At 39.8% G+C, this 144,179-nt stretch overlaps 1 protein-coding gene across 1 annotated transcript; it reads left to right on the forward strand.

The window, feature by feature from the left end:
- The first annotated feature begins 48,174 nt into the window (after positions 1 to 48,174).
- Positions 48,175 to 104,071, forward strand: npy2rl (neuropeptide Y receptor Y2, like). The gene is given in 7 exon segments (XM_051395208.1): positions 48,175 to 48,747; positions 79,190 to 79,379; positions 79,381 to 79,443; positions 80,817 to 80,949; positions 92,548 to 92,713; positions 95,437 to 95,590; positions 98,159 to 104,071. Coding segments are annotated over 6 exon segments (1,230 nt in total). The 5' UTR covers positions 48,175 to 48,747; positions 79,190 to 79,253; the 3' UTR covers positions 98,747 to 104,071.
- Positions 104,072 to 144,179: the final 40,108 nt, after the last annotated feature.

Consider the following 144,179-nt stretch of genomic DNA (forward strand, 5'->3'; position numbering starts at 1 on the left):
GTCCTGTCATTCTCACCTCTCCTTTTATGTGCCTTCCTTTTTTTTAATTTCTCCATCTTATCTCTCATTCTACATTCTTCCATGCACTATGCCTCCCTCTCTCTGTGTGTCTCTCTTTTCTGACCCTGCGATTTGACAGCTTCTTGTGTAACAGAAGTTGACAGGGAGGGCACGGAGGGGAGGCTTGAGAAAGAGAAACAGCAGTCGTATATGTGAGAAAGACAGAACGAGAGATATAAAGAAAGGAAGAAACAAACAGTGCGCTAGAGAGTGAGCGAGAGAGAAACCAGGGAAGAGAGACACTGACATTTTTCATGGTAGGATATGGGGCCTATAGGGGCCGTTAATCCACAGCAGAGAGCCGAGACAGATTCATGGAGGCTGTAAGGAGCTGGCACAGCTCTCACTGAGCCTGGAGTGTGTGTGTGAATGAGAGGGCTGATGAAACAGAAGCAAACATGACAGTTGTATTCTGTCTCTCCTCTGAAAGAAGACACCTACTGAAGCAAACAGACACATCAAATGCCAACACACAATACACACACACACTACTATATGTGATGTGTTGTTGGTGTGCAGTCGCTATACGAGGAGGAGGGTGAAGATATGGAGCAGAAACAAGTGAAAAATCCTCCAGTATCGGGGGACAAATTTATGTCTATTTTTATTTTCCTTTGGCAAGAAAACAGTCGATAGCTGGAAGTCAGCAGGGATCACAGTGTTGTTATAAATATGAACCACAGCTGCTCTAATATTCTTCCATTGTACAGTTTGTCCTACATTAGCAATACAGTGTTGAGTAATGCTGGTAATTGACAGCGTTTCATGGTGATGTTCGCCTTTGTAACCCTTCATGTGAAGCGCATTGTGATGCAATTTCTGGCAACGTAAAGATCAGATAAGCAGTGGGGATAGTACTGTAAGTCAATATCATGGTAGCTTTAATAACATGAGATTTGTATGGGAGACAAAGAAAGACTTCATGTGAGATTAAAGGTTAATAAACAACTATCCAGCAGAATGACTGAAACTGCTGTTTTTATCATCTACATTGTTGAATTAAGGATTTATTTCAACCAAACCAGAGCTGGTGATTGTTGGAAAAACTAACAAAGATGGTTTTAGTAAATATTATTTGTTTTCTGCCCACAATGTTACAATGATATGTGAAGTTAAATTACAAATTTTTGGTCTAAGATGCTGGTGCTCTAGTGCGACATCCAGTGGCAGTAAATTTTGTATATATAGCAGTTTAACAGAAACATTTGAGATTAAGGGTCCTTACTTTTCTCCTATTGGTTGATTGATATTGCAGAGGACAACTATACATGCCTTCCTGCTCCCACACACCACTGGGCATGTTCAAGGAGATGACTACTGAACTAAGGAGCTCAGCTAATGGGCGGTAAATTCAAATAAGGGCAACACAAAACTAGTTGGTATTTTGAAGAAAATGTGTCTTAATTATCTCAGAACCACGTTTGCTTCTGGAAGAAAAAAACTCACAATTCTTAAAATATAAAAATATAATTTAAATTAAACACTCCTCAGCCAGTAGATTAATTTAAATCTGCGTCATAAATATTATTTTTAAAGCAGGAACGTCTGTAAATCTGTATGTAAATTGTCTATTAATGAAAATGCATGCAGTATCTGGCATCCAAGCTGCTTTAAACTGTATGAAAACCTTCTTCTTCAGTTCATTGAATTCCTGCAGCCGCCTGAAGGCAGCAGGACTCATGTGTTGATAAATCTTCAGAGTGTAGAGTCGTTACACACGGCCGCGTTTGTCTTCATTGAATCATCTGAAAACAACATCAGGCTGGTAATGACCACACACACTTCGATCTATAACTCCATATTGTGCTGTTTGTGCAGGAGACGCAGGATTACTGGAGCCCATTAATCCTGTGCATCATGACCTCCTTTCCAATTAAAAAATAGAAAAGAATCTGTTGTTCATATGTTACTCTTGAAATGCCTTTAAAATCAATGCTGCTGTCCCACATTTTAACACATGTGTTTTTACAAAGTGAAATACAGTAAAATTATGACTAAACTGCTTCACCAAACTATTTATTATTTGTTTCTATCATGAGTTCACTTATTAACTGTAAAAAGAAACCATCTGCTTCTGTGCTGCTGCTCGAGGTGTAAAGATTTACCGATACGAGTTGGAAATCGGTTTTAACGTTAGAGTTGCGATTACATCGGTACGCGGACCCCTGGATCGATCTAAATGTACCATGAATTAGTTGATGGCCAATTCCGACTTATAAATCTGTGGACTGAAGCGTTGCTGCTAACAGCGTCTCCACTCTCATAAAAGGGCACCATCAAATCTAAAGTCTAAACGTTGGAAGACATTTGGATTCTATAAGTTGGACAAAAGTCCATCTATAAGATCTGTCCGACAGCAATGAAGTCCAGAGGTAGCACAGCAGATCTTAACACTTGCCTGATGACACTGCACGGTGTCCCCTATGCAGGTGCCAAGGACTGCACCGAATTGTTTCCATATCAAAATGGATCGTCCCTGACTCATATCGTAGCCCTTGTATTTTGATACATATCGAATCGATGCACGCCCTGCTGCTGCACGTGAACTAAAACGTATGCAAGGTATGTTTGAAAACACCAAAGGATTAAAATAGGGCACTAGGAGGAAAATTCAGGGATTAAGAAATAGATATTGTGAGATTTAACAATCAATTCTTTGGGAGAGATTAAGGAAAATTATGTGTGAGATTAGGACAACATTTTTATGTGGCATTAAAACAAACAAATTTAAATGAGTATTTAAAAAAACTGTAAAAAAACTCAAAAAACTCAAAAAACCCTAAAATTAAGAAAAGGATTTTTGTATGATCAATAAAATATTAATTAAGAAGGTGTTTCATTCAAGAATATTGTGAGATTAAGAAAATAAGAGATTTAGAGATGAGTTGAAGAACATAATTTACTAATATTTCTCATAGACAAAGCCAATATCCTAAAGAAAATGTACATATTTAACACATAAATATGTATTAATAAAGTCCTGTAACGTTAAATAAAGTTATATGTTATAATATGTTATATTGGTGTATTTAAATAAAGAACTGCTTCCACAGTTGGCACTGATAGAGAGACAGCAGGTTCATGCTCTGTTAAGTATCGAGGCTGCAGCTCTGATGAATCACCACCATCATCTTCACTTACAAAGATGGAGGATTTATTTTCTCGTCACATTCAGGTACAATTCAGCGGGGAGGAAGAGGGAGAGACAAAGAACTTTGTGCTCCAGTTAAGTCCCAGAAGTCTTTTGGGAGGATGCTGACCATCTTCTAGTGCCCCTTCTTTTGTACTTTCCTGTTGTTCTATCCCCCCCTCCATCTTCAGAGGGGTCCCTCCCTTACTATCTAACAATTACAGGCCAAAATCAAATCTTTAATATTTAGGTAAAATCACAAAAATGTCTGTTTATCAACAACTTTATTTTTAAAGCACCTTTCAAACAAACATGCAGCCCATAGTGCTTTGTTGAAATTGAAACAATGTATTAAAAAAAGGCTAAAAAGGACTACAATAAAATGTAGATTAAAATGAAAAAACTAAGGCTATAACGTTACACAAAAGTAAAAGCCAGATTAAAGAGACAGATATTTGCTTTTAATAACACAGAGCTTGCCGTTGTAATATCCAGTAAGTTCCACAGCTTAAGGGCATAAAAGCAGAAAGCTCTCTCTCCGGTACTTTTATGGGACACATCAGGAACATTTAAAAGAAAAGCAGTGGAGGACCTCAGTAATCTGTCTGGAAAATTAAATGAAAGAAAGTCTCTGATGTATGGAGGTCATTTAAAGCTTTATAAACAAATAAAATAACTTGAAAATCAATTACACATCTGAGTATACAAAAATGATGTGGAGTTCCCCAAGGCTCAATTCTTGGGCCTCTTCTGTTCCTGCTTCCACTGGTAAACAACAGAATATTTTATCCTAAGTTACCATTTAAATGTGTTTTTATTCTTCATTCCTTTTATGATGTAAAGCATCTTTCAACAACAAAGCAATTCACATTAACCTTCCTAAATTCTTCTTCTCCCTTTTAGGCACTCCTCTCTTCCTTTAATCACTCATCTTTTCCTTTATTCTAAACCAACATCCTGTTTTCATTCTTTCACTTTCCTTTTCGAAACATCCTTTTCATGTCTTTTCCCATCTTCTTTTTCTCTTTCCATCGCTGTCTTGCGTCTCTGTTCCTCCCATCCCTCTTTCTTAATGATTCACATTCATGTATCATCTTTTGTTACCTTCAGACTTGAATTTCATTTTCAATAAGGAACTCAATTAATTTGATCACCTGTGTTGCTGCTCTCCATTATTTGTTTTGCTTCCATTTCAGAATGGTTCATTACTTTTCATTATCAAGTAATTTTCCTTTTTTCATGTTCTTGCAAAGTACTACGAGGAACTTCTTTGTCTGTTTGAAAATGTGCATTCAGTTGTCGTCCTTCAAACATTCATCCATTATCTGCTCGTGCTGTGCAGGGTTGCTGGGGAAACGAAAATGTTGCCTCGGGTTATAATGATGTTCTATGGAGTCCCACAGGGATCACAGGGATTGAGTGCGTCACTATGTCCAGAAGATTTGCCAGCGCTTTGAGCAGTGAGGATTAACATTGGGGCTGCACACTTTATAATGAGCGCAATGAGGAGCAACAGGGGGTGAAATCCTCCTCCTCAGAACATCAGTCAAGTTGGGGAAAGATAACATACCTGTACTACTACATAAATCAATCAATCACAGTCAAGGACCAAGTCAAGTCAGGTGAATCAAATTGTGGCGAAGATGGGGGCAACCTGGAAACACAGCTTGGCAGATGTTGCTCTACATTACTTATCACACCAAGAAGGCTGTTCATCTTGTGCTGAAGCACACTTTTGAGGCTTATCAAATCTTATCCCTCCTGGCTTTTTCACACTATTGCTGCTACTCATTGTTGCATTACCTGTGCATGTCAGCTTTTTCAGCGCAATTAATGCTGATCTGTGCCGTGGAAATCAGCGGAACAGGGCCCAGCAGGGTAAAACTGGCCATACGCTTGTAAATGTCCAGTGAATACTGATGCTGAAAGTTTCCACCTCAAGCTGAAGGGAGATTATTCTAACGATCTATCTACTATTTGTACCACTCAACAGATACCTTCATCCTGCTCATGGTGCTCCTGCTCTCCAGAGACATTCAACTATATAGGGGCACTCTGACTCCGGGAGGATCATGAGACTCCAGCGTTGAGCTTCATCTGAGTCCGACGGGGATTCTCCTATGGAGGGGACTGACACAGGGCTTTCCATACCTGGCTTCAGCCTCAAAGGAGTGAGGCAACCATGCAAAGGTCCTGTGGGAACCGAGGTTGGAACTGTGAGGACTTTTTGGTGGACACTTTACATCATTAAGGACACCATACTTATGACTTGAGTATAGATGTTCCATTGTAGAATTAATTGTAAGGAAAAGATTTACTGTAAGAGTTTAGACAAAATCAAAGAAAAAAGGGTTTACTGTGGTTTAAATCTGTGAACACTGATGAAGAATAGAGATTCTGCTTGAAGGAAAGCTTTGAGTCCACCGGAAACGCTGATGTGTTGATCTATAAAGACTTAAGGAACAAAGTCACAAGAGAACTTTGTAGGGAATGAGGCAAAAAGAAATAGAAAATTATTCTGGGAAAATATTAGCTTAAAGGGAGCCACCCAGCTTTTTTAAAAGATCTTCAGCTCAGAGCAAAGGGAAAATAATTAAATAATTTGAAGACAATATTTCTGTAGCTCCTCTTTTGAACAGCTTTCTTCTTGAAGCTTTTTGGTAAAATTTTAACAAAAAGGGAAGTGGATATTCTTTCATTTCCGAATGGAAAAAACGTTCCTCGTGCCTTTGTTTCCAGTCAGTTGGACTCTTGTAGTTTGTTATTCAGTGGACTGCTCCAGAAATCAATCGAACGCCTCAAGCTTGTACAAAACGCTGCTGCCAGAGTTCTCAAACTAGAAAATATGAGCATATTTCTCCAGTTTTTGGCCTCCTTGCACTGGTTTTGGTCTTAAGAATACAGTGACTTGTTTTTAAGAACAGTTAGGCTTTCTCCCTACTCCGGCCTCCAGCCTGCTGACGCTTCCAGGTGTGGGTTGGTGAGGGGGGTTGGATGTTATGTTTGTCCAAAATTAAAAAATAATGACAAGCAGCCTTGGTCCTCTTCTAAATATATATTAAAGACAACATTTTGGGGGGTGAATGTCAATGTTTTGTTTTTACTGTTTAGTTTTTGAGCCCACTAAAATGCAATAATGTATCTGTCAAAAATGTCTCAATAGTGCACCCTGTAACGTTTTAAGACAGCAGCCCCGGCGTCTCATTTCACTGATTTATATGAAAATTGGAAGGCTGATGTATCACATCCAGACGTACAAAAATGCCTCTTGGAGCCATACCCCAACAAGAAGTCGTCCATTTTGAATTTAATGTGCAGATTTGGCGCCAATTTAGCCATTTCCATGCATTATAATTTAACAAACTCTCTTCTAGAGAATTTATCTGATTGTCTTGAAATTTGGTCAGTGAACTCTAAAGATGTTCATGATGAACAGTTATCAAACTCTTGAGTCTTTGCTGAACGATGTGCCTATGGCATGGCGTCGAAAATTGGTGTTTCACCATGAAAGCAGGGAGTTATTGTAACTGTGTTAGTGTACTTGGTCCAATTGGCCCCAAATTTTGCATGTTTGATAAGAGTCAAAGTATGCTGGCACGACTTTAATTACATATTGGCTTTTAATTTGGTTATTTTTATTCACTGTTTTTATTTTCATATTTTTCATTTGTAATGTCATTATTTAATATGCATTTGATGTGCTCCCATGAGCGCTCTGTTATCTGCTCTTATGTCGGTACAGATATTGAATCTTGTAGCGCTATAAATAAAAATTATTATTTTGTTGTTTCATTCGTATGTTTGTTCAAACACTTTTGTTTGAAGTTAAAACTATGAATTAATAGGAATCAAACACACTCATATTGGTTGTTTCTGAAGGCAAAGCGTCATTCACTACATGACATGTAGATCATTAGCGTTATTCAGGAGTTCAATATTGATTCTGTATTGCTCTATTTTCCATTGTGTGTTCTGTTATGCTTTTTATTTTGTCTTTTTGGTTCTCCTGTGCGCTTCTTTTTCACATCCTCCTTCACTCCTTTCCGTATTCCTCTGTCATAAATAATTTAACTTTACAGGCAAGAGTGAGGAAATCCATTATGTTCCTTGAAGCAAGGCGGCACTCAATTTGGAGTCATAGCCTAGACACACACAAATACAACCCCAGGCCTGCACACATCATCATACAGTACATTTAGATAAGAGAGTCTCTAGTGTACACGCACACAACAACAGAAAAGGCACAAACATTAACACACACACGTCCAGCTTAGAGATAAATAAATGAGGCATAGTTGGATTGGGTTGAAAGGTCACATCTCGATGTGGTCAGGAAATATAGCTACAGGCACCGAAAGAGGACAACAGCTGCGAGATAAGATGCAACGGTAGTGACTCATGTGAGGAAACAGAAGAAACACTAACAGGACACAACAGGCAAAATGTAAAAAAATTATAATTTTTTACATCCTCGCAGCAAATTCAACATGATAACATACAAAGCAGATGTCAGATTTTACAATAACGGACGCTGACTTTGGCTCCATTCAAGCAACTGTACAGACAGAACAAGCAAGAAACCACACAGAGCAGGAAACAGCCTCAGACGAAACAGCTGGTGACAGACCGACAAGGACAGGCCCGTCACTCTGCCCCGACGCCCATTTTGTCAAAAACTCATTCGACATCTGTGAAATTCAGGTCACATCTTTCACATTTGATGCTGTGGCACCAATACTTGTCTCAGCTCACAAACCTCCATCCAGGTTTACATCCCTGTGGGCGAATCTCAACACTCACACCAGACGAGGCTGGTGAGGTCGATAGGGTTGAACTGCAGAATGCAAACATGGTCTGAGCAGTGGTGTACATTTGAAGAAGGGGTGTACCGAGTGTGTTTATCTAAAGCAGACGTTTTCAAAGTAGAAAACTCCCGAGGGGGGCTCCAAACTGTTTCAGGGGAGGCTCAATGGAAGTGAAAAAATATTGCATTAGTTATCAGAAGGAGATCCCAGAATAGACTAAACGTGTGTGATGTGGCTAAAGATAGTTTAGAGATTACAGTTTTGGGGGAATTTCAGTTTTTCCTTTGAATTGTACGTTACACTTGAACTGGGAAGTCAGAATTTCCCAGTTCCCAGTTGGAAATTTCAACTAGGAAAGTCAGGAGAACCTCACCAACCCACAAATTTAAAATATAAGACGGCTACTCCATGCATCAACAAAATGAAAGCTGTAGAAATATTCTGTTTATTAGCACACACATTACTGTCCAATGTCTGTCTGTGGACATAGACAGACAGACAGCTAAATACAGCGTAATGCATTGGTATCAACTGGCTAACAATGACTTATGGCTAACCTGGACTAGAGCTTTTCTGACTTGTACTGGTCAACTTGGGTGAGGTGTCTTTCCCAGCTCTGACTTTGGACTTCAGAGGTAAATAGAATGCACCATAATAAAATGCCTTTTTAATGTTTTTGGTGTAGTCTGAAGTCAAACAGCAACATTAGGCTTAATTGTTGAGTGTCTATGGGATCAAATATCATAGTCATGATCCCATAGACATCCAGGGGTCTGGTGGCATCAAAGCATCAAATTAATTGATGATAACTGCCCCTGTAGGTGAACCTACAGTCAGGTCCTGGGGGAGGGTGGAGGTGGGGCTTTTGCAGCAAATGATAACATAACCTTCGGGGCGAATGGTGAGGAAGCAGGCAAGGCAGCAGAAGAGCGAGCGGAGCACCGACGGCTTAAGTACACCACCGTAATCAAGAGGATGCGTCAGAGAATCTCAAGCAGTTTTGTGTCCCTCGCTGATCCCGACATTAAACTCACTCAGAGCCCGTGACTTCCCCAGCAGGAGATCCGCTCACGGCCGACTCAGCTCAATTCATGTTTCGCCGTCAACCGTCTGACATTTCCAGTCGCTAAGCAGATTATGGAGACATATCCGTGTATTCAGAGCCTTATTTAACTGGGCCGAGTCGACTCTGAGAGCTTTCCTGTTAACAGCAGAGGAGCAGGATGGGGGTTGTTGAGGGGTGAAGACGCGCAAAGCATTATTATGTAACCATTCGTCAATTCAATGGTTGGTCAGTTGAGAGAAAGTGAAAGAAAAATACGAATTATACTGTAGTTCCAGCTTTGTAAAATGAGAAAAAAATTTACAGTTTCCTGATGGAGAGATTGATAAGTAGTTTCATGTTAAATCCCAACAAGATCAGAAGCTTTCCTCTGGTTTTTGTTTTCCTACAGATGTAGATTTGTTCAGAACATTTTAAGGTCTCCTCATCCATGTCACCTTAAAAGTTGAGGTTCAAGTCAATCTCGTATGTCAGACGTATCATGGATTCCTGGCGGCCAGCCGAGGTGACTTAACCCCATCACTCAGAGTTCTCCAGCAGCTGCAGTGAAGACAGACAACAAGAAGATCAAACTGTAAATGTCAAGCTTTGTAGTCAGTCCCGCAGAAAGTCAGGAGCCGTTCTGGGAAAATCAGTTACCCAGAATAACTCCTGAAACGAAGCAGACAAGGCCAATGGAGTTCAAGGGGAAAGACTTTAAGCAACTCCGGGATCACTGAACATCACTGACTCATCATATCGATTGACATTCATTCAGTTATTATTTTTTAATACTTTTTGTGTGACTTTACCAACTGCACATTCACCTCAACCAGATCTGAGTTTTTAAAGGTTTTATATTCATGAAATGTACTTAATGCTGGAGTCCACTGGAGGATCATTGCAGTCTGTAATCTGTGTGTCTTCAGGGTGGACTCACTGAGCACGCTCAGTCAGCACTGCTCTACTTTACTCTCACAGAGTACAATTCCTCTCTCCTCCGAGAGAGAAAAGAGAGTGTGTGAACGTCCGCATTAGTGTGTGTTTAAGAGATTATGTCATTGTGTGTGCATGTGCGCACACTCTTGTATTTCTATCTCTGTGAGGACTAGCTTGAGTTTTTGAGCATGAGGACATTTTGGGGACATTTTTTGGGAAGTGAGGGGATATTTCTTCTCCAAATTGGCAACATTTTTTCATCTTTTTTTAAACTGGAAATTTTTACAGAGTGAGGAACATTTTTAAGCTTTTCTACCCTTCAAGGTGGAAAGTGAAGACAATTGAAGAAACTGTGGACATTTTTGGAAAAAGAGGACATTATCAGGTCAACACCAGTGGATCTAGAGGTTTATTGTCACACAACACGTTAATTTAGACACACATAAAATGCAATGATTTTGTTCTCTTTTCTGCTTTAAAGACAATAAATGAAAGCATTTCCTTTAACTTTAGATGCCATGATAATGATTTGGTACGATCAGAGTGGTGTTGGGCCGCCCCCAGATTCTCCTGCTCGACTACTAGTCGTTATATAGAGCCAATAAATAACTTCCAACTTCACATTAACAACGGATCGATACAATGAGTTATGGATTACGTCAAAAGTTACTGACTAATTAACTGGCAACAAACTGGCTCCTCTTCCTCCGTTTCATTCCTCTCCTGTCGCTGCTTCAACCACAGAGTCAGAGTCCTGGTCGGAGCTGCTGGGAATTAGTCGGCCTCATGTTTCTCATTCGGGCCCCGCTCCCCGGCAGCGTTCCCCATTGGGTCACCTACTCCTACGCTAATAGTATTTAAACTCCCCCTGTCCTTCCAGCTCTCAGTCCGGGTTCAGGCAGCTAATAGGACCGCTAACTAGCTAATAGCAGCTAGTACAGTTAGCACTTGCAACAAAACACAAGTAAGAGACTTCCTGTGTTACAAGAGAAAAGGTCCGTATTGCAACAATCATCTGATACTTTGGTCCTGGTTTTGTTTTGTTTGATGTTTTTTTTTTCTGACTAATGAAAGTGAGACTCTTTTCGGCGACTATAAGGAGACAGGATACACGTACGAGGTATATCGTTCTTCATTTTTAAATATAACAATACCAAGTTTTAGTAAATGTAAATATAAGCTCATTTTTCCTGTATTTATTATGGATTTTAGTTACCTGTTTTTGTTACTCTGTTACATGCAATCCGTTACTCCCCAAGCCTGGTAAGTATTGTGAACATAAATATTTTTGCATTTATTTGTGCTTTATATGCATTTTAAAAATGGGACATTTCTGTGTCAACACACTCGGATTACTTCTTTCTCCGAGTTTAAACTGGCTTTCTGCAAACCAATCAGACGCTAGAGAGATTGCACGTCTCTGCCAAACACCATTAAAAGGCTGTTTAGACTGACTGTACATATCTGTGTGAGTGTGTCTGTGCTTGTGGCTGTATGTTTGCTTTCTCTTATCTCTCCATTTCAGCGGCTAACAACATAAAGGTCTGATAACGATTGAGGAGTGATAGGGTAAAGGAGAGGAGGAAAAAACAGAGTGACACATCTGGATACAAGCTGAAGAGGTGTAGGGACATCCAAATGATTTTTGTAAATTTCGTTTAGCACATCACGATGTTGCAAATGGGAAAAGAATGGAAACAGAAAGCTTCGATAAAAAACCCCTTGAGCCAATTTTCACGCTTGTTAGATCTGGAGCCGATTAGTAATTGTAATAGAAACTCTTGAAAAAAAGACAACACTGAGTGGCTTTAAGGATTGCACTAATATCAGAGTGGCCTGAATCTCTCTGTTATTAGGTCTGTATACTGGGCGGCTCATGGCATGTATACAGTAAGGTCACTGCTGCACAGCCATTAGCAACTGCATTACACAGTTCAGAACATGAAAAAAGGCCATTAGATGAAGAAAAACATGAACATGAGCTGTTTTGAAAGCCCGTTTTTAAATGTCAGATGAAGAATGTGGAAGTAAACGATGACAGGTTGTTGATCTGGTGAAGGGAGCAACGCTGGCAGAAAAAGAAGAAAAGGAGTGAATAACAGCCATAAGCTCTGTCCATATACATTTTATATATTAGTAGTGATGTTTTATCATTTTCATATATGAAAGTTAAATTACAAGGCTGAGCAAAGACCCACTTACTAAAACTGACAAACCATGGCGACACAATTCCCAGTGAGAAGAGACAATGTGTGCATAAATGAACATTTCTGACCATTTTAACTGCTCCGATTTTCTAAAACAGCCATTTTAGAACAAACAGAACAAAATAAATGCATTGAGGTTAACAGGTTTCATTTTCTAAGGTTTTTCACAATGTGCACTTTGTGAAACAAAATATGAGCATTTAGGAAAAAAACATCTAGTTTTTTACCTCATCAGTAAAACAATGTACACATTCTCAATACTTTTAGCTCTGTTTTTGCTCTCCACCAGCTCCTGAGGGAAATATCTGGCTCTTTAGCTGCTAAATGCTCCACTATGTTCACCAGCTAGTCTCCAGCTGAGTCCGTCTGCTGTTTGATGCTGAGTAGGTAGCGTACGGTCGGTTTATCAGAGCTTGTTTGATGAGAAAAAAAAAAAAAAAACTGCCAGCTGCTGTTTGAAACACAGAGACTGAAGTATATTGGTAATTTGCTTTAAACTAAACTTCACATTAATTTCAAAAAATCCCCAGTATAATTTGATTTTCTTCCTATCAATTAATTAATTACATGTTTCACACATTGTGTCGGACACACAGAACGTAGCCATGTCTGCTAGCAGCTAATTAATTAGCCAGCCACTTTGTTTTGAATTCCTGCGTTAGCCAACAGCTAATCTGCTTCTAGTGAGGAAAAAAAACCAAAACGCACTGGGGAGGAAGTCAGGCTCTCACGTGGAGTTTCTTCCTCGCTGCTTATTAGAAGAAAAAAACAGTCTTTGACATCAAAGCGACGGCAGCACAGAGCAGTTTACCTGCAGCACATTAAGCTCCCAATAATTAGCTACCAGGCTAACACAAGTGTCAGAGAGGAGGAGAACGAGTCTGGGAATAAGAGAGAGGGATGAAGGCAGAAACATGAATTAATGAAGAGAGGGAGCGTGAAGGATAGATTGTGTAAAAGAAAATGACAGTCGTGAAAATAGAGTGAAGAATGAAAGACTATGAGAGAGAAATAGATTCCCATCATGTTGTTCCCTGCTTCCGTTTCCAGCTCTGACCTGAGGGAATATTGTTCCAAATATAGAACATTTCATGCAGCACCACAAATATTAATGTTAAAAAACACAACATTTACACAATCGGCTGTAATGGTAGACAACTGTAGTAAAAATAACTAATTGGATGAGAACTCAAATCGTGAGGCTTCTAGAGTTTCTCCATCACATAAATATGTGAAGCCCAAACTCAAACTAAGTACATCCTTTATTTGAGTAGAAGTAACTCAAGTATTTATTGTGAAGGCAACTTGGGTAAATTAAGTTAATTGTTGTCCAAACATATTTAAAATGTTATTTATTTGAATAGAGTACCTTTAATGCATCTTTTTTAGACAAATGTTACCACTTACTGCTGTGTAATCAACAACAATTTATCAGTTATCAAAATGGTGGCCAATCAATTTTGGGGTTTTATTTTAAAATGATACAAAGGAACAAACTGGAACTATATCACCAATAGTTAAAATACAGCACACATTAAGTTCAGTCCACACAACTTAATCATCGATCGCGCCATAGACAGTAAGCGCAGCGGTCACAACAACAGCCGAAAGACGAACTGGTATTTTATTCTATACCAAAAGAAAAGGAAAGAAGAAAGAAGTGGTTAGCTGTCATTGGAAGAGATCGTTGGACACCCACGTCTCACACCTACGTAAACGCAACCAACACTTCGTGTCAGGTTAGCCTTCGCCTCAACTTAGTAGCAGCTAGGGCTAACAACAAGAGCTATAACATGACGTTTGGAGAACCAAGAGAACTCTTACAAAACTTGATTGACTATATCATTCAGTCAAGTTCATGAGTTTCACGTGTTTTGTAAACATCACGCCTTTCAGCCCCTCTGTAATGCGTGTGTGTTGTATTAGCGGCTAGCAGATGCTAACGTTAGCCCATTAGAATTGCATTCTCGCTCTGAGCTAATGTCAGTGTCTTATTCCCTTTGATAGCCTACTTAAACCTATATTTCACATAAACACAATCCTGAAGTGGATGATATCAGTTATTTTGTCTACCTTGGCCCCTTTGTTTGCTATGTGTACGTATGAAGATTTATCAGCCATCATTTAAAATGAGCTATTGGGCTAAACCCAGTGTTTTAACCTCCCTTCCATCTTCTTTACTGGTTTAGAGAGAGAGATTTACTCAGGTTGGACAATGTCTCACACATGTAATCTTTTTTTTACTATGCTTTGCTTTTTGAATGACTTCTTTGAGCCCAGATTTTGTGGCCATCTTTTAGGAGCAGAGAGGCAGAAGCAACAGATGCCTGCAAAAGGTTTGAGCAGACTCAGATTTTGAAGCGGAGATGCGCCAGACCTGAGAGTTTTGCTGACCCTAACCACTCGATGGGACTGACGTGGAGGAGCATGAGGTCACTACTTCCACGGACCATCACACTGACCACATCTATTCTAAAGACACAGACCCTGGCATGCCTAGACCATGCGTGAATCCACCTGCCAGGCTATGATGTCGCACTGGAAAGTGAGTGTGCACGACTCGAGCCGTTCGTGAGTTAAAGGCAAGGGCAGAGGAGGTCCTTGAATGACGAGACATTCAGGGATAATGACACCATGGTGCTGGAACTCACAGGTCTTCCATCCTCCAAATTATTGTTTTATTTAATTTTCTAGCAGAGTTTCTTAAGTTGGACAATCAATCACCCCATTCCAATGTTTGATCCCAACATTAATGAGACGGAGGCTTAAGGAGCTTACTTTTTGGATTTCTAGGTCAACTGTCGTCAGAGTGTTCAATAGCACATTAGATGTAATGTTTTTCAGATCATCACATTAATCTGGACCCAAAAGAACAAATTCAAAATAGTCTCACATGTGTTTAGAAATAACTTTAAGAACTACCATCATTGATTGTTTCCCTATAGAAAAGCAAGTACCTGGGCGTGCCAGACACCCAGTGCATCATCAACACTGCAAAATACCTGATTTCAATAACACCACAAGGTGTTATATCTTATGTGTCAAAAGGATGGGGTGGTCGCACAAGTGACAAGCACATCACAGAAAATTGTGGCTTTCTTGATAAATTGTCACCAGGAGATGTCATTCTAGCTGATAGAGGCTTCAGTGTGAAAGAGACAGTGGGTCTGTATTGTGCTCAATTGAAAATACCAGCGTTGACCAAAGGCAAGCAACAGATGCATCCACTGGAGCTAGAGGCAACTAGGGGACTTGCAGCTGTCAGGATCCTTGTGGAGCGAGTCATTGGCCTGGTGAGGAATAAGTACACTATTCTTCAGACCACCATCCCTCTGTCCCTCTGCCAAGCCGGCATGCAAGGACAGCCCTCCATTGACAAAATGGTAACAGTTTGCTGTGCTCTTTGTAACATTTGCCCATCTGTCGTCCCTGCAGAGTAGGGAGGTTGTACAAATTGCTTTCCTTGTAAATTTTAATGTACATAGTATCTCTTTAGTATTTGTGTGGACTCTGAACTACAATGACCAACTACTATACAATGCAATTATTAATCATTATTATTTGTTTATTGTCCATTTATGGATGTATGGATCAAATGCATTTGTCACAAGACTACAAACACATTCACACACAATACAACATACAATGTATACAATGACAAAAAAAAAGATTGTAATATCAATTCAATACATCAATGAATTCATTTATTAAAGATAAGTTTAACTTCATTTCTTGTTTGTTTGCTTTTTGCATTCTACACACTTCCAACTCTTTGGCACCCTGCTTTCTCGGATGTGCAAGAGAGGATGTCTGCGTCATCAACAGGGTTTCCACAGTAACATCCCTCAGGTGTCTTCTCAAAGTTAGCACATGAGGAGAGGCGTGGCACAGTAAACCATTTACCCAACAGCTCAGGCAGTACCCCTGTTCTAATGAATTCTTCCACCCTAGTGTAAGCCTCATCAAAAAAGTATTGATCAAATTGGACTTGTTGCATAAAAAGTTCTTGTTGTGTCCACACAACAAAATCTCCATACATTACCTCAGCTACACGCATTTGGGCCTGCAGTTGGTACATGTAACTATGATCTTGCTTGAGGGTCATACCTTCCGCGGTCACAGTAAGGCAGAAATGTGGGTCCCTGAGAGCATGGCCATTAGCATTAAAAGGACATTTTATTTCAAGCATACCAGTCCCATGGCAATCACAGGTCACCACACCATCTGGCGATGCCCCTAGCCATGGTAGGTCCGGGTTGATGATGAGCCCTGATGCTGTAATGCTGAAGTTCACATGGAGATCTCGCATGGCCTTCAGGTATAACTCCCTGGCAGTGTCTTCATTTTGCAGACCCCATCTGATGAAAACATGTAAGCCTGTCAGCAATGATATTTCGAACTTTATGTAAACCAACTAGCCTTCATTGTCCCAAATATACTATGACACTGTTACATAAAATATAATCTCTGGAGTGTATTCATGATGGAATTGCAAGAAAAAGGCATGGTTAACATGTCTTACTTTCTAAACTGTATACCTGGTTGCTGCTGTTGAAAAGTGAGAACCCTGGACTTTCTCTGCTCTCTTGTCTTCTCCTCAACTAACAAACACTACAAGAATCATCAAAAGGGTTGTAATGGTAATTATTACAAAAGCATGATGTGGTACAAGTGGAGCTTGACAATTCCCACCCTTCAAGGTGGGGAATGACAAGAAAAGTTTGAGAACGACTCTTAAAGAAGTCTTTTTCATATCTTACCTGCTCCGGAGTGAGATGCAGCTCCTCAAAAATCCTAGCAGCCTCCTCCAGCAGTGCGGGCAAATCCAATTCAAGCCTGGTGCTTGAGTGCAGTGTAGGAAGGATGTGGTGGCATGTCCAACTGTACAGTCTTGGGCATGTATCTGATGGAATGGCCTTCAACAACTGACAAAATGGCACTTCTCTTAGGGATGACCTCCTGGTTTAAGCTCATCAGTGGATGGTTTCATGTGATGGTGCTCGTTTTGTTTTTTTAGCTTTCTCCTTATTTTGAAAGATCATCATCATATTTCACAAGTTTTTGCCTTGGCTCTTCCCATGCTCATGCTTTGTCTGTGCATTCCTGTCCCTCTCTGCGCTCAACAGCAGCTAGGAGTGAGAGAACATTAGTGCTGCAGCGTGGAAGCACACCTCTCCCAGCCCAGCCATCCAAGTGCAGTGTGCCATGACGACAGTCCCTGCCTCCTGCACCACTACCCATGGCCATGTTGGCTTAGTGTTAAGAGCCTGTGAATGATGGACCTGTTAAGTGAAGAACAAACTGTTAAATAGTGAAAATCTTTTCTTTTCATCAATAACTGAATGAAGAATAAAAACACTATATACGTCGCCAAGGTCTTGCTCATGGTGGTACTGTTGGGTCTCTGTAAATAATGTTATAAAGAGTTCGGTCTTGACCTGCTCTATTTGAAAAGTGTCCTGAGATAACTTCTGTTATAAATTGGCGCTATACAAATAAAATTGAATTGAATTGGTTATAGATTCTTACACAATGAAGACCTTAAGCGGTGAGAAATAAAAAGAAATGTAGTTTTTGTAAATGTTTCGTCAGACATTGTTAAATAGGGGATCAATATAACTGAAGATGTGATCTTAAAGGGTTAAAATGACACCTGGACTTTACTATACGTACAGTAAACACGCTGTTTAATGTAAATACACACAGGTTTATATCTTATAGGCTGTTCTGTCTCTATTTGAACACAGAGACCTCACAGTTTACTGTATTTTAATGCACACGACGCCCTTAATACACACAGTCACAGACAGAGTGTTTTTAGTAGATAATCTGTTTGGTGCAGATAAGTAAATTTAGGTCAGTTAACGTTCTAGAGGCGTGTTGGATTTACGCTTCCCGTCGAGGAGGAGCAGCCTCTTTAAACTGCATTTATCTGCTCTAAAGGGGGTCCACACCTCGCTCTCGCCCGTGGGCTCCACGCAACGTTTCAAAGACTCTCCGCATTGTATAAGCTCCACGTTCTGCTTATTACAGACCGTTCCACAAAGCTATAGGTTTATTCTTGTTATGAATCTGAGCTTTTTCCCCCCTCCAGGACTCGACGATCAGTGAATCTAACAGGATAAGAACTTTTATTCCCCTTGCAGAAAAACTTAACACAGTTATAAAACAGTTTCTTAACACCGTGGATAACAACTAAAACGGTGGAGGGTTGGTGGAGTATTTTTGGTGCTGGCACTGCTCGATGAGCCCAGAAAGCTCAGCATGAAGAGTTTTAACTACACCAACACCACCACCGCTCTCTCCACCCACACTCATACAAGGCTCCCCGGGATGTCGAAAGGCTAACTGCAGAAAAAAAAACAACCCTAAATGGATGCACTGCAAAATTAAATAGCATAAATTTTAACTCCTGGAATGCATTCAACATTATGAATTGATAGTAAAAAGGCAGAATATCATGGTTTTTCCCCTTTAATTAAATGTATTTTATTTATTACAGTACATTCTGTAGCGGGTGTTAGTTTTTATTCTACGAAGAGGATGTAAAAATTTAATTTTTAATAAAAGTTTAAATAAAAATCAGAATTCAGGCTTTTTTCCCCCTACTTTCATACTCAAATAAAATCTTCACATGTGGACGTGATCCTGTTCTGTAGTATTTATATCTCTGACTGAAGATAATTCCCCACAGGCTCCATTGTCTTCAACTGCATTGAACAGCCGACTGAGTATTGAACATACAGAGTCTCTTCACATTTGGAGTACATGCAAGACCAGCGGTATCCAGGCCAACATTAATAAGCTATGAGCTGAGACCCTTGACCTCCCTGCTGTCAGAGGTCATGCTGCTCTTTTAATATGTAACATGGTGTAACGATGTATTCAGGGACTCAAGCATGGTAACGGTTGTGTTAAAGACGAGGGTGGAAAAACAGCTGAGGAGAAAGTGTTAATAGCAGCGATCTCATCTGTTAGTTACTTGGTTAAAAAAAAAAGGCGTCCTTGTGGGAAAGTGTTTTGAGGCAATTAAGCAGCAAAGTGGTTTCAGTTGATCTTTTGCAGGTTTTTTTAAAGACAACCAGTAAATGCTCCTCATTTAATCAACATGTCTTTTTGTAAAGCAAATATAAACAATTCTGATAGCTGGATAAAAGCGATTGCTGCAGGAAATGTCGGGAATCTGGGAATGTGTAAAAGGTATAGGGGGAAACTTTCACAGGCGAAGGTGGAGGAGGATGATTCTCACCTTGTTTCCCCCCCCGTTTGGTTTAGCCAGCTCATTATACCATGGTTGCTGTGGACTGTTTGGATGGTGATGGTTGAACAATTTCAAGCAGCCTTTGCTAGAAGGCCTTGATGGTTTAGTCACCCTTCCACAATCCGCCTGGCACCTTGGGGATTAACAGGGAGAACAGCCACTGACTCTGTCCCACCTACAGACAAGGTACATTATCCCAGTTCTGCTGCACATACACAGTCAACCATTTACATGCCACTGACAATGACAATAAATCATTTTCAACCAAAACGTGAGTTATTTATTTTCGTTTCTTAAGAGAAAATAATGGATTTACTTTGCTGTAGCTTCTGAAAACCCGCACAAAAGATCCCTAAAGATCTGTTACGGTTCTTTGTCTTTGCTTCATTGTGCTCAAACTGAGTTACGATACTCTGCCTTTAAGGATAAAACTGTAACTCCAGCGCTGTAAACAATAGCTTCATTTGGATGTGCAACAAAACAAAAGCAGCCTTTGTTAACTCAGTTTGTTAACGCAGTGTGAGTTTAGGTACTGTTCACTTAAGGCTATTAACTGATGGACATCCACACCATGCAATGTTCCTGCTGAGGTAAGGGATATGTTTAACATAACTCACAAACTGTTGTTTTAGGTGCTGCACAGACATCTAACAGAATTGACAGTGGTGAAAGTTAAATATCACAAAAGATTGACAGCACTTGGACGTAGATATGGCGATAGCTGTTGGTCAACTAACATTACCCAAACAAACATAGCTACTAATGTCTCTTCTAAAGTTATGATCCCCTAAATGGTCAGGTTTTACTTAATGTCATCGTGAACATTTTAGGCCACAACAACCCCAACAAAAGCCCAGTTTTTCTAAAAATGTGCAATGCACATTGCAATGTTTTTAGGGATTTTTTGCACATTTTTTGATTTTTTGAACTTCCTGGAGTCCCTCCTGTTTTATACAACACTCTACCTCTCTGACATCATAAATATATTTTTCTGCATTTTCTATCTTGTTAATCATCTTCCTAACTAATAATATGATAAGACAAATCAAATTCTTTACACTCTCAAATATTGTTATTGGCCTAAAAATCCACTCTCAATCCAGATCCATTTCGTAGATAAATGAGTAAACGAAACGACAATACACAAACACAAATGAACCTGCAGTACAAACACGAGTAACAACATTGTAAAAACATCCTCTCACTGATACTGAAGTCTTACTTTGTTCTCTCCAAACCTCAGGGCCAGATTGGAAGTTGTTTTCTCTCAGCGCCACAAAGGCTGTTATATAAGAGAACCAAGTGTGCCAACATGAACAAGTAGGACACACAACGATGCTTTCAAATGGAAATTAAAGCCCCCACACGACTAAATACATACACACACACACACACACACACACACACACACACACACACACACGAAACATAAAAAAAAAAAAAAAAAAAAGCTGGTGGCATCCTACCAGCTTGTTTATAATAATTGAGAAAACTTGCCCACAACAGACCAACACGCACCAACACACTCTGACACTGACTGATGCAAAACGTGACAGGAAACGAAGTGAAATAAATGTGCTGCATTATATAAAATATATGCTCCAGCGCAGTAGTACAGACAGCTCTAGTGTTTGTGTCTCTTCTTGTCTGCAATATAAGCAGGAAATACATACACATGTGACTTAAAAAACACACACTCTAGTTTCTCAGTGATAGACGGTGGAGCAGTGATCTCTTGTTCAGCCCATACATCAGCTTCTTTTTATTTCAGCCCCACCATGGAGACACTCTCCTTTTCTTCTCCGACGTCTTTCTTGACATATTGTGTCAAACTGCTTTTGTTTGCTCGTCTCTTTTGTCTTCGTTCCTCTTGTTTTGCCCAGTCGAGAGGGAGGGTCCAGCAGAACAAAAACAGCCTTTGCAAAAAGCTCCCCCGTAAACTCATTAATTCATCATAACGTCTGCACGTTTCACTCTGATGACCTGCCGCTGCACAAAGGGAAAGAAAAAGCAGAGAGAAGGAGAAAAGGTCTGGCTTTGTTACAACATCAATAGTAAAATTACTAAACTGTTTTTCCTACTTTTTTGAAACCGTGAGCAGAATCAATTTTCCATTTCAGTCCACATTGATCAGTTCAGCAGCCACAAAGGCCCCTCTGAAGGTAAAGGTATAACTTTATTTACTTGACTCATCAACATAGGTAACTTGATGCCCCATCTGGTTGCTCTAATGGCTTCTTTTCTTTTTGTTTGTTTCCGTTAGTTTTTCAGAGAAGCACCATTCATTCACCCAGCTGACTAAAGCAAGCGTAAACATATCCACTACAGGCCGCAGTCGCATTGCTTTTACAGCTGGTTCATCATCGTCTGCTTTGACTAATTGACCAGCCAGGTTTAGATGGACCTCCAAATAGTAGATTACACAAAGTGAATTCTCAGCAAGAACAAATTAAAACTTTACATGAACCTTACAATGAATCTTACTACAAACTAGTAATAATAATTGCGGTGGTGAAATGGAATTGCTGTCTCCATTTTGATAGTGAAAATGCTGTGAAAAGGCCTTAAGAAGAAGAAGATGATGATTCTTAAATAGATAAAACAGCCACTTGATTGGACTTGATTGTTAACAGCAGCTTAAAATCTTGTTTTTGCTTTTGTTCAATGTCTCGCCTTGCTCTACAAATGTAGAAGTGTACTCTGGGGTGTGTCAGTACACTTTGACGTCACTGTGGTGCAACGGAAAACATTTTTGGTGAATCAGACTTGAAACACTGCACTGTTTTGCCCTTTACAGTGGTGCTAGAATGTACTGTAGCAACTACGGTTGGCATAGTTTAGCTGGTAATTTATGTAAATAATGATGAGTGTGATTTACTGCAACTGCCGAACCCAGCGTTATTACATAGTTTAACTGGTGCTGTGAGCTTACCTAACACTGTGGGACAGAAAAGAAGGTAGTTATATTGCTAACCCTATTCTAGCCCATGTTTATTCTTTTGAAGTTTCAGGATACATTTGACCCAACCCTATCGGATCTATGTTGTAAACCCAAATCTAGAGAACCTAATTAAACACTTTGTTGTTAATTTTTACCTGTCAAATGTTTTCGGGCAACTTTCGGTAAGTGGAACTTTTGTCCAACAGAACTGCTCCAGCTTAGAAATGTTGGAGGTCTTACTTGCAAAAACTGTTCAATTCAGGTCTTTCCACAGCTTATCTACTGGATTAAGGTTTAAGAGTCTGTCTTTTGGAATGGCTGAGTCAGTTTACAGACACACTCCAGTTTGTTGGGAAAATGCATGTGTGTTTGTTGGTGAGCCATCCAGGTCCCGAGGCAGTAAAGCAACTATGATGCGGCCAACATTTTTCACGGTTGAAATGAAGTTCTTTTGTTTGAATGCAGTTTTCAAAATGTAACACCTCTCGTTAAAGCTTTTGGACTCGTCCGTGCAACTGAACATTCGTCCAGTCATGTTCTGGCTCATTCACTTGGTCTTTATCAAACTTTACACAGGCAGCAATGTTCTACTTGGCTGCTTCCTCCTTGATATCCTGCCATAGACAACCTGTCCTTTTCAGTGTTTGCCTGATAGCGGACTCATATAGAAGTGATATTAGCCAATGGAGGCCTGTGGGAGTTCAGGTTGGCAGGGAGTTCCTTAGTCCCTCGTTACATAAATCCACGTATGCGCATTATCTGACCTTCCGTAAATCTTTGTGCACTGACATTGTGTTTTAAATATAGTTGAGTTGCCCTTCACCACAAGACAAAATCAGACAAAAGTGACATAAGGAGAACATCAGGGACTGTTTGGTTTATAAACAGTTATGAACAAGTTGGTATATTAAAGTATGTTTTAAATCAGTGGGAACAAGTGTGCAGGTGGGTGACAATTACAAGTGATATGGCAGGAGGGAAAAAAGATGAGGAAGAAAATGTTGATTATAGATAACAGGAAGTCAGTGTAGGGAGGAGAGAATGTAGTGACATTGTCCTTTTTTGACCTTTGTAAGACCCTTTCTACTTAATTGAACTTATAATGTCATTTAAGCTTTTGGACTGGTGTTCACTGAACATTCGTCATGATTGAACTCATTCACTTGGCCTTAGCCAAGTAATATTAACCAATGGAGGCTTGTGGGAGTTCAGGTTGGCAGGGAGTTCTTCATAGTCCCTTGTTACATATATGGGTGCGTCTCATGTCGCTTAATTGTATCCAGGCTCCTTCACTTGCGTCTTAGTCTCTGTTTTGAGAACCGTGACCTCCTTAAAGTGAACCATCCATGTGTGCGCATTATTTGTCCTCCGGCCAAAGCCTGGCCTGCAGCACCTTAGAAATGGCTCAACAATTCTTTGCCGCCACCTGAAATATTTTTGAGTTTTTTGTTCGACTGTTTCCTTGAACTGACCAACTGAACTTAACTACACACTGTAGTTTTTTCAAAGTGCTTTACAGTGCATAGACAGGCCTTTAAAAGACCCTTACTACAATGATCTGGACAAGGCTGGAGGATATTTTCTCCAGGTCGGAGGTGGCAGAGATCTGAGGTTGAAGACCCTAAATTATGTTCTTTACTCTCTGCAGGGCAGCTCATCCTATTGATTGAAACACCTGACTCTCATTACCACATCAAATGAACTCCTATATACTCTTTCCAACAAGGACATTTAATGTTGGACTAATTCTTAAAAATGAAAGTATAATAGTTTTGTTGAATTTGTTTTGATGCCCAGAAATCAGACCACATAGTGTTTTTCTGTTTTTCTACTTTTTTAATTGGACGTTTTCCTTCAATCATCCTTCAGTACGAACTAAGGGAAATGTCTGCAATAAAGTTTATCGAGTTAGATCAAACAAAATATGATTCCACTCCTGTAACTTCAACAAACTGAAAAAACTAAACAAAAAAAACAACAACCCAGGGTTGTTTGTGATCTTTTAGTTGGCAATGCAAAATAGACAGCAGGACAGACTTTTAAATCGAGTGTTTGAAACTGTTCCTCTGAAAGAATACATTTAGTTTTCTTCAAAGAAATGAACAAGATATAGGTTTTCTTACACCCCTTAAAATCAAGAATCCCTCCGCACTTGCAGTGCTCAAACATTTTGCTTCATTACAAAATCACACAATATTTTTACAGCTCGTACAAAAACACAAAAAGGCTCCGTTCCAGAAACACAACTCATCATCCAGCCAAATATACAGGAATGGACGTCTTGTTAAAACCTGCCTGTTCCAACTTCACATGAAAATCTCCTAGATTACTGAAATGATACCAAGAGTTTCATATTTTTCCTCCTCATCTTTAATCCCTTCTGTTTTTTCCAGTGGAAACCATCTTAAATCTAAAACCCAACATGCGTCTGACAAGAAACGGCGTCATTCATCACTGCGTCCTAACTAAGCTGCTTTTCTTCAACTCAACTGAACATAAAGCCATACATGCATTCAACCATACATTTGCATTTAATCTACATTTTCACGCACTTACTCAGAGCGCAAAAAGAACAAGATTAATCTCTTTTATCAAGAGCATACCGTCCATTCAGCGCGATGACAACCTCCATCACATTTGACACATTTTGCATCATCAGCTAAAAATCTGCAAGCGAGCCGTCATATATAACAGAACAACGCCAGGTATTCGTCTTGAACAGCACCTCATCAGCAATATATCACTTATTTCATCATGGCACCCTCAGACTGATGAACACAAAGCCCCGAGCAGTACATGCTTACTAAATCTTCTGATGGCGAGGCCCTAAGCTGCAGAATCATTCATCCGTACAATCATTCATCTACAGACGCTCTTAGTAAGCAGCTGACTCGCTGAAGCATGAGCTGACAAACATGCAGTATTTACTTAGGAAGCAGATCAGGTGAAAGCCTGCACAATCTTCTGGCATATGGTTGTATTTGTGCAGGAGGGAAAGGAAAATCTGCACTATACATATGCATGTCATTAATCTGTGTCTGTATACTGTGAACACCACAGGTTCGCTCAACAACTGCTGCACGAAGTTTCCAGCTGCTCATTTGTCTTTTGATGCATTTTGTGCACCATTTCAACATGCAACAGATGGACATTTAAAGCTACAGACTAGACACCACAGAGATAAAGACCATTTCCACCAACATATGTAGACTTTAAGCCACACCGGTGATGCTAGGCATTGTTGATCTGTCTGTTGGTCCACTGCTTCCCATTGCCATCTTGAACCCTGTATGTAGAGGAGAACCTACACCTTGAAGCCGCAGACGAGTTGTGAGTGAGAACGTGTTGCATTTATATTAGTCATGCCATTAGGAAACCCCTCAAATTTGGCGAGAACACAAATTCTGTTGGGACGTTCCTGTCAGAAAAATCCCTGAAAATCATGTTGTTTAGCTAATTTATATTAAAATGTGCATGTTAAAGGTGAAGAAACTGGAGAAACATTTTAACAGAGTGAGGTAAACTTTAGGTCTGTCCTGAAACCTGGATTATTAAAGGACCACTGTGTGGGATTTAGAGGCATCAAGAGGTGGAGTAATAAAGCTCAGCCTTTGAAGCGTATAGGAGAAACTACAATGGACAGTCTAGAGCCAGTGTTTGGTTTGTCCGTTCTGGGCTACTGTACAAACATGGCGCACTCTGTTGAGGGCGATAAAAACTTCTCATTTTAAGGTAACAAAAACACAACAATTCTTATTTTCAGGTGATTATACACTAATGAAATATTTGAATTTTTAATATTATATAAAATTTCTGCCAATAGATCCTTCTGAATGTTACACACTGGATCTTAAAACCATTCACACTACTGTTTTCTGCCAAATCAAAACTACACCATCAGCAGTAATGACAATAACTGTCTATCTGACCTTCACATGTACGTCCATGACAAGGAGATTCATTGAGATTCATTGAGATTCACTACAAAGAGTAAAAAAAGCACCACTCTCGTTGTTGATCCATTTACACAATCTGCTTCCCAAAGTGGGCAGATAGAGATAGTGAGGCATCGTCAGCCAGATCACAGCTGACAGGTAAAAAGGAAAAACCTGCAAACCTCACATCAACAGAAACAGTCAGCCTCTCAGCGATTAGGGAAAAAATGCCTTTAGTGTTGGAGTTGATGCCCACGCATCAAAATTACCCTCCGCTGGTCTGAAGTGATGGAAGAGCCTCTGGGTTAATGCAGGTTACCCAGCATAAAAAGCAGCCTGTCGGAGAGGATGAAAACTGATAGAGGGAGAGAAAGAAAAGGAAATAAATGAGGAAATAGTAAGTAGGTACACCAACACAAATCTAAATCTCTATAAAATAAATGTATTATTATTACTGTTAATAAATCATGAATTGGCAGGCAACTTAAACCGCAGCCTGTTGTTGGTTATTGGGAGCAGTGTGGAACAGTGGAGGGTACATTGCCATTTCTTAAGCTTGCTTCTTATCTCACTTTAATTCTACTTGATTATCCACCTTATTTTTGGTGTTTTATTGTTTACTCACACAGTAATGCACTTGCTTTTTACCTCATCTTTCATCTTTTTATCATTCATACACAGACACATACACAGCTCACGTTGCCTATTGAAAACCTATTTATTATTCTACCTGCGCTGCTTGTTAAACATTCACATACAAATGTCAAAAGACCGAATAACCTTCCCGTGGAATAAAATCAATGTATCAAACTAATTACAGCGAATATCGGCCGTTTATGATCAGTGACCCATCAATTGGAGCACCTTTTAGTTTCTAAATTGCTCGTGCTTCAATACAAAGAGAAAGATGGAAAGAAAGGACAGACCAGTAAGTGGAGGATGGGAGGAATTACTCACAGACACACAAACTGAGGATTTCACAGTTTGTGCTCCTGGTTTCATGTGACACATCAGCTGTGAGTCAGTGTTGCTTTTTCCAAGGAAAGGTTTCTACGCCTGGATGCTGCTAATTCCACAAATGTGACATACTGTATTTCTGACTCGCATATATATATATAGAAATAAATATACACCTGGCCTGGAGAGAGGGGTTTATTTGTCTTTTTTTTTTTTGTCAGTGGTAATTTCATCGGCAAACTAACCTAAAGGGACGGCGGGTAAATGGATGGAAGGGAGAGTCAGCATTAACATAATGATGAAGGGAAGAGAGGGAATAATGGGAGGCATGAAAAGATGTAATGCGAGAGAGGAGGTGGGAAAAAAACAGAGAGCGGTTGAGTTTGTGATTATTATACGAGGGAGAAACCAAAGGAGCAAGGATGGTGGTTGAAAATGTAAGATTTAATAATCTTCAGCTGCAGAACCCCCAACAACGCTCTGCTTTAACGCTCAAATGCTGAAACTTTAATGCCCCCACTGGGAAATCAGCTACCTGAATTTCATGCATTTGTCCTGGAACCATAAGCATTAGCACGGGTGAGATGTACTGAACGTCGTCTTCTTCCTCACCCGGTCCTGTCTGTGTAAAACAGGGATATATATACTACGTACCCCTGAATTATGGAAATGTATCCAGATCTGTATAACACATCATATAGAAATTAAAGTAAAAGCTAATTTTGAGCATCTATTCGAGCACTTTTTTGGTGGAATCTCTCCAATTAATGAGCCTGAGTATTTGCACATGGCACACTACCTGCCTGCTTATAGAGTTTAGGGGGCATTAACAATGCTAACAATCGGCCACACGACCCTCCGATTTAGGATCAAATGGGATTCATTGTTTATCTCACCTGGGTAACAGCAGATTTGAATGGAGAATGTGTTGGTGCATCTGGAGTTGACTTCTCTAGTATTTAATTCATGTGTGCAGTTAATTTATAAAATGTGCAGGAGCTTGACCAACATCCATTTCTAGCAGAATATGGTCTACTTATTACAGTGAATATGAAGTTAAATCTCAGATTTTTCCTTTTGGAACTAACTAACAAATTATGTAAATTTACGTAATATTACAAAAATTAGACACATCCTATCACAGACAGATGCAGAAAAACTAATCCATGCATTTGTTACTTCAAGGCTGGATTACTGCAACTCTTTATTATCAGGTTGCCCCAATAAGTCCATTAAAACGCTCCAATTAATTCAGAACGCTGCAGCACGAGTACTGACAGGAACTAGAAAAAGAGATCACATCTCTCCTGTACTAGCTTCTCTGCACTGGCTCCCTGTAAAATGTAGAATAGAATTTAAAATCCTCCTCCTCACCTATAAAGCTCTTCATGGTCAGGCCCCTTCATATCTTAAAGAGATCATAGTACCCTATTACCCCTCTAGAACACTACGTTCTCTGAATGCTGGGCTACTTGTGGTTCCTATAGTCTCTAAAAGTAGAACAGGAGCCAGAGCCTTCAGTTACCAAGCTCCTCTCCTGTGGAACCAGCTTCCACCCACCTAGAGCCGGAGGATCTGTCCTAGGTTTCTGCCTTTTAACCGGCAGTTTTTCCTTGCCCTTGTCTCCAAGTGCTTGCTCATGGTGGTACTGTTGGGTCTCTGTAAATAATGTTATAAAGAGTTCGGTCTAGACTTGCTCTATTTGAAAAGTGTCCTGAGATAACTTCTGTTATGAATTGGCGCTATACAAATAAAATTGAATTAAATTGATTTAAATTAACTAGCATTTTGCTAAAACTAGCTAACTTAAGCTATGACTATATACACACCAATATGTTGGTTTCATGTTTTAACCATCTTCAAAATGTGGTTTTCTTATCGACATAGATTAGCCTAGCGCGTAGCACATCTAAGTACAGGAAAGGAGGAAGTTGACAGAGGTTTGCTCAACTGTGATTGGAGCACAATCCAAAAAGGCGCGGGGCTTTCGATTGGTCAATTATAACAGAGAACCAAAAATAGCCAATTCCATCTTTAAAAAGGTAGGTCTTTTTCACAGTGGGGGTAAAAATATAACATGAATGATGGTTAAATCCAATAAAGCTGCTTAAGTTTCAGGGTCCTGGTAATTCACACTGTCATGGTTTACGGGGACGCACGGATGAGTCAAATTACCAAGGACTTTGTCAAACTGAACAGACGCATCCAACAACCTTAACATGACTCTTGCAAGACGCCTCCAGAAGACAGACAGACGCTGTGATAATCAGACTTGTACACAACGTGACTGTGTGTCACCACTGCCTGTAATTAAGTGTTTTCTCAGCTTCCAACTCCCAAAGTTAACTGAAGCTATCAAGGGCATTTCATAATGTATGTAAATCTATTTAAACCGGAGTAAAACCAGGAGAATATTTGATTAGTCTGAAGCATCGGAAGACGTGAGTGGGTTTCCTACCGAGCGTCAGGGGGATGAAGATGATTACGTTTCATTAATTTCATATCTAAACGTAATGAAAACACCCAGAGTGAGGAAACATACTCTTAACAGAATGATTAATGTTGAAAACTACTAAAGATTTATATTTACTTATTTATTGAGCCAAAACCTCTTAATTTTAAAGGTTGAATTAAGGGGGAATAATTACTTTCCCTCAGTGAGGATAGGACTTCATCTGCACAGCGTGGATTTAACTCCAGTGACAGTCGTATCGTTAGCTAATGTTAGCAAAATGTTAGCTGATGATTTATATCAATTACCAAGCTAGTTAATTAGTGTTTTCCTAACATTGGCTTAAACATATAACTAGCTAGCTAACAATTCATGGAGATTAGCTAGCTAGTGATTAGCTCATTTAAGATGTTATCATATAAATGTCTCTCTTATCTTTTAACCATCTTCAAAATGTTGTTGTTTTTTCAACATAGATAACATTAGCCTAGCACATAGCATTTCTCAACTGTTATTGGAGCACAGACCGAAGAAGGGGCGGGACTAAGAAAGGGTCAGGGTTAGGTCATTTGCTAAAAGCAATTATCAAAACATTTACAGATGATCAGAAATGTCTTTAAGTTTTGATGCGAGTTGTTCTGAGTTGTGTAACCCGACAGTTGGCGTTTGTCATTTTCATTAATCGTCTCATAATGTGACCGTTGTGCAGCTGTTGCTGATACTGTCGCTGTGATTAATGGCTGCACAAATCAAGTTTGACGTAGAGAAATGAGACACCATCCAAAGGACAGGAAGAAAGCTGAGTCCTAACATCTTACTGTGTCGTTTGCACAAACAGACCTTAATAATCGAATGTCTTAAGTGGCTCTGATCAGGATACGGTTCAGCACCAGGTGCTGCCGTGTCATTAGTACTCTGCTACAGTCTGCTGTGAAGAGCCCTGCTGTTTAAGCAGAACTAAATTGATCATATTTGACCTTGTGTGAAGCTTGTAGAAGTTCATATTTGATCCATTTCTTATTGGGATGCAAGACGCCGCATGCAACTTCTCACTTCTAACTCACAAACTTTAGTCGGAGGAGCTTTAACCGTCAGGTAACTTTGTGCCGCAGGTTCTTGTTGCACTGAATTTAGTGTCTGTAGTGTACAACATGTGTCCACAGGAAGCTATTGAAGCATTAAAATAGAAGAAAATAACTTAAACTATGGTACATTACAGTATTATTAACAGAAAACACAATTATTAATGTTTTACTGTTTATATCGTTGTTTTTAGTAAAAAAGGACATTAAACTACGGTATATTAGGGTTAGGCTAATTGGTGGGTGGGCTAAAAAATGCATTACACTCATGAATACTTCAACACTCTATACTTTGTTATAAGAAGTGCTCTTCAGCAACAGAAGGGAGAAGTACCAGAAACAATGGACTGATGCCAACAAACTTTCTCTCTCTATTTCCCTCTGCACATTAGCACAAGTACCCACAATGTTTTTAACAAAAACACAAAAACTGTTTTGAAAATGTACCAAAAATAAAACTATTTTCAAAACCACAGCAACAATAGTGTCGGTGTAGAAGAGAGGCAATATGCAGACAGTAAAGCTAAAGGGTTAAAGAGTTTTGAAAAGGAGCTCACATCAACGGCCTTTCAGGGACACAAACAGGTTAATCACCATGTCATTAAAGTCATTAATGTCCCGCTCAATAGACAGCACAGCCAGTGCGTTTAGCCTCTCTTGTCCCATTGTACTTGATCCTCTTCAGTGGACTCAAACACCTCTCTGACTCTGCTGAAGACACGGGGGTTATGATCTCTGGAAGATTGTTCTCAGTCAGAATTCCCCAAAAGTGACGTTGTGGTTGTTAACCTTGCTTAACACTGCTGCTCACCATCAGCTCACTGTTGGGTAACGTTGTCCAGCTGCTTCTGGAGGGAACATGTTCTTTAAACAGCGGACAGAGTTCAGGGTCAACAGGTTCAAAAGTCTTTCTCAAAGCGAGCCTTTTGGACTGCTCGATCATTATTTCACTGGATGAGGCTGATGAGGTCTGTGGTCAGCTTCAGTTCAGACACGGAGCAAGAACAAATTCTCCAGGATCTGTCTCGTTTTTGAGAGAATCTGTGGTTCGTTTCTGAAGAACTCTGCAGAGAATATCAACATGCATGAAGGCAGAGTGGGGAAAAAGAGATAAAAAGAAAGTTCACATCCCCCAGAGGTGCAGACAGGTCTGGAGCTTCTCCTGCAGCGGAGTCAGACTCAGTTCTTTCCACTAACGGGGAGAAACATGGAGGCTTCAGTGATGTACCTTAGCATGTGTGGTCCCGTCAGCTTGCACAGCCACAAAAGATGCCTGCGATATTTCATCACCCAGCTAACGTACAATCATTTTGATGAGTCTTAGATGTGGCAACCTGTATGTTTGACAGGTTGATCGGGTAAAAAAAGAGAACTGGTCGACAAGGTCCAGAAACATCTGCAGGGCTCGTGTGCTCCACAAAAATGAATACAGTTCACGATCCCTGAGAGTGAACGCTTGTTTGTCCTCACCAGTTCATTGTGTCTTCCTGTAGAGGATGTTCACTTTAACAGTGGCAGCTTTACGCTGTTTCCAATCTGCTGGATTCATGTTTCCTGAATGAATTCAGCCAAAATTATCAGCAAATCAATGGGGCGTCCCACGCTCGCCACTCATTTTACTGTTTATATTGTTTTTCATAAAAAAAGGCATTCAACTACAGTATATTACTGTATTATAAATAAAGTGTGAATAAAACCCGATGTATTGGTGCTTTGCTGTTTACATTGTTGCTGTTTTTCATGTCAGTCACATCTTTGCAATCCTAAACATGCTTGCAATAGCCGTTGCGTCCTGCTGGGAGCATTGTGAGGGAGGAGGGTGTTAGACACAGCGCTGCCTCTGAAAAACACACAAACACAATAACCTTCAAGTTACAGAGAAAAGAAGGGTTTCCATTTCAAAGTACTCTTCGTTGTGTGGACTCTTTCACTTTCATTCCTTCTCGCTCTCAGTTCTCAGCGGGTCAGAGTTTTCAAAGCCGAACTCGACTCCCCACTGCTGCCGATGATGACTGTTTTCTGCTTTTTTTTTTTTTTTTTTTGGACAAGATTCACAGAACGACAGATCTGATGGAAGCTCACAAAAGACTTAATTCTGCCAGAGAAAACACGCTTATTAACCAGAGTTGAAGACATTTGTTTGTGAAAGATATATTCCACACAGATGAAGTAAAAGACTGAAAAGTGAACTGTGAACGTCACGACGCTCCACAAAACTAAACCTTTGGATTTAAAATGTAGACGCAGTGTGGCATGAGCACAACACTATATTGTTTCCTAAATCACACTTTTGTTAGTATGTTAGTATGTTAGCTCTAAAGAGTTCATTAAATGACAGTATATTATTATAAATATAGTGTGAATAAAATACAACATAATGGTGTTTTACTGTTTACTGTTATTAACCTTGAAATTGAATAAAGCTTTTACTGACTGTCTAGGTGGGTTTTATCTCCACGTGCTGTTTCCAAGGTTCATTATTAGAAGGTAGGTCAGCTCAGTTTATGGGAATTATTAAGGTTCAAATCCCCTCTGCTCCACACTGTCACACCAAACTCCATTCAAAAAATGGCTGTTTTAAGGAAGTAAAACCTTTATTTTCACCATCAGTGAGACTCTGATTCTCTTCAATCTACAGACACAATCTGCTCACATTGACTCAGTAACATCATTAACTAACCTGTGAGAAGGACACAGATCTCTTTTTTTTATGTGTGAAAAGTGACAAGTATGGCTGCTCTCATCCGTTACAAGGTCCAACACTTTCTCTTTCACACACACAGCAGCCTACTAACTAACTAACAGTCGTATCAAGTAGATTGCAACAACTCAAAACTGCCCGGGGTGTCTGTGATATTGCAGCAAAGTTTCAACAGCCTGAAATGTGCCAACCGAGACCCATTGCTCAAAGAGAGAATGTAATTCATATGGAATCCTTTTAAAGGAGGTGTTATTATTTTATACACTGCTGGCCACAGTACACTAGCTTATGGTTTTTTAACAATCACACAAACTTAATAGGTTTCTTTTGTGACAAATTCACATTCATTTCTTTGCCATGATCTCTTAAAATCCAGAAGCCCTCGCCACCCACCGTGAAGCTTGCGAACCAGTTTCAACTTGTCTAGACGTGAAAACTACACGTGTATGGAGGTGCAGCCGACATAGCGAGGATGGGGTCAGTGGAAGGAAACTTGACGTTTATTTTTAAGTTGTTTTCACAGTAAAACGTGTGTGATAATTTATGTATATACTGAAGGCTTTGATTACTATATGGATATCTTAGCCCCACAGAATGATGTAATATATATAAAGACATTAAAATGTGAATATTCTGTGTACTCCTTGTAGTTGAATAAGCCCCTTTAAATGAATATAAAGGGACAGTTAAACAACAAATACACAAATACCATCATATACCATGATCTAAAGAATATTAAAATACAGATTTATATGATATGAGCCCAGCACTACTACTACACAATATGACACTAATGCTATTGAGTGGAAAAACAAATATAAAGAAAGCACCCATAAAGGGAAAAAAATCCAAACTTGATTAAAAATAGAGGTGATCTGATAAATCCATCTGTATAATCTATAACAGAGCGACTGACAGGTTAGTTAATGTGATTTGGTTTTAAACTTGTATTTCATTCATCACTGGAGCTGCATTTATCATTTAATGCACTTTACCTCCTCCTCCTCCTCCTTGCTGTCCTCTGTGCTTATTATGAGCTCAGATCCTGCAAAGCCTTCAACATTTGGTCCTCTAACAAACGTCAAACATGACACACATGTTCCCTCGGCCTTCCCTCTTTGTGTTTTTACCTCATTCCTCCTTTGACATATGGAAACCGCAAAACAATCTGTCCACCTCAGCAAGGAGCACAATTTCTGATCGAATATGACACGCTATGAGAAAACCATCACCAAACATAAACTGTTGGTACTCTGCATATATATTGGCTTACACTATCCTTACTTACATCAATTATTGTACCTTTATTAAGTTTGGTTGTGTGCTCTATCCGTCTGTCATGATATCATGTAATTGAAAAAGGGATGATGGATGGAGTTCATGTTAAAATTGGATTTCAAATCAGACTTTTGAGCGTAACAATTGACCATAAACTCTCTTGGAAAAAGCACGTTCTGTATAAAGAGTGTATAAAAAGAGTACAAAAACAATACAATAATGGACAAATTCAAGTCTCTGTTAGATTATCTGTCCCTTTAAATCATGTCGAGGGATGTTCCTGGCGAATAATTTTGCTGTCGATTAACAGAAAATATAAATTTCGATTAAGTCGACTAGTCTAGAAGTAATTAAGGGCTCAGAAAACAGTCAAAATTCATCACAATTTAAATAATGTAAACACACAGGCAGACTGTTATTCTATTAGATATTTGGCTAGTTTGTTCCATTATCATATTCAGTAAACGCATTGGGGCGCTACTGAAATGGACAATAACTCCAAGAATGATTGTGAAGAAAAGGAAGACGCTGTTGATGTTATTAAACAAAGAGAGAAATCACTCTTAAACTTCCACACATGATGCCAGAGTTTTTATTTTATAGTTTATATTCTATGATATAGATATAGAGATACATTATTAGGACCAACAGGCTAATTAAAAGTGAAATAATTTCCTAAAAACAGACAAACTATTGCTTGAAAATTTGGAGTTTGTCTTTGGGTCAAAATTAGCTTTTTAAATGAGGGAAGAATCAGGTCACGCTGAGCTGCAGCATCTATTTTAAAACTTGGTTTCCACATTTTTTTCAAGGCACAAAATTAGAGATTTAGAATCAATCAATAAATGTAAAAAGCATCAATATTAATGCAAAGGCCGGTGGCTAAAAGCACCGCGCTGATCCCTCCTGACTGAGATTCACACTCTCATGGCGGTACAGCTGGGAGGCAGCAGCGTTGTTGGCAGCAACATTAGCAGCTGTCATTAAATAAAAAAAACGAGACAGGTCTTAAAGTCAAAGTAATGGAGCTTTAAAAGGTTTAATGACATCTGCAGAGGTTATCAGGGGAGCAATGACGCAGTAAAACACTCCCTGCTAATGCATTTATTCTGACGTTTCAATTATGTCACTGTTGTGCTCATCTGGGATACAAACTGTGATACAAAGTTTGAAAAAACTCTCCTCATCAAGTCAATTTATTCAGTATTTTTCTTAGAACAAGTAAGAAAATGTAACCCTTTAACAGAGCTAAAAAAATAATCCAAATCTCTGGTTTTACCAAAATCTCCTGCAGTTATTGTGTTCACTGTTTGGGTTCATTGTTCTGTATTTGTTGAATATAGTCGTCAATTTACTCAATGATAGAAAAGGGGTCTCTTAAGGAATGAGGCTGGAAACCATTGTTTCACTGTCCTTTAACCTTGTGAGGACCTACAGTTCAGGGTCCCCACAAATCGCACGCCCATAAACCACTTTCAGACGCTGTAAATGCCATTGAACCAGTAGTAATAAAACGTAATAAACAGGTATTGTTAACTGTGATATTGACTGACAAAGCTGCTGAGAAGGCAGTTCTATTTGTCACTGCTGTCATTAGGACAGTGATGTACCGCCACTGACACACAATGTGAAACACACCAGAGGGATCGAGCTAATCCTCAACGTTTGTGACATGTCGACAGCAGCAGAGTTTCATTGTAGCAGAGGAGGGAAAGCTCACAAATATGCAGCTTTTATATGTTTTTCAGATTTAAGCTCACTTTGTGGCACAAATATCAGCTTTAGAGAACTGTGTAGGCTTCTTTTAGTCAGACATCAGAGTGTAGGTGGACTGACATTCATTGAGGCTGTTTTGTGTTAGCCTACACACCAGATACAATATCAACTTCAATTTACTTTGATGTAATGGATGAGGCAGGAGGGAGAAACTGCAACAAGCTCAAACTGTCAGATGTAACTGAACAGGCAGATATTGAGCATTCATTGATATGAAAAGAAAATATTTTCCTTGAAGGCTTGCAGCTACAGTGGAGCTTTGGAAGGAAGTGACAGCACCAGAGTGGGATGTTTTTCAGTTTACAGGGAGTGTCGTGCAGTTATTTTTATTTTCTTGAATCTTACTTTTAAAGGTGACTGAGTTGTTTGTTTTCAGATACAGATTCACTTATAATGGTGTTGTTACATAACTTTTCTTAAAGTTTTAAATCTTACCAACAATGGTGGGTACTCACGGTAAGAGCTGTTACAGACCCCTGCACGATTCAAAAAGCAGCATCTGGTGGCGCTATAATCAACATAAACACGTTTTGGCTGATAACCCCACATATGACTTTGCACATTCAAAAACTTTATGTACACATATTCCCTGAATTAAGATGCATCTTCTGGTGGGGATGGAGCTGGACAGTGTGGAGGCTGTGACTGAGAAGAGGATGAGAGGGAAGCTGAAAGCCATCATGGACAACCTGTCTCATCCTCTCTACACTGAGCTGAGGCAGCTCAGGAGCACTTTCAGCCACAGAGTGATCCAGCCTCCAGCCTCAAAGCCTCATTTGTACCATCAGCCATCAGACTCCACAACGCCACAGCACCCGGTACCTCCCACCCCCGCTGACTGAGACTGGTTTTAATTCAACCTAACTTATATTATTTATCTTAAATTGCACAGTTTAGTATTTTATGGCGAGCTGCTTAAACCAGTTTTTAAATTGCACACCATTGTACTTGCACATTGCTTATAGTGTAAATATTTTTCATTTATAGTTTTATATTTTGTAATATTCTTATTTGTGATACGATTGTATGTACACTCTACTCTCTTTTTATTGCACTATATTCCCCAATGCGGGGGATTAATAAAGGTATATCTTATCTTATCTTGATTTTTTTCCCCACGAAATCAGCAAAAACCTACTTTTTTGAATTCCTTCAAGATGGTATGTCCGATCTGCACAAAACTTTGCACACAGAATCTCTGGACTGTCCTGATCAAACTTTGTATAAAGAATCTGGAAAACATCTTTCTGCAGGTGGGACTCAATACAGGAAGAGATGCCATGTCTCTGCCTAGGTTTTTCCGATTAAGACAAAACTTTTCCTTCCCATGTCCCACTGTGGCAGTCTGCCATATTTGGCACAAATCGACCACTCGCTGGCACTTTTGTAGCAAAATCATGTAATATGTCCATCTACCTCCTTCCCTTTGGCAATATCTTCCGCAAATACAACATCCATTTTCACTGCTACGCGGATGACACCCAGCTCTACCTCTCCCACCTTCCTCCCTTACTGACTGCTTCACCGAGCTCAAATCCTGGTTCTCCTCCAACTTCTTCAAACTAAACAGTGATAAAACAGGATTTCTTCTTATTGGCACTAAATCAACCCTCTCAAAAGCTGACAGTTTTTCCCTCACCATCGACCACTCCTCTGTCTCCCCCTCCCCCCAGGTTAAGAGTCTGGGTGTCATCCTTGACAGCACATTATCTTTCCAATCCCATATCATCACCCAGTCTGCATATTTCCATCTACGCAATATTAATCGCCTCCGCCCCTCCCTTTCTCCCCACTCCACTGCCATTCTTGTACACAGCCTTGTCACCTCCCGCATCGATTACTGCAACTCCCTTCTCTTCAGTCTACCTCACAAATACCTCCATAAACTTCAACTGGTTCAGAACTCTGCAGCTCGAATCATCACCAGAACCCCCTCCATCCTCCACAGCACCACCGTTCTGCAGCAACTCCACTGGCTCCCGGTCAAACTCCGCATAAACTTCAAAATCCTCCTGTTTACGTTTAAGGCCATCCACAACCTTTCCCCTCCTTATCTGTCCGAACTACTCCACATCGCCACCCCTTCCCGTTCCCTCAGATCTGGCTCCTCTGTCCACCTCTCTGTCCCTCCCACCCGCCTCGTCACCATGGGGAGCAGGGCTTTCAGCTGCTCTGCCCCCCGACTCTCTCACTCCCACCGGACATCAGGAACTCTCTCCCCCTCTTCAAATCAAGACTAAAAACTCACCTATTCAGAACTGCATACCCCACTTAACAATCTACATTGTCTTTTCTTATGTTTCTTATTTCTTACTGTTTTTATTTTTTATGTATTGTACAGTGTCCTCGAGTGCCCAGAGAGGCGCCTTTAAATAAAATGATTATTATTATTATTATTATTATTATGTGAAACCTACTTTTTCGAACACTAGGCGAGAAGTCCGATCATCACGAAACTTTGCACGTAGAACCTGTGAACCGTCCTGATCCAAAGTTGTTTAAAAAATGTTTACTTGTTTAACAAAGTCATTTATTACTTTGTGTTTGTTTTAATGTGCTATGTAATGTAGCTCTCCACTTATGTTCAGCTTTATGGAAATGAAACTGCTTCTCACGCATCATTTTAATGGCAAATCTACCGCTGACAAGCATAATGTATGGTACTGTTAAGCTTTCACACAAGTATAGAAAAACATCCCACGCATTGAGATTGTACACGCTCAGCAAAACATCTCCTGGATGATTGAAACTTAAATTGCTTCCATCTTATCAGGCTGGAAGGTTTTCCAACTGAACTCATGGAAAATGTTCCCCTATTTTCTCCTTGAGAAATTCATTTTTCTGGCCACTCATGGGAAAAACATCTTCACAACTATGTATGGTACACCATGTAAACACAATTCACTGATACACCTGTCTGGACAGGAAACCTGGACTCGCCAATAAATGGAGAAAGCAAACATCCACCACAGAAAATAATAAGAGTGAGGAAGTGAACACTTGAGCACCAGCAAGGACTTCCTATTGTTCAGTGATGAGCAGTAAACATGGAGGATATGAGAGACTTTTATAAATTCAAAAGATAAACAAGTTTACCCAACTGATTTTCATTATTGATTAATGTGATTATTTTTTAAGATTGATTGTTCTAATAACAATGAAGCAACTTTTTACTTTCTTTTACTTAGATATGTGCCAGCTTCGTCTATGTTTGAAAAACAACCACATTTTAAAGATGATTAATAGATAAAAGAGACACCTATAGTCACATCTTAAATTAGTTAATGTTAGCTAATGTTAAAACACTAAGATGTGACATATATATATACATATATGCAGAAATTGACTACAGCAGGAAACATTACCTGTGTGAGCAGAGAGACTAAACACAAGTCACTCAGCATGTTTTAAACATCACAAGTTCATGGCTCATCTAAATGCAGATCAGATGTACACCTTCCTCTCACCATACATGCCAACATTTATTCTAAGAAATGACATATTGGGAATGGGGATACATAAAGCATATAAACCCCGGCATCCCTCAGGGTTGCATTCAATAACCTCTCCTGTTATTGTACAGAAACGACTGAATCTCACATTGTCTAAAATGTTTAAATTTGAAAACTAAATATGAATAAATATGAAAACTAAAGAGCTGTTGGTGGACTTGGGGAGAGATGGGGAGGCTCTCCTGCCACTGACCATTAATGGCCTGGAGGTGGAAATAGTGGACAGAAATCTCCTCCTTTGCCTGCAGCAGCTCTAAAAGATTTCGGTGTCCAGGGGAGTGGATGCAGCAGTTCTACAGAGCTGCAAGAGAAAGTGTTCCCACCTTTTCTGTATCTCTGTGGCAGCTAAGCAGAGGAAGCAGCCGGACAGAATTGCTCGCTCTGCCTCAAAAATCATCAGCTGCAAACTCCCATCAACCCGCGTTAGGGCGGAGGTCTAAAAATACTGCAGGACTCCATGCACCGTGCCAAACCCCTCCTAATAACTCTGCCCTCAGGGAAAAGACTTAAAACTAAAACAGCCCGTTTACTCAACAGCACTCGCTGCAGAAGCATCCAATTACTGAACGGCTCCCAGACTCTGCAAAGCACCAACTGCAGGTGTTTATTATATATTTTACATCCATTAATGTATGTAATGTTTTGGGTTTCGGGTTATACATGTGTCTTGACACTGAAGCAAGTTCACAACATTTTACATTACATTTTATAGCGATAAAGTATTGAATCTTATTAGTTCCCAGAGCCCAAAGTGACGAATTCAAAATATTTTTCCTCTGAGGATAGTGAAAGAGAAGCAGTCCAGACTGGGGACAAATACAGCAGGCCGACGCCAACGGAGGTCAGTTGGACGACAGGGACAAAAGAACCGAGATGTTTGTTTTGCCGGTTTTGGCTCCTGCCACCCAAGGGCTGAGTCAGCTAGCGTTAGCTGCACGAGCTAACTAGCTAACAGCATCTAACATTACTGTTGGCGACCATCTGGCAATTCCATAAATCTCCTCGGGACCACTGTTGTCAAACTGTCCTCTGTCTGTCTCGGAGGTTGTGTTCACTGGTCCCTGTTTGTTTGGACGCTAACGGCAGCTACATTAGCAGTTAGCGGAGTTGAGTCAGAGCAGCCGGAGGACGTCAGAGGGAAAACCAGACAATATTCTATAAAAAATTTGATCCAGTTTCACCCAAATCACTGATGAAGTCGTCTGATTTTGTTTGTGTTGAAACATCTAAACCGTTCTTTCACCTTGTCTTTTTTTGTAACTTCAGCTTGCTTTGCCCAGTTTTTACCCCACAGTCAAAACTCGCTTTAACAAGGAAGATGTTAGCAACATCCAATGTAAAAGTGTCTCAGTAGAAAATATAGAGTACAGAAGTGAAAGCAATGACATTAAGTTCTATATCCTCAACTTTGTGCACAGGATGCCATCACTTTCACTTTACCAGCCGACTTTGACTCCTCTTTTAGGTGAGTGGGGTGGGGGGGACTCGACTTGTAAAACAGTTCCTCGCCTGCAGGCAAAAAGTTCTGTCGCTCTTGAAAATAGAAAATAGAAAAGTATTTTCCTTTCTTTTGTCTCTTTCTTCCCTCTTTGCTCTCTCAGAGGCAGCTGTCATCATCATCATCATCTGTGGGGCGTCTTGCATGTGTTTTAATCCCAGACTCTGTGACTGGCAGGCTCATTACGGCGAGGCTTCAAACACTGATGAGGAGAAGAATTGGCTGCTCCGCCGCGGTGACAAATATAGACTGCGGACGCATCACAAAGTTCTCAGCAGCCGCTACCAAAGAGCTTCTCCGTGTGTGCCTATTAAAATACACGGATAGAAAGAGTGTGTGTGAGGAAGGGTGTTTTGAGTTTTATGACAACCGTGGGAAATTAAATTCCCTCGGACTGACTGATGGATATTAAAGTATCCAAAAATGTCTCAGTTTGATGGAAAGAGGAACTGTGTGTGACCTATATTATGTAAGAGCGTGAGTGTGTGTTGGCTAGATGAAGCCTTAAGTCTGCTATTCACACTCAGCCGGTGGTCCTGACAAGTGTAATCCATCTTCTGATGGGATGTTTGGCAAAGGAGAGGATCCAGGCCGCTGTTAAGTCACCACAGTATTTGTGTTTGTCTAAAAGATGTGTTTCCTCAAAGTGATCGAATACATTTTGAACTAATACAGAAATGATTGAAAAAAAAAAGAAATGACATCCCAATGAGCATGATTGCAGTGATTTGCAGGTTAAAAGATCTCAAACATGTCAAACTGGTTGCATAGATTTTAAAAATGCTTTTTTAACCCTTTAAGATTATATCTTCTAGGAGCCAAAACCAGCAATACAACCAGCTCATTTCTTTACTCCCAGTTACCAAACTGTCCTCTGTCAGCATCATATGCTGCATTCAGTCATTCCGACAGAGTCAGCTAATGGGTCCGCTGCTGGACTGGGGGCAGGCATAACACACAGCGCTATTGGATACTTCTACTCCATCCCTCCATCTTTTATATACTGATGGTCGACTTTTATAAAACTTTCACATCAGTTGTGAAAAACAGCAGTGTAGAATGAAAAGTTACTCACAAGCTTTCCAGTGGATGCACAAGGACGTCAGGGCTTCGATTGGCATTCCTGTTAGAGGTTACAATGCTTTTGTGTGTGTGTACATGTGTTGCACAGTACTATGATTAATTCAGCACAGTGGCCCTGCTCATTGAAGAAACAACACAAAGGCCGCTGCTCTTAATAGGCCTTTTAATGAGGTCAACTCACGAGCTGTTAAATAATCGATTACAGAGCAATGTATGTGATTCTGCACCGCCATGTTGAATGTATGAAGACAAGAAAAGGGTGATTATCTTTTAGATAATGTAACCTATTTCTGTGGAGATTAAGTATTCACAAATATGGATCTACTTACGAGTATTGTGTCCGTATCAAAGCCTGATGTTATTCCTCTGTGCCATAAATCCCCATTGTGGTCCAAAATCTATTCCAGGCACATCGATGAGCCAAATGAATACTCAAAGAAACGGATCCTTCATCTTGTCAACATTTAGACTCCCCTGACTTTTCTTGCTCACTGTGTATGGAATATGGGTGGGAGAATCTTATACCTTCCCATGATCTCTGCACAATATTGTTATATTATTCCAAAAGGTTTCCCTTCTAGGCGATGGGTACATCACGTTGATCTCCAGAGGTGATCATAGTCGTATCTTTGGAGAAAGTCTTTCTTTATCTGATCCTAATCCTTCCTTTAAGACGGAATCTGGATCCATATCTAATCAGCACTGCCTAGTTTGACTGTTTGATCTAAGTTTGGTGCGTTGAGCTGGATGGACTGACTGAGAATGACCTGTCAATCACAAGGTGTGAGACCGTGAGAATCCACCTTGCCAGGCTTCAATCTATGGGTTTGTGGCCCAACTACAGTGGTACCAGACCAATCAGCATCCTTTGAGGCAGTACTGGCAGCTACTAGGATGGGTGCTTGGTGGGATGCAGATCGAAAATGCTGATCGCTCCTATAGAGGTTAGCATAGATCCTGCTAGTATCAGTTATATCAGAACTTCTTATATCAGAGTATTTCTTTTTTGGCTCCTCTGCCGACTGAGTTTCAAGACTGAACTTACATCTTTCTACAGGAGCCCAGAACAACAAACCAATATTTTATTAACCAATACTTCAATTGAATAAATAAAACCAAATTGATAGAGTTGTTTCTCCTTCACGCTTGGTTGAGTCAAGTGGTTTCTGTTGGTTGAAATGTGCAATCTCACTGCTTGATGCCACTAAATCCTACACACGAGGTCTTGGTCTTAAGTAGTTTCCTTTTAAGATCAGGCAGTGGGTGAGCTTCTGCCTTGCCTGGGTAAAACACGGTTTTGATCTGGTTATGATTTCTGCCTTCATCTTGCTATAATTATCATGACAAGAAATTAAAATCTGACGATAATTTCACCGTTGTCCTCTCAACAACAGACATATTCACAGATGGATTTCAATCTCCGTTCTCTCACTTTCTCACACTGGGAGTCTATGACATGAATATTCTACTGCTGCACTGTGTTGATCCTGAACGCTCTGCTGACTCCGTCCTCAGAGCGGTTTCTTGAAACACATTGTCACACGAACTCCGGTACACCAACACCACACTGCACACTCCTTTTCACTTTAAATTAGCACCCTGCCAACAACCTTCACACTCGGTACATAACACCTATATAGCACATCATGCATCACAGAACTGAACTCCCACACACATAGTGAACATGCGATATCCTCATTGTAGTCCCCGACACATTATCGTTTGCACAGCATAAGCTCTTGCAAACACACGCTTTTCTCACACAACAAGTCGATATGAACCAGGCTTCCTGACAACACTCACACACCACCGGTTGATGTAAACTATGACCCGCAGCAGCTGGTCCATTTGGGATTCTTCAAACTCCTCTACGAGTGTCGCTTTGACTTCCATCACCAGGCTCTTCACTGTGCTCTTATTGTGAAAGAGCAGCTTTAATCTGACTCATCAATATACATGAGTGTGGCATTATAGTAGGTTTATTGGTTTTACTAAATCTCTTTTTAATTTTCCATATTTAATTTATATATTTAACATTTGCCGTATTTTTTAATTTTAACTTTACAGCGACCACATTGTATTAATGAAAACACAAAGAAAACACAATTTAGCCGTCATAGGTGGTCTTTTATTGTTTATTAGCTCGCTTTTGTGGCTGTTCTCACAACAGATATTTTTCTATTTCGCTCTCTGGCAAATTGATTATGTACTCGCCAGGTAGTATCCTTTCCAGTTCAAGAGGTTTTGTGGACCTGTCAGACATTCAACTAATTCAAAATGGCCAACTTCCTGTTGGGTTTGGGGTATGGGTCCAAGAGGCTTTTTTTTCTTGACTGATCATGATATACATGCGTTTTGGGGCCTTGGGGGCTGATTCTTGGGGGCGTGGCTAAGCCATTTTGCCAATATATTTTTGTTACCACCACATGTTTTGGAGCATGTTAAGACTTCCCAAAATGTGATTCATTTGGTATTAAAATAATAATAATGATAGCCTGAGCAGTTTCAATAGGGCCTAAATATACAACAATATTGGACAATATTGTAGGGCTACTAATTTATCACCATTCAAACTATTACAAATTAGCATCAAAATGATAGTGAAGCTGTTATTTTAAAGGGTAGAAAAGTTGCATTTTAAAGGTTTGGAGAAGCAGTTTATGACCATACTGGATCATACGGGGACGCCGGTGGTGAAAAGTCTCCTCTTGAACCAGGTGGAGTCAGACAGTGGACTGCTGGGTAGCTCCAAGTGAATGTGATTAAGTACTAAGACGAACAGCATCTTTCAAAATAAGACAGGACTGAAGGTGTTTCCCGTTGCTGGTGTCAGCGCACTAGAGTAGACGTGTGAAACACAACTGACAGCTTGTTAGTTAACTTGATCCTCCGCGTTTCATTCAGTCTGTCAGGAAAATGACTTGGTTTGCTGTGATATCTTTATCCACAGCTTTCTGTGTGATGAATGAGGACAAATTACCTTCATGCATGACTGGCAGTTATGTCACTGCACAGAACAATTTATCCAGTCGGCCTGAAAATGTATTTATTTTGTTTCTGCGAGTCGTATTAAGTGGAGTGTACTGCACTGCTGCTGAGGTGAAAAATAACAGGCATATGAATGACAAAAATCATGTTATTTTTTTATTTTACATATGCACTTCAAATGTTATTATATTAAATACAATATACTGGCTTTAAAGCTACATTTCCTTATTAAAATGTCTATAAAAACTACACCTATTTTGTATATGTTGTTGTGTACTTTCAACTTTTTTCTACCCAAAAAGCTCGGCATGATATCATGACCTGGGACCTGTTAGCTTTAGCCACATGTTTACCATCCACTTGTTTTTTTTGTTTGTTTTTTTTAAAGTATTTTTTGGGGCTTTTATTACCTTTATGATAGAGACATCTGAAGACAGACAGGGAAGGGGGGCAGGGAGAGGGAATGACACGCAGCAAAGGGCCGCAGGTCGGATTCGAACCCTGGGCCGCTGCAGCAAGGACTCAGCTCACCTGTTTTTAGCGGTTTTAATCAGTAGGTATGTTTGCTTTGGAGAGGAGGAGACCTCTTTAACTTGGCTCCTGGTAGAAACCTCCTGAACCATGAACACTGAAGAAATCCTAACCTTTGTTGACTGACAGTCAGAAATTTAGGACCAAATTCCCGCAGTCTAAAAAACCCATCAAGAGCTCACATGTAAAGTTTCCCGTTTCACCTCCCAGACTCGTGTTTTAACGTCTTAATTGTGGAAACATTTGTAAGTGGAGGGGGGAAAGAGTGTGTGTCTGGCTCATGGTGGAGTTATAAAATCCAAACACACCACAGAGCTGCTGATCTGCAGGACTCTTGACAGCGCTGTCGGCTGAAATGATGATCACGCTAAATAGCAGTCGAGGAAGCGGCACGAGCGTCTGGTTCAAAACAGTTTAGCTGACTTTGCTAGCATTCGGGGCCGAGGAACTCTGCCCTCCTTTTCCATCAGCCCTCTCTTTATCTCTGTAAGTTTTGTAGCTGCGTGAGTTTTAGAGTCGGCTTCTCGATTCGTGATTCGAATTATCGAAGTTCGGGGCAGCAAAAGTGAGTAACACGTTGATGTCATTCAACTGTTTGCATATTTTTCTGTATTTCGGCATTTAATATCATCTGACCTCAGATTTTATTGGATTGGATGAAGGATCTTTGTCATCAGACATCTGGACCTTAAGTCATCAGAGAAACAAGCTGAGCTAATGTTAGCAGCAGCTCGGCTCAGTCCGTTATCGTGACCTTGGACCGGGTGGCTTTAGGCTCAGTCTGTTAGCCGTTATCCAGTTTTAAGCCATGTTTTTACCATTCACTTTTTAGATATTGGTGGTTTTTAAATTGTGGAAAACATTTAATAAATACAATTTTTTCCCCCCTAAATCTACGTGTACTGTTAGATACTTGACCAAAGTATGTCGGTACTAAATTTCAAGACTTTAAACCAATGAGAACAAATGTTACGCCATTTTTCCTTATCCCTCTAAATATACTCTTTGGATGCAAATGGGACTATTTTTTCTGGAGAAGCAGATTTATAACTTGGTCCTGGTGTAAAAATCTGTTCTTGTTGAGGTTAATAAATACGTGTGCAGGAATGTGAAATGTACGTGCAACAAAAAGTTTCTACCGCTTCCTCTAAAAGGTGAGAAGGTTCATTTTCTGTAAAATCACATAAATGATTAAATATGAACTGGTTCTTGTGGCAAAAGTTACGGTTTAGAGGAAAACTGTAGTAAAATGGAGGAATAAAACTTTTATTTGGAATTATTTGATGACCTGGTCTGGAGGCCTCCCAACCTCCTTGTGATGCTTTGGCGACCCCTAGTGGTCTGAGGTGTCCTAAAATGACCGCCAAACTGTGGATTGATTGAGCTACGTGACCTTTTCCTTCCCCCGGAGTCAGAGTCCTGGTTGGAGCCTCTGAGAAGCAACAGAGAGAAAAACCCTCAAGAGAGCAGATACACCTCTTTTTCCTCCTCTTCGTCATCTCCTTCTCTTACTTGCCCTCTCCTCTTCCTCCCAACACTCTCAATTTCTTCACATGCTCATCTTCTGTCTTCCTTTTTCTGTCCACTTTTTCACCTCCTCTCCTCCCTTCCTTCTTCTCCTCTTCCTTTCCTTCTGGCTTCTCCTCCTCTTCCACCTCACTCCCACCCTCTTTCTTCTCCTCTTCCTTTCCTTCTTGCTTCTTCCACCTTCCTCCCGTCTGCCTTCTTCTCCTCTTTGTCTGTCCTCTCTTTCTCCTCCCATTTCCTCCTCCCTTGTTTCAAATCGTTCTCTCTATTTCCTCCCTACTTCTTTTTCTCCATCCCTTTCCCCCCAACAACCCCCACTTCCTCTCTGTTTTCTCTCTTTCTTAAACCATTTCTCCTTCTCCCTATAACTCCCTCCCTCTTTCACCCATCCCTCCTCTCAGCTCGCCTCCCAACCTTCCATAAAGAGAGAAAAAACTCTCTCCTCCCCTGATTCTCCACTCGGCTTTTACGCGCGGTGCGTAAAGCGCTTCACTCCCGTGTCCAGAGCGCACGGACGGAGGCACCGGCGGCGGAGCGACCGGAGACCGAGCAGAAGAAGAGGAGATCGCTCGCGTTTCTGTCCTCATTCCCGCTCCTGTGGACGGTTGGTGTTTGTTAAAGCTTCAGACATTCTCGGTTCCTCGGGGCGCTTCATGGCCGAATTCACCGGCGGGTTCCGTTAATCCAAAGTGACGTGGATGCGAGCGCCACTCTGAAGCGGAACTGTGCGGTTGGTTTTCTACAAAACGGGAAACAAACATGAGACCTGGCATCCCGCGCAGATTCTTCTAAACAGAGAGAGAGAGAGAGAGAGAGGGGGGCGCGAGGAGAGGAGGTTCTGGTGGGACGGACGCGCGAGGATCCAGACGAGGATGTGGATTTAAACTCGCAACCGTGCAGCCACCGTCAGACTACAGCCTCGAGCTTGAATTCCACATCTTTTTAATGGCAACCGGGAGTCGCGCGAGCGTCTCCGTCCGGGGGTCCGGAGGATCGAACCGGGGTCTGTGAGCGCCGCCGGGACCCGGAGACACGCGGAGAGGTCAGTGTGTCACTCACTCACATCCACAAGCACGCACAAGCTCACACGTGCGCGGATACATGGTTAGGAGAGCGCACGGACCTGTCGCATGTGCAAGCACGGGCGCACGCGCATACCAGACTCACAGACACAGTGATGTACAGTGCAGCGCCGCGCGCACACACATCTGGAAAAACGCACGTGCATACAGGAAAAGATTAGCTGATTACAACCGCGTATCTACCGTTTGTTTTAGTTTTTATTGTATTTTACTGTATTTTATCATTGAAATATTTTTAATCTTGGTGGTATTCAAACTGAGGTCTGTGGACCAACGGGGGTCCTTGAGGAGGTTGTAAGGGGTCCCCAGCAACAAGAGGAATGTAATATTTGAACTTTTCTCACATTTTTTGGCAGTTGGAACAACAGGGGAAGAGATGGGCTTTCATCCTTGATGGACTGTGAATACTTAATATTTAAACCTAAAAGATAAAAACAAAAAATGACTGAGAGGCGATTCCTTAAGACAATTTAGGGCTCCTTGACTTAAAAGAGTTTAGAAACCTCTGATTTAAGATAAATATATTTTGAAGACGCAGCACAATTGCACAAAAAAACAACATAAGGACACTCAAATAGGTAAATAATAGGATAAAAATAATAAAATTGGACCATACTGATAGTGTAGTGCATTTTCACCACATCCCAGTTGGGTGTCAAATGCATTCATATTTAACACATTGATTTAGATCTGTATAATGAGGCACTGTTTGTTCTAGACTCTAGAAGCACTCTTTAGTATTTCTTTACTAGAGCACTGTGTAAAGAGATAATTTGACCCTAAAACTAAAAAAAGTCAAACTTTTTAAATTCTACAAATCTACAGCACTGACCTCCATCCTGTATCTACAGCACTGACCTCCGTCCTGTATCTACAACACTGACCTCTGTCCTGTATCTACAGCACTAAGCTCCTATGTCCATAAAACCAATGGGATATAATTTTAAAGTCATAAAACTCAAAATATATTACTATGGAGGTACCGGATTTCCATGGATACTGTTAATATGCTGTCTAATGAGCGACAAATGTGCTCTTTATCCTCTCCGTGAGATGGTAAAAAAATGCAAAAAAATGTTTTGTTCCCTCATCCTCAACTTTCGAACCAAAAAGTGTCTTTACTGTAGAGAGAGAAACTTTTTTAAAGTCCAGATCAGTTTGTGCGGCTGTAATGGAGAGTAAACATCAGGCAAGGGAATAACCTGAATGCAATTTCAATTTGGAGCTCTTATCTAGTAAAAAACAATATTAGAGCAGGCGTAATGAGGCGTAATGTTTCCCTGCGAGCTGACAGCTGGTGACCCACTTCTAATGATTTATCTCTCTGACCATGTTTTAATATCTTCGACCTTCAAATGCTGCACTTTGTTCCTAGAAATTGAATCTGTGACTCAGAGTGTCAGGAGGATTACTCATTGGATGGTATTATTCAGCATATCCAGGAATTCGTCATGTTATGCTTTTTGACCGGACAGCAGAGTTTTCTCAAGTGCTGTGGGCTCAGATTTACAAGTCCTGCTGATTCAGAAATACAAAAATAGCAGTTTTTACACATTAAGTTTGGTGTAAGTCGTTGTGATGGAGCTCTCATAAAGCAAACACCGACAGAAACCTGCAGAATATTCATGTTAGTTTTTACAGAAATTGTTTTTTGTTGTCACACTGATGAAAGTTAATGGATGGATGTGTGTGTCAAGGGATTTTAACTGAATATCTTCACCTTTTTCTCGTTTTCCTCTTCCACACCTGTACTTCAATGGTTAATTAGTTCATTGTGTGTTTAGTTTGTGTGTTTAACCTCATCTGTGTCTATTCCCCAGTCTGTAAACATGTCACAGCATGACAGTAAAAGACAGGTTAAATACACTTTCAGCAGTCAACAGTAAAACACCATCATATCTTATGGTAAAACCTTTATTTATACAGCATTTTCTATGAATTTATATAGTATAAAGTTTTCTTTTATAAATATATATATATATATATATTTTCATATGTTATTTTCATATGGAAAAACTGTATATTTTCAAGGTAAAATGTTTTATTTATGCGGTTAACACAAAATAGTCCGAAACGAGAGAAATCAGCTAAGCAGGAACACTTTTTGTAAAATATGGCGTCAGATATGCCGTTATAGTTCATGCACCTTTGCCAAAACAACTGTAAACAAAACTTCCAGTCATTAAACAACGCCTTTGTTTTATCATAACTGACTATATTGTAGGGATATTCCATATTGTATTCAACAACAGTAGAGAACAGCGGATAAACTGTACAACAAACCTAAACAGTGAAGTCAATAACTGCAGGAAGTTTGTGTAAAACCAGAGATTTTATTGAATTTTGAGCAGATTATTTACTGTGAATATTGATCACATATTTGAGTTTTCCTGATATTTTGTGGAACTTTTTATTTAATTCTCTGTCTGTATTATGTATTTTTAACAATCAAACCAAATTCAGTGTTTTCTTCTCATTGTTCTATAAGCATCTTTAGTTGTTTTAGCAGCGTACTTTTGTAAATAGGTTGTTTATCAGCGAGTGAAGGCTCTGTGAATATAACCTGGTGGTCGGGACCCACACTAGAAGTTACCAAAGCCCAGGGTGGGTCACAAAGCCTTCTGAATATACATAGTAAACTGATATCTCAGTATTTAGTTAATTTCTCTTAAAAAAATAAAATGAAAACTGAAAGAGACTAAATATTTGAATGAAAGTTCAAACCACCAAAGAGCTAATAGAGCAAAGAGAAGAAAACACTGGATCTGTCAAAAAGAAACCTATTAAGTCTGTATGATTGTTAGAAATTCATAAAATACATAATACAGACAGAAAATTTTATAAAAAGTTCTTAAAAATATCAGGAAAACTCATCTGATCAATATTCACAGAAAATAATCTGCTCAGAATTCATAAAAAATTACTTCCAGCAGTTTTTTTAAACACTGTTTGGGTTTATTGTTGTTCTTTACTGTTATGTATAATATGAAATATCCATAAAATATGTGACAAAGTCAGTTAATCAACGATAGAAAAGGGGTCCTTAAGGAAAAAGGTTGGGAACCAGTACTTATAGACAGCTATGGAAAAACTAAATCTTATCAGATGTGGATTCCTCAGACTACATCTTACCAAATAAGGGTCCATGGTGGCCTGATGTTTATCAATTTGGGCGTCCTTGACACCAAAAAGGTTGAGAACCAATCGTAGAGGAAGAAAAACTTCACTATCTTGATGAAATATTGTCAAAATACGAAGGTTCAATCAACATCTTCAAATAGTCGGTGACAAATCTTTTCTGAAAATTGTTCCTCAGATTCCAGCTGATTGTGACTCACTGAGTGTTTCCCGTAAAGTCTGAGGCAGAGAGATTTTCTCTTTCTTTCTTCTGTCTGTGAAATGCTGCTCCGATTGATCACGTCGGAATCAAGGTCGATGCGTCAGTCTGATCGATCGGTTGGTCGCTTTCATCTGCTGAGCTCGGTCTGAGTCACCCTGACGGCTTCAGTCGTTCTGCTGTGGAAAATAATCAAGACAGACCTTATTCCTCCAGCCTGCTGATCTTTTTCAGGCTGATTTTACCTGCCTGCGTCTTGAAATGACATGTTTATATAGCTGAACTAAAATGAATGTAAAGTAAGGTTTTAATTTGTTTTCATCCCAATATCGACTCACAGAACTCACTTAAAGTTCGGTAAAGATCAATGGACCTCATGATGGACCTCATGTATGGATGGTATCTAATTTTTCTCTTAGATTTGTTTGGGGCAGATATAGAGACGTGCCTGGCCACCACGGTTTGGTGTCAAATTCATTCAAATTTAACACATTAATTTAGAGACATTTGAACTCTTTCCCCTATGGAGTCCAATGGCATATTTGATTCTCGCTTTTTACACATCTTCTGAAATTCACCTTTAAAGGAACTTTCATAACACGGCATACCCACGTGTTTTATATCAAAAACCTCAGCTTTCTGTATAATAAGGCACCATTTGTCCTAGAGCAGTGTGTAAAAGAGATAATTTGACTCTAAAGCTGAAAAAGTCAAATTTTTTAAATCTAAATCTACAGCACTGACCTCTGCCCTGTATTTGTCTTGTGCAGTACAGAGCCTCAGAATGTCATTTTGTTTGGTTTTCTTTTGTTATTTCCAGGTTTTTATTTGTAATTCTTCCCCTCTTGTCTTGTCGGAATTCATTTCATGTCTTAGTCTGCTTTCCCTCCAGTTTTGATTATCTGCCCTGCCCTGATTATCTTTACCTTCTTGTTATCCTTCCCCTCACCCTATGTATTTAGTCTTTGTCTTCCATAACATTAACACTGTGTTTTAATGCATTTATGAAATTGTAGAACACATGGTTACACAAGATATACAATACAGAAAATTGTTTGCATATTTTGCTCTTACCAATAAAACACAAAACTGAAAAATTGGAAAAAGGAATCACTTTAGACCTACAATAATAAAATGTTTTAAAACTAATTGTCCTATAACTGTGTGTAAAGAGATAATTTGACCCGAAAGCTGAGTCCTATTTTCAAATTCTTAAAATGTACAGCACTGACATCTGTCCTGTATCTGTCCTGCTTGTTCAGTACAGAGCCTCACAATGTCATGATTTTGGTTTTTCTTTAGTTATTTCCTTAATAAAATTGACCATTTATGTCCATATAGTTGTTTGTCAAAGCCATAAGGAGACACTTGCCGCTCTGGAACTGCAGCTTGCCTACCTCTGCCTTAAATCTTGTTCCCATTGGGGAACGGAGTCTAAATTTTGGGTTTGTAAGAATGCATTTGTTCTATCTCCTTCGAAGTTCCTCAAAGGATAAAATTATGCCATCATATACATTTTGTTAAATTTCTGTAATATCGTGACGTTGCTAGATATTGTTTGTCGGGTGCCTGGTTAACTCAGTGGGTAGAGCTGGTAGCCCATGTACTGAGGCTGAGTCCTTGCTGCAGCGGCCCAGGGTTCAAATCCGACTTGCACCCCTTTCCTGTGTGTCATTCCCTCTCTCTGCCCACCCTAACCCCCCTCTATCATATAAAGGCAATAAAAGCCCCAAAAAACATTATTTAAAAAAAAAAAGATATTGTTTGTCAGCAATGTTGTGTTTAAATCAACATATATTTCTGACCCCCTTTGGACATCCCATGAATGTTTCTCTAGATTGGCGCCTGTGTTTGTTCTTGCACAAAGCAGTTAGAGGAAAATTAGAAAATAATGTATGTTGGCCTCCAGTATGTTGATGAATTGGAGGCTAAGAAATATGCAATTAACTAATGGAAACGCTCCAGGAAACCCACATAAGGGCAGGACAGTTAAGTGCCAAGTGGACAAACCAACAAGCAACTAACATTTTAACTTAGGGAAATAATGAAAAAGTGCCAGATCAATCAGAATCCAGTGTGACTGGTGGACAGACAACACATCACAGCTCCGCCGTTGTTTCTCTCAGCAGACGCTTAAAAGCGACAAGTCGTTTACACAGTTATGTAATCACAAAAGCCCGCGGCTGTCCTGCTGTGCAGAGGCCTTCCTGCCAATCGGCGTTTAATGGCCCCCCACTGTGGCGGGTGTGCGTCTGTGTGTGTGTGTGTGTGTGTTTGTGTGTGTGTGTAGTTGGATACCAGCACACACACATCTGCATGGATGCAAAAACACACACCCGGACTTAGGATGTAGAAATAACGCCACTCTCCCTTTCTCTGTGTTTTTTTATTGTCTCACTATCTCTCTCTATGCTCTAATGAGTGTACCAGGGCTGCAGATGTCGGGCAATTAAAGTCACAGAGTACAGTCTGCTCTCTCCACACACACACACACACAAACAAAGGGAGGTTGATCTAATGGCTGCTGGCAGCTGAGCCTCAACGTGCAGCTTTTCACCACGAGACAGGCGTGTCCTTTTAGCCCGGCCCTCCATCGTCACTTGTCAATCATCTCTCGTGTGTTAAAGAGGCCAGCGATGAAGAGATGTCTGAGGAAAGGAGGCGAAGAGGAGGAGACACAAGTGACCCGGACAAATGTTTTTTGGTCACTTCTTGAATTCTACTTTTTCTTTATTAATAGATATTCATGATGTTCATTGTTTTAGGCCGCAGTGAGCTGTTGTCATGGGACGCCAAAAGGGGTATCTGTGGCCCCAAAAAACAAAGTCAGAGTATGAACAAATGGAGAGGAAGGAGAGGAGAAGGAGGTGATGGGAAGATATTGTTAAGATGAGAAGGGAAAGGGAGAAAGTAAGGATGGAGAATGAGGTAGGGAAGGAAAGGAAGATGCAGGGAAGTGAGAGTTGGGCATAGGGAAGAAGGGTAATCAAAGAGGAGTTATAGGGAACAACAGGAGGAGGAAGAGAGGGAGAGGAGGTTGGATGAGGAGGTAGGGAAGGAAAGGAAGCAGCAGCAAAGAAAACAAACATAGGAAAGGATAGGAGCAGGTAAAGAAGGAAATAAGGGCATAGAAAAGCATTAAAAAAACTAGAGAAGGAAAAGAGGAGATTGTAGAAAAAGGGAAGGAGGAAGTAGGGAAATGGTGGGGAAAGAAAACAAGAAGGTACAATAAAGGGAAGAAAGAGGAGAGGAAAGAAAGGAGGCGGTAGGAAAAGATATGATGATATATCGGGAAGGAAATAATTAGACAGGAAAGGAGAGGAAGGAGGTAGAGAAGGAAAGGAGGTAGAAAGTATGTCATCCTTCCTTCCCTCCTTCCACCATCCATCCGTTAATTTCCTCTGAATGAACAGCGCCCCCTGTGGCCACTTGCCTGCTGGTTATCTTGAATGTTACCTTCTCATTTATTGATTTTTTCCTTATGAATTAATTCATGTGTAGGTGCATCTGAATCTCTGTACTTTCCTTTCTCCATCTCTCTCTCTCTCTCTCTCTGCCTACCAGTCTGTTGCCATGTCTCTCGCCCCCTCTCCATCATCCTCCCCCATGTCTCTTCTGTTTTTTTTCCCCTATCTCTGTTTTACTGCCCTCCAACTGTCAACAACACGTGTCCTCCATGTCCCTGTGATCACACACACATACACACACTGGCAGGCGAGTTTGCCAGTGATTTCCATTCTGGTTTGGACCCTCTGGGGACTGTAAAGGTTTCATGGAAGTAGACACGAGACCCACCAGGATATAAGGGGAAATGTCATAGGAAAATCAGGGAAACCCTATTTTAAGAAGGTGCTGTATGCAGCAGATTTGCAATGTCTTGATATAACTACCATGAAATAGTGAAACACTTCAAAGAATTCCTAGCCTTTATCTTGCACAAGTGATGGTATTTGTACAACCACACCACATTTCCCATTATCCTGTCAGTTTGCATCCCCACCTGCCTCCACCCTGATGAGGATGTTTGATGTTTTCGTTGTACTTCAGATTTTTGTCTCTGATGATTTCTTACCGAGTACTGCCACGTCTGGCGAGCATGGCCATGTCGACCATTTAGGTCACCAGTATTTAATTTTTTCCAAGGGGTAGACAATAAAAGCAGTGAAATACTACTTTGATGCTTTTGGTGACCCTAAAACCACCTAGTAAGTTCAGATTTAAGAAAACAGCTCAATGCTAAGAGAACAGCTAAAACAACTCAACGCTAAGAAAACAGCTCAATACTAAGAAAATGGCTTAATACTAAAAACAGCTCAATATGAGGAAAACGGCTTTATACTAAGAAAATGGCTTAATACTAAGAAAACAGCTCAATATGAGGAAAACGGCTTTATACTAAGAAAATGGCTTAATACTAAGAAAACAGCTCAATATGAGGAAAACGGCTTTATACTAAGAAAATGGCTTAATACTAAGAAAACAGCTCAATATGAGGAAAACGGCTTAATACTAAGAAAAATCTAAATTGTTGCCATAGAAGTACCAAATGAGGCATGTCTTTTATATCATTTTGGGCAATACTATTACCTTGTGACATCCATGTTTACTACAGTAACAGTCAGGGAATTATAAATGTCAGTAGGATTTACCCTCATGAATGTTTGTAAAACATTTCATGGACCAAAGTGGTTCCCCCAACCCATATTTTCATCCCTTGAGCACTAGCAAGGCTAAAAACACACTCATTGGTTTTAAATTTAGGTACACTGGTTACTTTATTGATGTTTTTCTGTCTCTGTTTTGTTCTCAGAAACCTAAAATAGGCAGAGTGATTGCTTCGACTTTCGTAGTAGGATTCAGGATTCAGAGAATGCAAGATATTTTTTAAACGTGAGTGGGAATATTGACCTTCACCACGCTAACAGAGCTGACAGAGAGCAAGAGAGTCTGACTGTTTACACCGTGTTTATGTCTGCAACTTAAACACTGTATGAATAACAGCGCTAAATGTTCAGCTCCACCTGCTTTGTCTAGTAAAAAGGCGGAGCAGGAGTAGAAGCTAAGAGTAAACATCAAAGTGGTACTGCTAATAGCATTAAGACATGTGCCTGTTTAACTTCTGGCTGCCAGAAATAGTGGTCTTAAGTAGTACTTTCACTTGATGGTTTAACACTGAAAAAAATGGTTTGGTGTCATTAAAAGGTGACAATGTTTGGATTTTTTTCCACTTAACCATCTCTGGTGTGAAGTATGTTTAACTCTGCTGCCTACAAAGGCAGGCAGGGCAGGCATGAGTGATGTGACTCTTGTGTGACTATTTTTGTACGGGGCAATTTGAATTTTACATGTTTTTTTAAGGTCTTTTGCTTTTGTAAAGTGAAGAAAATCTGTGAGAAAGGGAGGATATTTTGGCATGTTTTAGAAAACATTTTATGGTGAGCAGGTTTGTGAGGACATAGAAAAGTTGGGACATTTGGGGCATATTCGTGGAAGGCGAGGACATTGTGAGGTTTTAAAGACGTGTTGGGATAATGAGAAAGTTTTGGATAGTGAGGACATTTGTAGAAAATACCTTTTTAGAAAGTGAGAACTGTGTGAAAAGTGGGGTCTTTTGGTTCACAGCTGAATTTGTGGAATTCGGTACCGGTACCCAACAGTGACTGTACTTTATGCTCTCTGTAATACCAAAAGGGACATTTTTAGACAGTAGAAAGTTTCGGGGAAAGTGGAGTCTTTTGGGAAAAGTGAGGACATGTTTTTAAAAATTAAGTCATGTGGGGACAATGAGAAAATCATTAGATAGTGAGAACATGCCTGCATAACGAGGACCTTTTGGAAAAGTGAGGACGTGTTTAAAAAGTGAGGGACTTTTTGTGAAATTGTAAGAAGTCAAATTAAAGTAAAACAAATTTAATTTCTTTTGTTGTATAATCCATTTTACATAAAGCAGTGTTTTTTTATGCACTACTTGATGTACAGTTATATTTATACACCCCTCGTTTATTTAATACATGACGTACAGTTTTATTTATGTCGTCTGCATGTTGTTCTTTGGCATTTGCCATGATTGAACGATGCTTTTGTTCCGCTCGTTGGAGCGAGTCAAAGCGTATCACCCGTCTGAACGAGGAGAGAGTGAAACGAGGCCGACAGTTTAATTAAGAGGTCACGTTCAATATTGTACAACATGTCGACTCGTTACCACAAAGAACAACATTTCTCCCCCGTTCTTCTGCTTCAGTTCTCTCTCTCTTATCTTGTTCTTATTGAATCACTTACGTTGTTCTTTTTTTATTTACATGTTGTGTCCCTCATGTCTCTCTTTTGTGCTTTTTTAAAGTTTTCTTTCCCTTCCGGTATCATTTCCTTCCTCTTCCTGCACTACATGGCCAATATAGGTGATGTATAGTGCTAGACATATGTGATAAAATCACTTAAACATCAATTTTGACACCTTGACGTTGACCTTTTGCATAATTCCCAGAGCATCATTGACTTAAAACTGAAGAACCATCTTTTTCCTCCATTGTAAACTTAAACTTCCCCCAGGTCCCCATTAATTCAGAAATGATGTTTAAATGTTTTTTATCACGTCTTGTGCTTTTCAGTCTTTTTTTAAAGGTATTCTCAGGTATTTTTTAATGGTATTTTAGAATTAATAAAAAAGTTGTTGATGACTTATCCTGCACTCGGGGGCGTATACTATTTTTGCGTCCAATGAAACGCTAATCTACGTCAATTGTTTGCCAACAAGCTCCATCTGAAAGCTATTGTTAACAAAGTGCCAGATAACTAGTTATCTAATTTATCTAGTTATCAGTCATTAGTTCAGTTAGCTCAACTTAGCACAACTAGTTAGCACAACTTTATAATTTTATTCAGTGATTTTGGTCAAACGATCATATTTTATGGATGGCTATTTTCTGGTTTTCCCTCTGACGTTCTGGCTGCTCAACTTCAACTCTCTGTGCTAAAGCTGCTTACCGCTAATTAGCTGCAGCTAACTGTATCTGCCGTTAGCAGGCGACAGAACTGGGCTCAGCAGCTGGACCGGAATCAAACACAGCCTCAGAGACCGACAGACTGAGGTAATTTACAGAGTTTCCTCATGGACCCATTTATGATTAGCCAGCCGCTTACTACTGTTATCTCGGTTGGACATGCGGCTAACCTAACTGACTCAGCCCTGGCACGCCAGGAGCCAAACCCGGCATGAAAACCACCTCAGTACCATTTGTGTCTGAGATCATGTACAGTCCCTCGTCCACTGGAAGGTAGGCACTGACGTTAGCTCATAACGTTAGCTGCACACTCACGGCTATCGGCTGCTGTAAACGCCGATCAGTATCAGCGGCACGTCCCTCCCTACCTATACTTTTGGCCATGTAGTGAACAGTTTTCTTCACCTTTCCCCCAATGTGCTCCGCACTCTTCCCATAGTTCCCAGTTCTCTTGCCCTCTTCCTCACCTCTTAATCCTCCAGCCTACTCCTCTATCTGTCTCCCTCTCTCTCTCTATCGGGAATTAATTAAAGCTGACATTATTATTGAGGTTACAGACGACTTGGTTGGAACATTCAGCCATAAAATACCATGTTCAGCTCCTTATCAACAACCTATTACCACACACACATCGACGGGGGCTATTAGTGCTCTATTAGCCATATGGCCACTGGCTTGGCTTCAGCGTTTTATAAGTCAAAATATATTGACTCATTATGGTGCTTACTGGAAGCACACATCATTATTTTTTTATACTTATCAAACAAACACACACACGCAGTATATTTTCCTCCTGGCAGAGGTCTGAGTTTAATGAGTTTCAGGCATCTTTCTGTGTGTGTGTCCTCTGGTGGATCGATGACAGGAAGTATTTTTAGTCACGCCATCCTCTGTTTTTGCACTCTCACTCTGATGCTGAATACAAACAGCTAAATGTGACCAGAGTCCAGAATAAACAGGCTGTTTTAATGTTTTCAGTTCTCACAGATGTAACGTGATAAATAGTGATGGAGACTGTTTGTAGACCCGTTAGTGGCGCTCTGGAGTCCCTGTTTCATCCTCGCTCTTGTGCTTTTCTAGGAAGCAAACACATAGTACACGTTTCTATCAATGGCTTCCCGAAGATTTAGCAGTTTAACTTGTGCATTTCTCAGGGTTCCCACTCTTTTTAAAGTCCAGGTGAAATGAAGAATTTAATTTTAACCCTTTAAGATTGCATCCTCAGTCATGATGTACCCCTACTTAATAATGTATGCTAAAAATAAATAAAAAATCTTACGTAAGCATGAACTGTTTTCAATAATATCAAGACAACGGTCAATCAACTAACAAACAAACTACTAAACAATCTTCTTCATCAGTCTCCTAATTCCTCTAGTTCAGTTCAGTTGTAATAATTTAACATAGATGACGCTGAAAAGATCACTGTAAGTTCGCTTAATGTTTTGTACTACTTTAGATGGGCAAGACAAGAGTTTATTTTATTTATTAAAAAGTGGATTTATCTGTTTTACTTTACTATGAACTAAGTTAGCATAGCCCTGATCGTTGCTCGTTGTCCCCCATGGTTGCTGTTGTCGTCGTCGTTGTCTTCTTCATGTTGATCATCATCAGTCACTACTATCAATGAAGTTGTTGCTACTGTTGCTGTGCACCTGTCTGTCTGTTTCTCTCTCTCTCTCTCTCTCTCTCTCTCACCCCAACTGGTCAAGACAGACGACCACCCACCTAGAGCCGGAGGATCTGTCCTAGGTTTCTGCCTCTTAAAAGGCAGTTTTTCCTTGCCCCCGTCACCAAGGTCTTGCTCATGGTGGTACTGTTGGGTCTCTGTAAATAATGTTATAAAGAGTTCAGTCTAGACCTGCTCTATTTGAAAAGTGTCCTGAAATAACTTCTGTTATGAATTGGCGCTATACAAATAAAATTTAATTGAATTGAATTGATCGACCAAACACCATTCAGAAAACAGGCATTTTAAAAGTTGTGTGCTCATCGTCTTGCTGACAGACCCGACAAAGTATAAGCAAAATCAAAGAGCAAATATGTGTGAGTAACACAATTAAATATAAATAATTGCATGTGTAAACTAGTGCAAGTAAAGCAAGGCAAATATTTGGAAACACACACTTAGGATTGTCATAGAAACTGCTGTTAACCAGACAGAAAAACGGCCTAAACACGATGACAGTGGATGAGTTTCATGAGTCCTCAATTATTAATGTGTCATAAAAAGGCAGCAGTGCACCAGCTCATGTAAATACAGGTCTCACACTGAATGTTATAAAGACATAATATTTCTGTCAGTTCTTTTATCTTAGCTCTCAGTCGAGTTTGAAGGATCTGGGCCGCCAGGAAGCGCTGACATTTACACCAACCCCCCTCCTTCATTTAATTTACCTTTAGCCCATCTCGCCTTTATTGCTCTGATAAATCCCGGTTACAGGCTGTCAGACAGGTGGCCAGAGGTGAGACAGAAACAGGCATCCTGACAGAGAGACAGGAGCTTTTATGCGCTGTTTACTGCTGTTTGTTCTCACTGCCTTCTTCCTCCTTATTCTTCCTCCTTCTTCCTCCCTTCATTGCTTCCTTTCCTCTCCCCGTAGTTGCTTCCTTTACCCGATCCCTTGCTTCCTTCTTCCCTCTCTGCTCCCCTCATTGTGTACTTCCTCTCTTCTTCCCCCTTGCTTTTTCTTTTTCTTTCTAGTCCCGTTCTTACTTCCTCCCTTTCTCCTCCCCTTTCTTTCTGACTCTTTCCTTCCCTTGTTGCTTCCTTTTTTCTTTCCTTTCTCCTCCTGTCCTTGCTTTCTTTCTTTCTTCCTCTCTCCTTTCCTCCTCATATGCTTTCTCTCTCCTTCCTTTCTACCTATTCCAGTTGTTGCTTACTCTTTTTCTCTATCTTCTCTTCTTGCTTCCTTTACCCCATCCCTTGCTTCCTACCTCCTCTCTTCTCCCCTTGCCTCCCTTTTCCCTCTCTAGCTCCGCTGTTGCTTCCTTTCTTTCTCTTTCCTCACATCCTTTCTGTCTTCTACTCAGTATTCGTCATGTTCTGCCTCTGTAAAACCACAGCCTGTAACACTTACTTCTCTTTCTTCTTGTCTCTCTTTTACTGCTTCCCTTTTCCTTTCCTGCTAGTTTCTGTTCCTTTGTTTTTTCTTTAAAGTTCTTCCTAAGATTCACACTCTTCCTGCTGCTCCAGTTTCTCTAGAAAATGTTCATGTTTTTTCACTACCTTATTTAAAAAATGTCTGTGTCATTCTCTTTTAGTTTCATTTGTAGTTTGAATATTTCCCCTCGGGGGCGGTGTCTTTTTTAAAAAGGTGTTATCATTAGAAGTCCAGAGTTAGCAGCTTGGTGTAATACATTAACATTAACATATTAAAAGACTGCGAAAACAGCCACCCACACAGGTATTCTCACTTTACCTGATCTGAACTCATCTCAGGACCTCGTAGGCGCAACCTTTTGATTGACAGCCTCCACATATTAGTTCTTGTTAGTGCAAGAAGACCGTTGACCCTCGAGCAGAAGCCTCATCAGGCGAAAAACAGCGTAGGTGGGTTTCAGTGAAGTTTACTCTCATGTCTGCTTTTTATTTTGAAGTCTGACACAGTTTTTTTTGTGAGTTTATTTCTAAAGCCGAGAACAGTTTTATCTCCCAGAATGAGCTCTGACCTGCTTGCGCACTGTAACTCTGTGATTCAGACCTTCAGTTTGACTCTCCAATTAGTCCGTCTGCTGTGTATCAAAGTGTCAAAGAGTCCTTGAGGAAGAATCTCATAGCTGTTCACTCACTGTAAAGCAAACTCAGACTTTTTTACTCGCTGAGGGAAGATTCACCACATGAAGTCAACTCATTTACAAAGTTTGTCCCAGAGGGCTTACACTGCTCTCTAAAAACAAATGTTTTGGCTCAACAAAAACAGTTTGCATCCACCTTTTTGAGTTATGGCAACTTCTAATGTAAATATGTTAAACGAATGTACTACATTGAGTGAGGGGATTCAAAGGTATATTTAATTACTACCCCTTAATAATTGGTAACATGAACACGTTCTTTTAAGTTTTTATGTTAGGCAACTTATTTTTCCATGTTGTGTCAACACAGCTCATCAAAATTATGTCTGCAACTTAAAAGGGTTATTTTAAATCAATAAATTAGAAGTTTTATCTTGCAACCATAAAATAAGGATGCAATATGACATACATAATGTAAAACATTTTCTATCCTAGGCCTATGGAGGTTTTTACAGGGAGCTGCTGCTAATGTTAGCTCAGCTTGTTTCTCAAATAAATTAAGATCCAAATGTCTGATGACTAAAATCCTTTGAATGTAGAGTTAAAAACATATTTGACGACTTGCGATTAAAAACAGGCTGCTTAATGCCTTTCTGCTCTTAACAGTCGTATTCTCTCTGTACTAGAGCTGAAATTAGTGTTGATCTTCTTTTGATTCAGAAAGCATCAGATTGTTCCTTTATTGAGTGTTAATATGGACTGACAACTGCCTTTTTAAATCAGATACTCCATGAAAGACCAGGCGTAACTAGAGCTTTGATTGTAAATGGTAGTCTAGTCTTCCGACTACTCAAAGCACTTTTACGCTATGTGAGACATTCACCCTTTCACAAAGTCCATCGAACAGAAACTAACATTCATACACATTCACACACCGATGCACGGCATTGGGAGCAATTTGGGGTTCAGTATCTTGCTCAAGGATACTTCGACATGTGGCACCAGGAGCCAGGGATCGAACCCACAACCTTCCGATTAAGGAACGACCCGCTCTGCCTCTGAGCCACAGCCGCCCTGTCTGTGACTATTGTCTGTTTCTTGTGTACCAGGAACATTTCAGGTCCTCACAGTCTTCTAGTACACAACAGTAACTCCACCAGACAACAGAGGATGACTCTGCTTAAAAAGGCCGAATGTTTGTGCTTCTCTTTTCATACATTTAGCAAAACACCCAAAGGTCCTCTGTCAGTTTAGCTGTGTCGACTAAATCCCGGAAATGTTAGACATGCTCTTGTATTTACTGGGCATCGTCTCGTACACATATACTCAACCTCTCTGTAGCTCGCTCTGCTCTCTAATGCATTCTCCCCCTTTCTCTCTCCATTTAGCTACGCATCTCCATGCGCTGATTTATTCATCACTCCATTTTCTCACTTCCCTGTCATTTGCAGCACCTCTATTTTCGTCCTCGTCCCAGGGAGCGCGAGCAGAAAGAGGCAGAGCTTCACTGGATGCTCTCTGTTTGGAGACATCGGGCTTCACACTCCAGCTGTTCAAAAGATTTAATTTCACTTTCATTCCCGTCTCTGAAACCTCTTTGAGGTTCTTAATGAGAAAATAAATGTAAAGCAATTTTCTCCTCAAATTGTTGAGAATAGTTGCAGTAATTGTCTTCAACGGCAAGCATCCGCCGTGCACGGTGTGATGCATCCACAAACATCACGCCATCATGAGTGTTTATGAAAGCGAAAGATTCAATATCAGTGGAACAGCTGCACTCAGTGGATGCATCTACAGAGGCAAAGTAAATCTGCCCCTTCACACATATAGCACACAATATGTGTGAACGGACAAATGTCCCAACCTGATTCTCAGGACGTCGTCCAGAGTTTATATGTGAAAACAGTCTTACTGTTTTTCTTTTCGGTGAGTCAAGGTGGAGCTGTCGCCGCTGTCATTTGTCACCCTTTTCGATGTGTTGTTGTCCATGCTGGTGCCTGTGGCATTTAACAGCAGACTAGAATATTTGTAGATGTATATGCTGCCCCTGTCAGATCTGAAAGAATTGCACCCCCAGTACCTACAGCACTGCTGAAAAATGACTTTTTCAGAACTTTGGCAGCAACTTGGTACCGAAGTATCGGCTCTCATGACATCCCTAATCTTGATAGTACTGACAGATAACTGGTGTTATACTGTGTCAGCGGAAAAGTGCATCATGTTTGAAGGTGCAGTAGCAGCAGTACTATAAAGAGCAACAAAGTCTGCGTTTGGAAGAGTTTGGGGTGAACAAATGGGTCAAATAAACCACCCGGGAGACTGATGTTTGAGTCCCTTTGAGCTGTTGTAGTACTTTTGATCCCTGATCAGTTCAACCATTAAATGATCTGTGAGGGAACGGAGCCTGTGAAGATGAGAGGAAGTATGAGACGCTTGAAATGACAAGTGTAAATTGGTCCTTAGGGTGTATTTCAATTGAAAATGTCAAAAAAAAAAAGAAAATCAGGTGGTGTGGTCATGTTGATCCAGTTAGAAAGATTATACTTCTCTTCTATACACTACTCAGAAGTTTATACTGGTTTTTAATTCATTTTGAGAGCAACAGTTATCACTTAAGAAGTAATGTCAGTGCAAACTCATAGATGGAAATTGTATTGTAGCTTACTGCGCAATTTATAATTAGCCAGGTAGCCAGACAAGGATGGAAATAATGAATCTTAAATTTGGTGATCGCTACACCCACCAAAAATGGATGGATGCGCATTCAAAACTGTGTTACATAATGTAATTAAGTTCTTCTACTAACATTTTAAGAGACAAATATGTTTTAAATTCCTCAGTGGTAACTACGGGCTACTACTACTACTACTACTACTACTACTACTCTGGCCAACGTTCGGGATCAACTTTTGAAAGAATACCTTGTGGGGCTTTTTTGGTGGGTTGTTTAGGGTTATTATTTGTTTTTCTCAGTAATTTCATTGAAATGAATGTGGAGCCTACCTGTTGAGCCTCATGATGGAGTGCTAATGTCTGCACTTGGATGTCTTAAATCAAAATTCAGTTGCACCTGGTGTTGACTTTGGTTCCTGATGCTCCGTTACTGCTGGATCGGATTGTTTTTGGGTGCTGGTCCCGCTTTGCTGTCAGGGTTCATCATCGTCAATCGATTGAGCCCAGCATTTATTTCCAGTGCATGTTTCAGACCAATATCTGGAAGACTGAGCTTTAAAGGTTTTGTCTGCAGCTGCAGATCCCAAAAATCTACCTCTGTTCTTCAGACAAATGAAAAGAGACAAGAGGTGTTTGATAAGAAGCTGTTTGAATGAGTATGTTGAAGCACCTGGAATCACTACGCAGGGAGAGACTTTACTTTCAACCCTCAGGCTCATTTTTCACAGGTGATTTTTGTTGAAATGGATTTTGATGCTTGTGTGAGAAAGGACAGATAAACGAGGCTCTGGTGTGCCAGACAGCAGCTTGTCTGTCCATCTGTAATCATCAGTCTGACACTAATCCTCACACTGTGAGGCTCAGAGTGTTGAGCAGACCCAAAACTGAAGAACTGTTGGCTTTTATTCTCTTGGTATAATCAGGGAGTGATTTACACCTGGATGAAAGGTGAACACTGCTTTACTCAGGATACTGTTCAGTCTGTTGAAAAATTGCTTCTACTAAAAGGTTTTTATAAGTGGCAAGTTTGTAGGTTTCAGTTCTCTGTATCTCAGAGCTTGTTACTGTCATGTTTCTGCATCATACAGCTGTCATACATGGTACTCCTTTGTTCAGATGAAGGCCATCATTCATTCATTCATTGTGTATTTCAATAATGTTAAAATAAAAACCCTAATATGTAAGAAAACAATACACTTTACACGATCAAAAAGGGGCAGAAACAATAAATAATTTCTTTCCCCTTCTTACAATAAATAACAAATAATCATGAATGAAATATACATCTACTTTCAAATTTACATTGCTACCTTCTTTGATCACCACCACCTCAACTTAAATCCCATTTATCTTTTAGGTACTGTACATCATAAACAAATAGAGGTACCTCAAAATTAAACTGATGCTTTTTTTCATGGGTCTCGAATCCAACATGTACTATATTTAATTCATAATTGTGATACTTTTGGACTTTTTTCTCTTAATATAAGCTAGATGAGCTTTCCAAGAAAGCCTAAATCTATAATTATGCCCAAAGATTTTACTTAGGACTTAAGTTAGGCATTTCTAAATCATCTGGAAAACAGAAAAGTGAGTCACCTGCAAAGAAATGGTTGACATTTTACAAACAAGGTTAATATATAAAGTGAAAAAGTATAGATCATACATTCCAACATTTACTGCCAGAAACCTACATATTGTTGTCTGTTATTCAAATAACTACTCCACCATTATCAAGACAACCTTTGTCAGTAGTTTAGAGGTAAGTTTCATTAATATTCAAGATTGATTTGTTGTAAATCCTTACGATCAATACATCATTGCTCAATTCTTCTTTTTCTACTGTTTATTACAAACAAACCTCTGTAAAACATATTACTTTCTTTGTGTTTTTTGGAAAAGATCTATCAGACACCTGACTGTCACAAACAGCCAATCTGGAATTAAGGTTATTTATTCATTGACATGAAAATGTCACAGATAATTACTTTAATTTCACCTGTAGCTGCTAAGATTTTCTCTCGCCCATCTACAGCTGCGTTCTGACATTTAAACAATGTTGGCATTTGAAATAACTGATACTGAGAAGATGATTTACATGTTAAAATCCATTAATCCCGATCTTCCTGGGTTATGAGGCAGCCAAAAACCTTTGAGTTACAAATCAGAAAGGCGATGAAAACAGTAATTAGTGTTTGAGCCACACAGTGTTTTTGGAATCGAGCCAACATTTTGCCTTTCGGTTAGGACAGAAAGTTTCTTGCTTTTTTTCCAGTGAATAATTTGAAATTTAATTTCACGATCAATTCTTAATCAGCACAGTAATGTCACTTTTTAAAGTTGAATGAGCTGCTGGAATTTGCTGGAAAGCTGACGGCTGCTGCTCCACTTCTCACCAGTCTGGGAAAGTATGATTTCTTTGTCTTGTTGGTTTTACATCCCTTCGCTCACCACCTCTTTCTATTCTGTTCTCTTGCCCATTTCCTCTCTGTTTGCCATCTTTCCTTTTGCTGCTGTGTTCTGTTTAACTGGAGCGGAAAAAAGTTGTTTATAATCAAACTATGTGTTTGACTGGAAGAAGGTAAATTCAGGTCAAATGAAGAATTACTAAGTCACACCTCAAAGTCCCTTATTACAGAACAATGCCAAAAATGTGTTGCGTTGAAACATATTAAGGTTACTTTTTCACTTTTCTTATGTTGTTGATGCAGCACACGCTGACTAAAGGATAACAGGATCAATGAACTCTGTTTAAGTTTGGTATTGAAACAGGAAGTAGTGCAACTACTACTGTTGCTTTTACTATTACTACTTCCACTGCAATTACTAATACTACAACTACTACTTCTACTACTGCAACTATTACTACAACAACTAGTACTTCTACTATTACTACTACTACAACTACTACTTCTACTACTACAACTATTACTACTACTACTGGAACTGCAGCTATTGCTATTACTACACCTACTACTCATGTAACAAGTGCGACTATTACTGTAGCTACTACTACTACTACTACTACTGCAACAACTACTTCTACTGCGATATTTCCGTATTCACTCTCCTTTTATCTCAGTTTTTCGTGTCCACTAACTCCTGAGACAAATATTTGGCTCTTTAGCTTCTAAATGTTCCACTTTCTTCCTCAACTAGTCTTTAACTGTGTCTGTCTGCTGTTTGCTGCTGAGCACTGCTGAACAGTGACTATATCAGAACAGCTGCCTGCTGCAGCTGGAAACACTGAGACTGAACAATTAAGTAAAAGAACCGTTAAAGCTGAACTCAAAGAGGCTACAAAGCTGTATAAGTGTAAAGCTGCAGCACACATACCTAAACAACAAAATAGGTTGTTTATCAAAAGGACAAGGTGACATTGGCAATCCACAGAGCATATTCTTGGTTTTGACTGACACAGAGCTGTACTGGTTGGATTATTATCGTATGTGTACCCATAAACCCCAGCATTTTGAGTGATGATTGTAAGAAGCCACAGCATCAGCGTGTCGGTGAACTTCACGTCGGCTGTTCTGGCCTCAGAGGACAAACTCCTCACAGAGATGTAAATATTTTATCTCTTTTATTCTCTCTACCCTCTGATTTGTCTTAATAATTAAAATACAGAGGGTGAGTGGGGTGTTTGGAAAGGTTTCAGGAGGGGGTTAAGCAGGAAAAACGACACAAAATTCATGTTTTTTTTGTTTTTACCTTTATGACTGAATCAGTTATGTAAAATAAGGGTCAAATCAATATTTTTGTTCCCATTTCGGGGTTCAAGTTCAGTTTTCTCATCATCAGCTCTTGAGGACAAAGGCCTCCATTATTCCAGCAGAAATGTAATTCAGAGAGTGTTGGCGTGCTGCATTCAAGGTCCCCTGCTCTCCTCTCTGATTAAATTTACAGCACCTCGTGCACTCCGCAGCTCACCTCTCTCCTTGATGCATTTCACTTCTCATGGCAGTCACGGAGGATCGGAAGATACCAACCTTTAACTCTTAACGAATAGATGTCGTGGAGGTTGTTATGCACAGGTTCTGTCGTGTGTCACTCTTAAATAGATTTACGGTGCTGAGCGGTCAGAGGTCAGTGTCTTCCCCAAGGTAAAGGAGTGATGTGATTGAATTGACATAGATGTCAGAGTTCACTGCAGATATACTTCACCCTTCAACAAGTCTGCACTATTGCAACGACGCAATGTCTTTATTAAACCAACAGAGTTTATGTAAAACATGACAGCAGAGCATGAGGATGATGTTTATTTCCTTTTTTTTTGCCAATTCAGGATGATTAAGCTTTTGTACTTCTCAAACCAAAAGCTTAAAATTCTGCTGGAATGCATCTTGCAAGGCTTTAAGACATGTGTTTGTGTCTGAACCACAGTGGTTTTGACAGTGCTGTAGGACTTGAGAGGCTTTTTCTATTGTCTTGAACTTGTCTTGGACTTGATCTTGCCAAACATTCTAGTTGGTCTCTTTTTTCTGAAGTAACAAAACCGTTGATGAAGCACCCAGTGTGAACCTATCATGACGTCACCCATTGGTTTGTGGAGTACCTCTTGGAAGCCTTGAGTTCGTCGCCATGACAGTTGGTCTGAGCCAGTGGAGGGGACGTACTGTGAGTTGAGCTGCTCTCATCGGCTGCTCTTGGTTTGGAAACAATTGAAGCTCACCTGGTCACGATCTGGTATTCGAGATAAACAGTAAAATATGTTTGTGAACAGATTTGAGGAGAGAAATAGTCAAAGCAATAACAAAATCTGGATCAATATCTGATCAGCACTGCCTAGTTTGACAGTTTGATCTGAGTTTGGTGCGTTGAGTTAGACGGACTCACTGAGAATGAGCTGTCAATCACAAGGTAGCCCTGCCCTAAAGCATACCCTGCTTTATGGTCTATTTTACTCTAAATGAGACCATAATTTACGAAATGAACATCATGCTGTATGGAAGAAGACTTGAAATTAGAGATAATATATATTTATATATATTAATAAATCAATAAATCTAGTGAGAAGTCGGCTCATTTCTTCGTAAGACTGCGTTGTATCAGTTTTACTGCAGCCAATGGAGCTGCCCCCTTCTGGCCATTACAAAGAATGCGGGTTTAAGATCCTTTCATGTCGGTATAGGAGGAGTATTGTTATTGTTGTATTTTGGATTAAGGACAAAATAACAGATTTTTTTGTGCATGTAATTGTAGTCAATGCTAAGTCTTACTGATCAGAAACAGGAAACAAAAAACAGATCTTGTGATAAAAGAGCTTATATTTCTATATCTTTTATCTGCCTATCTCATCTCTTTATTCTTTGAACCTCTTTACTGAACTGAAGTGCACTGAAGTGGACATGCGGCCTCAGGTCTAGCAGCCCGAGAGTGACTCCATGATGATGTGATCTCATTAAATCCACTTTTAATGAGCAGATCTCTGAAGGCTCAAGTGTTAATTGTGCTGTTTCACTGTTACTGTGGTGATTGATTCTCACTGCAAACTGGGATGACAAAGGCTAAAGTAAAGATGCCGTTCGACGCCTCAGCTCTCACCCGCACAACCTCGGACAAGCTGCTCTGCTCCCGATTGGTCCAGTGAGACATCTGTGTGTTAATAAGGGGAGGTCTGAGGTTTTTTCCGGGGCAGCTCCCTGCTGTCGTTTTCCACACAAGGGCATCAACTTAGAACAGAGCTGCTCCGTCATCTTTCCCCAGATACATAACATTTACAAAAACTGACCTTAAAGATGATGTCGGCCTGGATTTTCCATTCGACTCGGACGGTTTCATTTCCCGCTCGGCAGTAAAAAAGTAAATGGACGTTCCCCCCACGTGTGACTTCCTGTGTTAAAGCGCCGCAGGCCGCAGGGTGACAGAGCTGTTATCGCCTTCGTCTGACTCTTTTCTCCTTGCTCCAGTTCCTGTTCCACCAGGCTGCAGACGAATCAGGCGCGTTTGATGAGCTGCTGCGGGCTGAAGCTTCCTGCTGATGTTCAGGACTCTAAACAGCACATCACATTAAGGTTTACAATTCAGATAAAAAGGACATTGACCTTAAAAATGCCAGAGAAACTGCAGACGTATGTTACTGTAGGAAAAGCAGCAACAACCTGTGAGCAAAAATAGTAAAAGCTAGTTCTAAAGAGCAAGTTTTAATAATGTTAATAATAATAATGTTTTGGTCTGAAACTAAATATATATGTATGTAATATACTAAAATAATATGATTATATTATAACACTATAACCTGTATCCTGGAAGAAGGCCCTGTTACATCATTGAGTTACATCCCTTTGGGTTAAGTTTAATCTGTTCAGCTTTTATTTCAGCAATCTCATGTTTAAAAAGGCAGATGTTTTATGTCGAGGACAGAGTATATATAGTATTATATCCACTTATAGTAAGTGCTTAATGTTATTTGGTTGCTGTCAGGTGAAGTGAACAGCACAGTTCCATTTTTTGTTGTATTTGGCTGAGAACTAAAAGCACGAAAACTACTGAGAATTAGAAAAAGATTTTAAGTTACATGAATAAAACTTAGTTAACTTATTACTTAGCAGTTTTCTGAGTCAAAGATACTTACAGACGTTACATAACTTGACTTATGTACCTTGCTAAGACGTTTTTGTAGGTTAGGAAAACGTACTTATAATTACTGTTATGTAAGTTAACAAGGTATGTCGGAGGAACTGAATGGTGGACAGTACTAGATGAAGGCCAACATACAGATAAATAATCTTAAAGTGATGACAGGGCTGTGATCTATAAAAGATGGGGATGGTGGACGGAAGAACTTATTTTTAACATGTTAAATCTTCCACGTCATTGCTAACTCGCAAGTAATGCACAAATGCAAACCAATGAAAGTGACAAAAACTGCTAAAACCAGCATCTATTATATAATAATAATAATAATAATAATAATAATAGTACAATGTATTATTGCATCATTATTTCCATTAGGAGGACTTTTTCCTGTTACTGGCAGCGATTATGAATTTACTCAGAATTAACATATCTGGTTAAACAATGCCTAAATGACTGATTCCCAACCCTGTGCGGATACATTATGCACATCAGGTACTCCAGATTAATAATAATCAGGCTTTTTCTTCCATTAAAATAAACCGTCCTTGTTGACCCCACATCCGATAAAAGCCACTGTGCTCTTTAATGAAAAAAATGAATATATATATGTGAGATTTAACGCTTGGTCAGCTTTGTTTATATTCTGTAATAAACCAGTACGAGCGTCCTGTGTGGACATACTTCCCTCTTCAAATGCAACAGCCTAAGTGAATAAGACAATCAATTAACCGTTGAATCAGTAAGTATGAGGGCCAGTTAATTATTTACTGAACTGAGGAGTTGTCACGTTTATCTCCAGCCTTTTTGAGCAGACACATTAGAGCAGAGGGCTGTGAGATGCACCTCCCCAAGGAGGTATGGAGGACGGAGGAGATCTGAAGCAAAGATATTGTGCGAGGTGAAAGGGACAGGTGCATGCTGGTATTCCAAACACAACAGGAAGTTGTAGTTGCCCCATTTGTACATCCCACAGGAAATACTGCCACTTGTTCTGTGGCCCGCTTCAAAATATATCACCGTAGGTTCCCTTGTAGCGTCATTTCTGGATGTGCAGAGCTCCATGGTCGAGTTAGAAATAAGAAGTATAATAAGATCTGGTTGGACATTGCGTGGTTAACATTGTGTCACAGTTTAAGAAAAGATTGAAAAACGGACTTAATAGGCTTCTTTTTTTGACAAAGTCTGTTTTCTTGTCCCTGACAGTCGGCTATTGTTCTATTAGACCATTTACAAACAGGATCATTTGGGATACTTTTAATGGTACCAGTTTACCAAAATATAGACAAATAACAGTGTCAAATTTTGCATTAGAGGATGAATGAGGACACCACACGATACTTTAAAACTGCAGGCTTCTCGCTTGACTCATCTTATCACCTTCATGCTCGGCTCTGCACCGCCGCTTTGTTCTGAAAACATTCAAACTGCGGCGTTGCTTTATCCCGGAGGATTTCTGCTTCTGAGTGGCCTCAAAAGGAAACACTGAGAGTTCAGAATAATGCAAGCTGAGTCAGGAGAGCTTTATTAACCTTGGATCCAGTTTGGGTCCCTTAGTTTTATGCAGACACCTCAGAGAGCCACTGTATGATTAAATTAAAGAGTTTCCCACACTCGGTTTACTCTGGGGTGGATACATAATCTTGTGTACGTTTTCATGTCGGGCCTCTTGATGTTTTCTAATAATTGTGTCTCTTTGATTTGACCCAGCTAATCACTCGGGCCAGCTTGTACGAATAAATAATCAACAGCCATCCTCAGAGAGAGATCCAGCAAGATTTCAGTCGTCCGCTGAATGTCAATGAAGCCACTTGACAAAAAATAAATGAAATGAAAGCGTCCTTTGACTTTGAGCAGCTGCATGACCAAAAGATAATGCTGCAAGCAGAGCGTTGGTGTTTGTTTGGTGAGTATTAGCAAAGTCTGAGATTAGTTTTTAGAAGATAACAGAATGTATGTTAAATTCAGACAATTAAAGGGAAAGGTATAAGACATGATATTCATACAATGTAAACAGCTTTACAAGGTGGGAGCAGAAGATTAGAAAGGAGAAACAAATTGACAGGATTTTCTATTAGGAAAGTCAAAACAGGCAATGAAGTGGAGCGATAAAGTGCAGCTGGTTATGATTGAGAGGCTTACTACTGTGCAGCCATCAAGACAAGTACATGACATTACATTAAAGCTACGTAGTTATTACAAACAACACCAGCATTTAGTATTTTCATGGATGGCATTTTCAACCTGTGGTTTGTTCACCGTCTTCCCACCTGGTGGAGCTCTACTTAAAGGTCCAGTGTGTAACATTATCTATTGTCAGAAATGTAATATTTATATGTATGTTTTCATTATAATTATCTGAAAATAAGAATTGTTATGTAGGCTGCCAGTATCTTTGGTGTCCTTTTTTCCAACTGGGGCTCAGTAATGTGACGTTTGATCTTCAACTTGATTGGATGAATTGATTGGTGGCACACTTTTTAAAATAACATCACGTCACAAGACATTGGTGTTAAGTTGGATTAAACAAGTTGAGTCTAAAATCATCAAATCTGTGACTTGAGTCTCACTCAAGTTCACACTACTGATGGGCAGGACCTCAATAATGCAGTGGTATCGATGGGAGCAGCTGTATCCTGGATATTTTGGCTTCAATCCTATCTTATGTTCATACACTCAAAGCTAAAGCAGTCTTTGTTAGCTATGTTCCAGACCTCTGAATCACTGGACACATCAATTTGTTCATCTTTGATGGATGTTTGCTCAGTTTGGATTGAGAATCGACTGACTTCATTGTAAGCTACATACAGAAATAAGACCAAGAGTCTACAGCAACGCTAGCAGCTCTGGGAGGCTTTACTTTTTCTTTAAACTCTAACGTAAGCATGCTAACGTGCTTATGTTAACATCTTAGTTTGTTAATTAGCACTAAAGTACAGCTGAGGCTGATGGGTATGTCATTAGTTCTTGTAGGTATTTCGTCATGATGGCGCTAGATAGAAAAGGATAAGTAAAGTAATTCGAGTTCATCCTGAGGGGAACAATCAATATGTTTCTTTAAAAAGCAGTGGATGCTGTATTTTTAGGTCAGCAGTCATTATGTGGAGCAGGGAGCAGGTGTCAGCTCTTTTACAAACTCATGTTCCCTAATTTTTGAAGTATAGTCATCTACTGAGAGAAGCTCGAGGTCTGGCAGCGGTTTGACGGCTGCCATTCTGCTACACTCCTCTTATTAATTATTTTGTGTTCAGACTTCAGATGCTAATTTCTTCAGCATCAGCATCATTTTAATTTTAAACTCAGCAGCAGCACCAGTCTGTAAATGTAAACAACTGCCTCAGATGTACCCACAGCAGCTTTAATTAAAAAATACTATTATTATCCCAGAGTGCACTTCTAGAATGCTTCATTTACATGTTAAAGTCCCACTTGAGCCTAATTTTGATGTTGCGCTGAAGAGGTTTCTATTTAAACAGATATTGCTCGTTATCAGGAGGAGAATAGGACCTTTCATGTGTCTGTGCCCGTCCCCTCTGTCTGTTTATAGAGATGTAAATATGGAAAAGATGGCGCGGTATAAAGACCTCAGACCTTTTGTAAGGTGAGTTTGCAAAAACAGTCTTGCTGCGTCTCGTTTCTTCTGGCGAGTGTGAGCTGGCATCGTCGCTGATCCTGTCAGCGCCAAAGCCAGAGCGGGAGGGAGCTGAACAGCCTCGGGCAACTTGCTCAGTGAATCAGCTCACTGAAGTGTGTGTGTGTGTGTGTGTGTGTGTGTGTGTGTGTGTGTGTGTGCGTGTGCTTATTCCCACGTGGGTTTGTGTGACTTTGAGATTGTGAGCGCGTTCATTTCGTCGTTGGTGTTTGTGCCTGTGTTAGTATTCCTGCGCTAATATCCCCCGAGGCCGGGCGACTGGCCCACATCACAGAGCTGTGAAACGGAGAGGTCACAGCTGTGTGTGTGTGTGTGTGTGTGTGTGTGTGTGTGTATGAAGAAGTTATGACACAGCTGGTGTGACGTTCTTCCACCTGTGAAACTCAGATTTTAAGTTTAAGCCTCTGCACTGTGACGAACATCTGGATATTCCAACCGTGGATGTGGATCGTTTAAATAAAAGTCGCTCACCCAGCGCCAAAAAAAGTGCTTTACACTTCCTGGTTTGCTTCCTCGTGCGTAACAGAGTATGATAGAGATTCTTGCTCATGAGGACCATTTTTTTAGACCAGAAAACCCTGAAAATATTAGCCTCTGTTTGAATCCAGCCACACTTTGACTATACCTGTACTACCTGGTACAGTAGCACCCTTTACGGGATTAAAACGAAACTTTCCCAATTAAAGGAATTAAAATGGTTGATGGTAGAAAATAGGGTCAGGCAACTGAAACTGAGAGTTGTATATACGATGTTGGAAGGTATTTTTAAAATTATTTTGAGCTAGTTAGCGACTCACATGGTTATTTGACTTTGAGGATATTGTTCCATGTAGATTCAAGACATCAGCGGTAGAGTGGAACAGACTTCCTTTAGACATAAAAGGACAGACATATTTTAAGATCAGCCATCTGTGACTAGTATTACCATCTCGTCATACTGGAAGGACGACCACAATGACAAAGTATATATTTATCTAATTGAGATGTGAAATAGATAAAATCAAATGACAAAATAATTGCGATTCACAATATTATTGCGATAATCATCAAAAACGTACTGGAATTTACCTTAAATCTAGTTAAGAAAGTAGAGTTTCCACACAGTTTATTTCTGCACTTCTGTGGGAGATACAATGGGCAAGATGAGTCTTCAGCCATGGTGTAGGATTTTTCAATTGTGAGAATTCAAAAGTAATTCAAGAAATCAATCCTGCACACTACGTCTTTTTCAAATCTTGTGTGAGGATATTCCCAATTATCCCTATGATGCAAATTCACCACGATGTACTTGTAAGTGTATTTTTTACTCCAATATGTGATAACGCAGGTGTCTATTATCAGGAATTAATGGGCAACGTGGAGGCATATTTCCTGATTATGAAAGATAAAGACAGATATAGAAGTACCAACAAAAACCTCTTTCAAATAATAAATCTGAAGTGATTACAAAGTGGTCCTTATCTGACTGAACTGATTGACACTGAACACACCACAGTGTCCCCGCAAGTCAGCTATAAATAACACAACTAAGTATGTGTGTGTGTTTGTTGTTTTATTGTAGAGAAAAACTGTAATCTCAGAGTCATCTATGAGTTAAACTGGTAATAAATTAGATCTTTTGTATAAGACAGTTCCAGAAACTAATTTATCTGTTTTGTCATCATTCATTTGAAGTTACTTTTTTCTTGGGTGTTGTGTTTTCTCTACGTTTAGCGAGAGGACATTTTGTGGTTACATACATTAAACAGACAGAAAGTAAAAGGGATAATTTTGGCAGCCGAGACACAGAAACTTTGCTGGATCTCAAACTTTCTCTCCACCCACATGGTCTGAATCAGTCCAAGCTTGCAAAAGGTTTTCTTTTTAAGTTCTGCATGAATATTTGCAGCCTGAGGGTCTGAGGCCACTGGGAGCTGCCCAGTACAACCACCATCTGCTGCTCTGCATCACCCGGACTAAACGAGTCACTGCGTTGCTCCAGGGCACCTTGAGAACTCAGTTTTCTTTTTTAGAAAGTTGTCAGCCTCTTAAACAGGAAAAACTTGACAGTTTGCAATAAAAATTAGGTTTCTTCTTGTTTTTAGAGTTGTTGTTTTCTTCTAGTGTGATCCACTTTTGATGTATTTGTCAAATCTCAAGAGCCAAAATTTAAACAAAAACCTTTTAATAAAGAATTACTCTCCACTTCTGATATAACCAGGTTTGCACTACTTACATTATTTAGCTAAAGTTGGTTTCTTGAGGATGGTACAGCAGTTTCTGGCTGTTTAAAAACACCACAATATACCCTTCATGAGCCCCGAACCTCAGTCAACTTCCTCCTTTCCCGTACTTAGATATGCTACGTGCTATGCTAATTTATGTTGAAAAGACAACCACATTTTAAATATGGTTTAAAGATAAGAGACACATATATATAGTCACATCTTAAATTAAGTTAAACTAGCTAATGTACATCAACTGTTGGCTACTTGGTTACATCTGATAATCACTTTTATTAGCCGTTCTACAATGCAGTGCCAAAGCAGCCCCTGATGTGCCGATGAAATGTCGTCCAGAGTTATTGTTGGTGTGTTTACATGCCCTGGAGATTATCTGATGACCTGCTTTTGGCAGTAATCTGATCTCATTTATGCACATAATCCAGGTTTCTTTCCAGATTACGGGTTTGAGAATAACTCCGTAACACTGATAGATTTATGATTGACTGACCTGATTATGTGGCCACAAAAAAACCCTGATCCATTGAAATAATGTATTTTGGCTGAGCGTGGAAAATTTAAAACATGCTTAAAAGAAGGACATACAGTATATTGTCTGTCTACTGTTGGGGATTTTCAACTTTTGAGCCAAAACTGCTTCTCATTTGTAAGTGAAACAATGTCAGAGAGACCAAACATTTTCAAATGTATGATTATTTGCAGTAATCTGCTGTTTGCTTGCGTGAAAACAAAGTCCAAGACAGGTTTTTTAGTCAAACTGCATGGTGGACAAGTGCAATTATGTCCTTTGTGACCTTTGTGGAGCATTTAGCTGCTAAAGAACCAGATATTTCCCCCAGAAATTGGTGGAGACCAAAAACAGAGCAAATACTGGGAGTGAATATTGGACTGCTGGAGTCAGCATCACTCCAATAAGTGTATAATTAGCCGGATCAACCAGAGTCAGTGATTCATACACACATTATTAAACCATTTATGTCAACGTCAGACAAACTTATAATACTTTAGCAGTTACCTAGTGTTTCTGTAGTGTTTTTTTTTCTCTTAAACTTCCATTGACTCCGTTATCTAAAATGTTAACTCAGTTCTGAGACTCGTTCCTGCAGCTCTACTCTTCCCCCGTTCACAGTTTCATTACCTGTCTTGTCTTTCTCACCTGTTATTTACCTACATTATTAACATTCGTGTCTCTCTGTCATCCCGCAGGCTATGTGTGCGTGTTAGTGTGTCTGTAAAAATGCTGCTGCTGGACAAACACGCGTGATCGAACATGGAGGCTGTCAGCGCAGTCAACGGGACGCAGGACGAGCTTCGCTTCCTGCCCCCGCCTGACGATGACCTCGGCAACCTCGGCTACCACGACTACAACCCAAATGCCGGCGCTAACCCACCGGCCGTTGCCCACGGTGTTTGAGGGAGTGAATTTTCCAGAAGACCCCATCAAACTGCTGAGTGTACAGGTAGAGCTTTCGTATTCTATGATTTCATATTCGTCTAAAAAAGACGATGAAGGATCTTGATGTTTGTGGGAAATTTGAGGGCACTAATGTATCGTAGTCTACTTGTAGTATGGTGAGGATGTTGCAATTACCATAATTACCATAATTAGCATAATTAGCATAATTAGGGCCCAAGCAGCAACTACTGCGGGAAATGCTGAGTACAAATACAATTACAAAATGGCCGTTTAAACCTTTTACACTCTCTACCTGTGGGAGGTCAGCACTGAAGCTGTAGAGCTTTCATGGACTGCTTGTGCTGTAAAATGTGATTACTGTTAGATTAGACCAGTGGGACCCCAACAAACCTTGACAGGGGTCGTAAGTCCTTTAAAAATATTCCTATATCATATCAATTCATCCATTTCTGTGAAGAAAACCAAATGAAATTGTTATTTTTAAAGTTTACATTGTTGTTTAGGATTGTGGACAGAGATCACAAAGATCTGAACAGATATATTCACAGAGCCTTCGCTGTCTGATAAACAGCCTCGTCCTGCAGTTGATGAGATGAGAGGAAAACACTGAATTTGACAAAAATAAAGCCTATTAAGTCTGTATGATTGTTCAAAATGATAAAAAATATACATATTCACAGGAAATAATCTGTTCAAAATTCATCCAAATAACTGTTGTGTTCACTGTTTGGGTTCATTGTACAGTTTATCAGCTCGACTGTTATTATTATTGACCAATAGACATAAAATATAGTTTACTCACTGATAGAAACCAGTGGATTAAGGCTAAAACAGCTGCTGGAGACACACCGCCCCCTGTTACGCTTCACGCCACTGTCCTATTTACAGAGTCGCCTCGTCTGAAATGATAAATTACACCGGCTTCGGCACCGGCGTCTCTTATCCGTTAGACTCATCTTTTTGGTCAAAACATTTATAAAAATAAACCAGGTACCTTCACAGCAGTTCAACAATGTAATAAATCTAAAAACTTTCAAATCAAATCAAAGAAACAGGAAATGTTGCTGATTCACTTTATTTAATGCACACTTTCTCTGTGCTAAGCTCCTTGTATTTTTCCAAAATAAAAGCATTCTAGGTGATAAAATGTCATAAATAATGTATCTTTTTATAGATTTTTTTTACCAATTGCAGTGAGGTCTGGGAAAGATTCAGTGTCTCTAATTGTAGCTGGTCTCAAATTAAAGCCTGTTTTTTCCCTCAGTAGTTCAGTTCTACTTTTAATTTAACCTTCAGATCACAACTGAAAACTATTAACTCTGTGTCTCAGCCAGTTTACAGTAGAGCTGCTGCGAATAACCTCCTCTGACAGCTGTGTTTTTGTTGTTGTTGTTGTTGTTGTTTGTCTGTCTGCAGGTGGTGTTGATCTTGGCCTACAGCACCATCATCGTGCTGGGGGTTCTGGGTAATTCTCTGGTCATCTACGTCATCTACCGCTTCAAGACGCTCCGCACCGTCACCAACTTCTTCATCGCCAACCTGGCTGTCGGTACGTTCACATACAATAAAAACAAACATATTTTGCATGTCTTGTGCGTGTGTGTGTGTGTGTGTGTGTGTGTGTGTGTGTGTGTGTGTGTGTGTGTGTGTGTGCCCTCTGTAGGTCGCCTGTGATGGTGACTCAGACATCTGTCAGCTGTTATAAGCTGTTTTGCTGTGATTTGTCTGCTGCAGCGTGCCGGAGAGAGAGAGAGAGAGAGAGAGGAAATCAAACATTTATTGTTCATGCATTTGACACGTCTGACGAGGAGGAAGCAGCGTTTTATTGTGGAGTATAAAATGCGATCCGTGAAATAGAGGAAAGAATAGAAATATATAGAGACTCACCAGAGGCACAGAGGAGTATTTTAATGGTTTATGCTAACTCTACTTTTCCTTTTTTGTGGGATATAAAGCAGGATACATAATTTACTTGTGAGCTGAATGTAGTTTTAATGTGAGACAAAGAGGAGAGAGATAATCTTCTGTTTCCTCATCAGTTAATATCATTATAATGTTATAATGCTGCTCAGAATATCTGTTACATGCCGCTCTCTCTTTCTGGGTTGTTATGAATAAATGGAAATTAGGTCAGTGTACTTTCCGGTCAACAGATATTTGTTTTCAAATTAGAAAACCAAAATCAAGTGATAAGCTGTTTCCCAACTACCGTTCATGAATAGGAGAACAAAAAAATAACCCATTTTCCATCCAAATAAAAACTGAAAACCCCTCAAAACGCACTGTTTTTAATTTTTTGTTCCCATTCTCAGTTTTTTCCCTTCTATGTTTAATTTTTTTAGGATTTTAGTTTCCTCATTTGAAAACAAAAATCTGTACACTGATTATAAATTGCATCATCGTACAATTACATAAGTTTATTAAATAAAGAAATTCAACGAGTCTCTGGCAACCGTGCTGCCAGTAACTGCGAACATCGTGATAAACAGTTGATAATTTCAGTCCACCGATTCATCGGCGCGGCTCCAACAGCCACGTGCCACTTCCCCAGCGTGAAAGGATTCATAACTGTGTATTTATGACAGGCTGCAGAGCTTCACGTGTTTCTAACGAGCTGGAGAATATCTCAACTTTGACTCCAAAACACATCAAACAGGATTTAAACAGGCAGTGAAACAACAAACAGAAGCCACGGCTGGCACTTAACCAATCATCTGCTCCGCACTGCGACACAAGCAATGCTTTCTCAGAGTAACAGCCTCGCCGCGCGGCGGGTGATGTCACCTCCGCTCTATTTCTTTCTAATGAGACGCGTGTTCACAGGTCCCCCGCCTGTGAAGTGACACACGATGCTCAATTGTGAAATTTCACGCTGGTGGATAATTAATCATACTTTTACTGCCTGGATTATCTTGTTTTAGAGGCACTGGAGGTGTTCGAGACAACAAATCCATTCAAAGTCGATCTTTAGATGTGTTTCTGGGGCGTTTTTTTATTACACGGCACACGTGAGTCAATTAAAATGTCATCATAAAATAATAGAAAACAATGTCTCTGTGGGGAAAAATATCAATCAGAACGTGAAAAACACGATTGCGTACTGTAAATAAATGAATTATCACATCATGATAATTGCCTGTATCAACATTCCACGCGAGTAAATGATGAGAAGTATGAGAAGTAATGGGGTGTGAAGCGGTGGGGGGTGGAAATCATTGCCGCTTTCTCAATATAAACAATAATGCATATTTTTATTCATAATGTACACTCCAGGGAAAGCAAACGTAACGGTGATAACAGAACAAACAGGTTGAGGTTTCAGCACCATGGACAGAGCGACGGGCTCAGAGGGAGACTTCAGGACCACGGACAGCGGCAGCAGAGAGGCAGCTGATTCAGGAAAAAACTGAGAAACTATATATTTCCATCTTATTTATATCTTCTGACACCTTCATAACTTATTGTTGGTTTTTGGTCTGGAGGAAAATAAAGAATTCCAGCCCATGAGACTCTCCTCATCTAATAGTCTAATATTACATTTTTGTGGTGATTTACATCAGAACATACAAATCACTTTGTAAAATTAAAGGAGTTAAAACCATCAGTTTTAAGTTAAAGTGAAATGAAAAATATAATTTTAACCCTTTCAGATTGCTATTATCATATATATATTATTGTTCCTCTATTTAACCATGTATGTCAAAACATGTTTGAAAACTACGTATCCAATAATTTCTCTAAAACAAAATGACGCCAATAATTCATCCAATAATATCCTGACATTCACCCGTCAATCAATCTTCAACTTTTAGCCACACAGAGTGAAGATTCATTAGTTAGTTAGCTAGCCTTCAGCTAGTCCGACAGAGTCAGCTAATGGGTCCGCTACAGCTGCTGGACTGGAGGGACGTAACACACATTCAGTACTATTAGATACTGCGACGACTCCCTCCCTAACTGCCTGCTTTTACCGGACATACATAAATATGAGGAATTAAACAGTCTGATTTCTGTTCCATGTGTATTTTAACACCCCATAACAATCCTTTAAGGTTCAGTTATCTCTATTTAGTCTCGTTCAATCAGCGTCTTGTTGTGCTCTTCAGATTTAAAATGCTCAAAATCGTTCTTATGAACAGTTATTTTCCATCAGTGTAAGGTCTAATCAGAAGCTCAAATGGGAGAGGCTGTGGGAGTTTTCTGCCTTTGCCTTTATAGGCGAGACAGAATCTCGTCCCCTCTAGTTTTAAAAATCTCTTTAACCGTGACTTAATAACCTTGAGTTTGAGCTGTACCGAGGAGCGCTGATCGGAAGGAATTCAAATTAAAAATCCACCCTCCTGGTTTGTTTGTTCCCTCGTCTTCAGCTCTCCCAAAATAAAGAAACACACAAACAAATAGGTTAATAAAGTAGAAGGAATAAATAATTATATGGAGCGTAAAGTGGCACCTCTTTGCTTGCGTGAGTGTGTGCATTCACATTATAAAGCCTGAAGCATCAGTTGTTCTGAAAAGTGTAAAGAAAATTGGATTTAAAGTAAAACTTCACTGCTGGCTATTATTAATGAACACACACACACACACACACACACACACACACTGATTGCCTGTGTCCTGGAAAAAACATCTATTAACTTCTTTTTGCCTTTTGAGTTTTACAACTTTTGGATATAAAATCTCAATTAAAGTTTCTGTTAAATTCATTGCATCTGCATTACAATGCTACCAGGTAGTTTTACTCTGCTATCCTACCTGACTGACAAATCCAGTATGTGTCTCAACTTTATAATTCCAAAACTGTTTATGTACCCCAGTACGCAGAAATATTCAAATACAATAGGCAAAAAAAATGCACAGTTTTTGCCCAAAAACTACATGGGATTAGCATGAAGTGGGCATGTAGTTAAAGGGGAGACTCGCGGGAACCTGTAAATTTTTTAAAATATTAATTTGGATTGAATAAAATCTTTAAACCTGAAGTTGCTGACATGTTGTGGAAGATTAATTGCAGATAAATGGCAGCTAGCAAGGTCTGCTACATTAACTTAAGATACTTTGATTCAACAGTAATATTAACTTATTTTTACAAATTTGTTTCAAAATACACAATTACTAAGCTGAATGGAAAGGAAACACAATAAATATATGAGAGTGAAATGTGATCTTGACCTCATTTTTCTTGATCTCGAGGGTCACCGTGTCCAATTTCTCATCCATGTGCTCACAAATTAACTCCTGTTTCCATAGAAACTAGATTTATTTTTCATTTTTATAAATAATCTGCATTGAATTCGTCTCCAACACAACACACGGACTGCTGACATGTGGAAATGATAAAGATGAATTCTCTACATCTACATATAAATGAATATTTGTGTATTTATTTTTACAATTTAGCTTAAAATACACAATTCGTAAACTAAAAGTTCAGGAAACAATAAATTATAGCAAAGTATACGTAAACCTACTAAAACACTGCTGTAGCTGCCGTTACAGAGTAATGTCAGCTGCTGTTAGTTAATTAGCTTGTGCAGATGCTGTTAACTGGGAGCTCCCAGAGTCGGTTAATGGGTCCGCTACAGCTGCGTGACGAGGGGCCATAACACACATTCAGCGCTACTGGCAGATTGTGATTTGTGACTGATCATGTGGACTTTAATTTGGGGTTTGTAGCATTTCACAAAGAGCATACAAAGACGTGACACCGCGTGGTCTCCACTGAAAGTCATGTTTAGTTTGTCTCTACCCGCCTGGCACGCCACAAGCACAGCTGTCATCACTTCTCTTCCTGTTGTCTTCACCGCGTTTGTGCAGTTCGGTGTCATCCGAGGAAGCCAAACGGCCACCTTTTATAGCCGAATAAACATACAGTAATGGAGAAGAAGTGGCAGCTGTTCCATTTTGTACTTTTCCAGCACAACAATAGAAACCATATTGGGAGCCAGCAAGGGAATATTAGTGCATGAAATCAAGTGTAAGTGAATCAGAGTGCGGCTGTCAGTCTTTTCATGGTTACATTAAAGGTTAAAAAAAGTTTCTGCAGTGTGTGAGAGAACAGACACGGCTGGAAAATGAAAAGTGTTTTGAAAGTGGAGCAGAAAATAACAACCTACTCCTTTGGAGACAAACGGTTCACTTTTATGTTTTCTTGAGAGAAATACAGAACAGAGAGAGGAAGAGGAAAAGTGAGAGAGAACATTTAAGCGAGACAATAAACTCAAATGAGAAACATTACCAGATAGTAAAATTCATTTCCTATGAAACCTTTGCACTTCCTCTAACATCAAAGGTAAGAAAATATAGTGGAATAACAGAATATAATATTAGTCGAGGACGTTTTTAATGCCTTGTTCTTTAGTTTTTAAATTTCTTTCTTTTGTTTTTTACTGTTAGACGGGTTCCTGAGCAATGTCCTCTTGGATTATGAGTGTTATGCCTTTCATATGATGTCTGCTGTGACCTGTCTGACTTGTGTCTCTTTTTGTTATTTGTCACTGTGCATGAGTAGCAAGCTACTTTTCCTTCTGGGGTTTAATAAAGGCTGTTAATCTGTTAAACTCCCGGCAACTAATGTAGGGGTATAAAACTCCTGACGACTTAATTTGGTTGTCTGAAGGTGACAGAAGTTTTTTTTTTTTTACAATTTTGGCAAGACTGGAAGAAAATGCATGGCAGCTAAAACAGGGTATCCTTTATAATATATACAATCTTTTGTAATGTTTCTTTTTTCTACATCATGACTAATGGTTTCAGTATGCTTCAAACCAGCTCCTAGAATAAAAGACCACATCTAAAGTCCAAGTGTCTCTGTTCTGAAGATCCTCACTGGACTGCAGCGATACACTCAGGCTGTCTGGTTGGACGCATTTATGGTGACTCTTTTCTAGCATGTAGGGCAGCCTATAGTCATCCTAGAGGGACCTACATCATGTTTTGTCCACCTCAGAGGAACCCTATATGACACTGCTTCATGTTTTCTCCACTAGAAGGGAACTTTAGAGAGACCTTCATCATCTTTTCTTAATGGGAAAGGCACCATAGAGGGCTCTGCATCACATTTTCCCAATTTGAGGGGAACCTGAAATGGCCCTGCATCATGTTCTTTCCAGTAGAAGGGTGCTTCATTATGTTTTCTTCACTGGAAGGGCACTGTTGCTTTGTTTTCCTGAACATGGGGGCCCCAGTGGTTATGATTAGTATGTAAAGTATGTACAAATGGGATACTTTTACACAAGAGCACGAATGCAACAACATTTTTTACATATGTGTAGTTCATGTGATGTTCTCCCGCTAGTAAAGCTTGAATTGAATTAAAGAGAGCAGAGATAAAGAGAGAGCAGCAGTGATTGATGTGATGTGAAATGTGCAGAACGGCCAGAAAGTTGTCGGTTCAATTCCCCCCCCCGAAACAAAACAGGAGTGGGCAGGCAAGCAGACAGTTTGGGATAAACAAACAGAGAACTGGATGAGTGAGTGCTCCGCTGCCTCGCCCACAGCCTTGTCTGCTCGCTTTCATTATTTCTGTCAGTCTGTCTTTGTCGTTTTGTCTTCTTTGTCTTAATGGGAACAAAGGCAGCTGTTTCGTTATTGGACAACAAATGTATTCGGCTGCTCACAGACCCTTGAAGTGGGATTTTTAGGCTGATCAGCGTGCATGCCAATAATAACTTTAGCACTATTACACCTTTCACAACAAAGTTACAATGTGCAGTAAAAACAAGGAATAAAAGTAAATAAAATTGAATTCAGAAATAAAAAGAAGATAAAGTAATTTAAATGAAAAACAAAAACCTAACTCATTTGCAGGTTTTAGGTTCCTGCAGTGCTCTGTAGCTGGTTGATCTAAAGCTGTCTCATCTGACCTCTGACTTCCAGCCAAAACTTCTCAATCACAGACTAATTGCAGAAAAGACCAAATACATCATATTCTCCACCTCCACTGGTGACTCTGACTATCCTGCCATCATAACTCTAAATATCACTCTGAGTGAGTCATACAGACGATTTTAAGATGCCTGTGGTGTGCTTATTGCTGCACTGATGTTGTTGAGTTTTACTCCATTGGTATCAAAATTTGGTACTGAATGATAAGACATTTTTTGATAGTCGGTAGTATCGATGCAATTCGATCAGTAAGTATGTAAGGTATTAAATAAGTATTCGGTACCCAGCCCTATCTCTGTATCACACTGTTTTGTTGTTAACTGCCGTTACACTTCAGTGATGGAGATTTTTAACCTTTACTTTCAGATTTTTTCTGTGATTCTTGCACCTGTTTTTATTAATTCCTTGTTTTTAATGTGATTATGTGTGCTTATTGTTCTCGGGTCTCTCTTGGAAAAGAGATCTTAATCTCAGTGAGACTGCCTAATTAAATAAAGATTAATAAAGCGCTAAAGCCCCCAGATTTAAAAATTCCTGCGAAATGCAGACATATTTACCTGCTGGTTGTAGGCTTAATCAGCATTGTGTGGAATCTACGTCACCAAATCCATGACGGCTGCCACTGACTCCACCCTCACAAACTGCCTCACAGAAATAAAATCTTGGATGCAAGCTAACTACCACAAACTCATCAAATCCTGCCACAGTTTCTCCCTCTGCACTGATTCCCGCCTCATCAAAAAACTACAATACATCCAAAACTCAGTTGCCTGTTTGGTCACCCTCTCTTGCAAAACCTCCACTAGCTCCCCATTCAACAAAGAATCCAGTTCAAAATACTCCTCAACAACCTTGCTCACTCCTACCTGCAACCTCCTCACCCCTCTCACCCACTCCAAGCACCGGACCTGGGGGGACAGGGCCTTCTCCATTGCTGCCCCCTTCCTCTGGAACTCTCTCCCCAAACACCTCAGACAATTTATATGCTGTTTTGCTGCTGAGTTTACATATCTAGTCTGATCAAGAACCCATTACTGTAAAACTTCTAATAATAGCCCGGTCGTTTGTTTGCTTAAATCACTGAACTCCCCCTGCCTTTTTGGGGGACAGGCCTCTATTTGGGACAGGCGTTTAATTCCTTCAGCAAAAAAACTAAACTCTAACTGCTGCTTCTCTTGAGTTTAACATGATAACTATGATCACTTCAGAGGTTTTTTTTCGCTTGCTACAATAAATATATTAATTTCCAAATGTATTTTAACTGTAATTTTATGTGAAAAAAGGACAATTTTCTTTAAATAAGCAGTATGTTTATGATTGTTTACAGTTACAGATTTATTAGTTAAAAGTTATTTTACATTAGACATGTAAATTCACAGACTATTTTTGTAATCTTATTAATATTTCCACGTTTTTAACAAAATACGGAAAAAAAGATACAGAATTGTTTTTTACAGTGCAGATAAACTGTGTGTGGATCATAAACTACTGGTTTGAGAACTGGATTACTGTGGTTAGTGCTGTTTGGATTTGTGTTTTGTGTCTTTTGCATTGGGGGGTTGTGTTGTTATCTTTATGTATTTATTATATTTCAATTGTGGGATATCTTTTGGAAAGTCATTTTTATAAGGTTTATCTTTATGTTTGTGTTTGGCTGTTGTTTATGTATTTTGTTGTTAGATGCCGGAATTCATGGGCAAGGGCTTGAATGTAACATACCTTAATTTATATGTAAAAGTCCAGCTTCACATTGCGATAGAGACGTCCTCTATCGATGATACGATGATTTATATACCTCTCAATCTCATTGGCCCTTTTAATCTGTTGGTTTCTCTCTCTGTTTGTTTTTCAATTTCTCATTCTCACAGTTTATCTTTGTCTTTCACTTCTCTCTGTATCCACAGCTCTGTCTTTGCTCTCTGTTTCTCTCTCTCTTTATCTTTCTCTTCCTCTGCCCCGAAGCCTCACAGGAAGCAGAAGGCCAATTTTTGGGGAAAGGAGGGGGAGTGGACATCACAGATTTTATTTTTGTCTAACATGATTTGGCACAATGCCCTTATCCCAGATTAAACTTCCCAAACTGACGCGGTTCAGAGGGTTGCAGACTGTCCGCTTACAGTCTCTGTCGGACCCTCTTTGTACCAGGAAGTCATGTTTCAATGGAGGTTTAATGAGGAATTGGATGACTGCAGCTGCACCTGTTCAACAATTTCTCGATCGCAGACTGATAGCTGATCAATCACAACAGCAGGTGGTCTGATCAGAGAAGGATGAAGCCTCTGTTAGTACTTCAGGTGAAGACTTCCATTGAAAACATAATAGGGGCCCACTTTTCTAGGATGTTTTGGTCGATCCACATCCTCAAACCATCTGATTGTATTGTCACCTAGCAACCATTAATAGTATATACTGTATAATGGACAAAGCCTCCGGGTCTCTGAGCCTCAAATCTGTTCCTCTTCTGTGACTTTTCTCTCTCTCAATTGTTAGCTAACTTTAGTGCTTCTAATCAGGTTTTCCATTAACACTTTTGGCTGTACAAAGTGGGGGAGATAAAAGTTTTAGATGGGGTCGTAAATGTGTGCAGTTTGTTTAGGGGGAAAACCCAATACTGCTGAGTTTGTTACTTCACAATGAAATCGTTCAAATAACAAAATAACCAGACCACCCACTTTTATTGTGAAGAATTTACAGGAAATTAAAAGTGTGTATCACCAGAGTGGAGCTTTGTTAGCTGGTTGCTCTCTCTTCAATCCAGAGCTCTCTGGGGGGAAATGTCTCTGCAGCATTCCTCTAGGATTAAGCTTGATTTGTAGTTGCTCGTAAAAAACGGTTTTCATGCAGTACAACTTTAAATAATTGGAAGAACTAACTAACAGCGTTCTTTCAGTTAAAAATGAGGAGCTTGAATTTGTGTACGTTTCTAGTCTATATTCCCTGAGTAAGAGATTTACATAGATTATAAGAGTGTGACAGACGTTTAGTTCCAGATGTTGAGTGATGCTCAGCAGCAGCAGATGTGGATGCTCACACATACAGAGGTGGATCTGATTGTGCTGACCATGTGACCTGCTGTCTGTCAGCAGCTCTCTAAGCAGATGGCATCTCTCTCTCTCTCTCTGTGTCCTCAGACAACTCCTCGATCCTCCACAGATCAGCGTTACATCTGCTTCACAAACGTTTCATTTAGCCAAAGCTTAAAGTATGTGTACGAAACAGATAAACAAACTGTTTATCTAAGAATAGAAATCACTCTGTCGTGTGTTGATGTGTAGGTGGCAGACAGTTTCATACAACGATGTCTTTTGAGCTCAGATGCAGATCTGTGTTGTTTGCCTTTTCTTTGCCTCCTCGTTTGTCACTTTGTTGCTTCCTGCTTGTTACCAGGGGAGAGGTGGCTTGGAAGTCCCTGAACATCACACAAACAGCTGAGACTGACACGGCCCGATGCCCACACAATTATCTGTGATCGAGGGAAAAAATATAAAGATCCCAAAGAGAGATGTAGGATTTTGGCTGTTGTAAAAGAATGTCAACACTAATACATACATATACATATACATATACATATTGGGCTTCATTGTCCTTAATCAATGGTGACAGCTGAAGAGTGACAGGAAACAGGGGGGAGAGAGAGGGGATGACACGCAGCAAAGGGCCACAGGCCTCACACCGGGCACCAGTTCTACTAGGTGAGCTACCAGGGCGCCACACATCCTGCTTAGATTTTCTGAAGTAAAAAGTCTAAAGTAGCAATTTTGGTGTGGATTATGGGAAATGTAACACCTTAAAAAGCAGCAGTATTTGTCAGTAGGGGGGCTGTTAACATATTTATGAAGACATCCAGTTTAATTGATAAAACACAAGTAAAAAAAACATGTTTTTAGCACATTTGTGCCTCTGTAAATCTTGTTCAGTATCATTTAAACTAGTTTGGACTTTTCCATCATAAACTGCACAGAACCTTTTAGAAAAGACCAGAAAAAATCTTATTTTATGTCATTTTCAGGGTTGTGCACAGACTGGGGGCTTCTGAGAGGATTTAAAAGAGCTCTTAATGGGGATTCAAAAGAAAAGATCAATCAATCATCTCATCTAACTTCTTCTAGAAAACAAGCAAATATTTCTCAAAATGTCGGCCTGTTCCTATCGAGCACTGAGAGAAGAAACAGCAGAAATATTAATAATGAAACATGAAATTAAGAGTTTTTATTTAAACTTCTGCAGCTTCTCTGTGGAAGAATTTACCAGCTACAAGATGTTTCACCAGAAATATTAAATGATGAGTGAATCAGTTGGTCAGCAGGTGTGATTGATGAAAACACAGTTTGGAGACGGCCCGAGGGCTGAGATGGGAAAAGTCGATGTAGTGATAAAGAGAAGATTAAAAGCTTCTTCCTCCCTCCTCCTGCAGCTGTGGGTGCAGCATCAGCAGTTTGCAGTCAAAGTTTGCATGCAGAGGAGCCGATTCATTAAAGGGTCATAAATGTTGTATGTGGCGACACTGAAGTGTCAAAACTTTATCAACAGAAAGTCCAAAACGCCAGTGAGCACAGACCAGTGGCGTGCACAGACTTTTTGAAGGGCAGGGGCGGAAAGAAAAAAAAAATATGGAGGGCACGTTTTATATGTTGGCACATAAAGCCTAAACGACTAACTAGACAGACTCACCAGTTAGCTTGCTTTGCTCCCAATAGGAACTGTGTGCATTAGCAAGTTTTGGACGGAAAATCCCAAGGGGGTGGGGACAGATTCACTTAAGTAGATGCCATTTCCTGTATTCTAGTGCATTTTAGCACCATTTAGCGTTTTGGGCTCACCTAATAACAGAACTTAGAAGAGGGCACTTGAGTGTTTTCCACCCAGAGGGCATTTAGTGTTTTTGGCTCCCAGGAGGGCCTTTGCACCCGTTTTTTCCCCCTAGGAACCATAAGCAGGTTTTGGCCCCCAAGAGGGCACTTTAGGGCAGTTAAGCACACGTTTTGGCTCCCAATGGGACACTTTAGCATGGGTTTTGGCTCCCAAAGAGGGCACTTGAGAGAGTTAAGCACCGTTTAGGCACACGTGTTTTGGCTCCCAAGATGGCACTTGAGGGCACTTTAGCACGCGTTTTGGCTCCCAAGAGGGTACTTTAGCACGTGTTTTTTCAACAATTAGGCCACATGGGAAGGCGCCCCCCCCCCCCCGTGCACGTCACTGGCACAGACACATGCTAAATGCACACAGAAGGATATTTTCAATAACTTTTTCTCTCCGTTTGCAGCCGACCTGCTGGTGAACACACTGTGCCTCCCCTTCACCCTCGTCTACACTCTGCAGGGAGAGTGGAAGTTCGGCAGCACCCTCTGCTTCCTGCTGCCCTACGCCCAGGGGCTCGCCGTGCACGTCTCCACAGTTACGCTCAACGTCATCGCCCTGGACCGCCACAGGTGGGTGTGGCCTAAAGCTGGGATCGTTTATATGGTTTTACACTAATGAGAGTCGAGTAGATATCCAGACAGATTTAAAGGGCTACTCTTTATATTTTAAATGTTTTCTTACACCACTTAAAATCAAGAAGGCCTCTCAACCCTCCGTTAAGTTTTGAAGCGTGCTTATGTAAGCATGAACAGACTGATTGCAACCAATAATATCACTGCATTCACCCGTCAATGAATCTTCAACTTTTAGTGGGACAGAGTGAACACGACCTCTGAGACAGACGGAGGACAGTTTGACGACAGCGGTACCGAGGTGACTTGTTACTAAAAGAAAGTAAAGTCTCTTTAACATTTTCGCCATCAAATGGAGTCTCAGCATACAGACAGCTCTTGCCGCTGCTATTGTGCACATTGACTCTGTTACACTTTAGTAAGTATCATCGGTAACACCTGTGAAAAAGGTCTATTGTGAGTCCTCAGTCAGTGCTGCCATCCTCTGCATGATAAATATTTAAAATATAAGTCATTTCCACCTTAATACAACTTCTCTCAGGAAAGGAGGATTACAATGACGATTCACATGCAAATGGGGCACTCTGATGGCCTTGCTGCACCACTAATAGCACAATTCAGCTTCAGTTAGCTGTTTTTTGGCAGTTTGAGTGTAGGTGTTAAGTGTGCGGTGAGATTTGGATGAACAGTGGCTCATTTACGTAATTTTAACCTTCAAGCAGACCTGCGTTTGAACAACTCGTGTGAGTTCAGACAACTTCAAGATTAAATATTCACAATTCAAATTAAGTTGTTAAGAAGCAGCAAACTTTAAACTTTATTTAATGAACATATTTGGTCCTTTGAGATTTTTCACCAGCGCCCACATTCTGTTTTCATTGTCTCTTTTGTCTCCACCTGTCCAGGGACCACAGATGGAAATCTAATATACAAAGCATCACTCAGTGTTTGAAACTTGATGCCTTTGGCAGATGGTTCCTGACAAATAAATTAAAAAAACAAAACCTTTAAAGATCTGAGCATCTCAGATTTTTTTCTGTGTTGCCTTGTGGGATGACAGTGTAGCAGCACAGGTGAAAAAGCTAATTTAGTCACCATATGAACAATACAACCATTACAGGAAAAATAAAGTAGAAGTAAATTGACGAAAGGTATAAGTCTGGTTTTCAAACCAAATGTTCCCGAGAGCTTGTAACAAACAAACAACAGACTGAGACAAGTAAACTTTGTCCAAGACTTGTGAGGAAAGAAAAGTTAGAATCAAATAGGTTACACAGCTGGGACTGCAAACAACAACGAGCTGACGGCTGCCAGAAGACCGCAGAGACCCAATTGGCTCAAATGTAGTAAGCAAAAACGATGCCAGTCCATTTACAGCTCTATAGCTGAATCTTCAGTCAACTTTAATGCTTACTGGAGGCCAGAAGTATCCTGAGAAGCAGTGTAATGAGTACACTCTTTCTTTTGCTTGACAGCGTTGTTGTTGTGCTGAATAAGCTGCAGCTGAGACCTTTTACTTTGGGAAGATAGAAGAGGTGATTATTGAAGTTTGGTTCTTCTTGTAATGGAAAAAGGGAAATTAAGTGTAGATTTGGTTTTTGTTCATGCCCGCTGTAGGTTGCTGGTCATAAATAAATTCTACTGACGTTGGTGATTTTGATGTTGCTTCTAGCCCCTCTAGATATTTTAATTTTGAGTGAAATTCCTTAAAAGGTATTGAATGAATTGATGAATTTTGCTACAGATATTCATACCTTGGTGTTCCTCCAAGTCTTCATCTTCTGCCATCTTGAGGTCAGATCAGTTTGGTTTCCCACTAAATACCTGCAAAAATTGTAGATGCTTGAACAGCAGCGAGAACAGTGGTTAACACGCCCTTTACTTCAAAGACACGCCTTACCCGAAACAATGAAACTGAAGAATATAACAAATCACTTAGTAAAACAGTGAGAGAACATTGAAAATGGATTTACCAAGCAACATTAGATTATTTGGTTCTGCATTATCGTCAATAACATCGTAAAAGCGAAAACTCCCATATACCGCCATAAACGAGACAGACAAACATACACAAACTTTGAAGGAATAATGATTTTGTTATGCAGATCTTCTAGACTTTAAAAACGTTATTGGATCAAAATAGATCAAATTTCCGACAGTGAAAGGAATCTTTTCGTGTGAGTTGTGGTAGCTGCTTCTTTCACATTGTAAGCATTTGGGAAAAACACTATGTCGAATTGGCTTCAGAGTCCGGCACTCTACCTGGGGGTTGTGTCCATTTACTTGTATCAGACCGATAGATAGATAACTTCTAACTTCTAACTCTCAGATACATATAAGTACCACTCTGTCTCACACACAAAACTCACTTTCCAGCTGAAGATAATTCAAAATATCAGTAGCAAGTACAATGGAAATACTTTCCGTGATTTAATGAATTCATTTTTGAGTGCACTATTTGATCTTTACAGATACAGTTTCTGTTTGTTGACTGATTTCTTGAGTTTATTTGAGCAGGAAGTCTCTTGAGTTATGTTATTTACTTTACAAGAGCTTTGAAAACAGTAGATTACAGTCGCATAAAACATTTACAAGAGTCTAACCTGTACTTTGTTTCTTCCACTGGTGCAGTTCATGTAAACATGTTCCGTCATTCATTATTGATCTCAAAGTAAAAACCTGCTATGTGGAGTTGTGTAACAGTGATGTGTGTGTTTCAGGTGTATCGTGTATCACCTGGAGACCAGGATGCGTAAGGACGTGTGTTTCGGGGTGATAGCATTGACCTGGGTGCTGAGCGCCGTGCTCGCCAGCCCTCTGGCCATCTTCAGAGAATACGGCTCCTTCACGCTGGAGCCTGGTAACACCATACAGGTACATGCAACTGTAACATATGTACAGACCAGTGCCCACGCCTCCGTCCTCAACCGCCTCTTTGATCTCCTGTTCGCTCCCCGCTGCCTCCCTCATTTTCCCTCCTCTCCATCTCTTTCATCTTTCCATCCTTCCATCCTGTCCTGCCCTTTTCTCTATCTGAATGCAGGTAAAGTTGTATCATTTTTGCTTCTTTTTATAATCTTATTCGATATGTTCTCATCTTGGAATTATTGCTTTAGTTACAGGTATTTGCTTTTTAGTTTCAAATCCTTTTATTTGCTCTGCTGATCCGACCGCCCACAGGAAGGATTTCAATTTTAAACTGAATCTAATCAGAACCAAACAAACTTAATCTCTACGCTACTAAATCTGATGTAATGAATCAAATCTAAAATAATATAGAAACATAGATGCCTCATTGGCCGCTGTCTGGGCAGTTGCTATATAGCGGAGGTCAACAGCCGCTAGCTAACAATACTGAGAGATTCAGACTGCTACAAACTTGTCTGTAACTTGCTTAATTCTGAACCGATTTTCATGCAATTTGGTTTCTCATAAATGTGAAGAATTGAGCTTCATACTGGTTGAAATTAATTCAGTCACTATGGGAATAGCTAATTACCTCTATGCCAAAAAAAAAAAACCAAACTTCTGAACTTCCACTGGGACATACAGGCTGTGTTTTTATAAAATGTGAAATTTATCCACAGGAAAACATAATTAAGGTGAATTATTTTCCCCACACAGTTTTTCTTCCCAGTTTCATGGCTTAGGCAGTAATTTGTAGCATGTGTTGATTCTTTATGCACCAGCTCACAAACACTATTATACATTTATTCATTGTTTTAATTCTGTATTTCGGCCTAAGTGTTGCTCTGACTAGCAGTGTCTGTTTTTTAGGTTTAGGGTTTGTTTATCCACATGCTGTACATGCCTGCAGCATTTTTATAGGATGTGACTGTCTTTTGGCATAGAGCTGATTAGCTCTGCCCCCAGTAACTCAATTAATTCCAGTAATCAGTATCAGGTTCAATTTCTCATGTATATAACAAACCGAATTTCATTCAAATCTGTTCAGAATTAAATGAGTCACAGTCAATTTGTTGTATTGTTAAGTAGTGTAGCTGACCTCCACAGTATGGTGACCATGCAGACGTGTATAAAATTGAGAATGTGGTATCTATGTTTCTATATTATAAACTACATCTACTACATCAGACCAAACTAAGATAATCAAATACAATCTAATGGATAACAATAATTTTTAATTTTGAATAAATTTTTAATTTTAAATTTAATCTTAATGTATTGATCCAAATCAGGCCAATCAAATAAAAAAGAAGCCTAATTTAAATTAATGTAGAATAATCTTAACTTCTTAATCTTATTTCAATTTATGAATCAAATCTAAATGAATATAAACCAAACTTAAATCAAATCTAAACACTGGATATTGACTCTTTGCAGCTATTTCTAAACTGAACTAACAAGCTAAACTTATATAAAGTAATTAATGCAAACAAATCTACTCGTCAATAAAACATTCTAAAGGTCTGAATCTTTTGATCATATGCTGTATTTTAGCTGAATAATATTCCTCTGAGTTGATTTCAGGTTTTTTTAGATCACCTACTGCACAGGCTGTGGGGACTTACTCTTGATTAATACTTGAGAGCAGCTTTGCTGTGTAGAAGAAGGCTTGAAACTAGAGACTGAGACGATAAACTCATTAGGAAACTGTTTACTGAGCTCATAAATCAAGTGAGAAGCCAGGTCATTTCCCCATAACACTCAATACTTTTAGGCTTCTTTTTTGCAGCTTGTGGAGCTCCTCCTGCTGGCCTTTAGAAAGAATGCAGGTTTAAGACACTGGCTTAAAAACGCATTAGCTTTCCTTCAAAAACACAAACTGACTAAGTATATGCTGTCAATGGTACACACCGCTTCACGCCTCTGATTAGCTAGTGTTCATTAGAGATACCATTTAATATTGATTGAACTTTGCAAATTGGCCAATACCAAGTTCCAGTCTACCAATACATGTACTAAAGCATATACTTCTAAGCCTGTATTGATTGCTCTCATTGTAGTATGGTCTGACTGAGGTTAAAAGACTTACTCAGACACATCTACTTGCCGATACCCAATACCACATTTTTAGGCAGTATTGGAGGACCTCTCTTGGAGTGAGATGGTCAGGGTTAGAAAAAATGTCAGGGTTACCCCGAAATTCCACTGGGCAAGGCTTGATTACGCCATGTGTGCAGAGCGGTTTTGCTTGTGGACCATGTTGCAGCCATCTCTGGTGGAATTTGGGTTTAGAACCAATCAGAAGCAGAGTAGAGGTCGGTCTTTGGGGAATACAGGTGGGAAAAAAATGTGTTGTTGTGTAAATACAAAACTGGCTTATTGCTGGAAAAACCAGCACTGAAAAATTAGGGCCAGTATTATGTTGTGGTTAAGGTTTTGCTGGATTAGGGTACTGGCACCTCTTTTGGTCCACTTCAGGCACCAATCAAAGCGAACATATAAAACTGAACTGAATATCTCTCTTTTATCTCCCAGGTGTGCACTGAGAAGTGGCCCGGTAAAAACACAGATGGCACCGTCTACAGCATCTCCATGTTGATCCTGCAGTACTTCCTGCCGTTGTCCATTATCTCCTTCGCCTATGCCCGTATCTGGTCCAAACTGCGCGGCCACGTCAGCCCAGCAGAGAACGTCTGCAACAGCAGTGCCGGCTCCGAGCGCCATCGCCGACGCCGCAAAACCACCAAGATGCTGGTGACTATGGTGGTGGTGTTCGCTGTCAGCTGGCTGCCCTTCCATGCCTTCCAGCTGGCCACGGACATCGACAGCTCGGTACTGGACATGCGCGACTATCGTCTGCTCTACACCGTCTTCCACGTTGTCGCCATGTGCTCCACCTTCGCCAACCCGCTGCTGTACGGCTGGATGAACCGCAACTACCGCGCCGCCTTCCTCGCCGTCTTCAAGTGTGGGAGGGGAGGGGAGAGGGGGAGAAGCGGCCGGCTGGACAGCATTCACCCCGTTGGAGGAGGGGGAGGAGGAGGAGGAGGAGGGAGGGCGAAGAAGATAGTGCTTGAAACCCAGGACGTGGTGTCTACCCACTTGAACGCCACAGACGTGTGAAGGCCTGAGGGAGGTGGGAAATGAAGAGGGTGATGGAGAAGGGGGAGAGATGACAAGAAAATGATGAGGCGGGAAGGAAAAGAAAATTGTCAGGAAATCTTTTGTTCCTCAGAAAACAATAGAGAAGAAAACGAGATTCCACATGGAGACAGAAACAGAGGGGAGATAAAGATGTGAGAGAAAATAGAAACGTCAGAGTGAGAGGAAAGCGACTGGGGGGATTAAAGAGTTTTTGGAAACCAAAATAGAGGAGGAGGAGGAGGCGTAGACAGGCAGGGATTAGAAGAATGACGGGACAGAAGAATGACTCAAGGCCTCCTCGACCAAACGAGGCACCGCCACTTTGGGGACGTGACCTCATCGTGATGGAGGAACCTGGCAATCCGAGAGGAGGGGGGGTGTTCAAGCGAAATTCAACTTACGACGGATTTGTAACACCGACAAAAGTTTGATCCGGAAAGACAACAAGAGCAGATATAAAGAACTGAAGCTTCGGTTGACGAAATTTTGAGGGGATTGTTGAAAGATTCTACAAACTTTTAATGCAATTCTTGTCAAAATAGGGCTTTACTCCATCTTCATTCCACACGTGAAGCATTTAGCTCGTACATTTAACCCAGAGTGGCTTACAAACGGGGGCACAAGGACGCTTATCAGGTTTGCAGGCGACGTTTCGGCAACCGCTTCCTTTGTAACCGTGAGGGATGTGAACGAAAAGTCCGAAACTGAGGCTGCCGGTAACCATCTAAAAAGATTTTGTTTAAAAAAAAAAAAAAAAAAAAACCCCGTATTCTTGAGTTCAGACGGAGCCGAGGACGACGAGGATGCATGATGCAAGCTTTGTGAAATCTCAGACATTGTTACGTAATTACATTGTGTGTTTTTAATGTGGATTATCCTACAAAGAAAGCCGGATGTAGAGGAGGTGGTCAAATTGAAGATAAGACAAAGAAGGGAAAGGGGTGGGGGGGGAGATCAAATTACAAATGATTTAAATCAAAATGGCTTTGTTTTTCCTTTTTAAAATGGATGAAGGACAAAGAGCAGAGAATGGGAGACGGGGCAGATGGGGGAAAAAGCAATGACGATGAGAGGATCAGTGGGAAGAGGGGAAGAAGTGAAATGTGGGATAATGAGGCGAAAGAAAAAAGTCCCAGCAAGAGGGCGATTTCAAAAGAACAAGCTGCAATTTGGTGTGAAACAGCGGAGAAAAGATCCGTTCTTACAAGCGCACAGATGAATGTTTGTCGCGTTTTTTTGCGGTTGAGATTTTGCACCTGTTCGAAAAACGTCTCTCAGATCAGTTTGTGAAAGCCACACAGGTCCTGATATTTTTAATACTGCTTTTAATACTACTCATTTCAAACGTCATTACTGATGTTAATCAGCACTGCATAATAAGATATGGGGAAAAAAATATGATTAAAATATGATTGTTCACTTTGAAAAAATGCTAATTTCGAACACACCATTTTAATGAAGTGTTAACATTCATACAGCTGTTCGTGTCCACACCTGGACATCAAGGGACCTTTTTGGCCCTGAACTGAGCCTCTCAAGCAGCTCTTACTTGCTCATTATACAGAAAAAAAAACCGCCTGCAGATGCAAAACAGGATCAATGTATTTGCCATGACCACCATGACTTACAACTAATTCTGGAGACTCTAACTCTAACTCTAACTAATAAAGTACTCCAGTAATTTAGCATTATACTCCTGTTACATCGTCAGACTCGTGATATAAAGTTCTAAAAAGCACAGCTGACACTTTGGTCATACATTGGGGGGTTTTATGCTGGTAATGGCTAATGTAGCCTGGAGCCTGTTGTCTGCCGCAGACTTATACCCTCTATAAATGGTGCCTTTATTGGCCTTTTCCGCTAAAGGAACTGATCGACCCATAACTTGTCCAGGTTCTGCTTTTGTTTCCACTATTATCCCCCCACTCTGGGAGCAAGTCCCTGAACTTACACTTCAGCACCGGTACTAAATCCATGTTCTAGGTACTCTTGGGGCAGTGCCTGAATTGGACCAAAATAAGATGCCAGTACGCTATTTCAGCACAATCCTAATCCCCCAGATAAGATAACCCTAACCTTAATTCTTCTGCCATTTTGAGCCTTTTTAACAAGGACAGTGAAAGTGCTTCTTAGCGTGCGTTTCTTAGCAGCGGGGAAGCGCTGTAAGTATCAGTATCAGTACCAACGATACCGACTGGTATCGGATTGGTATCGGATCGATACCAAATCCTGCTGTATCGCCCACCACTATTCACAACCTTTGTTGAATACTCCTAGGAAAAATCCAGACCTTCGTGACCTCAGTAGTGGGTACAGACATCCTACCTAGAGGTCATGGTACTCAGTAAGATACTCATGTGGACACAAAATCAGAAAGGCCAGAATGAAGGAACCTTGTACATCTTTGAAAAGTAGTTCCTGGAACTAAAAGTGGCTATAGTCAGGCTTTGTGTTGTGTGGGAGCTGACCTCCCATCAAAGTAGTATAATCATACATCTGTGGGGCTCTCAAATACATTACCACAACCATTATTTTAATGACAAATAATGCTCAGGCTATAGAGTAAAAACGTGACTAAACTGAGAACCAAGTACGTTCAGGTTCAGGTACGTTATGGTTAAAGTTTCAATAGCGGAAAAGGGCTTTTATTCGAAGTGGTGGGTGCCACACAATTATAGTTAGATGCCGTCAGGTGTAAATGAAAAAAGTTCCACCTCTTTCAAGTCTTTTCATTTATTTGCGCTGCCAGACCATCTCTCGCCTCTGCCATCCCATTATGCTCCAGTGTTGGCACTGCCCGACAGACTGAACTCATTAACTGTCTGTGATGAGGGCAATAGACATGCTGACAGCTGTATAGGAGACAATCGGGTCTCCTGCGGCTCCACTTGTTGCCATCATTGTGTTTTCACACGCTTACACAAAGAAACCCTGCAGTTGGGTCTTAACTTCCATGCTCCAAATTAAATGCATTGTTCAAAATGTTATTACCAAAGGTTGTTTCATTATGTGTTTAAACTTTAATTGCCTAATTGTAATTGCAACCCTCAGTCTCCCTTTGGCAGGGGCTGTGTCAACACCGTAATTTAGTGTAAACACAGCAGACTGAATAATGACCTGCAAACATTTTTGCACAGTGTGCATGAACACAACAGCAGCTATTGGTTTAAACATAAACCGAAAAATAATACGTAAATTGATCAGAAATAGACTAAAGCTTGAAAAACAGTCAAACACACACACAGGTGTAAAAGGGGATCAAATGCTTGGAAGATAAAATCCTTCATTGTTTTTGGACTTAGTGTCCTACCTCTCTTGTGTTTTCCTCTTTAAATCCCTCGATCCTCTCTGAGTTGCGTCACTGCCTCGCTCGACCCGCAGTCCCGCAATCCCTCTGTTCCCTCCCACTGAACCGCACCAGCTGTTTATCTCCGTCCTCGTTTCAGCTCCTCGTCTGTCTCCTCTCCGCTCTCTTTCCCTGTGAATGCATGCCTCAGAAAGCTAGAAATGGTGTCTTCCTCTAAGGATGAAATGGAGGATAATTATGAGAAATGTCTGTTTCATTTTGACCAAGTGCAGAGTCACAAACAGTCCTGATAGAAAACAACAGCTGCTACATTATGTTGTCAAAAATTACAGCTTCCAATGAGGGATCTCATTTCAAAACAGCTGAAATGTTGTCATCAGTAAGTATTTTACACACATTTGACTGTATCCACCACAAACATCAGTTTTCTCTGGTAATGACAAAACATTTTAAGAAGTTTAATATTAAACCATAATGTGCTTTAGTTCAACAGCATCCTGAGTTTATAATCCCTGGATTTGAGTTTTACAGTTGACTTCTGAACAGCATTATACTTTGAGTGGAAGCAGGTCAAATGGAGGTGCAGAAAGACAGTTTGACGCCATCTGGTTTGCTTTGGATCCCCACAGCTATGCCACAATGCAGTGCATGGATTCGTCATCATACACCCGACAATAGTGTTGGGATTTGAGTTATTTTGGGGTTGTTAGCGTAAAAGTCTGATTTACTGGAACGGCTTGGATGGACATGAGTCATCAGTGCTTCTTTAATCAAAGTTAAAACGGTATAAGCCTGTGGAAATCTAAGGAAAGACTTGAACAAGTATCCAGGTGCTATTGTTTGCAATCTCAGAACCCATCAGCTATTGTCTGACGCCGATTTAGCCTGTTGGCAACGGCCAATGTCTTGGCGGTTGCAGTGTCGCCAGCAGATATCTGAATAATGATATCCAAGCTTAAACTTCCTCTTCTAGATGCATTTCAGCTAATCTCTAATTACAGATATCGGGAAAGGAATGCCGATATGTTTTAAAAAAAAACGATAGCCAGGGATTCCAAGACTGCGTTTCGACTGATGCATTCTGCCTCTTTAGCTCTCCAGACCATATTCTGTCACCAGACGGTCCTCCATTGGTATTGGATGCTGTATTGGGATCCGATCTGGCTGTACTGTTCACTGGGAGCTCCCAGTCCGACAATGTCAGCTAATGTGTTTGCTATTTTATGGATGCTACATTGGAAAAAGAGGAGAACAGAAAACCTCCTGTTATTCCAACTATTTCCCTTAAATTTGTTAATCTTTTGTTCTGATGATTCAAGTTTCAGACCCATCCAAGCTGCTGAAGCACTCCATCTTTGAGTCATGTGACATTTTATACGTGAAAAATGAATGTAACTTTTCCTTCCGGGTCCACACGAGCGAGCTAACTTACCCGCTAGCTCACTCGCTAACCTGCTATTTAGATCCGTAGCGTTTACTAGCAAGTTACTAAACTTAGAACTGTTGGCAAACAAAAAAGGTAGTGAGTTACACAGCTAACTTATTCCCATTGACAAGATTAATAAATTCAGCTGGAATTTGCAAAGCTTGTGGACTCAAACGTTAGCTACAAACATTCGTAAAGTGTGCCTACGCTAGCACTGTGGGACAAGCTTGAAAGTAAATAAGATGGCGTCAAACTTTTATGAAATTCACCTTTTTAATTGCTCCTTGTGTGTAAGTCAGCCTGTTTTCTATTATTTGAAGAAAAGAGTTGAACAGGTATTTAGTTTCTCATTGATGACGTTCTGATGTATTCTGGCGAGGTTTGCGATGGGAGGACACAGATGCTGCTCAACCTTTATCAAACATGAATGTAAACTTCTTTGTAACATGGCTGTAATGTTGTATATTGTATAATTTTGTGTAAATATTGGCTCTGTGAAAGACTGTAACCTAGCACAAACTGTTGGCCTTTACCTGCGTCCAACAACAGATGTACTATTCTCAAGCACAAACACGCCTCTGGACTCTTTCTTACTGTCTGTATGTGTGTGTGTTTTCTGTGTGTATTGTTGAAATTTGACCATATTCAGCTTCGAAACAATAACCATGAACTTGAATATCATATGCTGCCAAGGTGCTGATGAACTGGCAACAAATCAGAACATAGTGTATTAACATTTAATTATAACTGTGGGCTTATGAATTATTGTAAGAACCCCTAATTAATGACTGTCTAGGTGAAATGAAAAATGTAATTTTAACCCATTTGGATCATATTTTATGGACGAAATATTGTCTGGTTTTGCCTCTGATGTCCACTACCGCTGATGGACTGGGGGGACGTAACACATAGTAAAAAGAAGTCCCTCCCTAATTGCCTGTCTTTTCAAAGGAAATATGAAAATGTGCAGAAGCAAATAACACTTTGATTTCCATTTTTTGCTGATGGTTTATAACGTGAGACATTCTTATTATTATGTATTTGCACTATAGGTGCACACTCTAATCTGCCATAATGAAACCATTAGTTTGTAAAAATGTTAAACGTTTTAATGACTTTGTCCTTTTTAATTGGGATGTACACAGTGGTATTTATGGCAGGACAGAGGTTTAATCTCGTTTTTAATCTGTAAAAAAGTTACGAAACTTGCGTAAAATGGATTTATAACTATTAAAAAGGCTATAAATGATCCTAGCCATTTAAATTAAAGCAAAAACTATGAATTTCATTTTAGATAGACTTCTCTCAGTACTCCCAAGTCTGACTGACGTCCAGCATCCCTGTGCACGTTTACTGGGTGAGAAAATGTGTTAGTGGATCACTAATATTTATAGCTACAGTCATAAGAGTGTATTTGCTTTTTCAGACTTTTCCAAATGCCTACTAAACTAGCAGCATGTACTGATTTGACCAAAATATAGTATGCAAACAAAAGCAAATTCTGCAGTATGCCAAAAACACCTGGATGTCGTACTTATTCGGAAGAAAAGCTCCAGTCTTTTGTGTGTCCCATAGTGCAACGCAATCACAACACCCTATAAATATGTTATTCTAGTTCTGACAATAGATCTTCCTAAATGTTACCCACTGGACCATTTTAAGGCTGAAGAATGAATGTATTGAGAGGAGGTCCTCACAGGCATAGGAATTCAAATCGTGTGTTTGTGTGTAGTACTGTATGTGTGTATGTGTGTGTGTGTGTGTTGGTTTCAGGGTTAATTTGCATGGTAGCTGTTCCATTTCAAATCTAATTAGTTTATTCTCAACAGATCCTAATTAGCTGTAAGTGCATGCGCCGGTCTCCACGGCAACCGGAGTATGTATAACTTTGTCTTGATATGCGTTGTGCAAACAGGCGGAGAGCTCGAGTTCAGTTTGTTTTCCAACTGTGACACAGCATAAATACAGATTAAAAAAAATTTTGCATTTAAAACTCAAAGAAACTAAACTTTCTATGCATTTTGTTATATTACATCACTTAAACTATCAATCCTGTAGGAGTATAATGGTATTGCTTTTTAGATGACTGAGTTCCTGTTTTACTGAACAAACAGCATGCCCTACTGTTTCTAATTGATGTCTGAAATGGATTATACAATTTGGTTCAGCAGCAGATGGTATGTGTATAATCACCATGCATTACAGAGAATTTGCCTAAATTTAATTTTCCAATAGGTATACAACAGTTTTAAGTAATTTTGGCAGCAAACTCTTCAAACTGCTTCTCTTTTATGAAAAAGGCCACTTTGTAGTCCTCTGCTGATATTTCAGCTCCTTCTCAGTTCAATCTGTCCCATTCATTCAACCCATTTGGACATAACACTGTCAACAATGTCTAACAAACCAAACAAAGTAACAACACAGCAGTACCAAAATAAGTATACAAACAAAAGTAAAAAATGCATTCAAACATGATGTGAACTATCATTGTCATTCTTGTTTCAGGACTGACGCTTACATGTGTCGCTTTTAAGAAAGGTTTCCTTATGTTAGGGTACCTCCAACACTCATTCTGAGGAATAAAATAAAGGGTTTCCAGTGTTCCACAAAATACATTTATATGCTTATCCCTTTAACCCATTTGTGCCTGCAAATGAAATTCTGAAGTTCTCTGGGTTTGCCTAAGCACAAATCTGAAGAAAAGTTCAAAATTGTTCTTTTTTCCCTAAAAGCATAAGCAGAATTTGTCCTGACTAATATTAGTTGTACATCTTTTATTTATATGTAATATATATAGATAGGAGACTGTTGCATGTGTGTACTAAAGTAATAAAAGATCCCTCAAAAACAGTTGTCAAGTGTCCCCAAAGACTAAATCCAGTATGATAAGAAATTTGCTGTGTCTCAGAAACTACAAGGACCACAAACACCCCTTAAAATCAAGAAGGCCTCATGACCCCCTATGAAGCTTTAGCAGCCCCGAATGGGCTTCCTGATCCCCAGTTTGGGAACCACTTGTGTTTAGCAACTGTGACATCTATCTAAATATTTTTTCACACCAGAGGTGACTGATGCTCAGTCAGCAGTCAGAGTGGCTCGCTGTGCAGCACGCATTTATACAAAAAAATCCCACAGTTTATAATTGTGGAAGTTCTAATATGTTTATTCACTCCCACATTTCCCCATCAAGGAGCTTTAATTTGCGTCAAAAGCTCTGAATGTTTGAGTTGGGGAGATTTTACTTTAAGTTTACATCATGGCAAACACCTGAAACTATTCAGAGAATATGTTATCGAAGGTCAGTGATGACGTTATTTAGTTAAAAATCATAGAAGTTAAATTTCACCCACATATGTAACCGCGTAATGCGAAAAAACACGTTTAATTATATAGTTTTCAGTAAAAAAATTTTAATTGAACATACTACAGAGTTTTTAACCCCCTGGGGTTGTCGAACATGCCGGCACATTAATTTATTATACATTTATATACTATTTTATTAATATATTGCAGTGTTTTTGTGAATCTAAAACTTTGATAAACCCATTACAAATGTTATCACATTTTTGAAATTCTTCAAAACTCTTGTCAAATTATCTCTGTACACACTGCTCTAGAACAAATATTGCTAATTGTACAGATAGCTGAGATCTTTATGCACATTTTGATATAAAAGACATGGGTGTATCATGTTATGAAGTCCCCTTTTAAAGGTAAATTTAAAAAAGTTTGTGAAAAATTGGTTATGAAATAAGTCTTAATTTAATACTGATGCCTTTATATGACCTATAAACAAAAAGAAATTACTACACAGAAATAGCCTTTAGCTGAAGGTATTAATGCCAGGGTCGGATATAGTCAAATTCTCCTTACAATCAATAAAAGAAGGCATGGAATGTCGTCAACAACATCACAGGAGAGAAATGCCGAAGATATGTTTTAATGATCTCGTCATTTGTTTTTAACTGTAAAATGTTTACAAGATTTTTTGACAAGAATCCCTTAAATTGTGTTATAATGTGTAAAACATCAATTAATAGTCCAGGCCTGTAATTGAACCAGTCCTTTAACTCCTTTAATTTAAACCAATATGATTATTACTTGTATAAAAAGTAGCCTATCAAATAAAGTATCAATTACAAATCATTATCTGTGAGTACAACACGTCATTGGAAGCTGTTGCAGAACCATTTCAACCCTTTCCCATTTCAATAAAATAAATCAGCTCAGAGTTGAATATTGTCACTTATGGACTTCCATACGCCACAGGGTTATTAATTGACATTCATGGAAAAGTGATCTGGGAGAATGAATACGCAAATACAACTCAGCAACTGCTTTCAGTAATATGTTTTCCATGCTCCAGTAGACCTGCTGAAGGCTGCAAAACTGGGGTTACATCCCATGTAGAGTTTAAATGGCAAAACTGTACGAGAAATGGAGCGACATATGTGCTTGCTAAGATGCTATCCACATACGAAAAGGTCGTTTTGAAACTCTCCAAAGCTAAAAGAGCTAATTAAACAGTTGGAATTCAGCCGTCATGCCTGCAGATTTCTGAGGAAGCGGCTAAATTTATGAACAACCGACGTCCGTGCGGAACAATTCCACCATGTACGGACTTAATAAAGGCTGAATGACGGATTGGATGACTCATTCGGATGCAGAAACTCACACTGAGTGACTCATCCGCACACACACCCTTACCCACAAGACTCCTACTGTGAAAGACAATAAACCTGATCAAACCTAAATGTCTCCTCACATCCACTGAGGAACTCTAAACACCACGGGACATACGGATTAAGTAAGTGAGGGAACATTCAGGCCCGAAAAACATACAAAAACTACGACATACACCTTTTTATGAGCGCTTGATTTGCTTATTTAACAAAACAGGTAGAGGGCACCTGATCCAAGGCTCAAGTGTTTGATTTTAGAGACAAAATGAAGGCGAGGTTCAGGGAGAAACCTTATGTAGGGACAGAAACGTATAGTAAGCAGTGATTTCCAACATCAAGGTTCAAAGAATACTTCACAGAAAATGTATGTTATGAGAATGAAGTATTCATGTTTGTAGCAAGACAGAAGCTTGCATTCACCAGAGTAAGGGAGCCAACATGTCAAGATTAGCTTTTGAGCAGCTGCTTATTGGCGCACAGCTTCTTCAACATATTTCACAGTTTAACTTCCAAAATAGCAGGATGACGGACAAGAAACAACGGCTTACTTACGGGTTACTTAAGCAGGTGAGGAGAAATGTCCAAGAACAGATCAATGGCATTTGAGACATACAGAGGACTAAACATGCACATCAACGTTTCTCTCTTATTGCCTCATAATGGCAAATAATTTATTGTCATGGTATGAAAAGTATGGGATGGGATTCTCTGGTCAACTCATTTTATTATCATTATTTAACCTTTATTCACCCATTCTTATTTGCCCTGAAAAGCCTGACGCTAAGCCGGAGCATAATTGTTACTTCAAGCAATCTCTTATTGATTGCTGAAGGAAAGGAAGGAAGAAAAAAGAAAGAAAATAAAGACAAGGAGCGAGCTATTGATTGAAAACCATGGGAAGTAAAGAGCAGGTGGTGGAGAACGACGACAGTGAATGACAAGGAGAGAGGGAGAGTAGATGGAGAGAGACAAGGGGTCCACACAGGGGAGAGAGAAAGTAATAGCTTTTTTCACTCCATATGTTCCCAGTTGTCTTTAGTTTATTGGATAATGGTTGGTATTAGGGGACAGAGTCAATGGCTTTGACCCTTAAAACTGAACACTGGATTCCAATTTCGGCAGCCAGCGGGAGGGAATTATAGCCTGCAGGGCTGAATTGGTTGGATGTATTAAGGTGTATATTATAGTAATGAAGAATAATTTCCCATGAGTACATTTCTAACGTGGTCAGGGAAGAAATAGAATAGTCGGTGGATTGAGAACTGGTCATTACACTGCAGCGAGGTAATACATTAAAAAGAAATCTGTGCATGGATGAGCGTATTTTGGCTTAACGTATTGAGATGGAGAAAGAATGGCTTGGCTGGAGGCTTGTGTTGAGTCAATAGTTGTTTTCTTCAAGAAAAATGAATTCCTAAAGAACAAAATAAGGAGGAAACTAGTAGAATCAAGTACTTGCGTGGACCATATTTTGTGTTTTTTTTTTTTTTTTTAAAACTTGGGTCTAATAATTCTCAGCTCTGTTTTGACCAGATTGTTCACAGGTCTTTTCCGGATTGGGTCTCTACTTCAGTCACATTCTTTAGCACATTCTGGAAAGATCCAGAGGTGTTCAGAGGAAAGATGGGATAATTCTTCTAATGTGTTCTGGGTCTTCCCCAGGTGTACAACTAGTTGGTCCAGAACACCTCCACAGGAAGGCACCACATCAGACCAAACATAAAAACAACAGCTGGATGCAAAAAGTGGATCTACTCTGAGCTCCTTCTTGATACCAACCAAGCTCCTCACCCAGTCCCTAAGGCTAAAGTTCAAGACCATAAGAGATGTACCCCTACTAACCCTCACCTCTGGCAACAAGTGTTTCACCAGCAGGTGGATGATGATCTTCTAAGGGTGCCCTCAAAGTCAGAAATCAAGAAAAGTTAATTCATCTTTCATCAACCTCAACTCTTACCTCCACCTCCTCTCCCTCACCTTTCAGCCATTTTCCCCTTTCTTGTGAAAATGGTCGAGTAACCTTGCCTTCTTAGAATTTTTACTTTGTTGCTTTTACACATACAGCAGATTGTAGCCTTCATAGAGAAAAAAATCAATTTACATTCTTGTCACGAGGTCACACTACAGTCCTCTGCAGTTTATTACTGTTCCCTGGGTACAGAGAGAGCTCTCTTCTTAAGAGCTTTTGCTGCACTCCTGTTCATGTCATAAAAAGAAGGTAAGGTGAAACCTTGTGAGATATCAAAGAGGGTACTGACGTACCTACACAGCAGAGAAAACTTGGTTGTTGGAGTGTTCAGTTTGTTTTAATGTACTGAAGTGATAAAACAGTGTTGTTGTAGCTGCACATTTAAAAAGTGCATTTATGCAGTTTAAAGTATGCAAATAAAATCTTCTTAAAAGAAACATCAAAACTTATAATGATGAAATAAGTGAATGAAATGAACAAGGGACTGATGCATACCTGACCTTGAACTCACGTATTTGTGGTGGCTTTTTCTTTTTATCTGTATGTCTCACCCTGTTAATCTGTCAAAATCAATTGCATCTCAAGGACAAATAAAGGCATTGAACTTGAATGGCGAGAGACTATTTCTTTACATTAATTGATAAAATCATTATTTAAAATCTATGACCTGCAATATTCTAGCCTTACACAGTGCAGCCCAAGTGGAAATTTTAGGGATGAAATTCCTTGCCCTAGGACACACTGACTCCAGCGAGGAAGAAAGAACATTCCCGTTCTTCGCTCAGCTGACAACCGTTTCATTACTAACTGCATCATTGAGGACACGCTGACAGGTCAAACTGGGATAGTCTGAAGTCCCTGTACTCAGCTGCCACTCTTCGACTCAAGTTTGTCTTCCAGAGAGAGTTGAACAGAGAGAGTCTGCCAAGGAAACAATGTGTCTGCCCATCTGTAATCATTCTGTTGTGATCTGGGAAGATGCCTGCTGGCACTCGCTCACACAAGCACACAGCGCTGCTAAATGTGTTAAAAAGTCGCAAACAAATGTGTCTCTCAATGTGTCTGTCAGGATAAAATATGCTAAAATGCCCCATTGCATTCATGACAGACTGCAAATACAACAATTGGACATTATCCCCACTTTCCAAAACATCCTCATTTTATCAAATAAAATGCCTTCCCTCACCAAAAAAATGTGTCCACTCAAAGAAATGTCCTTGCTTTCCAAAGAATATTTTCACTATTCAAACTGTGCTTGTCCCAAAAAAAATTCTTAGTTTCATTCAAAACATATCCCCACTTTCTTAAATAACCTCACCTTCTAAAACGTCACCACTCTCCAGGTCTTTCAAATTGGTACTCACAAAGATAGAAGTACAGGAGCGGACGCACAAAAACAAATTATTGGCCACGACTTGGCAATGGTTCAAAACAAATGTCTTGCATAATCAATCATAATGCAACAGTGACAACATAGTGTTTGAAAGGAAATAACAATAATGTTACTTGGCTGACTGACCTACAACCTCGTCCAAATCCGTAGTCAATCCCTGAAATAAAGTGGACAAATACAGAAACAAAAAGAGCAAAAACAAAAAGAGAAACTAGAGTCAAATCATTAAAACACAATGAAGCAGAAGAACAAGATGAAGCTCATACTCTATTAATGAGATATCTAGTTCTGATGCTCGGCTTACTGCCAAGGCAAACAGCAAACATGTCACTGCGGCTGTTTATCTGTCGGCACTAACTCAAACAGCGTGACGTCTGATTGCTGCTGGGATCTTTCATATCTCCTCTGTCAGTGGGAAACCGTTTATTGCTCTGTTGGTGGAAGGAAGGACTCTTTTTACTAATTTATTCACTGAACCTGATGTCATGGATGGACTTTTAGGTGTAAAACAATCACAAAAGTATAATTATTTATTTGAATGTTAATATGTAACGTAAAAGCTCTAGTCAATAGACCATTTCGACATGAAATATTAGGGTAAAAACAGGTGTTACCAATTAAGGTTACGTTCCATTCTGTGGACATGTTGGCTCACTGCAAAGACTCTAAATCGAAAGAAGCCTTAATTGGTATCACTGGTAACACTTATGTTTACCCTACTATTTCATGTCAAAATGGTTGCTGTGAAAAAGGTAAATTCGGAAAGCGTGTGTAAAGCTTTAGTACCCCCACTACTTTTTCTTTAAACTTTAACTTTAGGATTGTATTATTATTTTGGGTTCATGTAGGTCATCTGTTGTGTTCATCTGGTCTCTGCACTGACAAAGAGCTGGTCCTGTGCCCTGTAGAAAAGCTAAATATGCAGCCGGACACAAAACTGAATGAAGGAAAAAGATTAGTGACAGACCTGGAAAGCAGAGATTATAAATGTGGTGTCAAATATTTGAAATGCATTAAGGGAATTTTCTTTATCCTGCCTGCCCTTTAATGCCCTCAGTATTAAATACATCGTGTCCCAGACGCATCCTTTCCCAGATAAGGACACTGACATTAAACTGATAAATACACTGAAAAACCACAACTAAATGAAAAAAATTAATGCCATGAATGTCAGGTAAGTCATCGTAATACAAGAACAATCAGGCCTTCGAAGGTTTCTGTCTGATTTCTGTTACAAATCTAAACCATGCTGAGGCAAAGACAGTGGAGACAAAGACACATGGTTGATAATCATCCTGTCAAATTCTTTTTTATTCACATTTAATCATCAGTTCTAAAACGGGGGTCTTAATTGTATTTCTTTATTGAGTTTAAACTTTTCTGGCAATTCTCTGGGAGTAATCCACAACCTGATGTGATCTCTCAAAAATGTGTATTCTATACTATCAGACTGTCAAAAGTAAGTGAATTAATTGCCCTTTCTTCCATTATCAGGATGAAAGAGTTAACTAATTCCTGATTATTGACATCTCAAAGGGCATTATCCTGTTTATCTTTATGCTAAAAATTAGGACCATTCATTTGTTTTTATGTGTTTTGAAATCAAAATCCAAAGTTTTTCACAAGTCGTAACTCAGTTTCCCCGGTAACACCTGAGGGTTTGACCAATACCTGTAACAAACAGTACCATACGTTTCTAATGCAATGGAAACATTCACTACTCCAGTAAACAGGACGAACCTTAGATAGATTCAGATTCAAGATTCAAGAAGCTTTATTTATCCCGAGGGAAATTACTGTGCAGTTTCATTTCCCCCTGCGGAAATCCACCACCAGCTCCTTAGTCTTGCTGGAGTTGAGATGCAGATGGTTAGTTGCACACCACTCGACGAAGGAGTCCACAACACACTTGTACTCCTCCTCCTTCCCCTCACTGACACAGCCAACAATTGCAGAATCGTCCGATACAACTTGGCAAGAGCTAATGTTACACTAGCAAGCTCCAAAGTAAGTAACTCTGCGTACAGTCGATAAATGGTAAATATAATATGAATGTAGGTTTAACAAGACAGGCTAGTTATCAGCCATGTCATTGTCCTGAAATCCATATCATGAGTTTCACTAACAATATTGCCTGACAACCGCAGCCTGAAGAAGTGAGATGAATAGTGGACGGGATGTGAAGGGATCTCTTCTTCTTCTAGAAAGTATCAGTGAGTTCAGAGGGGCAGTGTCGTTGTTTTGAGGCACCGAAGGACAACACTCTGCTGTCAGATAAATTAATGAGATATTCAGATTTTGTTTTTATTCAGCACATTAATTTAGTGTTTAGACCTTAAAATATCAAATAATGTCCATACATTACCACCAGTGCAAATATTTCAAACACTCCTGCTGCAATCTAAAACAAACTGCTAAACAAAGTTTACTTCTCTATAAATTGAGTGCATTTATTTCTAAAAACATTATATTAACAAAATGGGATTGATAAAATAGTTGTTGGACGGCAGGCTGCTGGGTTTTACATAGGGAAATTGGCTGAGCTGATGTTCTGCTTCTGGTGCTGGAATGAGTTTGAAATCCAAACAGATCCATAATGGTTGCAGCAAAATTGATTTATTTAATGGTACATTGAAATTTAGGTCACACAGTCATCAGTTTCACTGTTATGTCTCTCTTTTCGATCACAGCTCATCTTACTGCCCTCATATATAAAAGAATGGATGGTTGAAACTGTAGATGAAACATTAAATCAGTGTTTAAAAGTAGAATAAATGGAGGACAGAATCAGGACATTTGATTTCTGTCCTTCTTTCCACTTTGGCACTGCAGCAGAAATCCATGATAAATGCATGATGGGAACTCCACCACACTAACAACTGTCCTCTGCAGCTGTGGTAAGTCCAAAGTCCAGGATTGCATGCTGGTTTCTGTGTTTTAGCCTTCAGCTGTCTGGACATCTGTTTCCTGCTATCCATCACCACGCCGGAACATGTAACACATGTCTCTCACAGTGGCACATGGATGCCACTTCTGCTCAGACGCTGTTGCAGATATATGTGCTATTATCCTCCATTGGGCAAACTTGTTCAGAAAGACAATTAAATGGTTTAAATGGGAACCAAACTTTGATATTGAAGCTTCAGTTAAGTGATTGCACCTCAGTTATTAAAGATAATAAATAAGTTTAATTAAAGTTCCTCAGGGCACCACTCGTAAAGAAGGGGAAACAGTTATATTAGATTTCTGCCAATAGAGCTTCCTAAATGTTACACACTGGACCTTTAACCTACGTGAAGCTATTAAAGCCCAGTTCTTAAAGGAAGAGACCCGTGACTGTAGTGACTGTCATAATAAAACTTGTTAATGTTAAATTGAAGGTGCCTGGTAGCGCAAGTCCTTACCACAGCGGCCGGGGTTTGGCTACATACATTCTGCATGTCATCCCCTGTCTCTGATTCATCAAATAAAAGCAATAAAAAAAAAATATAATCTTAATTATGACGTCCCCTCTGCGGCACGGTTTGGCTCTGTGATCTGCAAGTCTTCAAATCTTACCGAGAGAGTTTCAGAAGCGGACTTCTTCAGAGCTTGTTGCTGACGTTTACTTGTGTATTTTGTCCTCAAAACAGTGTGTTACTCCTCTAACCTGCCTCTGACTGACTGACATCTGGTCTGGTGCCACAGTGTCGCGTATTGTACGTGGAACAAAGCAGGGAGAGGCTTCTGGGACATGTCATGGCGCCTCTGCTTGAATTTCATGCATTGTCTAGAACGACCTTGATCCAAATTCATAGTTAAAGGTCCCCATGGTCCCAACAGTACATTATAAAGTATACACATAAGGAAGTTCCTAATTTGATTATGTACAATGAAGCAGGCTGAATAAATAACATATATTATAAATATATATATATATATGGGAATAAAACTGCAACTGTTGCTACTACAGCTAAAACAAATACAGCAACTGCTACTAAATGCCCCCCCCTTCCCGCCTGCTGTTTGTACCAGAGTTCTGTGAGTTTCCTCAGGCGAGTGTTTTTCTGCTGGTGTGAGTCTGTCAGATTTGAGGCCTAACAACTGTCCCCTCAGGCTCAGCTCAGTGTGAAACTTGTCAGTCAGTCCTGCACTGGAGCAGCCAAGAAAACATCAATAATTTGTCACTGCACACACACAGAAATGTGCAGAAGCACGCACATTCTGTCAATATCCACATAGCGGTGCAGAAAACACACTAAAATGCATCTGATTTATTTCAACACACTCTGCTCTTGATCAATACGACCTCAACTGTGTCCCTGATCAGTTTAGCTGTCGACCTACCTGACTCAACTTTCATAAGTGAGGGAAAAGACTTTTATTTTTTGGTGGTTATCAATCTTTCTCAGAGCCCAGAGGGTCATGCTGCATGTCTGTTTCATTTCAAGTTAAGATATCAAAATCACACTGCTAAATGTTTAAATTCTCTTCTACTGGAGGATTTCTCTTTCTGCTGACAGATGGAAGAACGCAGAGATAGTACGAAGCCTGCAGCTCTCGACAAACACGCTTTGATTGTAAAACTGTCACAGATGTTCCTGCAGGTCAAGATGAGTCGTTTATGGAAAGAAATACAACAGTGACGACTCTTGAAAACCAAAACTAACCATGTAGTTTTGCTGGAACTGGAAGTTACCTCTCTCATTTAAAAAAATGTCTTCTCTTTTTTCTGGATGTTTGTCAATTTCATCGTAATCCATTCAGACTGGCTACAGGCCTGAGCAGCGAAGGCTCTATTGAAACTGCTTGTAAGATTCTTATCCCTCGTTATTTCATGCAATAAAATGCAAATTCAAAAAGGCCAGCTTCCTGTTGGGATTAGGGTATGGCTCCAAGAGTTTTTTTTTAACATCTAGAGATGATAAATTTGTCTGCCAATTTTCATACATTTCAGTGAAATAGTATGCCGGGGCTGCTTCGTTGAAATTTTCAAGTGGACTCGATATGTAACACTCCAGTTTTGGAGCATATTTATAACACTGCCATTCGCTGCACACTTTATAAAATATGATCATCAACGTCTTAAGGGTCTTCTGACCAAATTTCAGCTGGATCAAATCAACCTGCGAGGAGTAGTACATGAAAGTATAACACATGACAAACACTGCGCATTTATATTCTGACCAGATGTACAAAAAAGCCTCTTGGAACCAAACCCCAAATCCAACAGGAAGTCAGTCATTTTGAACTTCAGTGCAGACTTGTCTCCTCCTAGAGAATTGATCGAATCAACTTCAAATTTGGTCAGCGAAATCTAAAGACCATTACAATGAAAATGTAAGTAAATCTTTTTTGTTTTTGTTGAAGGGCATGTCCATGGTATGGCAAATGTTGGTGTTTATACTCATAGCACACCCTACTGGAAACAGGAAAATACATATTCTATGGAATGGCGCTGGCGACAACGGCAGCCTGTCATGGCAGCTCCTATCATTGTTGTAGTTCTAGGGCCCTATCTTATCAAACGCAAAATGCATGTAGCTTTGTGGGCGGATCTCGGGCGCTGTTGCTATTATGCCGGTGGGATAAATGACTCTTGCGCCCGCAAATCTAAAATGGGTTGGTCTGAAGTAGCTACATTAGTCATAGGTGTGGTTTGGGCGTAACGTGCAATAAACCAATCAGAGCGTCATCTCACATTCCCTTTAAAAGCAGGCGCGCTTGTTCCATGGTGGATTGCTATTATAACGGTGGATTTGCCAGGCGCACGCCAGGAGTGGTCCACAGCCGAGGAGTCCGACGTTCTCGTCAGGGCCGTAAAATACCAAGAAGTGTCATTATTGACATGAAATAAATACAACACAGCCATACAATAAATCAAAACAATGTAATGCAGCTTCGCAGGAAGAAGACCCTGGCCTCGGGAGCAGTGCGCAACGGCCAGCTGAGGAGGGAGCAGCACAAACACCAAGGTGCAGAGGATCCAGACCCGCTACACACCGGAGGACCACCTGTTCCTGCAGGGAGCTGTCCGAGATGCAGCAAAGTATTAATGCCCGTCCTGACCGCCCTTAAAATAGCATCTGAATAAGCGCCACTGACTTTAGACTAGGTTTTTCCTGGTCTGTGGCGGAATTGTTTTCTGAAACAGCAAAATAGCACCAGGGAACGTTTGCGCCGGAACACGCCTCCTCTTTTCGCTGAACCGCCCCCCGGAGCGCAAGTTCATTCCCTAATTTAAGGACTTGCATCTGTGGAGGGAAAACTCCAATGTGCGTAGGAATTATACAAGCGCCAGTGTACAAAGTCAAGTGCAAGATAGAACCCCTAGTGTGTTGTCAGTGTGTTTTTAGCCTGTGTTTTTTGCTATTTTTAACTGTTTTCTTATTTTCTTACTTTCTTACTACTTTGTTCACGTCGCCTAAATACTTTTTTGGCGTTTTTGAGCACTTTTTATTTTTTGTTTGCATGGGTCTTCATGGCGACGGTGAGTCGCATTGTTTACACACGCGACCAGATGATCGCCCTGAGGTACCCTATCATCCTGACTGGAGAGAGAGCCTCCATACCGGAGGAGCTGAGGAGACGGCGAGGCTGCAGAGCGGGAGTTAAACGAAGGATGAAGAAGAGGAGGTTTAAACTCTACAAACGTGGCTACACAAGCAGATACCGGACTCCAACGTCACCATTCCCGGCTTCCAGACGGTTCGAGCCGACAGGGACACCACTGCGACCGGCAAGAAGAAAGGAGGGGGACTGGCAGTGCTCATAAACAACAGGTGGACATTGAGCTCGTCGCCGTCGGACTTGCCGATTGATCAGATCCAGTTAAAATTTGGTCAAAATACCCTTAAGACGTTGACGATATGTTGCAAAAGTTTTCTTTTTACAGTTTATCGCATTTTTGCAAGGCTAAATATGCTCCAAAGCTCATGAATTTCCTTTCACAAGTAACAAAATTGCGCAAAATAGCTACATAGTGCCCCATAGAACATTTCAATGAAGCAGCTACAATGTCCTGTTTCACAGAGATGTATGAAAATCGACGGACATATGGAGCTATATCCTAAATCCAACACAATGTTCATTTTGAATTTAATGTCAAAATTTGGCGCCATTTCTGCGAACGAACGAACCCCTCCTTGGGAATTGATTGTTTTGATGCACTCTAAGGACGTTCATGATGAAAAGTTAGGGGCTTGTCTGTGGTGTGTTGTCAAAAATGTACTTTTCGCCATGAAACAGGAAGTTGATGTAACTTCAGTGTAGTTTGTCCAGTCTGTACCAAAATGTATATGTCTGATAAGAGCCCCGCCCTGACCACATCTTCATGTCAATATTCAGTCGTAGTTAGAGCACTACATACTGGCAACAGGAAGTAAGGCTTGTATGGCAATCATCACGAAATTTCTTGCAGTTTTAATTCCAAATATGTTCTATTGAACTGATTTTCTTTTTCTTTTTTATAGTCAGTATTTTTATATAAATAATGGATCACGTCAGAATCAGGCTTATTACTAAGTACGTTTTCACATACAAGTAATTTGTCTTGGTTTGAAAGATACTCTTTGGTGAGCTTGGGAGAAGGATTAAGAATCAGTCAGATTTCATCAATATTGCAGGTACCGGGACCTGGGGGACGTGATTAATACCCTAAAACCAGCAAAAGAAATTGCCTTATCCAGTTTCAGAACCAGCCGCCGTTTAATCAATCTGAGTGGAGGAGGAAAACAAGTTAAATTTTTTTACAGCTTACATCTGAAAAGAAGAATCTCAAAAACACACCGACCTTGAGAGCTTGTGAAGTAAGTATGTTTTTTTTTATGATTTTGAAAGTGTGGAATAAACATCTGTTGTGCAGATGTACATTTTTATATTTTTGTATAGGGCTGCAACTAATTATTTCCATTATGGATTAATCTGCTTATTACCTTTTAATTATTGTAATAATCAAACAATCGATTAATGGTATAAATAAAATAGCAAATGCTTACATTAAAAGGCTCTCATCTGCTTCTTTCAGAAGAAATATGAGATTCAATAAGGTAGTCATATATGTCAGGACACTCATCAATAACAATTTCTTTATTTTTTTATTTTTCGTTGATCGTTAATGACTAGCTCCTAATAACTCAAAAGCAATACAATATTCTTATTTTATGCTATTAAATTGACAAAGACCTCAGAATTAGCATTTACCGCAAATCAAATTAGAGAGACTGCTTTCACCCAAAAAGGGGCGGAGCCAAAAAACCCTCATGGGTTGCTCTCATCTGTACAGAATTTACCGAGCTTTTGAACTAAAGTGCAAAACAACAATCACTGTCTCCAGAACAAAGGACGGCATAGTGTGTGGAAATTACAGTACATTTTAAAATGTAAGGGTAGGATTCAATAACATATTAAAACCTTTGAAATGAACCAGATTAAAACATGTAACGTGTCAGAATCTGTTTTTTTCAGCATGGGTAAAAATCTAAATGATCAAACAAAAATAGTTTACCTATAAAATCTATGTTCTATGATATCTGGTGGACTTAGTCTTATGTCCCGTTTCACCAACAACATAAAATCTGCAGCATGTTTCACTTTATTGTCCCAAATGTGAAAATAATTTGTAATGTGCATGTAATCAGTGGAGTCTGGCCCCTGGACCAGTTGTTGGAGCCTCTCCAGCTGTGCCAATAATAGCCATAAAGCTCCGCTGCTGGCAGTTATATATAACTGCTTATTATGCTAATACAGAAGCCGGGGGTAATATGCTCTTGTTTTCTCCGCTTTAATGTGTTCCATATGTCCTTAAGTTTGAAGACAGTGCTGACATTTAGAGTAATTCTATATTCACATTAAAATATGGACGACTGCCTTTTAAGTGTCCTTTAATATAACACTGCTGTTATTATTCATAAGTGCTTCTCTCAAAGGCTGAACGTCTCCCCACTGAGTTGGTCATGTCATTATAACATTAAGACTTTTATTGATTATTAATAAACATGGATGATGGATCTTCTTTTCTGATTGTTTTTTCATCCCTGGGGATTCCCCTCAGTAATACTACTCGCCTCTCATTGGCTGGAAAGTGAGTACAATATACGTTCACCTTCTCCAGAGATGCCATGTGTTCAGATACATTGTAGACATTAGAAATATTTCAACATCCCACAGGGCAAACTGAAGATAACTTTCCTCACGTGCCATGTTTTTACTCTGCTCGGTCTGAAGACGTCTTCTGCAGCGAGATCCGAGTTGTTTAAAATGAGATTCCACATGCATTAAATATGTTTCACCGACATGAAGGTGGAAGATGCGTGTAAAAAAAACAGGCAGCGGTTTAACTTTAAAACAGTGTGACGGAGTGTGAGGGTGCGAGGAGGATGTACATGGTTAAGTTCTCCCCTGTGAGGGTTAATTTTTATCAGCTTTCTTCTTTAACTGTGATGGGAAATGTATCCTGCAGCGGCATCGCACAGCAGTGTGGGGAATAGTGGAAGGAGCTCCTGGAATTTCAACTCATGTATTCGGCTCAATAAATAATTTGAATGAGAATTTTGAAATTAACTCCTCCTGGGCGTTTCCAGAGAGAGACTGGGCACCCCATTATCTCTACCTCCTCCACTCCTCCTCCGTCTTTTTGCAGTTGTGGCAAGAGTGAAGATACTGGTAACATATGAAACTCGATGACCTAACGCATCCATTGGTAACCATAAACAAAGTTTGCATAAATTGGGAATGACTGGAAAGCTGAGACACATACTTCATGCCACCTCTGCATAAGGCAGTGCCCCACTTGTGCCACCGCAGTGAAAAACAAAGTCTGAAAGATATCCCCTCACTGGGACTAGATCCAAACCTGGAAAGACAGACCCAGATCAAAAGTACATGACGTGGATAAGGGTGTTCACATATTTTTCAACGGTAATCCCAGTGGTTCATGACATCTATTTATACATAGCTGTTACAGCAGCAAATTTGTAATTGCCTCTGAAATGCAAGTATCAGTACCCTGCTTCAGTTCCAGTGGTAGAGATGTGTGTCTGAATGTGTCTGAGAGGCAGGGGGAGGCTGATACGTCTGATTGCAGCTGTCAACATTTTCAACCAATTTAGCAAAGTGCAGAAAATTATGGAAATTACTCGGGCAATGATCACACTGATCAGTGAAATTACTGGTTACTGCCTATAATTATGCTCAATCATTTCTCAAGAGGGAAACCAATCAAATGCAAATCTTCCCAATGAAACAGTCCTCACATTCTGTCCTCTCAGAGGTGCTGTTGACTAAAACCTTCCTGTTGTTGCCGGTCTGAATAGCTAATAGTATATAAAATGGGCAGCGCTTACGGGTCTCTGAAGTGAAGCCAGCGTCAAAGTGCTGCATTCTATGTAATGGCCAGCAGGGGGATCTCCATTGGCTGCAATAAAACACAGGTGCCATGCAGTCTTATGGAGAAATGAGCTGACTTCTCACTGGATTTATGAGCTCAGTAAACGGTTTCCTGATGAGTTTATGGTCTCAATCTCTAGTTTCAGTCTTCCTCAATACAGCATGACGTTCATTTAGTAAATTGTGCGTAAATTGATCAATGCACCAAACTCGTGTTTTTCAGAGCACATGAGAGTTGAGATTAATTGACTTGATGTTTGACCTTGGACACAGTCTGACGATGAGGTCCATTTAGTAGCTTTTCTGGAGGTTTCTATGTGTCACAGTAAAGCTACTATTTCCAACGACTAGAATAAATGAATGTAAGTCTGATCTCCTTTATAATGGTCTGTAACTCACTGTTACTGCTGCTTAATTTGTCCAGGACACTCTTGAAAAAGACTTGTCTAATCTCTCAGTTAGAGGTCAAACAAACAATAAAATAAAATGGAGCAATCCGCCACGAACATCACATTCAGGTTTTTCTACAACCAAGACACACAATTAATATAATTGTATTCCAGTTATTCAAAGAACTGAGCAGGTTTCATGCTTTGCTTTTGAGCCCTGCATAGATTTATGTATCTGTCCTCAGCAGATCCTCCTGCTTGGAAAGCTGAACATTACACTCTGAGTCAGCCTGGACTGACTAGTATTTTATTGTTTTATGTGTTTGAAGTACAGAGAAGGTACATTTGACACAGCAGAAAAGTCCATCATCCTCAGTTAAAGCGACTAGAACTGGAGGTGTTTTGTCTTTCACTCTAACAAAAGGAGACAGCATCCCAGCATTGTTGGTTTGAGGCTGTCTGTCTCTGAGCTCTGCCAAGTGCCGCGCCGTCCCGAGCCTCAGTCCCCTACTGTTCAGCTGATTGCTTAATGAGAGAATTTTGTTGGCCGTCTCTTCGGTTGCGACATTGTCCCCGTGGGGCCCAGACGACGTTTGGCACCGTCGCCGCTTGAATTCGCTTTTAATGTCCTTCTCAGTGAGCTCCGTCAACGCGATGATGCCCATTCCTTTCTGCAGCTTTCTGAGGCACATTCAGGCTTCACTTTCACTCCTGTACGGTTTGCTCATCTGAACCTTTTCACCACGCTTGAAAAAATGGGCCTGTTTGTGCTTGGGGAAATCATTTTGTTCAAATCATGTCTGACTTAAAAACATAGGGCTGGTGTTAGCCCATAGGTAAAAAAAAAATATTCAGATTGGCAGCAGCTACTGGTTTCGTTTCAGTTTGCTTTGAAAATCAACTTTATGGTTAATTCCAATACAGAAAATGTTTGGCGGTGATATCAAGTACAGTGGGCTATGACATGAGTGTCACAGGGAACAAGCATGTCAGTGGTATTCTGGAGTGATTTGACAGAGTTCCAGTTGAACCAGGATGTTGGCGCAGGAAGCTCAGAAGTGGGTGTTTTGGATTAGATTAAAAAGCTCATTGTAAAGCAACCCGCTGCGAAAGGCTTTGTTCATTGGCTGCCAAAAAGTGGGTTTTAAAAATAAACCTCAGTCACTAACCTCATCCAATGTTTCCCTCACTGGTCGCATCTGGGCATTGTTAAAATACCATGTTTTATATGATAATGTGTGTGAGTGTGTGTGTCCATGCAAAAAGGTAGAGTGACTAGAGTACCGATCTGTTCAAATTCAACAGTCGCAGTATACTGTAGTACTGCAATTAATATCAAACATTTTATTTGTTTCGATCATGAACATCACATCACAGGCATGAGGATTAATGTGCTAATTAAAATAAATGTGTTGTAGGGATAAAGGTACGATTATTTGTTGACGTAAAATGCAACTGTGTTACAGTAACGTAAGCTTGTCCTGCAGTCCCACTAACAGCCACTTGAGGCTGGCTTCATCAGTAAGTCAATCTCCATAAGGCCCCATATTAAAATACTCAATTTTACAGCAGAAACATAGACTAGAACATGTTTAGTCTGAATTTTTATATAACTGCTTATATTATATTAAAGTTATGCATAATTAAGGCTGCAGAAACATATGGTTGACCTAACTGAGACTGCATTCATTTTTAATTATACAGTCTATAGTCAGGCAGCAAAGATTCTAATTAATTTGAACAAATTACATGACAATACAATTAAAGTGATAGGCCTCTGTTGGTATTATTGGGAAATGTTAAAAGATGATTAACATGACCTGTCAAAGAGTTCAGTGTATTTGAATCAAACTGGTTCGTACAAAGTGTCATCCAGCCACAACTGCTGTCGTAGCCTGGCTTCATCCTCTTGCCTCCCCAAGAATGCCCTTATAGTCTAAGTCTGAAAGTGTCTGCTGGAATCCCCAGTTGTACCATTCATTAGCTGTCTGTCCTTGCAGACATTCATGGTGTTTGTTCACAAAAGTGATGGAAAGTAGTAAAGAAGGAGAGCAGGTCCCAGCAAAAAGAGACTGGCCAAATCACAGTTTTACAAACCTGACTTTGAATCATTACAAATGGTTTTATATGAGTTTAAAATAGAGAAGTCTGATTTACTGGCAGGTAAGTCAGACTTCAGGCCAACAAAGTGAGAGTATTTTATTTTTTCATGTCAGTGACTAATAAAAATAATCACACTTGTATGTTAACTGACTCCTGAACTGCACTCTGAATCTTTGCACTTCAGCGATGTGATTTTCACACACACCCCTCCCCCAATCTCCCATTCAGATTGAACGACTGTGTCTTGAATACTCCCTGTTTGATCTGCTCATTACTTGTGTACACACGTTCTCATCAAAAAGAAAAGTTGTTGAAGCGAAACACTATTTTCTTCGTTTGGCTTGTCAAGTGAAGACACAATTATCCCTGACTATTTGTGTCTCCTGTTGGTGCAGAGTGAAAGATGAATCATTCCTCCAACTGAATGCTGCTTCTTTTTTAAATTACTTTTCACACACACATACAGACACACAAAGGAGTTCTTCAGCAACTTTCTGATGAATGTTTGATGTAAGCCAGAACAAACTTTCAGTGACTGAGTGAGTGGGCAATATTAATTATCCAGCATATTTTGTAATTACTAACATTATATTGGAAGGGTAAGCCTCTTAAGATGAAACATCTCGTTTTTAATGAGATCCTTATCTTAAATAATATAATACAGTACAAAAACCAAAACAACACAAATATACTCACGCCCACTGAAAAAGGCCAAAAGACTTACAGTGAACTATTTTTCATCCGATAGTTTTTTTTTCTGTTTAACAAGCATTACAGTGCCGTGGGACTGGCAGTGTGATTGGAGACTTTACTGTACATTTCTTCAAAGAAAATTTGACAAGACAGAAATCAAAGACTTTTTGATCGATCAGTGCTTGTTATTTAGAAAAACAAACCTATCTGTGGATGGTTTTTCAGCCATCTGTCGTCTATCATGTTGATCAAACCAGTGGACTGCATCTCGTACACAGTGAGACAATGGGTGCAGGACTGGAGCAGTGCATTGTGGGACATCCTGCTTCAGTCACCATAATGAGTGAGGCTGAGCCTGCAAGAGTGGCAATGTAGATGCTGTAGATACAGGGTATAAGTCAGTGCTGTAGACGCGGTCAGAGGTCAGTACCTGGTCGATCGGCACTTGTTATTTAGAAAAACAAACCTATCTATGGTTTGTCGTCAGCCAACTATCGTCTGCCATGTTGATCAAACCTTCTACCACTGTACTTTATCTCGCACAGAAGTGCCAGAATATCTCATACAAAACTGAAATGCCCATTCCAAAAGACATTTAGTTTAACAAGCGTTGAAAGATGGTTGGGCAAAAAACACCTGTGCTGCCTCTGATGTACGTGTGAATGTGGTGGTTTTCTCAGGCAATTTTTTTAATATGACAATGTTACTGGTAAGGTTTCCTTCATTGTAAAATGAAATTGCACTGCTTTACAAAATGAGAGCCTGTGTCTGGATGGCTGTGCTTACAGTTTGAACAGCAGAATCACTGGTTTGAAGAGATGTGTCAGACCAGTTGAGGAAAACAGCTTTCATTCAACAAACTTAATATGAAGCACTGGAGAGAACAGAGAGAAGAGAAAAAAAAGTTGAAAAATTGTTTACTCTTAAAGCTCTGCTAAAATAATCCAGAAGACAAACTCCTCCTCCGTATTTTAATAATCGGTTATATCCTGTTTAACCAGGCTCTGTTTTCCTGGTCAAAAGTCCGAAATGAACTTTAAACTGACAGCTTCACTTGACACCTCGAATTAGCCTGCAGCAATTTACAGCAAAAAAAACCAAAAAAACAGTCATGTTGCGTTCACACATGGAGTCTTTTGGTTCTGTGCTGCAAAACAGTTCAGCAAGCCTTGGTCAGAGCATCTTCCAACTTGCTCCTTTCCTGTACTTAGATATGTGTACTTCTTCTTCTTCATTTCCTTCTTCAATGCTTCTGCCATTTCTCCCCAAAACGTATCTAAATGCTGATCCTACATATGCAAATCAGGCAACTGGGGGTGTGTTTCAAGTCACAATTTCAGGATGATTGAGATGCATGACGGAAAGATTTGTGGGAACAGAATAAATATAAATAAAAATAAATATACACAAAGTCTTATGCATCTGGCACCAGATGTTGAGGTGAAATGTATTCTGGGAGGCAGATGGATGGTTGATGGCTGCGGAACTTAAGCTTCAGTAGGAGTAAATGTCAAACACACATCACCAGAGCTGTCTCTCTGTGTACATTTTCATCAATCTCACGTGGGAAAAAAAGTCGTAATGACCTCTGCTTCCCGGACTTTAAAAGGTCGTTACAGTTGGTTGTGAGCTTTTCAAAACCAAAATGGATTTTCAATCTGCAAATCAATTTCCTCAACTTAATAGCTTGTCCAAATCAGTGAGCGTTCCAGAGATGCCTTTTAAATGCTTCCATTCTCATCTGACTGCTGCACATGTTGGTTATTGAGCTTGTGTCAGTGACCGTTGCTGGGTGAGAGCAGAGGAGGTGTGGAGCGAGTGAAAGCACAAACAGTTTTGATGTAAAAACAAATGGGATACGAGTTATTGATATCTCGTCAAATGGAAAAACAGAGTGAGGGCAGTTAACTGTGGATGGTTTTCTTGGAAATGCTCTGGCATTTCATATGTTTTATCAGCCGGCAGATGAAATGCACTTGATGATTGCATGAATCAATCCATAACAGAAACTGCCAGGTAACAACTAAACAATGAAATATTTAGTTTAGATTTTCTTGGAAAAAAGAACAAGGGTGATTGAAATGTTCTTGTATTTGTGTCACCCATTGGTTTGTGGGGTACCATTTTAAAGCCTTGAGTTTGGCAGTGTGGTCATCGCCATGACATTTTCAGGGACAGTATGGAAGAAGACTGAAACTAGAGCTTGAGACCATATACTCATTATGTAACTGTTTACTGAGCTCATAAATTGATTGAGAAGTCAGTTCACATCTCCATAAGACTGAATATTCTAAGACTTTTTTGGAGCTGCCCCCTGCTGACCTTTACATACATGTTTTCGACACTTTAGCATTAACTTCACTTCACAAACCCAAAAGCTCTAAATTTATGATGGCAGTACTTTACACCCATATCATGTCAGACCAATGGAATCACGGCGATCAATAAGGAGGGAGCCCGAAATGGAAGATCAGATGTGTCACATGAGCCAGTCTTGTGTAAACCTGCTCTGCTGGAGCATAGCTTTAAATGCACATCATTAAACATTGGAAACCTATTAGCCTGTTAGCGAAACAAAGGGTCTTTGACTCATTCACAGAAGTAGACAAAAAAGATTGATGGATATCTGGATGGAAAATGGGTCAATACAAAGAGATAAATGGATGGACAGACATAAAATAAAAGGGATGGATAATTTATAGTTGCAAACATGGACGGATGGATGGCAGGTTAAATGACTATGAAGCTTAAGCTATCATAAATATAGAAAGTGAATGGATGGAAGGGTGGACAAAAGGACATCAATCTCTCACCCTCTTCCACGTTTTCCCCTCAGTTCCCCCCAAAATGACCCCAAACTCTTCCATCACTCATCTCTCATCATTTCCTTTTTATATCCTCTTTTCTCCTTAAATCATTCATTTTTAACTCATTCCTCTCGTTCTCCTCCCCCTTTGCTGTCTCTGTTGTCTCTCACAGATTTTTCTTCCCTCTGCGTGCGAGTTGAAAAGTTCAGACATATTTCTTTCACATCGAGCAACCTGGAGTTTAAAGCTAAAATAAACCCAGAGACCCACAGAGACGATGCCAGCAGCACTTTATGATAATCAACATGAACAAATGAATTAAACTTTTTTCCACACTAATCATCTGTGTGGTTGGTTTGCTTTGTCTGTGTCTTTGTTGCTTATGACTCAGTGCATCTGTTCGACATATGTTATTATTATTAATACTGAAAATCAATTGTATTTTTTTGTTTGTTTTGTGTTTGTTTCTTTTTATTCGCAGATAAAAGTGAAACTTTGCCTTCATCTACTGTCAAGTATTAAAGCACCAACTGTGTTGTTATATAATTATAATATAATAATAATATCATGTGTTCTATAGTACAATATTACAACAGCTAAACAGAGTTTAAAATACATACAGCTATCAGATCTTTGTCCTTTTCATCACCATGGCTTTGTTATCTTATTGTGGGTTGTGAATATATCTTTCTCCCACTCCACAAGATTAGAACAGTGTTTGAGTCCCTGCTTCAAAAACTATATTTCAAAAACACAAGATAACATGTCAGTATCTTTTGTGCAAGCACTTACAAAAGAGTCTTCTTGCTGATGGTAAACACAACAATCAAGTGACTTGACACATAAGAGTTCTCAAGAGGGCACCCTTCTTTCTTGACGTTACATTGATGAGCCCACAATGGCTCTGGTAGGCTCAACGGTGAATTCTGATGTTCCAGAAACACGCACCTCTGTGCCGTCCTGGCCTGCCCGCTGGCTGCTTCTCCCTGCTGCCTCCGACACAGCTCTGATGACTTAAGTGGAAGCTCTGGCTTCTGATTCCCAGGTCCTTGAGCGATCTGGTGGTAGTTGTGGCCACGAAACCTCTGCACCTGCTGTTCAACCACCACTGATTTTGGGGCTTGGATAATGACCTCCAGCGCCATAGTGTATCCCAACAAGATGCCTACACTTTTAGATGTGGCTGTACATTTAGAAGCACAGTACTGCTAAAACCTATTGTACAATATCATATTTCTTCTTTATCAAATGGGAATATTTGACAGTATATTTTAGGATAGTAATATTACAACATTTGTAACTGAAGATTATATCATAAAATTATTACTAGTAATAATAATTCTTAGTAATTATTACTATAATTAGCAGTAATCGTGAAAACCGGCTCCTGCGCACATTGTGATGAATAACAATCATAATTCTTAGTAAGTATGATAATTTAGCAGTAATATCTCAATATTAATATAATTGGATATATTACTATACAATATAATCAAGTGCCACAACTAGCAATTCAAGCTGCAACATTTCCCAGCTCTCCCTCTGCTCTGTCAATGCTGTTGCTGCCCTGCATCAGTACTGCTGCCTGTCGTTCTGTAAACCCCATTACCACTCCAGCATCCACATGTAGGCTCCGGCTGGGGAGGGTTTAAGGTATTTGCTCATCACTCCCCAATATCTCTATGCAAACATATCTGCAGGGAGTGATGAGGTCGGAGCCTAGAAGCCAAAGTCTAATGTTATACTGCTGTAATAAACATTTCAAATGTGAGTTGTCTGACTGAAATAGGGTTATGTTGTGTTTAGGGTTATGGTTATAGTCAATTAGGATACTAGCACCTTGTTTGGTCTAATTCAAGCACTGATCCTGAAGAAACTGATGCTGCTGCCTACCTCAACCATAGTCCCATTGATTGTGATGGAGGTGTGTACCTGCCGCTTCCTCCAGTCCACAATCAGCTCCATTATTTTGCTGATGCTGAGATGGAGGTTGTTATCCTGGCACCAAGATGTCAGGGCTCTGACCTCCTCTCTGACCTTGGAGTTGATTTTATGGCAAAGAGTAGAATTTGGTTCAGGTTAATGTTTAGGGCAAGTATAAAATTACAGTATTAGCTTCTGGTGATGTATACGCCGAAGACACTCAACAGTTTTCACTCAAAGACACTCGATGAAACTTTAACTATCAGACAAACCTTCCACCAACTATGAAAGGCGACAACCCACACACACTGATTACAGAAAGAATGGGACAGTGCAGTTTAAAATAGACACACTTCAGTTGCTTTCCATCTGTCTGTGTCTATTCTTCATCTTCATCTTTCATCCTTGTTCCCTTTCTCCACCCCTTTCTCTCTCTTTCCAACACCCATCTGCAAAGACTAATCATCTCTTCCTCTCCGTGTCGTCATTTCTCTTTTTTGCCATCTGACATTCATCTCTGTCAGAGTCTCTGATGTGACTCATTGTTCCGAGTCAGATGTTCCGATGTTTCCACCCCTGAAATTAATACGTTCAAACTTTTTTTTGCCTTTTCATTCTGACTTTTGTTCCTTTTAATAACAACTTTCATCGACCTTCTCTTCAAAATAAAACACCCTGTTCTGCTGTCTGACATCTGAGTTATGTTAGTTTCAATCAGACTGGGCTGACAACTGGAAATACAGTCAGGCGAAGGAACTCTTAAACCCAACCAACGTTTGTCTTGGTTGATATACCCTCTTAGTGAGTCTGAAGACAGTGCCCATGGCCTCGGAGACTGTAGCTTATGACTATCTCCTTTGGGGTATTTTGTGGGGTAGCTGAGGGAATATGGTGTACTGAGGCTGTTGGAAGAGTCATCCAGTTCTTGTATAACTGGAGCAAGAGACCTGTGTGTGTTTACATCACTGGACTTTCCGCTTTATTGATGGAGTGAGTAGTTTGGACAGTTTAGGTGGATGGGGCATCTGATCTGGATGCCTCCTGGATGACAGACGACAACTGGACCAACTGTACCAAATGAGGGGCCCCCAGAACACATTGGATTTGGATCAGACTTTTCCGAGTTGTAGAACTCATTAACTCACTTTTATGGTATGTCTTGTAGGCAGCACTTCCAAAAGTCCAATGGGTTTACCAACTCTAAAAGTTTCATAGATATCCCCAGTTAGGGTTTGTACTGTGGTTGGATGACTAGTCTATCTACTTGAAGTTGTGAATTATTCTACAAGGTTTCACGTTTGCTCCAGTACAAATCCTCTTTCATGTAATAAGTGTTTTATTTCTGGCAGCAGTTTGTTTAAATGAGCCAAATAAAAACTTGGAAGTGATGCTGTGTTCACATAATGCTGGATTTAGCATACGTACAAGCTGCCAAATTAGGAAAAAAACCTTCACATCAGCCTCCCTGTGGTGATCACATGGAGAGTTCAGACTCTGCTTGGATTTAGGGTCAACCAGTTCTAACAAAGGAGTAAGGATATGAGAGAAGGGGCTGTCTGGGAGACTCAATTCAGGGCAAAAAAATTCTCCAGGGACTTAACTGAGAAACAGTGCACGTAACAGAACTTTAAGATTGGTTGTTGGATTTTTAGAAATGCACCTTGGGAGTCATAGCTAACTTCCTCAAAGTGTTTATGTACACATGCTTGTTCCTTGAACTTTTTTTTAAAATCAAAGATAATTTCTAATGCAGTGGTTCATCTTTTGTACTGGTGATTCAGCAAGGAGTTAGTGTGAGTCACTGTCTAAAGGAACAATAAGTGCACCTTTTACTTCAGGAACCAGGGGCACCAAAAATAGCTCCTCCCACTTTGCAGCTATATTACTGCTAATAAAATAATACTTAAGGATTACATTTGTAATAGATTTTATTTTGACGTATAAAACACTCATGTAACAGCAGCAGTGGCTGTCAATCCTCAATAAGGTGACCTTATGTCACAGTGGGACCTCAATTCTACACCACAGTTATATCACCCCCACACACATCATTGTCACTGGTTAATTTCTCATATAATATAAATGCCGACCTTCTGGTCTCATGGTGGAACTAATTACCTCCCAGGGGCAGAAACAATCATCAGACCTTCAAAGGCCAAATGAAGCCGACGACTGGACGCACACGTTCTCTGTGCCAATTAGAAAGCTCACAGTCGGCCCGTTGGCCTCTGCAGATCACAGGCTTCTTAACAAGCACGAAACAGATATTTTGGAGGATTTTTAAGATGAAGAGATGTCGCCCTGTTAATCTAAATCTCAGTGTGTCGCCTTAAAGCTGCACCGTCCACATTGTTTATGTAAGTCTCACAGAGGGGATGCAGCTCAGAGGAGCATCACTCTTCTGCTAATTGCAACCCTGAAAATAACAGCAGTACCACATCTTCTCTTGCACTTTGCATTATTATTGCCGGTATAATTCTTATTTCTCACCTCTACTTTGTACAATTCCCTATATGAAATACATACACACATATATATATATATATATATATATATATATATATATGTGTATGTATGACATATCTGTTAAAGAAAACAGAGGCACTTTGTGGTTCATATCTCGTCTTCCAGTTCTCCCTTTTTGAGTTATTTCTAATGAATTCCATCCCATTCCAGACAGTGCATACAGTACAAACTCAAAATGCTAAATAATTAACTCTAATCAACCATACATAACCAATTTGTTATCAATCACGTAATGCATTAAGACTTATGGTGGCCCATTCACATCCAATAAAGCTTTCAAAATGAGCAATCACACGCATCTTCCTAAAAATCCATTTTAGAAACCCCGATAGGGAGTTGAATAAAATATTTATATATATATATATATATATATATATCAACTTGTGAAATAGAAGCTATTGCAAGGGTTTTTATTGAAGAAAGAAAAATATTCTGTCATATGTCCTGCTGATATATAGCTGTGTTAAATTTCACAAGATTCTGTTGCCACACGAAATTTGAAGGGCTGCCATTTTTGTTTTCTCTGGACACATTTCAAATGATATACTCCCACCATGGGGCAGTGCAAAAGAAAATCTACTTGGAATATATAAGCAATACTGGTTTAAATGCTAATTTCTTCTCAAATTCATGCCAGTTCCAGTTTGTGACTCTGTTCTGACTAAAAGGAGGCGTCTTGGCAGATAACCCATCGCCAAAAATATGACAAATTCTCCCATGAGCGAGCTGGGAAAGATTTACTCATTAGAAATTCAGATTTAGTATGTTGCATGCCACTTTATGTGATTTTATGCCACATATCAGTCCATATCATGTAAATGCAGGAACATGTTTGACCTTTTCCTCCCTGATCACAAAAGATCAAATCAATGTCAAGTTTTAACTTTGCTCCATCTGGACCAAAATCTGACACTGCAGCTCAGAATAGAGACATGCTGGACTCAAATATATGTTATTTACAGAAATCACACAGACAACACACACACAGAATACAATTATTTACTAAATTAAAAATGCAGTGCGTGTCAAACATACTCAGGCAGGAGGCAGCCGATACATCCACTCTCCTTATTAATAATTAACAGCACATTTTCACTCTTTCCTCCTCATTTGGCACATTAGCTGCAAACAGGCACACACACACGCATGCTTACAGTTCAAACCAGGCTGTGAGTTGCCTCATTTTCCCCTCCCACTGTTCATCTTAAACATCGGGAACACATTTTTAATGGTGTTGTCCTGCAGCGGTGAGGTTCATTAATCCTGACTGGAGGCTCTCAGGTGAGTCTCAGGTGTGGCTTCCATTAAAGGATAAGCCTGGTGATATTCTATATTTGTCTACAAGTCACATAAAAAGACCACAATCAGCAGTGTTAGACTGTCTGGCAGTACTTCCTGACTCCCCTGTGGCAGTTCTGAGCCCATTGGTTCAGACTGAAGATGTAAATCTTAAAGTTCTCCTCAGACACGTAAAAAAGACATACATACATACTGTATATATATAAAAGTATAATTTCCATATAAAAAATCCTTAAAAAGGCATCTACTCCTTCTACCTCCAGAAGCAGAAGAATGTCAGATCTATGAATATGCAAATTGTTATCTAAAGTACTGACCTGTGACCTGTATCTACAGTATGTAAGTACAGTGGCTCAGAAGGTAGAGCGTGTCGCCACTAATGAGAAAGTCAGTGGTTCAAGCCTTGCTGCATGTCGAAGTGTCCTTGAGCAAGATACTAAACCCTGATGCTGTGCATTGGTGTATGAATGTGAGTGAATGGATTAGCTTCTGTTTGTGATGACCATTTACCATGGCCTGCAACATTTACTGACTTCTGATCTGTATCTAAAGTACTGACCTCTGACTTGTATCTACAGCACTGACCTGTATCTAAAGTACTGACCTCTGAGCTGTATCCACAACAATGACCCCTGACTTGTATCTACAGTAATGACCGCTGTCTTGTATCTATAGCACTGACCTCTGACATCTATCTACAGTACAGCCACGTACTCAGATGCCTCACAACAACGTAGTTTCAACCAGTTTTATCCTATTACTATATCTGAACTTTTAGAAATGTTTTTGTTGTGCCTGTCTGTGTTTTCCCTGTCTACTCCTCCCCTGTTTCTCTGTGCGTGTTGTGGGCATGGCCTTCTTTCCCGGCACCTGGCTAATCTCCACACCAGGTCACAATCAACTCATCAGCTCTCAAACCATTCATCGCCAGATTGTTCTGTTGACCATGTGTTAGTGAGACTTTCGGGCCAAACTACTTAGTACATTACTTCTAGTGAGCTTTTTTGTGAACATGTTTGCTTTAACCTGTTTATTTCCTGTGCTTCAGGATTCCTATGCTTACGCCACTGCTCCGCCATCACCCACACGCAGCTTCAGCCTGCCTGCCCCAGCCTTCTTGAATCCCCATTACCCTCATCCATCCTCCAAATAGTTTTTATTAAATCATACAATTTTTTCCCCCTGAGTCTGTGTTTGCTTCTCGTTCCCATAAAACAAACATAACATGGTGTCACATAAGAGAGTGTTTTCAAGAGGTCTTTTGTCTATTCTGTGTTTGCAGTGAAGGCCCTGAGGATCTGGAACAACTTACCAGAGGAAATCAGGTTGGCTTAAACAGTGATAAGTCCCTTCTTAAAACATACATGAAACAACATACATCCATTGGAGAGGATTTCTTAATTTTACTTAAAAAAATGTTTTGTCTCTTTTATTTCCTAACTTTTTTTCTTATTTTATCTGGTTGAAATCCTCTTTTAAAACGTAATGATTTTATTTAAGTTCATTTTTTGTGAAGCACTTTGTAACATGGGTTTTGAGTTAGTGCTGTTTGTGATGCCCCCAATCATACTTGTACGGCCTGCCACTTAAAATGTGATTTTCAGTGAGTTCAGAGAAACTTTCCACTTTCATTTATTACATAATTCTGGACAGTGAATGTTGGACATCCAACTGTAGGAGCAAGAAGAAAAACAGGTGTTTGAGTTTCATTAAATAAAATAGTAAATCTAGTTCAGTACAGCCACTCACTGTAGTTCTTATCAAGCAAATCTTAGCAAGTATCTTAATTGTTGGGGTTTTTATTTTTATTTCATTTTATTTCTGTATTATTTTAACTGCCTGATTTTATCTGCTATTGTCTTGAGTTGTCTTAATTTAGTCATGTAAAGCACTTTCTAACTTTGTTTTCCTGCTGGATAAATACGTTTCTTGTTACTATTATTATGGATGACCTTCTGTAGGGCAGAAGAAGATAAGAAAATCCCAAATGAAAACATTCTTATCAGCTGAAATAAACAGACTGCTTACAGTTACATCATCATCTCTCCATCCCGTTAAGGACAGTTAGGCTGATTCAACACAGTTTTTAAGTATTAGTGAAATAAATCTGTTGTGCTTCATTTTTGTGCAGTCTGGACAAACCTTCCTCTGATGCAAATCTTGTCTAAAGGAAGAAACAGCTACAGTAAAAATCAGTGGGCAAAGACATACAAGTAGTTTTAAAAAAAAGATTTATTGGAAAAATTATGATACATAAGCTCACAGGTAAGGGTAGCAAATCCACACAGTAGTCAAAAATCTTAAGGTGAAGAGGCAGGCAGGTACGCATTAGGAATCAGGTGCAGGTTACAGGTGCAGGTGTAGATGAAGGTGGTATAAATATTGTTGGGGGTGGATGTAGGATTCTTCTTCAATGTGAATTTGGCCGAAAGGATGTGGATGGACAAATTGATATGGAAGATTCCTTTCTCTCAAAATACTGACTTAGTATCTCAAAGTAATGACAAACTTTCTCAATATTTAGACTCAAAATAATAACTTCACAAAGTCATTTTTTTTAAAGATACTAAGTCAACATATTGAGGCGGAAATGGGCTTCCATAAATTGAAGATGAGGTCTGGAACCAGGCTGCTTATAAAATGGCTTTGTGTTCAACCTAATACACATTGAATAGACTGTATCATCTGTTATATTGGATTCTACAGTGAGAAGTATTCTGTGTCTGGTTACATTTTACTGTAGAGTTTCATTTCTTTTTATCCATCAGAGGTTTGGTTCAGGGGTGCAAACGGTGTGCAGACGTCCCACAGTGAGATCATTAACATTCTCTTTTCATCCTGCCTTTATTTCCCTGCAGCTACCGCTGTTTGTTTCTCTAAATTACTTTGAGATGTTGGGAGAGGTAGCTGTGTGTGTATCTGTGTGTGTGGGTTTGTTTTGATCCCAGATTAGTGAGTACTTAGAGCTGCTTCAGGTGGGTGGGGAGATTTCCTGTTCCAATTTCATCCGGTCAAACTGTCAACAGACTGTAAAACAAAAAAACATTTCTTGCTTTTGTTGTTTTCTTCAACTTTTTTCTTGATCCAAAAAGTTTTGATAAAGTATCTTATCAATATGGGAGGAAACAAGGTCCTGAGGTGATCTTCAAAACCACACACACTGACTGACTCATGACTCAGGGTATGCTGTAAAGGTCCCATAAAGCTGAATCATTACTAAAGTGAGGTATCTCATGTGGAAACAAGATGATGGAGAGGGACCAATCTTCAGGGACCATTGGGATATCAGTTATATATATTTTATGCAGGGGTGGCATGAAGTATGTGTATCAGTTTTTCATTCCCAATTTATGCAATTCCAATACTGGGATCCCTTTGAAAATTGCCATTCAGTTTTTCGATCGCCAATATTTAGCCCAATTTTGAAATGCTAGCATGACATGGTTGGTACCACTGGATGCGTTAGGTAATCTAGTTTCATATGATACCGTATCTTCTGTAGGAACTGGAGATGTGTGGAGATGTTTAAAGGTATGAATGCCATGGTAGCATGAGGTCTCCATTGAAGATGAACTGCTTTCCAGGAGGTACGTTTTCATAAAGCTCCTATTTCTTTAACACACCCTGAAAATTTTGGTTTGATGACCTTTAGTGGTCTAATTTCTCACATTGATAAACAAGTATACTCCAGGACCTCACAATATCTTAATAATATATAACTTGCTCTGCAGCTCTATGGGTCTTTTAATACACTTTCAGTTTATAAATTATAGTAACTAATGCCATTTTCAGCAGCTCCAAGCAGCTATCTTTAGCAAAAAGTACTAGTAAAATTTTCCTGCCCCCCTAGTGGCCAAAAATCCACCAGCGCAGCTTGAAATATTAAATAGAAAGTGGTTTGCATTTACATCTTAGCAATCATTTAGTAGATGCGCTTGTTCATGGACTCAAAGAGCAGCATCTTACCACGGGGCACAGTCCTGAGACAGAGGCATGACAAGTCAGAATACAAGCTGAAGAAAGCAGAGAGAAGCTGCAGACGGAGCTGAGGCCACAGCCTGGTAAAACCTCATGATGCTGGCATAATGTTAAGAGACAGGCTCTGTTGTTCCTGCTGAACTCAGGACCTCTGTTCTCCTTAGGGAAGCTGTTCTACTTATTAAACACACTACATCAGAGCAACTGAGCCATGATGCTGAGACGTCTAGAGGCCCTCATGAAATGAAAAATGCATTTTTCATGTTGTAATCTTGTGTCCTGGGGTACATTTGTGCCAAATGTTATACTATCTCACTATCACTATGTAAAAAAAGAAATTTTTACATCAGAAATAATTGTCTCTTACAGCGGCTATGTCTAATGACTTTGGTGATCCCAGCACTTTTCCTTTGGCTGAGCTTGATATTTGTGGTATTGAGTGAAATATCTTAACTGTTGGGCAGATAGCCATGAAGTTTGGTTCAGACGTTCACAGGTTCCAGAGGATGAAGCCCAATAACTTTGGGGAACCTATGACGTTTCATCTAACACCATCAGATCAAATGTGGCTAATACTTTGGTTTATGGTTGAGTTCTTGCTAACGTGATGACATTCCCACCAGCCTCAGCCGTACTTTGTGTTTTGTACAAATTAGAAAACGTGAACATGCTTAACTAAGATAATGAACATTGTATCTGCTAAACATCAGCCTGCAGAGCACAGGTGTGCAACAGTGGCTGTAATCTCTCAGTGTTGTTAGTTGACTTTCTACATCGAGAAGCAAAAATACAATGGTTGGTACTGTTGCTTATTGTAACGTTTCGTCACACCCGCTTGACCACTTTATTACTTATTATGTTTTTTAACTTCTTTAAAGTGAGTTTGTGTAACTTAAATTATTTTATGTAAACTGTAAAATGTTTTCGAAGTTAAAATAACGTATTGCATTACAGTGTATTAATTAATATCTAAACTTTGATGACCTGAACACAAACTGTATTAGAACAATGGCCAAGTATCAGGAAGAAGAAAACACTGAATTGGTCAAAAAATAAGCCTAAAAAAGTATGTATGATTTAGTTGAAAACTAAAAATCTAAAAAAAGAAAACATAATACAAGGATTGTATAAAAAGTTCCTTAAAATATCAGAAAAAAACCTCATCTCTGATTAAGTATTCACAGGAAATAATTCACTCATTTTACTCCAACTTACTGTGTTCACTGTACAGTTCATCAGTTGTTCTGTATTTGTTCAATATAGTCAGAGGTTGTCAATTTACTCAATGGAGTAAGGACAAAGGTTGGGAATCACTGTACAAGCCAGCTTTGACCGTGAGATCGGGTTATTCCAACTGTGGTGGAGTAAATGATAAACAGAACGATAGCAAGTACTAGAATATAAGATTCAGAGATATTCAATGACCATGAATTGTGAAGCACAACAATTCTAAGAGAAAATTTATGTTGATGTCAAAATATTATGTTCCATGTGCAAGCTCTACCTTCAGACCATTCATAATTTATAAGCTCAGCAAATTCAGTGAGTCAGTATCCAAATCCTATAATGCCGTCTGAAATCATTAAATCTTCCACAGACTCCAACCCCCCGAATGCTGTTGGAGACAGCGTTATTGTTTTGTACTGAACTTTCGACCTCTGCACCGCTCTGTGGGGAATCCTGACAGGATGAATGTTCTGTATATAGTTGGTTTAATGTAAATGTATTTATTATTCAGGAGTAGTTTTTGAACTCTGACTCTGCCTTATAACAGTGTTACTCAGGATAATTCACAAACCTCGCTGAATAATATATACATTGCATTTGTTGTTAATTGACTAAAACATGCAAAAGCAGATTTAACTTAAAAGTATGAAAGCTCCACCAACGTGATGCTAAAATGCTGTAAATCATTATACATAGAATATATAGGGGACGTTGTCAGGGTTCGAAAACAGGACCCAAAAGCTGACTGGAGCCAATGGCGAAAGTTTTAGAGGTTTATTAGACAACTACTGACAGGGATGAAATGAGCTGAGGGGGATCAGGGCTGGGTCCAGGTTCTGTCAGGGAGGGAGAAGTTGGGAAGGCTGGCAGGAGACGCGAGGTGGAGGATAATCCCGACGGGCGTGCAGACAGGCAGGGAAGACAGTAAATCCAGGGGGACAGGGTGAATATCACAGGTTACACAACAATGCGGCGAGGACTGGAGAGCTGGCCAGGTCTAAGTAGAGTGCGTGATGAGGGAAATGCAGATCAGGTGCTTGATGGGTGAGAGATCAGGTGTGCCACAGCATATCGAGCCGGAGACCACGCCCCCCAACTCCAGGGGACATGAAAGAAAACAGACAAAAAGCAAAACCCACCAATCACACAGCAACCACCCAAAAGGACAAAAAATAAACCACCAACACACCCCGCCAGGGTCACGATCAGGAGAGCGTGACAGACGTACAATGCTCTTTATTAGTTCCTGTCACATATATAAATATATATATATATATATACAGTATATCATTTGACAATGTTAGATGCTGATATTAAACCAAAGTGTAAAATAATGAGGTAAATGTAACTTCATGTGACTGCTGCTAACGGACTGGGAGCTTGAGTCTCCGTCTGTACTATAGAGATGCAATGGTTAAGTTAGTTGCACAGCTAACCAGCTAACAGGAGCAGCTAGTCAGTGGCTAAAGTAGCTAACAACAACTGGCTAAGACTGTCCATCAGGAAACTCTGTAAATCCCGGCAATTTGAAGCAGAGAAGCCGGAGGACGTCAGAGGGAAGGCCAGAAAATATTTTATCCATAAAATATGTTCAATAAAATCAGTGAATAAAGTTCTAAAAGAGAATGAACTGAAGGGCTGCATGCAGTATAAGATAAACAATCATGTTTCTGAAGAGTGAATCACTCAAAGCTGCAAATGTGCATGATAGGCCCCCTTTAATTTAAATGCCACGCACAAGTGTATAATTGTACAACCAACTCTATTTTCTAAAGGCCAATTAAAGTCAAAAAGTGGAGATGTTCCTGGAAAATAAAGGCATTTTGGAAGGTGACGACATTTTAGGAAAGTCAGAGCATTTCTGTAAAGTGACGACATTTCTGGATTGGATTGATGTAGAAATTGGGAAAAGAAATTGTGAGATTCATTTTTACAGGTGAGGACACTTTGTCCTGCTCTTATCTCTTCAAAGGGCTGTTTGAGGGTTAACGCTTGGTTTTTGGGGTTGAGGGTAGAGTCAGATTGATCATGTCAGCGAGGGTCCTCACTGGTGTAGGAATAAGTGTGTGTGTGTGTGTGTGTCTCATCTCTGCCTACGGGTTATCAAGCAGAGCCATGCGTGAAGTCAGGGAACATTACTTTAAACCTAAAATACAAAAACCTGCTCGATCAGCAGGAATATCTCAGCAATCCTTTATCTCATTACAAACACACCTCGGAGTGTCATATGTAAGAAAATTGAATCCATCCTTTTTATTCATACAGTAATTAAGTGAGCAGTGTCCCTGTCTGTACAATCACACACAGTCCTGTGAAGAATTTGGATTCATATTCATACCAAATGTGTTTGATGCACACTAAAATGTCATTTTGATACAAAGTGATGACATTGCCTTTCTTTCATCAGGATGAGAGACAATTATTTCAGCACTTAGCGTGCCAACCAAGCACACCTTCCAACACCATGGACGCCATGAATGCCTTTCCTTGCCTTGCCGTTGCTGGGTACTGAGTACGGAGGAGTGAGCTTCCTGGAGCTCTTTAGAAAAGACCGACTTTCTCTTCATCACGACAGCTGACCGTTAGCATTTGGACAGGTTCTGTCAGAAGGAGCTAGAGAGACACATCACATCAGGTGTGGCTGCTGCATTAGAGTGGCAGTGAGAAGAAAACACTGAATTGGCAAAAAATAAGTCTATTAGGTTTGTATGGTTGTTAAAAATAAAGCAAAAATATAACACGAGATTTGTATAAAAAGTTACTAGAAATATCATGAAAACAAAAACAACTGAGTAAATAATCTGCCAGAACTTCCTCCAAATTGTGTGTTTTGTACAAACTTCCTGCAGTTCTTGTGTTCTTTGTACAGTTATTTTACTCAATGAATGAATGAATGAATAGAAAAGGGGGACTTTCTAATGAAAAAGGTTAGGAACAAATAATAAATACAAAGCAACAGCTCAACATAAAGACTGAAAACAGCAATCAAGAACATAGAAGGCACTCCTTCTCTAACACACAATAAATAATGCAAAAATAATTAACGCAAACTCACACAAACACGATTCAGCAGTGTGTGAAACAATGCAAAATCAACTCATTCAGACCAGCATCTATTGTCTGTAATTCATCTCCTTCTTTCGTGCACACGCAGAAACCATTGATGTGTGACAAATGATTAATGAAAACCTCCTCCTGACTCATTCATCTTCCTTCTGACTCACACACACACACACACACACACACACACACGTACTACCTAATCAATTTACTCTTGAGCAATCTGTACATACAAGCATACATATTGTGTTTTTGAGGTTTTTTAAAACTGTATTCACACAAACACTTGCATAATTAAGACCCATACAGTACAAAATCTTTCAGACCTGATGCTCACCTGTTGTTAAAACAAGTGGCTCTAAAACCACAAACTCTCGCCCGTTGTAGGCAATGCTCTCGCCGCTCTGCTCCATATATCTATTTAAAGGTAAGTTATGTCACTTTTATAGTTGGTTCATTTTAATTTAGAATATAAAATTAATGTCTCCATTAAACAAATGTTAAGAACTTTATCAGATTGCATCATTTCGTATCGTAGCCCATGTATCCAGATACGTATCGGATCGTCTTAGAAAGGAGAGAAGAGATGAACAACATCTACTACTACTAGCGCAACACACCCAAATCTCAGGCTGAGCCATCTGGTGGCTGAGTGGCATTGTGGGTGAGATGATATCTCTGATTTATTTATAAGATCAATATAATCACTCTCTGAGAGAAAACCAATGAGTGTATTTCACAAAATATTGAACTATCCCATTAAAAAGTGACATTTAATGGATATTTTATATTACAAAACAATAACAGTAGATATTTGGATAAATTTTGATATTTTTAGCAACGTTTTACACAATCTGTATATTTTTTTTATTTATTTAACAATCATACACACTTAATAGGCTTCTTTTTTGACACATTCAGTGTTTGAAAAGCTGAGATATCTGCCTACTGTGTATATTTCGTAGTTGCATAGTTTTCTTACACCTCTTAAAACAACAAAGGCTTTGGCGACCCCTAGGTTGGGAACCACTGCTTTAAAGAACTGAGGAACAGCAAAATGTTCTCGCTTTGGAGAGACTGTTTTCATGTTTCAACCCTTTTAAGGATAGTTTGGACCCATGAGAACAAGGACACACACACTCACACACGAGTGACCCAGTTTGCAGCAGCATGACGGGGCGCCACAAGTTCATTTAATGAAGCAGAGCCACCCGTCAAATTGTTTGTGGAAAAAGCTGTTAACCGCAAACTTTCAACAGTGACGGACTAGAAGCACTCCTGTCTGAATTCCTGTTACTCAAACTCTCTCTGTTTGCCATTAGGGCGTCCGCTGGGAGAGTGGATTGAAGCACGAAAAGATGAGCACAAATTGACTTCCTGTCACACACAAACATAAACATGAATTTTGTACATTTTCCAACACACACAATACACAAACTCAATCTAAATGTCCCATGCACACGCACACGCACACACACACACACACACACACACACACACACACACACACACGGTGGCAGGCAGACTGTGGTTTGGGTGGCTGAACATTAAAAATGCATCAGAAGCCAATTAGCATCCGTGCGAGGACCTGCAAGAGAGGGGGGAGAAGAAAACAAGTCGAGAGGAAAGATAGAAAGAGAGAGAGAGAATGGAAAGAGACAGAAAGACGGTGAGGAAGGAGAAGGAAGGAAAGGAACATGTACAAAGAAAGAGGGAAGGAAACTGATTCATTTAGGGAAGAGGAATGAATTGAACTAGGGGAGGATGGAGGGATGTGAACATTGATAGATTAAAGTCTCCTACATCCCTTCCCTTTTGTGTGGTGTCCCACATGGCTCCGTTCTTGGACCATTACTGTTCATTATTTACATTCTCGCTCTTAACCCTTTAGGCGCTGGGTTTTATTTTGAAAATTACTAGATTTTGACATCTAAATTTCAGAAGGCTCTGGCTTGAAAGTGGTTTGAGATAGAGACAAAGTGTGCTTGTGTGTTTTCCTCGCTTTGCCCGGCAGCGCCATTGCAAAGACGCACCGTGACTAGCATGCTCACTAATCGACCGGCCGTCATCTCCCAAAGGTGGATTTTCCCCTTCAGAATCAGAGTCAGCGAATAGGAGACCCATCACTTCCCTAAGCGTCAACTTTTTGCTTGCCATTTTCGTTTATTTCGTTTCAATAACTCCTAAATCCAGCAATACCGCTTCAGCATAAATAGCATCGTGGCACACTATTTCCGGTTTCTCACCCAACAGTTTGGATGGGAC

The sequence above is a fragment of the Dicentrarchus labrax genome, unplaced genomic scaffold, assembly GCF_905237075.1.
Source record: "Dicentrarchus labrax unplaced genomic scaffold, dlabrax2021, whole genome shotgun sequence".
Taxonomy (NCBI): Eukaryota; Metazoa; Chordata; class Actinopteri; family Moronidae; genus Dicentrarchus; species Dicentrarchus labrax.